The sequence below is a fragment of the Pipistrellus kuhlii genome, unplaced genomic scaffold (genome assembly GCF_014108245.1).
Source record: "Pipistrellus kuhlii isolate mPipKuh1 unplaced genomic scaffold, mPipKuh1.p scaffold_m20_p_13, whole genome shotgun sequence".
NCBI classification, from domain to species: Eukaryota; Metazoa; Chordata; class Mammalia; order Chiroptera; family Vespertilionidae; genus Pipistrellus; species Pipistrellus kuhlii.
Genome location: NW_023425438.1, coordinates 49,605,540 through 49,749,038, shown reverse-complemented (window position 1 = coordinate 49,749,038; position 143,499 = coordinate 49,605,540). Strand labels below are relative to the sequence as shown.

General features: G+C 50.5%; 2 long non-coding RNA genes across 5 annotated transcripts; both read right to left on the bottom strand.

Moving 5' to 3' along the window:
- Window positions 1-36,090: 36,090 nt before the first annotated feature.
- Window positions 36,091-47,412, bottom strand: LOC123652242. Of its 2 annotated transcripts, none has more exons than XR_006741477.1 (4): window positions 45,689-47,412; window positions 44,969-45,104; window positions 44,598-44,701; window positions 36,091-37,324 (listed from the first exon to the last, which is right to left on the bottom strand). It is a non-coding gene; the product is annotated as an uncharacterized LOC123652242 (long non-coding RNA). The 2 variants fall into 2 exon arrangements; XR_006741476.1 differs by having other exon boundaries at window positions 36,092-37,324; window positions 44,598-44,705.
- Window positions 47,413-53,593: 6,181 nt separating this feature from the next.
- On the bottom strand, window positions 53,594-110,883 carry LOC118717671. Of its 3 annotated transcripts, XR_006741475.1 has the most exons (4): window positions 110,574-110,883; window positions 110,367-110,465; window positions 55,060-55,526; window positions 53,594-53,987 (listed from the first exon to the last, which is right to left on the bottom strand). It is a non-coding gene; the product is annotated as an uncharacterized LOC118717671 (long non-coding RNA). The 3 variants fall into 3 exon arrangements; XR_006741473.1 differs by lacking the exon at window positions 110,574-110,883 and having other exon boundaries at window positions 110,367-110,554; XR_006741474.1 differs by lacking the exon at window positions 110,574-110,883 and having other exon boundaries at window positions 53,594-53,911; window positions 110,367-110,554.
- Between the last annotated feature and the right edge of the window lie 32,616 nt (window positions 110,884-143,499).

The window sequence follows — 143,499 nt, the reverse complement described above, 5'->3', positions numbered from 1 at the left end:
GTAAAAATAAGGCTATGAAAGTTCTATCAGAAAATGATCATTATTTTTTTTCACATCAGAAGAGGAATGCCTTTATTAGCATATACACAAACTACAAAACCAAAGGGGGAAAACACTTGTTGAAAATGACTACTTAACAATCATGTTTTCTCTATACACCACACAGACCACAATCAGACTCAAAATGCAAATATCAAACTGAGAGAAACTATTTTAATCAAGATCACAAAGTGCAGCCATCCCTAATGTATGAAGTCACCTAAAAATACACGAGGGACCAAAAGGAAAACGGGACAGTGTGGGAACTGGGCAGACCTGGGGACGGGTTACCAAGGGCCCCTGAGCATTTGAGGAAATGCCCAATACCATTCATGAAAAAAAAAAAAAAAAAAAGGGATTACATTTACATTTACACCAGGACCCACTGCTCGCCTCTCAGACAGTCCCATTGTGGCCACATGGCACGTTGGAAAAGATGTTTGGAAGCAGGTGCTTCTATTCATCCTGGGTGTTTGTAGAATAGCACAGTTCCGCTGGAGGACAATTTGTCAACATCTATCAAAACCACAAACACCTTTTATCTCTTTACCTGGGCACTTTGCCTCTGAGAATTTGTCCACAGCTAGTCTCACACAAGTGTGAGCAGTGAAACATAGAAAAACATTTAGGCATCACTTGTATTTGCCAAAGATAGGATGCAACACTAATATCTAACGCTCTGCAACCCGTTAAATAAACCATGGCACAGCCTGCTACCCTTAATGTAACCAAATATAGTCATCTTGGCACTCAGAGCCATCTGACTGCTTGTGATGTGAAGAGCAGATGTGTGCAGCTGCCGGGAGAGAGGGAAAGCTGTACGTGCCTGGTGTCCATGTCTACATGGTGCACACATGTGCATATTCACACACGTACAACCATAGCACATGTGCACGCACATGCAAACCACAGCATGTGTGCATACTCATTCATGCACACTCACAGCACCTGTGCACACTCACACATGCACAATCAGCACATGTGCATGTGTTCACATATGCACACTCACAGCACATGTGCACACACATGCACAATCATTTCAGTACATGTGACCACTCACACATGCACAATCAGCACACATGCATGCATACACGCATGCATGCACACCCATACATGCAACTCACACATACATGCATACTCTCACACACACACATACTCACACATGCATAGCCACAGCATGTGTACATGCATTTGCACATGTGCACACACACAGTCACAATTAGTACAGTATGTGTGCATGCATTCACACAGCACACAGCCTCACATATGCATAACCACAGCGTGTATGCACACACACTCACTCTCCCACAGAGGAGTCCCTCTAGGTCTCTCACTCAGCACTTGTTGAACCATCTACAGTCTCTGCCAGGCCGTTTGTACTGGTAAGAGCAGCCAGTCTGTGGCCACATTCACACTGGCCAGGGCCACCCGCTGCTGGAACCCCCTGACAGCCAGCCTCTGGTGGGACCTAGGGCAGGCCTGGCGGGGCCCAGACTCTCAGACAGGCCAGGACAGTCTTCAGCACCTGCACAGAGAACCTGATCTTAGCATCTTGTGGTCTGACTACAATCCCTTCCACCTGCGCTACCCGGTGGACTTTTTACCCAGAGAGACAAGAGGAAACGGCCCTGCCGTGTGAGATCAAAGCGGCCGGTGCCCGGAGTGGCCACGGGACTGACTCCTGGGGCAGAGACTCCCCTCAGTGTGTGGGGAACAGAGCTGTTTCCTCCCCCTTTGGTGCTGGGCCTGAGGGCCTGGCCTGGGCACTCATTCTGTGCCCACCTCCCCGCTTAGAGGAGGATTCTGTAGGCCACGGTGGGCAGCAATCTAAGCTGACGGTATTTCTGGTTAAGGGAAAATGGGGAGGACCTTGTAAAAAGGAGAGAGAGAGAGAGAGAGAGAAACACACACACACACACACACACACACACACACGGAGAGAGAGGAACTATAAACACGGACAGGAGGGAAGGGGAGCCTGGTGGGCCTTGGGAGAGGGAAGGAGGGACTATTAAAGTATTTTTTTCTGAGGGGAAGAGTTTGTAAGCAAAAGCCAGAGTGAATTTAGTGAATGTGAACTGTTTGGTGGCCCCCAAAGGACTTTTTCTGAAAAGCTCAAATACTGCCTCCATCATGGTAGCAGGTACTGCACTCCCAACATGCAAACATAGAAAGGGGGTCAGTGGGCCACTACTGGCAAGACTGAAGGTGTGTGTGTGTGTGTGTGTGTGTGTGTGTGAGAGAGAGAGAGAGAGTGTGTGTGAGTGTGTGTGTGTGAGTGTGTGTGTGAGTGTGTGTGAGTGTGTGTGTGTATGTGTGTGTGAGTGTGTGTATGTGTGTGTGTGAGTGAGAGTGTGTGTGTGAGAGAGTGTGTGTGAGTGTGTGTATGTGTGTGTCAGTGTGTGTGTGAGTGAGAGTGTGTGAGTGAATGTGTGTGTGTGTGAGTGAGAGTATGTGTGTGTGTGAGTGTGTGAGAGAGTGTGTGTGTGTATGTGTGTGTGTGTGTGAGTGAGAGAGTGTGTGTGAGAGAGTGTGTGTGAGTGTGTGTATGTGTGTGTGTGAGTGAGAGTGTGTGTGAGAGAGAGTGTGTGTGAGTGTGTGTATGTGTGTGTGAGTGTGTGTGTGTGAGACAGTGTGTGTGTGTGTGTGTATGTGTGTGTGAGTGTGTGTCACTGTATGTGGGGGCGAAGGAAAACTGAAAGGAACCCCAAGTCATGTATGGAAAGTAAAAGTACTGAACACCCAGCTCAAGCGATTGTTTTCTCCTAAAGGCTAAAATTCATGGGCAGGTGGCCAACAGCCACATTAGGATAAGAATGTAATCTGTTTATAATAAGTTTGCAAAGTCCATCTCAGCGGTGCCGTGAGTGTGCAGTGCCCACAGCCCGCGTGTCGCTGGCCTCGGCCTGTGTCCACGGCACGCGCACGGGAGCTAACAGGCCAGTGTTTGTGAACCCGTCCTGCCTCCCTTCTCCGCCCCCACTTCCCTCCGGGTGGGAAGCACATTCCCCAGTCAGCAGCTGGTGTCTGAGAGCTCGGAGGCCGCTGCCCCTCTGGCTGAGCCACTGCTGCTCCCGCAGCACAGGCTTCAGCGACCTCCCCGAGGAAGCACCAGAGGCCACGGTGGCCGCTGATGAGGAAGCCCAGGTCCCCGCAAACGTCCTCCCGGGAGGTCCTGGGCTCTGCTGTGTCCCTAATCCTGACAAACTGGGCTGCCTGCCACACCGTGGTGTGTCCATTCACGTCAGGATTCTGAGTTGCAGTGCCCACTGGTTTTCAGAACAATGACAAAAATGCATGGGCACTTCCTGGGAGCTGGGCACCACCTGGGCACTTCCGCAGGCAGGACCTCAGTGTACCCACTGGCAGCCTTCCAGGGAACCACATTGTTACCCATCACACAGATATGGAGAGGAAGCAGGAGCTTAAACAACTTCCCAAACTCCCGCCATCAGTGGGGTTAGGGTGGAGCCTGGGTTTGAACTCAGGTTTTGCCAATCCCCAAATCCCAGCTCCTTCCCATCAAGCCCTCCATTCTCTCCCTCCCACGTGCACACCCATGGAAGCTCCTTTCTCAGAGCCCTGAAAGTTGCAGCGCCCTCCCCCCCCCCCACACACACACTCATACCCCAAAGGGCACTCGTCCCCTCTATGCAGAATTGAATAAGTGATAAACCATTGGGGCTAAAAGCAAGGGCCTAGGATCAGCCAGACCTGCTGGGAATTCTGCTTCTGCCTCGCTCTAACCCAGGGAGGCAGGGCAGGGAGAGAGATAGAGGGGATAAAACAGAAACTGTCAGTGTGAGCAGCTTGGTGAGGGCCTGTGGTGGCAAATGTGATAAGGTGAAGAGGACATGTGCTGGGTGTCCCACCTCCAGCTTCACTCCCTCTCCATCTTCTGACTTCTCCCACCCAGGGGCTGTCTGAGCACCAGAGCCTCAGGGACGGGTGGGGTGGAAGGGGCTATGATAGAAGTCTAAATTCTGTGACATTGGAGTTCTGAAAAGAGAGGAAAAGAGGGCAGAAAAGTACTGAATTTAAATAATGACTTAAAACTTCCCATATTTAGAAAAAAAACACGAACTCATAGCCTGGCTGGCATGGCTCAGGAAGTCTTAGTTCAATTTCCAGTCAGAGCGCATGCCAGAGTTAGGGGCTCGATCCCCAGTGTAGGGCATGCAGGAGGCAGCCTATCAACGATTCTCTCTCATCTTTGATGTTTCTACCTAACTCTTTCTCTCCCTTCCACTCTCAAATCAATAAAAATACATAAAAATAACCCCCCCAAAAATGAACTTACAGGTTTAAGAAGCTGAGCAAACCTCACAGAGTAAACCCAAAGAAATACCTATTAAGACACAGCATAGTCAAACCCCTGAAAAACAAAAAGAAAAAAAAAATGTATTGAAAAGAGAGAGAAGTGACACTATATCTGGGGGGAGTTTGAATGATAGCATATTGTCATTAGAAACTGGAGAGGCCAGTATTTTTATTTTATTTTATTTTATTTATTTTTTGAGGCCAGAGTAATTTTAAATGCTGAAAATCAAGACATTCTCAGAAAAAGAAAAAACTAAGAATGTTTGTCATCAGCTGACATACTAGATAAAAATGGTGAAAGGAAGTTTTCCTAAAAAGATAGGAAACAATAAAACGAAGACTTCTGGGACACCAGTAAGGAAGAAAGAATATGATAAGCAAAAATACTGGTAAATATGGTACTTTCCTTTTCCTTGTGAGTTTTCTACATTATGATGATGGTTGAGGCAAAAACCTTAATACTGTCTAATGGAATTCTAAATGTATGTAGAAGAAACATTTAAGACAATTATATTATAAGCAGAGAAGGTAAAGGGATAAAAAAAGAGATAAGCATTCCACACTTCACTCAAACTTGTAAAGGGATGACAAAAGTAAACTGCGGTCTCTATAGATACAGAAAAATCAATTAATAATAGCCAATAAGTATTTCTGATAAGAATTCTCAGCAAATTAAGAATTGATGGGAAGTTCCTCAACCTGGAAAGGGCATTTACTAAAAACCTACAGCTAGCACCATTCTTAATGGCAGAAGACCAAATACTCCTCTCCTACTATCAGAAACCCTCAAGGTCCTATTGCCTGCTTATGATTCTATCCAGCACAAAACAGAGAGAACTAGAAAGAAAAGAGACCTGGTTTGGAAACCGAGTGGTATAGCTGCTCTTATTTGCAGATAACATGAGAGTTTCTGTAGAAAATCCTATAGAACCAAAAACAACTAGAGCTGGGGGAAAAAAATGACTTTAGTAAAGATTTAAGAAACAAATGAACATAAAATCGGTATTTCTGTATATGGAAATTGAAAATTTAAAAATACAATTTTCAATAGTATCAAACAGTATAAAATATTTATGAGGACACTGACAAAAGATGGACAAGATCTAGACATTGAAAATTACAAAACATTGCTGAGAGAAATGAAAGAGAACCTGAGTAGAGAGAGTTAGGGTTGCCAAAGGAGGATCACTCATGAGGCTGAATGTGGTAATACATCCTATATAATAAAAAGCTAACATGCAAATAGACCAAACAGCAGAACAACCGGTTGTTATGATGTGCGCCTATCACCAGGAGGCATGTGCAGAACACAGTGGGCATTGGCCATGGCAGGATGGTGGAGCAGGTGAGTGGGAGCGCTAGACCAAGGTGGGGCACTGGTCACTGTTATTGGGGTGGGCCTCTGTGGTTACTGAAAATTCTTTACTCCCATGATCCTACCTGGCATTCACACCTGCTGCTAGTGCCAGCCCCACTCACACCCGCTGCCGGTGCCAGAGCCGCCACTTGCACCAGTTGCTGGTGCCCAACACTGGTCCCAATCACTTAGCACCATCAGCAGGTGCAATCACCAGCTGCAGGTCCTGATTGCTCCTGAGGGCTTCTTCACCACCCTACTCCTGCTCCTGCTCCTGCTCCTGCTCCTGCCGGGTGATTGGGGCAGCAGCCACTGCTGCTCACATGTGCTGCTGGCATCAGCCCCAATCGCTCAAAGCCATCAGCAGGTGTGAACGTGGCCGGCACTGTTAGTGCTGGTGGCAGGAGCAGCACTGCTGGCAAGCAGGGGACCAGGGGCTGCAGTGGGAGGGGTGGGCAGGAGCACAAAGGGTGGACTGAGACTTGACCCTGTCCCTACTGCAGCTTGTGAACCACAGTTCCTTTTAAGGTGCATGAATTCATGCACTGGGCCCCTAGTTTATTATATTATCTGGGAACTAAGATGGGCTGAGTCCCAAAATGGTTCCAGCACCCAGGGACGGGGAGTCAGAGGTTTTAAAGGACTCTGGGTAGCCTTTTTCTGGGTGGAGAATTCTCTGGGCGAATCTGGATCCTGGGAAGTCCAGAGGGGAAGGTTAGTGGTCTTAGCATGAGGAATATGGTCTAAGCAAAAGAGAATGTCAGTTGTGAAGTGGCCTAAAGGTCAGTTTCCAGGGGAGGAGGTATGGATTCAATTATTTGATCAAATCTAATATTCTAGCCTTTTTGTTTTATGGAATAGGGATGGAGGTCATATCTTCTGTAGTTACTTCCTGCTGATGGGGGACGTTGAGATCTTAGAGGGGATGGACTTTGCAGTTGGCTGGAACACCGTATAAATTCCTCATGGTTGGAGCAAGGGGTTTCAGCAGCATGTTTCCCTAAGAGACTGGTTGGTGAAGGCTTGAAAGCAGTCCTAAAGGAAAGATGAAGAATGACACAGAATAGATGGGCCAAAAACGAGAATGAGGAATAGGAATGCTAATAGTTCTATGAGGGGAAGTTAGCCAGGTATACCAATTTATATCCTTTAGCCAGAAGACTCATGGATTTGATTGATGTTCTCTAATATTTGTGGCCCTTTTTGTTAATTTTTGGGCACCATTTCTATTAGGCCAGACTGATTACATGAAAACAGCATTCTTCTTTCAGAAAAAGGCATAGACCTCCTTTCCCTATAGTTAGGATGTCTAGTCCTCGTTGATTTTGAAGGGTGATAGCAGCTAGTGAGTCTATTTGATCCTGAATTTGAACTAAACTTTTGGCAATGTCATCTAAGCTTTCTTTAGGTCCTGGGACAGGATTTCAAAATATGATAGAGCAGTGGTTGAGTCCCTTATACCAGTTCCATCTGATGCCGAGGGTTATGAGGAGAGGGATTATCTGGACTGCCCTTTTGTGTCGGGTATGATGAGTTATGGGGACAGGTAAGACTGATTATTGGGGGCTACATATACATTGGGTGAGAGATAGACCAGAGAACAGGTTCCTGTCCAGTTGTTGGGGAGGCAGATGTATATATGTGTTTTCCCCACAGAGGAAGAAGAATCCCTGATCCTGGAAACAAGCTAAAAAGTGTAGAGAGAAGAGGTGGACTAAAGGTTATGAGGGTCCTTTTCTGTTCTGCACACCAAATCAAGAGGGTAGTCTCCATTGCACTACTGATAAGAGGTGACAGATGAGATTCAATTATAGTGAAAGTAGGTGGGAACACTAGAATGGGCTGATATCCAAGGGAAGGAAAGAAGCAGTTGAAACCTTGGGCGTGAATAGTTGGATAAAAAATAAAAGGGATCGGTTGTAGGAAACAACCATTGACTTCTGGGGAGACCTGGTGGTCAGCCCATTGGGACCAATGGCATTTGGTAGTTCTAGGTTAACTGTGGTGTTGCAAGCTAACAATGGGAGATGGCCTATTATTATGGTGCCCTGTGACCTTGTAAAGCATTAAGGGGTTTAGATGATTAGTGGGGGTGTAGAGTGATAGGATCTGTGACCAGGATGAAGGAAGGAGCTACCTTAGTAAGAGATTGAACTTAAGTACAGAAAAGAAGGGAGGCTTGATTTGCCTAGGCTGTAGGATAATTACCTAGAAGAGTAACTGCCTTTTCTAGAAATATAGTCCCCTTTTCCTTTTCATAAGCTAGAATGATTTTTGCCTGATTCCATCTCTTGATTGGTACAGGGATGTTGTATATGCTGAAGAGGAGAGGGAAAGGCAGAGTCTGCAATTCATGATTAAGGCTGGATTGGTCTAGTTTAGGAGGGCATGGGTGAGGTTAAGTGCTCATTTGAGATGAGTGGAGGTGAAAAGTTCCTTACAGTGTAGGAGAGGAGGATTGGAACAGGATAAGAAGGAGAGCTAATTCCCACTTTCAGGGTCAGGATTGTCCCAAAGAGGGGAAAGGGTATGTTTGGGATCTAGAAAGATGGAATTCTCATCCCATGAGTAAGTCCCAAAGAAAGATGAGAATCCTGATGTGAAGAGAGAGAGGGGCAGTAGCCAGGGCCTAGAGGATTTGTATTGGGAGAGGAAGTGGGCTTTCCGGGAAGGCAGGGTCAATAGGGGCAGTACAGAAGGGGCACATTCAGGGATGCTCACTCACTTATCATCTTCTTCTGGGATGAGTCTGGTAGGCCTGATTATGTGGCTGTGATACTTAGGGGACTCCAGCTCACACCACAGTGGTATTCTGAGGACAGGTTTTAATCTGGAAAGGTGGAACCATGGGGCATGCTGGATAGGTTAGCTGCAGTCGGAGTAGTTAGGAGTACCTGATAAGGGCCTTGCCCCGGGGCTATACATTATTTGGTGGATGGATTTCCTTTAGGAGGACCCAGTCCCCTGGCTGTAGAGAAGGGGGGATGTCTCTCATAAAAGGTTGAGGGAGGACCCGATCAGCATGTTCTCTCAGTAATTGTTGGATGAGATTTAAATGAGGACATAGTCTCCTAGAGAGGTCTCTGTGGAAGGGAAGTTTCCTAACAAGAAGGGTCTCCCATGCATGAGTTCAAAAGGACTAAGAAAGGAGTGTGTGCGGGGTTGCTCTGGTGCACATAGGGGCTAGAGGTAGGAGAGTAGTCCAAGGTTCTTTAGTTTTGAGAGTTAATTGAGTTAAGTGAGAATTAAGGAATCCACCTTTTTACTCTAGCTTATAAAAAGCAGTCTGTATCCTTTCCTGAAGACTGGGGCCAGTAGGCTTGTGTAGGAGATTGTTGAGCTATTTGAGACATGAAAGAAGGTTCATTATCTGATTGTAATGAGGTGAGTAGGCTGAATCTGGGAATGATATGCTGAATGAGAGCTGTGTGACCTCAAAGGACTTTTCAGACCCAGTGGGGAATGCTTCTACACAGCCTGCGAAGGTACGTACTTTGGTTAAGAGATATTTGGTTCTTTTAATAGGAGGCATGTGAGTGAGGTTAACTTGCCAGTCTTATGCAGGGATTTGGCCTCTTGCCTGATGAATGGGGAAAGAAGGAGATCTAACCTGTCCTTGGGGAGATACTGAGGAACAAGTAGAACAGGTTTGGGTGATATCTTGCAGGAGGGAGGCTAGCCTAGGACATGTGATAAGGGGTTGTAGGAGTTGTAGAAGCAATCTTCTAGTATATCCTATATGTAGGTAATTGTGAATAGTCCATAAGGTATCGTGGACCTGTCCCTGGGGAAGGATATGTTTTCCCTGAAATTTTAACCAGGCATCTTCCAGAGTGGCCCAAGAGCTAATGGGGCAGAAGTGTATTTGGGAGTTTTATAAGGTGGAGTTGAGAAGATGGAGCTTCCTCTGAGCCTTGGCCTCTTGGTCTGCTTTGTTACTTCCCTATATTACAGGATCATTCCTGACTTGGTATCCTTTTCAGTGTATGACTTTTAAGAAGGCTAGAAAAGGGGAGAAAGATTCCTTATTGCCAATCAGGAAGACCTTTTGAGGCTTTCCGTGATAGTATCAAGGACTGTGAATAAACGATGGAAATAAAGGAAATCTAGGCTTCAATCTAAGGATACAAGCCATAGAAGAGAGCCTGGGCAGGGCTGCTTTAGCTTACTAGGAGAGAAGAAGACATCAGGGTTGATCAGGTCTTGACTCACTGTACAAACTTTTCTACAACTTTCACAAACCTTCTTACCCATTCAGAAACCTTAATTTTCAATGATAACTGAAGTAAACAACCAGCATTTCTTAAATTGTCATTTATGAACACACTTTAAACGTACTCTTGCTTCAAGAAAACATACCTTTGACAAAGTATGAGACTTTCTGTAATAAAAGCTAAGAAAAGATGAATTTAAAACTTGTCTAGCAATTAATGTTGAATATTATATGTTATTTAAAAATATTTAGATGTTTACCATTTAACTTAGCAATGCCCCAAAGCTGTTAAGCTACAAAGGACTTTGGAAAATCATGTAGAGGCATAGGAAGCTGGAGAAAAGGTGGGGGTAGGGGGAAGTGAGGAAGAAGGCCCCACAGCTTGTTCCCAGGCCTCTAGCTGCTTGGATTTAAAACTGCCACATTTTCCTTTAGAGATAACATGCTAGCATTTGGGTGATAATAACTTGAGCTTCAGATAATAGCAGGACTGTTAAGTAAACTTTCATAGTTTTGTAGTAAAGAAAGTTGTTATTACCCTAACTGGTCTGGCTCAATGGATAGAGCGTCAGCCTGTGGACTCAAGTGTCCCAGGTTTGATTGCGGTCAAGGGCATGTACCTTGGTTTTGGACACATATGCAGTAGGGAGTATGCAGGAGGTAGCTGATGGATCTTTCTCTCTCACTGATGTTTCTAACTCTTTATCCCTCTCCCTTCCTCTCTGTAAAAAAATCAATAAAATATATTTTAAAAAAAGTTGTTATTTGGGAAGAAGTTGTTATTTGTGAGAAGGTGCTGAGGTTAGAGAAAGTTTCAGATGATTAAAGGGGTGAGAATGCTGGCGTTGGGATTTAAAGGCTCAGTAAGGGGTCTTTCACTGCATCATAGAGGGGCTTTGAAAGAAATTGGGAACCAGAGGTGAAAGTATCCAGCAAGCCCAAGAAAGGAGAGTATTTCTTTCCTAGAGGAGAGAATAGTCATATAGGAGATAAGGCATTCATGATCTAAGGCAAACATGTCAAACTTGCAGCCTATGGGCCGAATGCCTCATTTATTTTGCCTATATCAATATTGTTGAGGTGTAAATCTTTAGCACTTGATCTATAGAATCCATGCAATTTTGAATGACATCTCAGAAGAGTTTTTGTAAAAATTGGCAAATTGATCCTAAAACTCCTATGGCATTGCAAAGGGCTTAGAATGATCAAAACAACATTGCAAAGGAAACTATTATAATGTTACAATCATCAGGACAATGGCATAAAGATACGCACAAGTCACTTAATCTTCAGAATCGAGATCCAAAACAGATCCACTCATGTATAGACAACTGGTTTCTGGCAAAAGTGCTAAACAAGGCAACGGAGAAATGAAAGTCTTTTCAACAAATGTTAAGGGAATGCTTAAGATGTCCAAAGGCAAAAAAGGTGAACTTGAATCCACACCTTATATCATATGCAAGAATTACCTAAAAAATGCATCAGCATCGAGTAAAATATCTATAGCTTCTAGAAGAAAATATCTGTGACCTTGGGCTAGGCAGAGAGCTCTTAGATATAACACTAAAAGCATACTCCATAAAACAACAACAATAGCACTATGATGTACTGGCCTCCTTTAAAACAAAACAAAAATAAATAAATAAATAAATAAATAAATAAATAAATAAATAAAGCCCTTGTTAGAAATGGAAAGATAAGTTGTAAACTGGGAGAAACATTTGTAAGTCATATATCCAATAAGGGGCTTGTGACCATAATATATGAAGAACTCCCCAAACTCAATCAGAAATCAAACAACCCAATTTAAAAATGCACAAAATAAAGAAGGGATTGCCAGTTATAAAAATAATCACAGGAATGTAAAATACAGCATAAGGAATATAGTCTATAATCCTATCTAATAAAAGAGAAACATGCAAATTGATTGCACCTCTGCTACACCCACCAGCCAATAAGAGCAAGTATGCAAATTAAACCAATCAAAATGGCAGCAGCCATGGGGCTGGAGTGAGCAGGAGGCTTGGGTTGCCCCCAGCAATGGAGGAAGCCAAGCTTTCCACCTCTCCTCGCTTCTGCTCAAGGCTACAAAGTTTCAATTATAGAAGATAAATAAATTCCAGATACCTGCTTCCAGCAGGCCCTGGCTTCTGCTCAAGGAGGTGCTGGGGGGGGTGGGGAGTAAAGGAAAAAAAAGAGAAAAGAAAAAAAAAAGGGTCTGGGAGCTTGGGTTGTGGCGGGCCATAGCAATCAGCCATCAGCTCCTCACCCAGGCTGGCCAGGCACCCTATCAGGGACCCTCACCCTGAAGGAGTGTGGCCATCCCAGGTGAGGAGCTGAGGGCTGTTTACAGGCTGGCCACACCCCCATGGGGTGAGGATCCCCACTGGGGGGCTTGGCCAGCCTGCAAACAGCCATCATCCCCTCTCCCAGGCTGGCCAGGCACCCCAGCAGGGCCCCCTCTCTGGTCCAGGGCACCCTTCAGGGCAAACCAACGGGCCCCCACCCATGCACTAGGCCTCTATCTATACTAATAAAAGGGTAATATGCTAATTAGACTGGGAGACCTTCCAAGAGACCTTCTGGGTGTTCTTCTGGACAAAGCCATAGTGGCAGGGCCGAGGTAGAGGTGGTTAGAGGCTAAGAGGGGAGGGCAGTTGGGGGTGATCAGACTGGCAGGGGACATTTGGGGGCAAGCAGATGGTGGCAGGGAGCAGTTGGGGGTGAGCAGGTCAGTAGGTAGAGTGGTTAGGGGCAATCAGGCAGGCAGGCAAGGTGAGTGGTTAAGAGCCAGCAGTCCCGGATTGTGAGAGGGATGTACAACTGCCAGTTTAGGCCCAATCCCTGTAAAATGGCAGTAGGACATCCTTGGAGGGGTCCCATATTGGAGAGGGTGCAGGCCAGGCTGAGGAACAACCCCTCCTCCCCATGCACAAATTTTGTGCACCGGGCCACTAGTATTATAATAACTATGTATGGTTTCAGATTTTCTGGGGGATCATGCTGTAAGGTATATAAATGTCTAATCACTATGCTATACACCTGAAACTAATATGATATTGTATGTCAACTGTAACTGAAAAATAAATGTAAAAAATAATTTCAAAATGGGCAAAATATTTAAACTGACATATCATCAAAGAAGACATCTGAATGACAAACAAGTGTATGCAAAGATGCTCATCGTTATTAGCCATTAGGGAGATGAAAATTAAATCACAGAGATGTCATCATGCACCTATTAGCATGAGTGCAACGGAAAGACTGACCATAGTAAGCAAGTGCGAGGATGCGGAGCGGCTGGAAGCCTCACACACACTGCTAATGGGTGCTCAGAAACAATGGGGCCAAACCCCGTTCAAGGAATCGCTGTGTTAATTTCTTCCCTGCCCAATTTCCTCTTTACAGGGCCATCGCCCACCAGCTTTCCAGTGTCACACAGGCCACCTCCGGCAATCTGGAGGCGGTCTAGCTTAGAACCATCTCTCCAGTGTTTTCTTTGAGGCCTCGGACTATGGAGTTAGCCTGCATGGTGTGCTCAAGACGGCCAGGCCTTTTAGGTTTGCTTGGTGCTGGTTTGAGGGGTCTTGAAAGGTGACAATGTCTGTGCCCAGCTAAACAAAGAGAAGGACGGAATGAACTTCACTTGTTTGGACAGGGTTTTGAGGACTGAACACTACTACCCAGGTGTCTGCCGCAGAGAGCTTTTCTGCTTGTGTGTCTGTTCCCGGCAGAAGAGGGCCCAGCAGGAAGGACCTGAGCTCAGCAGATAAAGCCTGGCAGGCCCTTGTGCCCGGAGCCCTGCGGTTTTTCTGTCTTTGGAAGTTCTCCCTGTTGGGCCTCAGAGGAAAGGACACCCTCAAGGAGGAGGTGTTTCCCCAAAGTATCTAAAGGGGCCAACCCAGGGGAGCAGTTCCCAGGCATCTGCAAGTGAAACTTCTGCACCCCGGTGGGCGGTGGGCGGTGGGTGCGCAGTGGGGTCCCTGCCTGGCGCGCAGGTGGGATGGGGCGCGTGGTGGTTCCTTCAGAGCGGGCTTGCCGGTGGGCGCACCTCGTGGTGACCAAGCCCACGCCCCAGCGGGTACTTGGGGGAACTCAGGCTGCCACCTCTTCTCTGATGCTTGTTACTTCTCCTGAAATAATCCTGAGGAGTTTCAGTCCCTCTGAAATGACCAGTGAAAATTCTCTAGCGCTAAAACCAATCATCGCGGGATTGTTACCGTTATTTTGAACGCACAGTTGGTGCTGGCAGCCTGGAAGCCGGGCGCGTGTGAGTCTGCACGCTGAGGTTCAGGCAGTGACCCCGGCGCTCCTGCGTCCCTGGCTCTTGGGGACAGGACGCAACCCCAACCCAAAGTGGCTGCACAGATGCACCGCAAAGTTCAGAGATGCCCACAAGGGCTGCTCGCTAAACTTTATCCAATTTCACTTAAAACAAAACAAAACAAAACAAAACAAAACAAAAAACTCTCAACAGGTTCAGATGCCATTTGGGGGGAGAGGGGTGAACAGGGATTTACCCAAGACTTACAAGTGGAGCAATCCACTAATAAAAATAAAAATCATCACATGGTCTCACTGGGTAGCAGGGTATTTGGTTTTCCTTTGACAGTGATCCATGATTGACTTGTTAATTAAACTGTCCCGCTCGAAACGGATCACTATGAATACCTCTCTGAGGACTTGCTGGCCAGCATACACCTCCCCCGGGGCCTCTTCATCTGTAAAGCGGGACCCGGTGCTGGTCCCCCCTTCCTCAGAGTCTCCTGGTGAGGATCCAGTTCAGCAAGGACGCTGACGGCAGCCAAGTCCTTTCCCTCCTGCGCCTCACTCCGCCCATCTATGAAATAAAGGAAAAGGTGCGCTTTATTAAGAATGCTTTAGTTATTTATGTTAAAAACGCTGGCGTCCTCATTATAAAATATTGATATTTGCTAATTCTGGGACATGGCTATGAGGATTTTGTTATATTATTTTCTGTATTCTTCTGTAGTCTTCAAAGTCTCTTGTCCCAATGAAAGGAAAGAAGAAGAAAGAAAAAAATTTAAGTCCTAGTCAGCTCAGTGGATAGAGCATTGGCCTGAAGACCGAAGGGTCCCGGTTTGATTCCGGTCAAGGGCACGTACCTCGATTGCAGGCTCCTCCCTGGCTCGGGCCCTGGTCAGGGCACGTGCAGGTGGCAACCAATCGATGTGTTTCTCACTCCTTGATATTACTCTCTGTCTTTCCCTCTCTCTAAAAATCAATGGAAAAATATCCTTTGGTGAGGATTAAAAAGAAGAAAAAAAGAAAAAATGTTAAGACCCTATGAAATCTGGTCTCCTCCAGTTGGGCGTTCTCTGATTCTGTGGACAGGAACATTTTCAGCAAAGCCCAGTGCTCTAGGAGCCAGGGGCATTACTGTCATTCATCGTGGTTGCTCCACCCCACCCACCCCTACCCTCAGCTGCCACCCCGCCCCCACCCACAGCTGTCCAGGCAGCTGCTGCTCAGCCAGCCTGAGGACTTGCTGGTGGAATAGGAGTTTTCTGGTTGAAGGCAGGTGAGTCAAGCTGATGTCCTTTATAGTACACAGTTCTGATTCCATTTCATCCTCCCCCCAGCAGTGCCCACCTGCACCAAACAGAAACACACACCTGTACAAAGAGAAACCCCTATCTGTAATCATTAGAAACTTGCTTTGTGTAACAAAATCCCAAACTTTCTTGGGCTTTAACCAAACCACATTGCTAGAGAAAGCTCACATCAACGTTTCCACTCCTCTGACTTAAAAACAGCCGAACTAAATTAAGTAACAACAACAACAAAAAGTTGTTCCATACACAGTGTGCTGTGCTCTTAGCGCCACTTTCAGCCTGAAACAATTTCATGCTTGAGTTATTAGCTTATGAAAATAGGCACAAAGGGGAAAATGTGCACCGATCCTGGCTGTATTATTAGTCAGAGCCACAGCTGAGTGCGCCCCGCACAAAGGCGTGCTATTCTGCCCTGGTCTCTGGGTTTTGAACAAAATGCAGCTCCCTAATGGGTTATGCCTCATAGAGCTTTTTGTAATCATTACGTTGCCAGTCTCTGTAATGTATCCTGTTTGTCATTAGGCGTGTGTGCTTTAGGTGACAGGCACGCAAGTGTGCTCACATACACAGGCAACACACACATAGACACACACAACTTTGAAGTCCCCTTTTGTTGGTGGCTGAAAAGGAAGGTCGTTTTAGGAAAACCCCACGGTATTGATAAAGATACTATCTGGAGGAGGGTGGACATGAACGCAGAGTGAAAATGGTGCATTGGGGGCAGCAGCCCGAGTGAATGAGGGCCTAGGTGCAACCTGAGGGTGGGGGCAGAGCGGGGCCGGGGGAGGGGGGCGGGCAGGTCTGACCTGCACCTGGCATCCTCATTCCGGAGGCAGTGCTGGCTAAACTCCCCTGGGCAGAGGCATGGGCCCACTTGCTGAGTGCTCTCAGATCCCAGGATTACGACAAGATTCCAGCAACCCCCACCCAGCCCCCCAGTTTGGGAGGTTTCTGGCCTGAGCTCAGAGGTGTTGCCTCAAACCAGTGGCCACAAGTGAGGTAAGAAATAAAGGAGCCAAGTCTGGGCCTGCTGTTTTTTGCTTCTGTTAAGTCCGGACTCAGTTCCAGAAATCAAGGCCTTTGAGTGTTAACTTTTTTTTTAAAGATGGGAGGGGGGGGAGGGGAGCAGGCAGACAATAATCAGGTGAAAGAACCAGGGAGGGGACATGAAAAGCTTGAGGACTATGGTGGTTTTCTAAACAAGGTGAGTCACTAGCAGGGTCAGCAGGGTCGGGATGGGAAATGGCCCCCAGAGCGGAGCCTCCCGCAGTGCAGCTCTGGCAGCTGGGGAAGCCGGGCCTCGCCCCCTGGATTAGGTTAACGGGATTCGCCCCCAGACGGTGCGGACCGGGAGGGCAGTGATTGGGAGCCAAATGTGCTCTTTTAACCTCTTTGAAGTGTTAATGAATGCTTTGATTGTGTTCTTTCCTCCCCTGTAAGACAAAGTGGTGCGCTCTGCCAGGGAGCTCTCCCGCTGGATGCCCTCCTTGCAAAGACCATTTGTCAGGCTCTGCCTCGAAGGTGCCTCCCAGGGCTGGGACCCAGAGTGAAGCCCAGGGGCAGCTCCCGTGGAAACACAAAGGTGCCTGTGGTCACCCTCAGCCCCAGTGTCCTGCTCCTTGCTGAGCTGCACCAGCAGGTAAAGCTGCCACTGCTGCTGGGTCCTGCAGAGGCCACCAGGCTGGACGTAATCCAGGAACAGAGCCCCCAGCAGATCTGCCCAAGTCTGCCTTCACCTCCTTTTACTGGTGACACCCTGGGACAAAGTGGTTCCTCTCGGCCCTCATGGTCAGGTGTGTAGGTTCTCCCAGCTGACATTGAACCCTGGGGCTCATCTGTCATAATTACACCCTCCCTCCCCCCGCTCCGGCTCCCAGTGCCAAGGCACAGTCAGTGGGATGGAAACCTGCAGACTGGAGGGAGGTGGCTCAGAGGCCACTGAAGTGGAACCTGGGGCCATCCACAGGGAAACATAGGCCAGTGCGACAGCTCTGGACTCCAGAGGCCAAGATGTCCAGAGGAGACACTCCCAAAGGGGCTGTAGGCTGTGGCAGAGACCTAGGAGGACTGATGAACTGTGTTGGGTGGGAAGTGGGATGTGGAGAGAGGAGCTTGCTCGAGAACAGAAATTCAAACCTGCGAAGCACCCCATCTTACCTCCCTCCCCCCCATTAGCCTCTCCACAAACATCTGGCCAAGTATGTTTTCCCTCACTGAGTCCTCGCCATGAAATCCGTAGGAGAACTCCTCCCACTTTCTTTTTCCCCATCTTCCTCACTCCCAGGCTGCAGCTCAGGGGGGCTGAGCAGATGAACATCACTGTGTAACGGATCCCCAGAACTCTTCATCTTGCAAAACGGAAACTGTCCCCATTAAACATTAACTCCCTGTCTCACCTGCCCCAGCCCCTGGCACCCACTGGGCTACCTTCTGTTTTGATGAGTGTGTTACTCCAGGCCCCTCGTGTGAGTGAACTACACAGGTGTCTTTTTGTGCCTGTCTTATTTAGCACAATGTCCTCAAGATCCATCCATGTGGTCCCAAGTACCAGAATTGCCTTTCTTTATCTATTTTTGATTTCAGAGAGGGAGGACGAGGGAGAGAGAGTTAGAAACATCAATGATGAGAGAGAACCATTGATTGGCTGCCTCCTGAACACCCCACACTGGGGATCAACCTCACAAGCTGGGCATATGCCCTGATTGGGAATCAAACCATGACCTCCTGGTTCACAGGTTAATGCTCAACCAGTGAGCCACGCTGGCCAGGCTGCCTTCCTTTTTAAGGCTGAATAACATTCCATTGTATGTGTATCCACTCAGTTGTGGGTGGACATTGGGTTGCTTCCACCTTCTGGCTGTTGTGAATAAGGCTGCTATGAACAAGTATCTCTTCGCGATCTTGCTTCTTATTCTGTTGGCTAATACCCAGAGAGGAATTGCTGGATCATATGGTAGTTCTGTTTTTAACTTTTTGAGGAACTAGCAGACTGTTTTCCATGGCAGCTGCACCATTTTATATTCCCATTGACCGTGCACGAAGTTCCCAGTTTCTCCACATCCTCACCGACCGACGTTCGTTCTGTTTTGTTTTTATAGTAGCCATCCTCATGGGCGGGAGGAGCATCTCACCGTGGTTTTCTTTTGCATTTCCCTCCTTCTTTGTGATGCTGACCATCTTCATATGCCTGCTGGTCATTTGTATATATCTCATATTTGGAGAAATGTCTATTTAAGTACTTTGTCCATTTTCAAATCAGATTTTTGTTGTTGTTGTTGAGTTGTATGAGTTCCTTTTAACAACCCTTCTCTTTCCCCCCCCCCTTTTTTTTTTTTCCAACTGAAAAAACAAAACAAAACATGAACAGGTCAAAGGTGTGGATAACTTACGTGCTGGGCTTCGGTCACGGTGGTGGCGAGATGGAGCTACAGCCCATTCTCCCGGCCACACGTCTCAGAGCAAACACTGCGATCCAATGCACCCGTGTTCACAGCCTCATGGGCCAAGTAGCTATTGGAAAACCAGTGTCGAGCGCCGGCTACAGAGAACTCTGAAGCGTGTAATATCCACTTCACTGACAGCCCCACTTTTTCCTTCTTGCCCCTGCTAAGAAGGGCAGAGTGAAAAGGCTGTTCATGGAAAAATAAACTTAAACGGATCAGTGCTGGGCAACCATGTGCACATCTGTTCTTAACAGGTTTCAGCTGAAACTACTGAAAATATACACAGATCTGTTTATGTGGAACCAGTTAAATATGATAAGATTACAACTTGGAGGGTAGCTCTGGACTTGGTGGGGAAAAACCACGCTCTCCTCGGCATCCACAGATGCCCCTCACGTCTTACCACAGATGTTGCTGAGGGACCGGGTTTGCTGAGTTGAAACCATCTGCATTGTTTGAGATTAGTTACAAACAAACTTAAGGTGTCCCAGCAGCCTCTCTGCAGCACAGAACTCCGCCTGGGCCAAGTCCTTTGTTATCAGGGGGGGACGGCAGCTGGGGAATCACTTGTTTCTGAGTAATTCTGTCTTCACTCCCCCGACAAGCCACTTAGGAGGAGGACAGTATGCAGGCTGCTTGCACACGGGGCCCAGGCGTCTGCTCTGTGGTTTTCGAAGATGCCTAAGGACGCAGTGTCCCCTGAGGACGTGAGGCAGCGACTGCCTGGGCCTGTTTCTATCCGCACTGTGCCCTTTGGCGAGCCTTCCTCACAGAGCACTTACTGCCCTGAGGGGCGGCGCTGTCCTTCCAGTCCAGGGAAGAGAGGACTGAGGCTCCGGAGGGCTCTGTCCAGGGCCACACCGACAGCAAGGAATGAGCTTCTTTCTCTAGTGTCTGAATATCCCTCTGGGCAAGGCCACGGCTCAGGCACCCACAACGTCCTCCAGAAAGGGAAGGAGTGGGGGCGGGGCACAGTTAATCAGCAGCTTTGGCTATTGATGCTGGGGGTGGGCTGCAGACAGGGTGGGCCCAGATCTTTGGGTTTCGTAAAGAGAGCCAGGAATTGCTAGATTTTAACATGGTGGCTCAGATATGAAAAACAAACAAAATGAAACAAAGCAAGAGAACTCACTGTGGGGCCTTTGTGGGGACTGGAGGTGGGAGGAGGGGATTGCACTGGCTTGGCTGTCTCTCCAGGTAGGGACTTGGGGGTCTGACTGTCAGGGCACTTGTCTCCCAGTGCAGAGGCCTCTGTCCCAGGCAACAAGCCCACAGCTCAGCACCCTGGGCCCCATCTCCCTTCTAGAGTCCCGCCTCACACTGTGAATGCGCATTCACCGGTAAGCATTTATCTAACAATTTATCTTTACGAAGTGGCATCTGTCTATAAAACACACCACAGGACATAAGGAGAGCTGTCACGTGGCCTCAGGAGCAGCCCAAGTCCTCATCTGACAACATTGCCCCATGCCCAGGGGCTGGGCTGTGATTGGGGAGGTTCTCATTCCTGTGGACCCCACGCTGTGAAAACATACCCATGTTCATTGAAAACAATCTTTTAATATATATATATTATTGATTTTTTATATTTTATTGATTTTTTACAGAGAGGAAGGGAGAAGGATAGAGAGTTAGAAACATTGATCAGCTGCCTCCTGCACACTCCCCACTGGGGATGTGCCCACAACCAAGGTACATGCCCTTGACTGGAATTGAACCTGGGACCCTTCAGTCTGCAGGCCGCGGCTCTATCCGCTGAGCCAAACTGGTTAGGGCAAAAACAATCCTATATAATAAAAGCCTAAAATGCAAATCCACAGGACCAGTCACTACCACGTGCACTGACCACCAGGGGCCTGATGCTCAATGCAGGAGCTGGCCCCAGCCTGCAGGCCCCAGGCCAGCCAAGGTGGGTGCCAACAGGGGCCCCCTTATCACCCACCAGTTGCCTCCTGCAGATCAGCCCTGATCACCAGCCAGGCCAAGGACCTTACCCATGCACGAATTTTGTGCACCAGGCCTCTATTTTTTAACAAGCGGCCCAGTGGACAGTAATTGTGAGTAGCAACTTGATTAGATGGGATTTTTAGAACAAGCAGTATATTGCTCAAAATCTATGACCTGTTTGATGACAGTGAATTTTAATTTAAAAATGTTAACCGTCAAATTGATGGCAAGCATGGTGTGACACTGGGGCTGTAAGAGAAATCAGGATAGCCCTGGCCAGTTGCTCAGTGGTTAGAGCATCAGCCTGTGGACTGAAGGGTCTGGGGTTTGACTCACAGTCAGAGGCACATACCTGGGTTTCAGGTTTGATCCTCAGCCTTGGTCAGTACCCGTGTGGGAGGCAACCAATGTGTTTCTTTCACATTGATATGTCTCTCTCTTGCTCTCTCTCTTCTACTTTCTCTAAAAATCACTAGAGGAGACTCTCTGGGGGCCCCACATCCCATCCTATACAGAGGATGCACGTTATCCCAAAGGCCGCTTGGAGTGGCTATTGTGCCAGGACACCTAGGAAGCCCTTTGAAAGGGTCAGCTTTTCTGAGCAACACGTGTGGGGCTGCCTTCGTGTGATTGGTTCAAGGCCATCTTTGTGGGCCTCACACTGGGAACACATGATTTTGATGCAATCGGGTTTTGGGGCCGGCCCAGAATGCCAAACCCAGCCAAAGGTTCACTAATTAGAAGGGTTTTCTTCTGAGATGACTCTATAATTGAATAGAAAAACACATTTGTGTTAGTGCGTTGGCTCAAGAAAGGCCATCTAAAGCAGGCAAAGTGGTCTGCTCCCTTCAGACAGGTTTCTGCCCTGCACTCCGCAAGGGCCGTCTGCCTGTCCACAGCGGGTGCCATGGCCCCGAGGCAGGGCTGCCCTCCCTTTGCTCCTTGGTCCCCGGCACAGGGGATAGGCGTCTGCCTCCAGCAGATCTCCTTCGGCCAGGCCGCCGGGGAAGTGGGAAGTAGGGCTGGGCGGGATGGCAGTGGGCGGGCGGGGGCCCACGGTTCTTTCTGAGAAATCACGAGCAGATCCCTAGCAACACGGTGACTCACCAGACTCAGGTTCCCAGCAAAGGCTGATGGCGACGAAAAGGAAGTTCACAGGCTGCTGCTGATGGGGACCCGCTGACGTCTCCGCGGTGGTCACATGACTCCCGGAGTGCTGCAGGTGAGCTGGCCCGGGTCCTGTGCCCACTCCCTGCTGTGCCATTCGCTCCCCCAGCCTCACACCTGAGAAGCAGGAGTGGGTGAGGTACAGCGTTCCCACCTCGGGAGGCACCACACTTCTGAGCGCGCTCCTGGCCTGGCACACGCTGCACGACCCCCAGGACCCCACAAGGTTATCACCAGGGGAACCGGGCCCTACCCTGTGGGGTCTGCCCACCGCTGGAAGGGCTCCTGGCGGTGGGAAGGGAGGGGGTGGGGTTCCCCGCTCAGGGTGCAGTTTGGAGAAGGGCACAGGGGCTTTCTCTGCACCCCCACATTTTCAGTCTAAATATAGCCCGGGATGACCCCTGGCCTCTCCCAGAAGGAGACCTGCGCTTCTGTCTCGTCCGGGATTTCGGTGTTTCTGAAAGAGGCTCTTGGTTCACAGCCCTGATCTCGTGGACCCCGGTCCTCACGGGTGACATCAACCCCCTTGTGGGGTGGCTCTGCCCGTGCGTGAGGAGTGCCCTTTGGCCACCGCCCTGGGAGATCCTGGCACGCGCTGCTAGGCTGCCCTCAGGCCTCTGCCTCCCCAGGAAGGTCCTTGCACCCAAGCTGGCAGGGAGTGACACTTGGCCCACCTCTGGCACCCACCCTTTTCACTTGACCGTGGCCCCCAGCCCCCGGCACTCAGCTGCAGTGGAGGAGGCGATGCTCTGTCACACGTCAGAGAGGTCCGAGGCCAAGCCTCCTGGAAAGCGGGGCCTGTGGGGCCTCTGCACCAGGGTGACTCGGGCTCCCCTTCGCTGCTTGTTTGCGCAAGAGGGGTTTCCCGGTTCTGAGGGGCCCTGCTAATCGCCGCACGCCCCTCCAGGAGCTCACAGGTCCAGAGGCCTTGCTGTTAACTCCACCGGCGCCTCCCAGACAGGGCCTCCGCGGGGACACGCCAGGGGGCACACACGGCAGGCGGTGCTTGTCTTCAAAGCGCTCATGACGGAGAGGAGGACAGTCTCCTTAAGTTATGTTCACCGGACAGTGAGCAAACCAGGCAAGGAAGACAAAAGGAGGACAGAGAGCAGATTGAAAACACCCAGGGATACACAGCCCGCTTCCCCCCCATACCCTCCCCCCACCCCCCAGCACAGTCCCTCCAGCGGACCGAACAGCGCTGTGCACACACCGCAGATCCGGGCATGGTGAAATCTGGCACAGACACGGCAGCGAAGAAAGAAAACATATCAGGTTACGGAGAGTCCTGTCGGGCCTGGGCCTGGGCCCCCTGCACCACGCCATGGAGGAGAAGGCGGGTCGGTCCAAGCACACACCCACCGCTTGCTTTCCCTGCAGCCCTGGGCTGGGCAGCTGGGCAGCAGGAGAGCTCCCTCTCTGCAGGTGGAGATGGGAAACAGGCCCAGAGGGTGTCGCGCTGGCGGGAAGCCTTTCTGTCACAAGCGGACCCACCTCTAGAGAGAACACATGCATGGACTTCGCACCTGATGGCAGTCTGTCTGCTCAGGGCAGCGGGAGGCCTGGCGGCCTGGGTGAAGACAGCAGCGCCAGACTGTTGGCAAGCAGAGCTGAGGGCAGGGTGGAAAGACCACTTCCTACCCGCTGCGCCACCCTCCACCCGGGAGAGGGCTGCCAGTCTTGCAGGCTGGAGCACTAGAGAGAAGAGAGGGGGCCGCAGGGAGGAGCTTCCGCCACAGGTGCACGCAGCTGGCCCTTCCCCCTCAGCCCGCTCCCCTGGCCTGCACCCAGCCCGAAAGGCTGCACCTCAAAGCTCGCACATGGGAAGGCCAGGCCTGTTTCAGTCATAAGACAGGGTCCCGGCCAGCAGGCACCGAGGACGCCCAGGCGATGAGACTGCACGGAGCTTCCGCAGTCAGAGTGACAGTCCCGTTGTCACCGTAGCTGGGCCGGTGGGGGAGTCTCACCCCCAGTCCCACGGAGGAGGCGGAGCGCCAGGGCACACCTTGCCCAGGGGAATAGGGCTGGTCAGAGAGCAGCCTGTTAGCCGGGACGGACCCGCTAGCCCAGGGCTTCACCGCACAGTGAGGGGCCAGCACACTGCATTCCTGTCCCGGCTTGTGCCTTGATGGGCCTCAACTCGAGTTTCTGTGCAGAAAGGGAGCTGCCACCCGTTGAGCTGTGTCCCCTGAGGATTCCTATGCTGAAGTCCCAGCCCCAGGACCGCAGAACGTGACCGAACTGGAGCAGTGCAGGCAGGTGCAGTTACTCAGCTTAATTAAGGTGCTGCCCGCATAGAGTGGGTCTCCAATCCAACGTGGCCGGTGTCCTTACAGTGACGAAGGGGACGCTTGGCCACAGGGAGACACCGTGCGGACATGGAGGCGGGGATCGGGTGAGGAAATCCCGTGTCCCACATGGGATTCTGGGACAGAAGAACAGAAAAAGACTGAGGAAATCTGAACAAAGCGTAGGCTTTAGTTAACAAATCTGCATCAGCAGCGGTCATTCACTGTGACAGCGCACCCCACTGAGAGTAACCGTAGGGGGGTCTGGGTGTGAGGTTCATGGGAGGCCTTTGGACTCTCAGCTTTCCTGGGAATTGAAAATTATTCTAAATTAAATAGTTTATTTTTAAAGTAAAGGCAATCCCCTTCGCTCTCTTCCTCGCTGCGTTTCCAGTTCCTCCACATTTCAGTATAGTCAGTAGTTCTCATTGTAAACAGTCTAGTAGGTGTGTTGTAGTATCTATCTCACTGTTTAAATTTGCATTTTCCTCATTACTAATGATTTTGTGCCATTTGCCCTTAATGCGTCTTCACTGGTGAAGTGTACGCTCAATTCTCCTCCCATTTATGAAATTGGGTTGTTTGTTTTACTGATATTTTGAGAGTTAAAAAAAAAAAAATCCTGGCCCTGGCTGGTTACTCAGTGGTTAGAGCATCAGCCTGCAACTGAAGGGTCAAGGGCATGTATCTCAGTTGCAGGTTTGATCCCTGGTTGGGGCACGTTCTGGAAGCAATCAATCCATGTGTCTCTCTCATGTCAATGTTTCTCACTCCTTCCTCCCTTCTACTCTCTCTAAAAAAAATTAAATGGAAAATATCCTCAGATGAGGATTTAAAAAAAGATGAAAAAATATTCTGGATTCAAGTGCATTGTCAGATATGTGGTCTGCAATATGTCCTCCTTGTCTGCGACTTGCCTTTCCTTCCTCTCACAGAGCAGAAGGTCTTCAGTTTTATGGAGTCCAACTTACCAACTGTTTGACGCTCACGCATTTGTTGTCATGTCTAACGCAGAGTTTCAGCTTTAGTTTCAGGGTGTCTCTGACCTCCCCTGCTGTCTAGGGTTTTCGCCTTTATTTTCCTGTAGAACTTACATCGTTACAGGTTTTTGAATGAGGCCTATGAATCACTTTGAGTTAAAGCTTGTTTAGGGGGTGAGGCATTTTATTTTTCGAAGCTCAATTTTTCATGCAGGCAGAGAGCCAACTGTTCCAGCACCACTTGTCTACAGAGCCTCCTTTTACTGTTGAGCTGTCTGCCTCTTTGTCAAGAATCAGTTATCCATTTTGAGAGTTAAAAAAAAAATCCTGACCCTGGCTGGTTACTCAGTGGTTAGGCGTAGGTCTATTTCTGAGATACATGTAGTTTGCTTTCTTGACCTATGTGTCCATCTGTATGCCACCACCCCACTGCTTTATTTTGTAACTTTATAATAAGATCTGACGTGGTGTAAATGTTAGTCCTCTAAATTTGTTCTTCCTTTTCTAAGCCATTTGGTTATCTCAGGTCAATTGTGCTTTCTTTTAAAACTTAGGATCAGTCTATCAATGTCTGCAGAAACAAAAGGCTTAGGGGATTTTACAAAAATATTTTTATTGATTTCAGAGAGGAAGGGAGAGGGAGAGAGAGAAAGAAACATCAAGGATGAGAGAAAATTATTGATTGGCTGTCTCCTGCATGCCCCCCACTGGGGACGGAGCTCACAACACAGGCATGTGCTCTGGACCAGAATCAAACCTGGGACCCTTCAGTCCACAGGACAATGCTCTATCCACTGAGCCAAACCAGCTATGGCATGGATTTTTGACCCGGACTGTCTTGAATCTATTTGTCAATTTGGGGAAAATCACCATCTTAACAATATTGTCTTTGGACCCAGAACATGGCACATCTTTCAATTTATTCAGGTTTTACTTAGTTCATCTCAACAACACTTCATAGTTTTCCAAATACAGGCTTTTCACAAACTTTGTCAGATTTATGTCTAAGTATTTACTATTTTTTTTCCGGTTATTCTACATGGCATTTTTCATTTCAATTTCTGATTGCTCATTGCTAATTCACAGAAATGCAGTGATTGATAGTCTTTATTCCTCTTACATCCTGCTCGCTTTCCAAACTCACTGACATTTTAAATCGCCTTTGGTGGATTCATACAAATTTTTTGTCATTTTTTGTTTGTTTCATGTGAGAGTATAAATCTAGTCCCTGCTGTTCCATTTGGCCATAGCAGAAGTTTGGAGGATCTGCTTGTAAATAGTGTGTGTGCTAAGGAGAGTGAGGGCGTGTGGGTTGTTGTTCTAAGGCAGAGCACGGAGTCAGCAAGACTGGCACAAGCGGAAACAGTGAGTCTCGTCTGCGCGGCTGTGGCTCACGAATGGGGGCGGAGTGGGCTGCTTCTTAGAACCCTTTGCCCCAGCGAGTGAGTGAGAGGCATGGGCACTTGGGGTGGGAGCCCCACCTGCAAACATGTGTGTCCATCATCAAAGGACCTCTTACCAGAGCATGGGACATACGTGTGAGAGACCATCTGTAGCCGCTAAAACATGTCAAATCAGTTCACAGGCATGGAAAATACTTGTGGTTGATCACTGCATTCATTTTCTAATGCTTCTTAACAATTTAGCACAACTTTAGTGGCTTAAAACAACCATCTTGTTATCTCATAGCTCTGTACATCAGGAGTCCAGGTGCACTGAACCCCAGGGGTCAGCTAACCCCGGCTTTCCTGTGGGCTCTGGTGACAGGACCCACGGACAGGTTCATTAAATTATTGGCAGAATGCAATTCCCTGTGAGGGTAGGACTGAGGTCCCCGGCCACTTGCTGGCTGTCGGCAAGAGTCATTCTCAGCTTCCAGAGACTTTACACATTTAGTGGCTTATGGCCCCTTCTTCAGAGACAGCGGTGGTACATCAAGTCCCCTTAGGCTTCGGGGGAGCCTCTGCCCCCCTTCTGCCTGTAGGGACACCTGGGATTACCTCAGACCCACCCAGGTGATCAGGGTCCTCTCTTTATATCAAGTCAACTAATTAATAACCTAAGTGAATCTGCAAACTTCCTTTTGCCACATCAGTTAACATCCGATATCCATGGGCAGAGTGTGTCAGCATATTCATAGGTCCTGGGAGTTAGGCATAGTTTTGGGGGCCACATTTCTGCCTTAGGTAGTTCACACAGGCTCTCTCTCTCCTATTTTTATTTTTTGGTGGGTGCTTCTTCTCTAACCTCTCTAGGACCATCTTCTCCTGGCCAAAAGCTGGAAACAGCCCAGATGTCCTTTGGCGGTGAAAGCTCGCAGGAGCAGATCCTGGTACATTTTCACCTCTACACCTTGGGACACCATCAGCAATCAACAGGTGTTGTGTATACTGATGTACCTGAAGCATGGATGAATCTCAGAGAACTATAGTGAGCAAAAAGGCATATATTCAAGATCCATCTATATAGATTCTATACTAATAGAAGGGCAATATGCTAATTAGCCCAGATACACCAGATGTCTTTCAGACAACCTTCCAGACGTCCTTCCTGACAGAGCCAGGACCTGGGCGGTGCCACCCAGGGTCACAGTGCCTGCAGTCAGCCCAGGTGAAGCTGGCCCAGGGCCCAGGTGCCTACAGCCGGCTGGAGGAGGGAAGCCTGGATCCCGGTGTGGGGGACCAGGCAGAAGCAGTTAGGGGTGATCAGGCAGGCAGGCAGGCAGGCAGGCAGGTGGTTAGGAGCCAGTGGTCCCAGATTGTGAGAGGGATGTCCAGATAGTTGGACATCCCTGGAGGGTCCTGGATTTCAAGAGGGTTCAGGCCAAGCTGAGGGACCCCCACTTCCTCCATGAATTTTGTGCACCAGGACTCTAGTTTGTATATTTTTGAAGTGACAAAATTATAAAAGCAGAGGAGAGTCTACTTGTTGCCAGGATTTAAGGAAAGCAGTGAAGAATGGAGGGAGGGAAGTAAGATTATAAGAGGAAAAAATAGAGGGAGGGAAATGAGATTATAAAAGGATGAAATGGAGATGGGAAGTGATATTATAAGAGGGAGGGAAATGAGATTACATGAGAGATCCTCATAGAAATAAGTGTATTTCGACTGTGGTGACAAATAAATGAACCTACATGTGGGATAAAGTCATATGGAACTGAATACACACACCAATGAATAGATATAAAAGTGCAGTCATGCACTATTCTGGTTCTGATATGACACTAGAGTTTCACAAGACATTATTTTTTGGGGAAACAGTAAAGGGTGTGCAGAATTTCTCTGATTTATTTTTTACAACACACATGAATTTACAATTATCTATATATTAGAGGCCCAATGCATGAAATCCATGGAAGGGGCTTGGCCCTCAAAGCCCTGGATTCATCTGGAAGGTCATTTGGACAGTCATTCTGCTGTTAGGTCTAACTTGCATATTAGCTCTTTATTATATACTAGAGGCCTGATGCACAAAATTTGTGCAAGGGGATCAGTCTCCACCACTACAGCAGCTGCCTTGGCCCCCACCTACCATGGCTTCATCCAGCAGGTCATTCAGAAGGATGTCCAGTTTAATTAGCATATTATGCCTTTATTAGTATAAAGGCTATAAAAGCCTAATATGCAAATTGCCCCCTGGGGAGTTTTATCACTCACTATGATGTGTGCTGACCACCAGGGGGCAGCACGGAATGAAGGGAGGTCCCCGCCAGCAGCTGGAAGGCCTTGATCATCCCTGATCACTGGCTAGGCATAGGGACCCTAGCTGTGCATGAATTTTGTGCACCAGACCTCTAGTTCAAAATAAGAAATTGAAAAAGTGAAAAAGGAATGAAGATTTTTTTCAGACAGATAAAAACAGAGGTAATTCATTGCCAGAAGAGCTGCCCTGCAAGAAATGTTTGCGAACATTTTTCAGGCAGAAGGAAAATTATGTAGATCAGAAACATGGGTCTGCATGAGGCAGTGATGAGTGTAGAGAAAAAGGCAAGGCGTTAAGGCAAAATAGAATCTCTCATTTTTCATTTTTCTTATGCTTAATTAATCTAAATCACAGGTTGTGATCTTACCTCTTTCTTCTCACATTTGGAGCTAATTTTTCGTTCAAATGTCAAGCCTTACCCAGCCATCCTCAGCCTCTCTAAGGAAGTTTGAGAAGTTTTATGGAAGGGGAACCACTGACCCCTCAGTACATAGGTGTTGTCCAAAGCCACGGCGGTGAGTGACAAAAGCAAGGTCATCAGAGTCAGGCAGACTCGAGTTCAAATCCCAGTCTGCCTCTTAGTAGCTGTGTGATCTTGGGCAAGTTACTTAACTTCTCTGGTCCTGGGTCTTATATTTAACAGGACTTTTTTGGGGGAAGGGGTGGTGGCAGTTACAAGACCTAACACATAGGACAGAGGCTGCCACATCATAGGCGCTGAAATATGCTCATGTCCTTCTTTATGAGGGGACAGCTTCTGAGTGCCTCTCCTGCCGAATAAACAGTCAGAGTCCTGTCGGAGGCCTATAGATAAAGGAAGCAGCTTTCCATCCCAACAACCTGAAGACCATACCCTCCCCCCACCTCCCACAGTAGGAGGATTGTGCTGCCCTCCCGAGGCTCCAAAAATGTGGCATCTTGTTTTCAATACAATTCTATACGCCCTTCTCCACACAGTGGCCAGATGGTGGATTTGGATGAAAATCAATTCTCCTCAAGCTCCACACCCTAAATCCCCCCCGTGGCTCTCATTGCACTTAAAATAAGAACTGTTCATTGGGGAAGTTCCCAAAACTCCAGAGATGATCCAACCTCATTTCTCTGTCCTTCCCCTGCTCACACCACCCAGCACTTCCCTGAGTGCCTTCTGCCCCAGGGCCTTTGCATGGCTGGTCCTCCATCCGGACCGCTCTTCCCCTGACCTGAGTGAGCATGTGGCTCTCCATCTTCCCCTTCACTCCAGTGTCACTTCAGCAGGCAGTCTTCCCTAACCTAAAGCGGAGGCCCTTCCTCCCCTCGGCACCCCACTCTTTTCTCCCTGTGTGCCCCACACCACTCGCCACAATCTGACATCAACACACACATTTATGTGTTTCCTGTATTTTTGCCCATTTCCTCCTTCAAGAACATCAGCTCCCTGAGACAAGGGACCATGACTTTGAGACACCTGGTGCCTGATCTGGCCCTGCACCTAGTGTGGGCGGCTCCTGATAACCTATGTGTACGTGAATAGTCTTCCTTCCCCTCCTAGTCCTTGGTTCCAGGCTCACACTTGCAGAGGCAGCCCTGGCCCCGATCCCGGAGAGCCCTCCGCAGATGGCAGCTCATCCCCAGCCTGCACTTTGAGGGCTCACCCAAAGAGCCATACAGATGGTCATGTACGGTGCTAGGCCAGGTTCGGTGCTAGGCCCGAGGACAAAGGCCTCTGAGGCCAGGCTGGGGGCGAGGCAGGAGGTGCTGAGTAAGGGGTAATGGAGTTTGTGGCCCTCAGGCCCCTGCTGTCAGGCAGCTGCATCGCTTGGGATTGGGGAGCCTCCAGCACTCATTCCGCTGACATCAAGGCAGAGCCATTGTACCTGGCAAACATTTACTGCCCCTCGGCCATATCACAGGCCGACCCACTCCCCAGTGGTCCCCTGGCTGAGATAATAACCAGCTCAGCGCTGCCACTCAGCCGCTGGGCTCTGGCGCAGCCGAGCAGATCGCCCTGCCCCCACCATCCCCTCTCTATGAATCTCTATCCACGGAGGCTCCAGAAGAGAAATGACTTTTCCATAAAGATTTCATTTTTGTTGGAGCCTATCCATGTCTCTCTATTGTCATAAAAATTCAATAGGAAACTTCTATAAAAGAAGAGGCATAATTAAAAAGACAGAGGGACAGCGCCAGCAGAGGTTGAAGATTAAAGACCAAGAGGCTGGCGCAGGCGGGGGAGATTTTATGAGCTACCGAAGAAAGGAAAACGCGGCGCAGAAAATGTGCCCAGGGCACCCCGTCCCGGCTGCCTGAGGAGAGGCGCGCCGTGCAGGCTGGGGCACTGGTCCCCGAAGCGGGGGACAGGCACTGGGGGCCCCTGCCCCGCCGGCTCCGCGGCTATCCTGCTCAGCGTGAGGCTGTGCACAGGCGCTGGCCAGAGAGGGGCTCAGACCCCCACCAAACGTTGCTGCTGCTGCCCTGGGAAGCCTGATGCAGGAACACCCAAGGCAGCAGAGCCCGGGCCACGTTGGAGTCAGCACGCTGGCGACAGGACAGACCCTCCAGTTTCCTGAACCAGGGTGTCATCTGCAGCTCCAGGACCCCAGGCCCATGCAGAGGGTCTGGGCTGTGGGAGGGGACAGGGTAGCCCAGAGGCCATTCCCATCCAGGCCTGACACCCAGACTCTTCCCACAGCTACAGCCACAGCCACAGCCGGGCTGGCAGGCCGTGAAAGCAACATCCTGCTAGGACCGGCCTGGAAACCCGCCCTGATTACCTCAAGGGAAGGAAATTGGCCTCCGACAGGAAGCGTCGGGCGGCTTTGGCACTTGAAGTTTCTTGCCACGAAGATATATTGATTTAAAAAAAACTAATTATGACAAAATGATCCTATTGTTGAAAAGGATGGTGAAAGAGTTCTGCAGACACTTCATAAATGGAAAGATAGCACAGGGGACACACCACAGCCTCTTACATTCATGTGCCATAAGGCTTTTAAAACATACAATACCTGATTTCTTAGGGCACTGACCTCCTTTCCTTAGATTGTCAAATAAAAGAATGACAACAGCCAACACAACAATAGCTGTCCAGTGTGTACGAATCAAAATTATACCCACTTTTTCTTGTGGATCGGCAAAATAAAGTATTTTTTGGTGCGCTGCAGAGTTTTAGTGATTAGTTCATATGTCATGAGATGAAAAGGTGGAAAATCACTGGACTAGTAGATACATTTTCTCTGTACCCAGCACCCTTAGGGACGGTGATGGAATTGTGTGTCTTTAACTTCAGCAAGAAAAGCAGGAGTGTGAGGTGAGTGCAGGCCTGGGCTGGGAGGTGGGAGGTGAATCTAGGCTTTCCTCTCATCTCAATAATAAAGAATTGGGACCTCTTTCAGAAATTCGACATGTACAATGAAGAAAAAGAAATGAATCAAAATAATAGTTATAAAAACAATGATGGCTCACACGGATAGTATTTTCTACATGTCAGGAACTATTTGAGAATTTCATATATAACTAGAGGCCCAGTGCACAAAATTCCTGCACAGATGATGGGGTCTCTAGGCCTGGACAGTGATCAGGGCCCATTAGGTTCCCTGCCTCCCCGCCTCCTCCTTATCTCACCACCAATGTGCCCCTGTGGGTCACCCGCCAGGTTCTGTGACACCCCCTGGTGGTCAGTACATGTCATAGCGAGCAATCAAACTCCCGGTCTCCCAAACTCCCAAGGGGACACATTTTGCATATTAGCTTTTTATGTATAGAGACAGCTGATATAATCCTAATAACAACACTATGAAATAGATGTCATCATAGCTTATTTTACAGGTGAGGAAATTGATGCCCAGAGAGGTTAAGTAATTTGCCCCGGTCACACAGCTAGTACATGTTTGCACTGGGATTGAAGAAAGCTGCCTGCCTACAGAGTCCACACATTTCTATACCTCTATGATATGCGTCCAAAGCATTTAGAGTTTCAAATTCTTTTATTTGGAAAGTTCAGATGACAGTAGATAAAATATCCACAGATCCTAATGGATACATGTGAAATCTCAGGACTCTCCTGGTCCCGTTCTCCCCACACATAAAACTCCAACTATCAACATGGTGATAAAGACAAAGCAGAGACAAACACAAGGTTCGCTCGGTTCAAGCTGCAGAAGAATGTGAAGGGGCAAGAACGAGGGTCAGCCAGAGCGATGGGATGTCACGCTTCAGCTGGAGACATGCATCTGGGCCTGGTGCTGCAGGGCCTGGGGCAGGACCACGCCCCTTCACACCTGCCTACCAGACACAGAGCTCTGCCTTTCTCTCGGCCTGGCCCTGCCCTCGGGATCAGCATTGACAACTAGAGGGGACCCTGGTGCTGCTCAGTATACTGAACCTTTCATCAAAGATGGCGGACCACCTCTCCCTTCCAAAGGCGCTGGTCCCTCCCCTGGGAAGCCTTCCTGGCTGCCTCTATCTGTAGCCAGTCTCTGCCGATCCATCCCCTTCCCTGCAGCCTGGCGCAGCACCATGCTGCCAACACTGGTCCCGGCTGCACCACCAGGATGTGGGGCCCTTGGGTCTTCCCTCTTGCTACCTGGCTGTCTGGAAAAGAGGTGGGAAAGGCATTTCCTGAGTAGGAGGAGTAAAATCCTGTAGCCGTCTTGGAAGCTAGGGGCCTCTCCCCGCCCCAGGCGCTGACTGGCTTCTCCTTCCTGTGCAACAGCATCCTTGCCTCTCAGAGGACCTGGTCAGCCCAGCCCCAGGCCTCTGAGATGGGTCTGATCAAGTCTGAACTGAGTCCCCGTTCCCGGAGACAAACGCCCTGGGGACACCAGACAGGCATGCCTGGCCTTATCTGACCTGCTTAGCCATCAGTCTTCTTTGAGGAAGCAGAAGACATGGAGGGTAACTCACACAGGCACACTCGCAGCAATAATGCTGTGCTCACCCCGGTATCTCTAGGTGGAAGCCATACAGGTTGATGGCAGTCCTGTAACAGCTGAGCATCCATGGTTTCCTGATTGCTGCTTCCAGTGGGGACTGACTTTTCTGGGGGCGGGGGCTGTGGTGAAATAAACTTAAGTTTTACCAAAGGAAATACATACTGAGGAACATTAACACTTGCCTGGATATTGGAGAAAATAAGAAAGGAAAGCAATCAGTGAGTTTACTTGGCTTTAGTTAACCCCCTCTTGATCATAAAAGGCAGGAGGTGTTTGCCTTTGGGAATGGGGTAGATGGGCTGACACAAATGCACAAACAGGAGTCCAAATTCAACAACCAAATACAAGACATGGACATGATACAATGGGCCTGTGCTCCACTGAAGCCGTTCGCTGGATTCCAACTGGTTCTCTCTTTCTCTAGAAAGTGAGCACACCTGGAATCAGAGGCACTTCAAGAGCATGAGGGTCCCCCAGTAGCAACATTCTTCCACGTGGCGCTCTAAAACACTCTTCCCTACTTACCCTGTCCTATTTTTCTCTCGGAACCACGGTAGGTTTTAGAATTACTCCTCACACTCGCCTGCATCCCTGCACCCGGAACAAGGTCTGACCCTGGGTTCTGATCTCTGTATCCACAGTGAGAGGAAATCTGTGTGACTCTGACAGTCACTTTCATCTTCTTGGGGCTCAATAAATAAAGTGGTTAAAGCAACGGCCAGCAAAGCCATACAGACTAATCCAATGACCAAGTCCAAGTTCACCAACAAGAAACACCCATCACTGCTCAAGGTGCCCAGAGCCACAAGCAATTCCCCTGATTATCTTTCTTCCCAACGTTCCTCTGTCTTAAAAGCCACACTTCACTTATCCGTAGTAATGCATTTTGCCAGTGTGGGTTGGCCAAAAACATACTTAACCATCAAGCAGTGGTCCTGACTAGCAAAGGAAAACCATGAATGCCTCCATGAAAAATGTGATGCAATTCCAACCAAAGCAATGGGATTTAAGGTTTCAGTTATGGGCAACTGTATATTTTGTATTTGGAAATAGTGCTTATAACATAAAAATTGTCCTTCAGGCTTATACTAGCTTCATGAGTCTGTTTGGTACCTAGGGGTCTTGAACTGAGATTTGCTGAACCTGGTGGGCTCCAAGGTTCTGGCTTTTCGTGTATTCAGCCAAAGAAATTCTGGCTGTGATGTCAGAAGACAGAGTTCAGGGCTGTCAGCATGGCTGGGAATCAGGGGGTAAATTCTAAAAGGGGCTAAAAGTTAAAAAGGCTGAGTATAGAGTTCAACTGCTATCCATTTAATGGGGACAGAGTTTGGAGTTTGAATCCTACCAATTTTGCCAAGCAAGATCTGATAAACACCTTGGACATTCCACTGAAATCCTAGGGCGGGGGTTGGGGTGGGATGGGGGTGGGGGATGAGCATGTCCTATCTAGGAGCAAAGATTATATCGCAGGATTAAAGATTTTCCCCCAGGCTAAGGAAAAATCTAATAAGACTCATCCTAAAGGAATAAAAGCAAGTTTTTACAACTTCAAGGTGATATGCCATAACTAACTGCCTGCTATTGTCAAAGGAAGACAACAGGATACAAAAATCTTTAAACCTATTGTCCACAAAACCCAGTATATATATATAAAAAAAAATTTAGAGATACAAAGAAACAGAAAAAATGTGACCCATACTCAAGAAAAACAAAAACAAAAACAAAAACAAAAACAAAAAAACAACAGTAACAAACTCTAAGATAATTCAGATATTAGAACCAGCATTCAAGAACTTAATAGTTATAAAAAGAACTTTATAGCCATGGCTGGTATTGCTAAGTGGTTAGAGCATGGCCCCACACTGAAGATTCTCAGGTTTAATTTCTGGTCAAGGGCACATACCTGGATTGCAGGTTTGACCCCTGGCCTAGTTGGGGTGCTCGCAGGAGGTAACCAATCTATGTGTCTCTCTCACATAGATGTTTCTCTCTTTCCCTTTCTCTTCATCTCTCTCCTAAAAAAAAAAAAAAAAAAAAAAAAAAAAAAAAAAAAAATCAATGAAATTATAATCATTGGGTGAGGATTTAAAATAAAGAACTTTTAGTAATTATTATAACTATATTTAAGAACTTAAAGGAAAAATTGTCACAATGAGTGAAGAGATAGGAAATCTCAGCAAAGCTACAGAAACATTTTTTTTAAAATAAAATAATCAAATAGAAGTTCTAGGACTGACAAGACACAGAAATAAAAAAAAAAAATCAGTGGATAGGCCTCACATAAGTTTGGAAGTAACAGAAGAAAGGATCAGTGAAGACAGGTCAATATAAATCATTCAATCTTAAGAACACAAAGTGGAAAAGACTTCAAAATGAAAGTGTTTTAGTGACACTCAGTATAATATCAAATAAGTCTAACATATACCATCCCTCAGGGAATTTCTCACAATAATGTGGTACCGTCTTTGAGAAATACATCTCTATTTTGTCGAATTTAAAAATATTTCCTTAACATAAAATCTTGTTGCTAGCATGAAATCCTAACGGTGTTGAAGGGCCCAGCGTCCACCTCGGAGTCCAGGCCCTGGAAAGGCTTGTGCTTTTGCTCCAGGAGGCAAAGGTGGGAGGGCCTTCCCTCCTCCCCACCTGCCCCACCCCCATGCGGGAGAGGGGTATCTCCGTGGCCCCAGGGGCCAGCGCCCTTTCATTGCCAGAGAATTCTAGGGACAGGTTGGAACTCGAATGGCCAGGCCCCAGTCAGTGGGGACTGTCCGCGGTTAGCACCGCAAGCCCCACATCGCAGGACTCTCAGTTCCAGGAAAACAATGCTTTGGCCACTGAACCAGGAGGTCAGGAGTTGTATGACAGAGGCACTCCCTCCCACCGGGACAGCTGTCTCTTGTTCTAGAAGCTTGTGTAGGAAAGGCTTCCCGATTCTGCCTCAGCACGTTGTCCTGGCGTTGTTCATGCCGGCCAGGTCCTCCCTGGATTTCAGCTGCACCCTGTCTGTCCCGGCTCTGCTTGGTGCCTCCAGCCCTGGGTGCCCAGGAGGACCTAGAGTTGAAAAGCTTTTAAAACACAGGTCTCTGAGTTACCTAGTTATCCATGCTGATGGTAAAGAACACGTTTCATTTGTTTCGTTTAGAGCTGTGTAATTCCGAAACACTTAAAACGTGGCAGCAACATGCACTTCACCATGTGGAGTCCTCTTATCCTTAGCAGAAGCCTATTTGAGGATGGGAGTTTTGATGTTTCCAGAGCCTGTGATCGCCGTATGCTCACGAAAAGAAGAAAAAGATGGATTGTGCTCACGCCTCTTTAGCTGTGTTTCAGGGGTTCATCTCAGAGGCATGACTCCAGCTCTGGAGGGACCTACAAACTGGAACAGTTTGGATGAGAAAGGCGGGAAGGCGAGGGTAGGGGTGGGGAAGGAGAGAGGGGTGACTGTTCACATCCCAGGACCCCAGACCCCCCTCCTGCTGGGGAACCTCCTCTCAACTGCCCAAACCTGACACCCCTCTGCAGAGGAAGGCGCTCCAGGCTCAGTGGCCTTCTCCCTGCCCTCAGCCTCCAGCTGGCGGGAGGGGCGTCCGTGGCCGCTCTGACTCCAGGATGGCCTCCAGCCCTTGTGCCCAAGCCAGAGTCCTGACAGCTGAGCGTGTGCGGGGTGAATGTGCACCGCTGGGCACGGTCTGCGAGTCAGAACTGGCTCACAGATTGCAGAAACACATTTGTATTGGAAACTTCCAGATCAGAGGAGGAGCTGCTAAAGGCCTAGAGGGGAGACCGGGTGCTGCTCTCAGGGGGATGGTGACCAGAGAGCCTCAGGGACGCAGGGCCGGGTCATAGGCATCTTCCAAAAGGTGCACAGAGAAGCCCGGGCGATGGAACCGCTTCCTGCGGGTGCTTGCTGTGCAGCCCGGGCCCAGGAGTATGCGTCTGCACGTTTCTCCTCGCAGCCCGTGTGGAGGGGGAGGGGCACTTTAGCCAGTCTCCAGGGGAGGGGAGGGTGGCGTGGTCACAGGCCTGTTTACTGAAATGGCTTTCCAGTGACACAGAAAAAGTCCCCAAGTCGAGGGGCCTGCATTGTTTGCTTCCTTTTGCTTTTTCGGTGACTGACAGTAAAACTGTCCTTCAAACCCAGTCCCCAAAGACATCAGAGCTTGACAATGACGAATGGGGAACAGATGTTTCTGTCCCGTCAGAGTGGCAGCTTCCTTCTGGACACGTGGGCTCCGGGACCCAGGGTGTGGGCCATTGCCCCCTGGAGTCACACCGTCTCTCCCCACCCCCACCCCGGACCTGCACTGGGCTCTGAGCGTGTGAGGACCTGGGGCCGGGCTCCCCCACCAGGCTGGGAAACTCAGGGCTTTCGGCAGCTTTGGGAGTAAGATTGTGCTCCCCAATGAGGAACTAGTGCTGTTCAATTTCCCAACGAGAGTCCCGCTCAGCTCCCAGAGTGCTCTCCCTCCCAGGCCATGAGGCCAGGAGAGAGGAAGGTCTGCTTTTCCCAGAACCTGCCCCAGCACTGGCTCACCATCCTACATCCCTCACACCTCCCTTTAACTTCCCCCCAAACACCCCCCCCTCACCAGTTCCTCCTTTTACCCCTGCTTCCCCCACCCACTCAGTCCCTGCTCCCCGGTGCCTGCCTTCCTAAGAGCTCACCCTCTGGTTCTCCAGATCTCCTCAGGCCCCGTGGCTCTGGCTGCCACTGCCCTGGGGCGTTCAGTGGGAGTGGGGGTTGCAGGGCCCCAGCAGGTGCAGTGGACATGGCCAGGACTGCCCCCAGAGCAGCTGGAACAGGGGCTCGGGGGCACCCCAGGAGTCAGAGGGGCCCCACTGAGACAGGCCAGTAAGCCAGGATGAGAGGAAAACAGGCAGTTAAGCAGCACTGTGCAGCCGCCTAGTAAATCTCATCTTCCCCAAATCAAGGACACTTAGGAGTAAATGGTTCGCACTTCTCCCCAGCCAGAGGGTAAATAACCTACAGCACCCACTCAGGGGGACGGAGAGCAGACACGGAATCGGTGCCATTTGCCCACCACACCCAAGGACAGATGCAGTTAAGAGGATGAATCTGGCTTTGGTACATCTGCATAAAGCTGATGGATATTCTGCTGATCCCCCCAGACCTCCCCTGCACCCCAGCCTTTAAAACCCCCCAAACCAAAGGTGCCATGCTTGCTCTCCTTGTCAGAAGCAAGCTTGCACCTTTCCCTGCTTCCCCTCTCCTTCCCCGTGGGCATGTGTCTGCCAATCTCTAAGGTCCCCGCCGGCTAGCAGCCAGGGAGCCGTGGGCAGCGGCTGTTACCCCCAGGCACACCCTCTGGGCCTGTCCCCAAGGCCCCTTCCTCTGACTCCTCAGTAAGCCAAAGCAGCAAGCCTGGGCTCCGTCCCAGTTCCAATAAAAGTCTTCTGAAATCTGCCTGGACTGAAGCTACGGCTGTTTCCTGCACCGAGTCAGGAACCCACATGCTACTGCCGGCCCTAGGCCCCTGCTCAGAGCCAGGGCCCCTTTCTGGTAACTCCCCAGAGCCCGGGCTCCTGCACACGCTCCTGAGAGCCCACCTCTCTTCCCCTCCACACTCACAGCACCCGCACTCACAGCACCCGCACTCACAGCCCCCGAGCTCACAGCACCCGCACTCACAGCCCCCGCGCTCACAGCACCCGCACTCACAGCACCCACGCTCTTTTAGGAACCTCCGGGCCCTATTGTGTGCCAGCTCTGGGTGCCAGCAGTGAGGAGGCAGGCTCTGAGCACAGCTCCCCGGCTCCCCTCTGTGTGCCCAGCATTTTCCAGCATGTGTGTGCTTCAGTTTCCCCATATTAATGATGAGAAGTTCAGTGCTTTGCTGAAGAGCTGCTTGTGAGGATTGAGTGACTCAGGGCCTGTCAGTGCCCAGCCCTGGCCTCTCTGGCCTGGTGCGGAGTGCCAGCTACAGATGAAGAAAAGAGGCTCCTCCTGGAGCCGAGTCCCTGCCCAAGTGGGGGAGGGGATAGGAACCCAGGCCCGTGTCCTGCACCCCATGTTGCAGATGCGCCCCAAGGTGCTGGAGGGAGAGCTGCTGGGCCATGTCCTCTCCCAGACAGTAGCGCAGGCCGGGGCGGTGGGAGCCCCGTGCTCTGGTGAGCACTTCCTGAGCTGCACACGCATCACCGCAGAGTGAGTCAAGGCCCCTTTCAAGTGGCGCCGTGCCTCCCTCTGATCTGCATAGCCTCCCAGATGGCCAGCTGCAGCTCTCCAGTAGGCCCCACAGGGCAGTGTCTGCTCACCCCCCTGTTTCTAGTGGAGACACTGAGGCACGCAGAGGACCACTGAGTTGCTTTGTATCAGGCAGCCAGTCAGGGACTAGCTTGGCCTGTGAACTCACAGTGCCCTGCTCTCCCCAGTCTGGCTCCCCCTGACTCCCCCTGGCTCTCCCTGGCTCCCTCTGACTCCCTCTGGCTCCCCCTGGCTCCCCCTGGCTCTCCCTGGCTCCCTCTGACTCCCCCTGGCTCCCCCTGGCTCTCCCTGGCTCCCTCTGACTCCCCCTGGCTCCCCCTGGCTCTCCCTGGCTCCCTCTGATTCCCTCTGGCTCCCCTTGGCTCCCTCTGGCTCCCATTGGCTCCCCCTGGCTCCCTCTGATTCCCTCTGGCTCCCTCTGGCTCCCACTGGCTCCCCCTGGCTCCCCCTGGCTCCCCCTGGCTCTCCCTGGCTCCCTCTGGCTCCCCCTGGCTCACTTTGGGAGATGAGGCCACACTCACCCTACCTGCCAGGTCAGGCACAGGCCTGGGTGCTTCTCTGGGCCTGCTGGTTGCTGGGGCTGGGAGGCGAGACTGGAGCTGGAATGATTAAACCAATTTCTCACATCTCAGGAGGAAACAGGCCTGTGATCTCTGGGCTGGATGCCAGGCCCTCTGATTTGGCAGTGCCCGTGGACCGAATCCTGATAAGAGAGGGGTCACAGTGCCCGCAGGGACCTCGTCCCACAGCCAGGGGTGCCCTGGGCGAGGGGGCCTCCCAGAAGCCTGAGGCCTGGCTGCAGGACCGGCATGTGGTGGGGGAGGAGCCTCAGGCTGGGAGTGGGGTGGAGGGGCCGATGAGGGGAGGAAGAGGGCCCCTCTCTGGAATGTACCGCCCAAGACCCATTTGGGTCTCCCCTGGGAGGGAGGCTGGCCTGGTCCCTGGCCTAGGAGGAGGAATTCTCAGAGGGAAGTGAGAGAGAAAGGAAGCAGGTGCGCTCTGAAACACAAACACAGCGTCTGTCCGAGCCTCCCTGCCCAGGAGGCCTGCATTGTGCTGGCTGATTTGCTTCTGGTTTTGCTTTGTCATTGTTGTTTTGGTTCAGTTTAGGCGTTTTCTTAGTAATCACTACTAGGACACAGAGGGCCACAAAAATGGGGGGAAAGAACAAAACAGGGCGATGACAACAGCTACGCCAATCAGACAGGGTTTCCACAGACGTGCCATCTTGTTGGAATGGAGGCGGTCTGGGCCCGAAGGCCTCACATCTTTTCCCTGAGGCCCTTTGTCCTTCTTTCCATTAGTTTGTTTTTTAGGTAACGTTCATAGAGAGAAAGAATGCGCAGCCTCCCTGTAGAATCCACACCACGATAAACCAGGCTCAGGGACCCTGGACACCGCAGGGCGTTCCATCCGGCCAAGGGCCACCGTCTGTTTGCTGGTGGCCTTTGCCCAGTAGGTAGAGCTTAGCGTGGGCTTAGTGCTGGGGGCTAAACCATATGGTTAAAGAAGCCTGTCCCATCAGTCAAACCCCAAACTTGGCCACATGCCTCTCTCTTTAGAAGGACCCAGGAAGGTCAGAATGATCCCCAAACTCTTCCTCCAGGCAGGACCTCAATCTCCGCTGCCAGCTCTCTGCACATCTCTGTCCACCCCACACCCCACCCGGCTGGCGGCACGGGCATCTCCATTTCACTGGCAATGGACCCGGCTCCTCAGAGTCAAGAGTCTTGCACAAAACCACCCTCGCTCGGCTTTTCCACTGTCCCAGCGACTCTGTGCCTCCAAGTCCTGCCTCCTCACCGAGGTCTCATTCTACAGCGAGTGCCCCACCTGTGCTCCCATCAAAGTCCCTAAGTCCCCACTGCCCCTGCCTCCAGCTTCATGAGGCGCCGGGCCCGTGTTCTTGTCGGGGGAAGGCCTGTCTATCTGGGCTCCCAAAGCGTCCCAAAGGCCCAAACCACCAGCCTTCAAGCAGCGGCCGCTGAAGCAAAGGAGGGGATCCCAGCCCCATCCCAGCCCTGTCTTCCCCACGCCTCCCAGGCTGAGCACATTCACATGGGGTCCTGAGAGGCAGGACCCCAAAGTCCTGGACTGCCTGCTCCGTGGCGCTGAGGATGAAGTGGGCTATGGCATGGGTACGCTCAGTGGGGGCAGTGGGAAGAGGTGGGAATCAGACAGGATGATGCGCTTTAGGAGCTGAGGTCCAGAGCATTCTTCCTGGAGAATATTGTGTAGACATCGTCTGCCCACAAGGCCTGGCAAGCCCGGGAGACTTGGCCCAGAGATGAAATGTGTTCATCGGCACGGGAAAGGCCCCGAGAAGTCCTGAAGTAAAGCAAACAGTTCAATATCTAACCACATTTCCCCAGGCTGACTAGTCCAGAAATATCTTTTCTGGCAGGATGCCTGTTGCTGTGTCCCTCGGGGTCACATGTGGAAACCTGTTGGTCTGACCTCAAGTGAACCCGGTCTTGCCCTCGGACGGATTAGACAGGCTCAGTGTCTAAAATCCTAGGGGGTTGGTGGCACTTGTAATGATGACTTGGCTTTAAAATGACAAGATCTCAAACTGGCACCCATGGACCAAATCTGCCCCACTGCCTGTCTTTGTGAATAAAGTTTTATTGGAACACAGCCGTGCTCATTCATTTCCAGATTGCCTGTGGCTGCTCAGTGCCGCAGCAGGGGAGTGGGAAGGTCATGACAGAGGCCAGGTGGCCTGGGAAGCCTGAAATGTTGACCATGGGGCCCTTGAGAAGAAAAGTTAGCTTATTGCTGGTTTAAGGGAAATTGAATCTCACTTAAAACACTGACTCCATCAAGCCTCAATATCATGGACACTTTAGGTTCTAAATGCCTGTGATCTGAACCAATGCAGGTGGTGGCCCTGGTGTGTGTGTGTGTGTGTGTGTGTGTGTGTGTGTGTGTGAATGAAGTGGATGAGAGTAGGAACACGGATGGGGCAGAGAGAAGTTTTATAATGAAGAATACTGAATTTGGGGTCAGGGTGGGGCTAAGATTCCAGCTCCATGATGTGGCCTCGCTGGACTATGTCTGAGAGACGTGGAGATAATGCCAGCGGCTGCACAGGGTTGCACACACAGGGTTGCGTGCACAGGGTTGAGTGCACATGCGTGCAGAGCCCTCTGCCACCTCACAGAGGACTCGGCATTTCTTGCTATGTGTGCTCAGCAGAGGGTGCATGCTAAACAATGTGGCCTATTCAGGAGTTATTCAGGAACCCCTAAGCATATTTGGGGGGCAGGTAGTATCTGGGAAGGACAAAGCCCCCTTCCTTCCTAGATGGATGCTAATTTGGGCCACCTGTGTGGGTCCTCCAGCTCCTTCGCAAAGGCCGGTGTGGGCCTTGATCATCCCATGCGGAACCGTGGGTAAGGCACATGGCTGCTGGGAAACAGTGGGGCCTGAGTATCACCCATGGACCAAGGACCACCCCTGGGCGAATAGCGAGGTGTGCACGACTTTTACGTTATAGTCCATGACGGGGCGTGTGGGGCTGTGGGCACAGCAGAGCTGCCTGCTGTCAGCCTGCAGAGACCAGGTGTTTGTCTGCCACATCCTTCAGTTTTTTATTGCACTCGGTGCCACGTATATTTAATGGAGAATCTTGCTGAAGTGGCTACTGAGCCCAGGGGGGGAAAAGGAGGAGTGGGGAGTGCCCTCCACCCCCGAGTTCAGCAGAGCAGCCTCATGGATCAGATGTGTGCTGGATACATGTTATTTTGCCAAGTTCACCTTATAGCAGGAGGTCATTTGTGACTGGCGATGCTCACTCCACAATAGGTGTGATTTGCAGGAAAAGAGGGATTCTCCTCCTCTTTTTAAAATACCTATCAGCCCACAGTGACCAGTTCCTTGTTTTGAGGTGAGTGTGCCTAGCAGAGCCGCGCTTGGTCTCCACGTTTCTGAGCTCGGTGGGAGGAGGGGTGGAAGGGGCCGCCTGCCAGACCAGTGATGATTGACACCAGGACAGCATTGCTCTGCCCGCATGGTCTATGTCCTCCTTCCCAGGCCTCGGTGTGAACCCGGAAGGGCCGGGCCCGAGTCACCCACAGGCCCTGGGCAAACTCCCATGCGAGCCCAGGTCCCTGCCGAGGGCTTGCTGTGGGGCATCGTGGTGGTAACTACCTGAGTGGATGGCTGGTAAGTTAGAAAAGTGAGGCTGCTCGCACCTCCTTTCCCGGATGAAACCAGAGAGGAGAGCTCATTTGGAAGCTCTTCGGGATGCCACTGAGGCCTGCACCGGGCCGGGACCAGCAAACGACACAACGTGACAGGAGCCGGGCAGGTGGGAACAACAGGGACGTCTAACTGCCATGGGGGAGGGGTTGCTGATAAATCAGGGACAGACAGTGATGTGACACCAGCCAGAGAGGGTTGTTTCACAAACTAAGCTCACCTTCACAAACAACTTGGTGAAAAAACCCGTTTGGTTTACCAGCTTCGCCACATCCCACGCGGGTCATTCTGGGCAAGCTGCTCGCTCACTCTGAGTCTTCATTTCTGTCTTCAAATGGGGAGAAAGCTCTTAGTTTCAAGAAATACCAGACTCTGCCTCAATCTGAAGGAAAGATGCATTTTTCTTCTCCTCAAATTTAGGGGGGAATCAGGTATTGTATTTCTATGTCAAAGTCACAAACTCTGGCAGAAATCAAGCTAAAAATCTTTCCATTCACACAGGCATCTGGGGACCCAAATGGCACCCCAACAGGTTGCTCTTAGAAACAGGACCCCAACGTCCTGCCTAGAGTGAACCCCACCATTTCACACCTTGTTCTCCGAGAGGGCTCCAGAATCCAGAACTGGTGTGTTCGCTTGTGTTGTCTGTAAGCCAGGGGCTGTCACCGATTTAAAGCCAGCACCACTTTTTATTTTTCCAGTAAACACTAGAATTTCCTGGTTTGAACTATAAGAAATGCAATGTTAGACTCAAAGACACAGCCCCCCCCCCCACTTGCTACCTAAGGGAGCCCCCCTGTAACAGAGGGTGAAGGAGTCTCCAATGTGACAAGCAGTGTCGGAGTACATTGTTGGAGTAGATCCTTGTCCACAGAAGGATCACTTTCCCATCTATCCTGTCATAATGGGCCACATGCACGTGCACATGTAACTTACGAGTATTTGTGCAATTTTGCAAAATAGCAAAGTGTGAGTCCAGGACCACTAGCCTGTGGTCTTTGCTTTAGAAGCCCAATGTCATCCTCTGGTGGGAGAACCGGCGGCCTCATCACCCAGGAGCCTTGGGAGGACGGGCCTTTGGAAACCAGACCTGCCAACCCAGGAGAGAGGGCACCCCCACCACAGGGACCTTCTGAGGTTAAAGTGCACCTGAGACAGCACATGACTTTCCCGATTAATTTCCCATTGTAAAAGTTTGGAAAGAGTCAAAGAACGAAAAACAACACAGCATTAACCACAAGCGCTGACGGAGGCTCCTGTCAACTAGCAAATGAATGAACCTCCCTCCTCTGGTATGTACTGCCGTCTCACCGTGTTTGCCATGGGAGAGAGGCTGTTTGCCGAGCGGATGGAATGTGTGCAGCCGTTTGCTAACACCGGCTCGGCCTTCCAGAACGAAATGAGACCTCCGGACGCACGGAGCGTATCGGGGACCTTGAGTCCTGTTTTTCCGCAGAGCAGACGCCGGTGTGTGCTCACGGCACTGACAGGTGCCAGGGGAGCAGGTAGGGCCGCTCTGCCCGCGAAGATGAGACAGGATCCGGGGGACGGGCTGATCAGATAGAGCTCCCACCCACACGATGTGGATTTTAGCCAATTCAGTCATTTATTCTGAAAGGAAAAGGAGTTGACTCCCCTCCAGCCTCTATGATCACACTTTGTGGCGAGTTTCCCTCCCTCTTTAGAAAAGACAGGGCGGCTTGTGTCGCCTTCTTCGCCTCCTCCTCTTCCTCTTCTTCTTCTCGGGAGGCAGGGAGACACTTCCTTAGAAGTCCTGTCCGCACTGCCCTTAGAAGACTCGAAATGCTTGCTCTCAGGGTCCTCAGTTTCCCTTCAGGGGGAGGGGGAGCTTTCTTTGAAAGAGATCTCTAGCATTCTCCTGAACAGACACCTGTTGTGGGGACAGGGGACGTGATCCGAGGCCGGGCTGCCATCAGCCTCAGGGACCCAAGCACTTGCCATCACTGCCACCTGCCAAGGAGACTCCGTCACAGGTTGGCATGGAGACGGCTTCTCCCCCACCCCCGACTATTTTGAAGCGAGTTATGGATCTTGGGTTTTGACAACCCTCCATGAGGCTTGAAGGCCAGAAAGTCCTGGCTCCACGTAACCCATCAGGAAGTGACAGGCAGAGGTGAGGTGACACCTTCAGGTGAGCAGCTCGGGTTGGAAGGCAGGTCTTCCTGGCCTGGCTTCCGGTCCTTGTCCTCATTCATCACAGCACAGGCCTGCACCGTCCGTAGGCAGGGCCGGTGTTTGCACACACAGGTGGCTCTGCAGCCACCTGCCTGGGACGGAAAGTAGCACCTGGGATGTGACAAGCATGTGTCAAGGCTCAAGCTCTGTGGCCAAAACGCCGGGTGCCTCCTCCCTCCCATCGCAGTATCTCAGGGTGACGATGGTGGGAGTGGAGGCCCAGCATCCACAGGGGAACGGTCCAGGGAGTCTCCCATTAGGACAATGGGAGATTGGATGGGCTGTTTTCTTGTCTCAGAAACCTCCTACAGAATGACTTTCCTCCCTCTTATTGTCTTTGCCAGTTTTCCTATTTTGGAATGGGTATATTTATACATTTTAAAGTGTTTTTATAAATTAAAATGAAGTGATTTTTTGGTGGCCAAGTGTCTGCAGAAGTGGAGTTAAAAGCAGAGAAACGAAGTGGTCAATCATGCACAAGACTGACAGTTAACTAATAAAATTGTGGGGTTTTTCCTATTTCCTTAAAAGTCAGTTCTCAGAAAAACCACTCATTTACTGTAGGCCCCCTGTTTACCAGCAAGGGGGAAAGTTCATGAAAAGAAAGACATCAAAATATTTACATTAAAGCAAATCTGTGCTCCTACAGCATGTCATACTTGTCACGGTCAGAGCAAGGGGGCTCTGGCCACTGTGAGCTGCCTTTGCCTATACCCACATCACACACATGCTATACCCATGCCAGTCACAGACACACCACACATGTACATACTGCATGCAACATACACATGCCATATTACACATGTACCATTGGCTCCATACTCACATCCATCCACACCCCCCCCACACCACCACCACACACACCACACATACACCCACACACACACCACACATATACACACCATGCACACCTCACACGTATAAACACCACACAGATACACAAGCCCACAGACACCCCATGATGCTCACATGACACATGTATGTGCACATGCGTGCTAATGTGCATTCTCACACACCCATTGCTGGCTCTGTGCTCCACACCCTTCTATCTTAGAAGAGAAGATGGTGTGAGAAGTTAGTATTTGGGAAGCAACTTCTTGGGAAAATAAAAAAGCAGATATAAGGTGACCAGAAAACAGGTGAAATGCCTGAGAGTGAAAGGCAGAGTGGGGAGGCATGAACGGACACAGACTGACTCCTAGCAGTCATGATGGCGCCGCCTGAGCAAACCAGGGGCGCTCCCTCGCTGAAGGAGCCCGGACAGTCACCGGAGTCGAGTTCTGCTGCCGCCGGAGGCTCCCAGGAGAAAACAGCTGTGAGAACTGGGGAGGGCCAGGCACAGAACACTCTGTTCGGGCTGCTCTCCTTCCCTCACCTTTCCTTTCCACTCCAGGGGCAGGTTCCACTGGGTGCCTGTCCTCACAGTGTCCCAGCTCCTCCCTCCCACCTCGCTGACCCTCTGTTAGCTGGGGTGAGGGGTGAGGGTGGGGCGCTCTGCCTACTCCTACTCCTGGCGAACTTCCCAGAGGAGCAAAGACCGATCCACTTTACCAACACCTGCTCCCCCGGCGCTGGTGGCATGGGGCTGTGGAGGGAAGGTGAGAGCAGAGCTCTGACTCCAGGGCCCAGAGAGAGCCCGCAGCTGTGCTCGCCCGGGTCTCATTGAAATGCAGCTTCCGGGGCCTCTGCCCATCTGACCCTCCACCTGCACTTGGAGTAGCAGGCAGTTTGCAGAGAGCCACATCTGTCCTCAGCTCGGCCTTCCCACAGGGAACCCCAGGCCTCTGACAGGGTGGGGCCACAGCCACCACAGTGGTCATTTACCTCCCGTCGCCTCCTGCCTTCAGCTGCTTCCTTCTGACCGAGTTCACCATTCCCAGCCCGCTTGAAGGGGAAAGGACCGGCTTTGGGGGCTTTACGATGCACAGTGGCAGCCTGATGGAGAGCGAGGAGGCTGGGCCGCTGGGGTATAAATCCACGGCATCACCACATTCCCATTCCTGTGATCCGGGTCCAATTGCTTAACTGAGATGAAAGGGTGATGACCCCCCTCTGGAGCCTGTTGTGGGGACGGAAATACTGTAATGGCTCCCCTCCCCCCTCTGAGATCTCCTCCGAGCTGGCAGAGCCCCGGGTGGTAGCTGGGATTACCCTCCCAGAGCCAGGCCCTCCGCCCAGCAGCCCCCCCTGAGAACCAGGTACCGTGCACCTCCGGAGAGGGCCCGGGACACCAGGGAAGGAGAGCGTTGGGGCACAGGGGGGCTTTGGGGTCCTTCCGAGTCGCGTAAAAGGAGAAGCAGGCTGCAATTACAGAAGTGAGAGCTTGGTGCATAAGCTACCTCCGGGCCACCTCCAGGGGTGCCCACGTCTCGCATGTGGAGACACCTGAAGCCAAGGCTCCAGGTGCCCAGCTCGGCTCTTCCACCCGAGAAGCAAGTGTGGCTCCGAAGCGCCTTTAAGCTAGGAAGTAGAAGCGGGGACGTTTGTCCGAAAGTTCAGCACTGATACGCGTGGTGCCGAGCCCTGGACCGTGACCTCGCTGAGTCAGAGAACCCCCGTGGGGACTCTGAGATCAGAGCCAGGGCAGCTGTCATCAGGGCGCTCCGGCCAGACTCCGCCCCAGGGACCTGGAAAGCCGCTGCTCCCACTGCTCCCATCTCGCCGGAGCCATTTCCTCGTGCCCGCATCTCTGCCGCTGAGGGACATGTGGCCCACGCAGCACAAGGAGGGAGCCACCTGCCCTGGAGGGGAGCGCGTGTGTGAGCCCCGTGGCCTCGGGACCTGCACAAGCCCTCCCTCAACGACATGACATCTTCTGGGCGCTTGAAGTACATGTGGATCTGACTCCAGAGCAAACGCCTTTAAGATACGGGAGCGACAGGGAGCGGGTCGGGAGGCTGGGCAAGAGAATATCAACGCGTTTTCCAAAGCCACGGCTCCTAGCAGCCGCAGGAGGCACGCTCCCCGCTTCCGGACAAGCCCAGAGGCGCCGCGGGGCGCGCAGTGTGGGGAGGAAAGTGGTGGTCTCTCGGAGGCCATGCACGTCTCTGAGAGAAAGTCATTCCATGCTAACCTCATTTCCTGTTTTGACGAGCTTCACCAGCACAGGCGATTAGGGGAATGCCCCAGAAAGTGTGTCTTGCTTTCAGTAAGCATCTGAAAGCCGCTCATTGTGTCCCGCGTATACACAAGGTGGGTGGGCGGAGGTGGGACCAGGAGAATCCACAGATGGTAGGACAGCCATCCCGAAGAGTCAGCTCCTGCCCGGCCCACCCAACTGCCCCCGCACCCTCGCCATGCAGGTGGCTGGGACCTCAGACCCCAACCTCGCCCCGTGAGCTCTCAGGTGGACAGACCAGCCATGTTTCTCCCCCCAGCAGGTCTGCTTTCAGATGGTTCTCGGCAACGCCACGCCTGGAGGTGGAGGCCTTGGAGGTGGCAATGTCGGCCTGTGGCTGGTGTGCACCGTGTGTCCTTTGAATGTGTCCATGGAGAGTCACAGGGCCTTGCCCCTTGTTGAAAATAAGTTGAAGGAAGAGGCACAGAAAGTATGTTGATCAAATTTGCAAATCACACAAACCGCCGAGGAAAAGGCCCTCAGAGAGCTGGGAGGGAACCAGGCGGAACAAGTGGGAAGTTTCCTTTGACAACGGGATCCTCTGAGGAGCACGCGGTCCGGGCGCTCGGTCCCGGGGACACGGCACATGCTCAGTGTGGCCCCGGGCACACAGCGCCGGACCTTGCCTCTCCTCCTCTTCTTCCCACAACAGTGAGCCTCTCTCTGGCCGCCAGGCACTGAACTCCCTTCCCTGGTCAGGTACGGCCTTGTTGTGAGGACGGAATAAGTCAGAGGGGTAAAGTGTCTTGAGAAAGGGAAAGCTCTGAAATTCAAAATAGTATTATTCTTTGCTGTAAGGTGCTTTCCCTATGAAGAAAGAAAAAAAATCCGACAGTCTGCGAGCAAAAGGCAGAAAATGATTCAGCTCTGCTTCTGTTTCTCCAGCTTTAACCCCCACGCTGGCTCAGCTTGCTGAGTGGGTGCAGGGGACCCACATGGAGCCTGGCTCCTCAGCTCCACATCCCCCTCCTCCCCTGCAGTCTGCTTTGCCACAGGCCCTCCCTGGAGGCCTGCTCCCAGAGGCCTGGAAATACAGAGCTCCGGGACTGCAGTCATTCCACAGTCACCCAGAGGGCTCCCTCCCCAGGGCTGGGTCTTCAGAGGCCTGGCTGGAGTGAAACTCAGATGACCAGGGTCAGGGCCTTAGACTGACCCCTTCCAGCCACTTTAGCTCCTTTCCATCCCACTGGCACATTCTGAAAGCACGCCTGCCTTGCTGCTGTTCAAGCCTTGGCTCAAAACATAGATGAAAAATACATGCATCACCTTAAACTCCTCTTGGGCTCAGTGAAGACTTCCCTGGGCAGGTGCAGGCTCAGAGCTCCTCTGGGCCAAGCTGCACAGGAGAACTTTCTGTGGCAACATACCTTTCTCCGTCCACTCCGGGAGCCACATCCACATGTGCATGGTTACATTTCATTTAATTACAATAAAACTTCGGTTCCTCAGTCACACCAGCCACATTTTAAGTTTTCAATGGTCACATGTGGCTGGTGGGGCCTGTATCAGACAGCACAGCCCGGCAGCAGTTGTGAGCCTTGCTATGTGATGGGACGACTGGGAGAACACCGATGTCTGGCCTCCATCCCCAATTCCCATGTGATCGCTCCTGGGGGAGCCTGGCCACGTGGGTTTTTTAAAAGTTCTGGGCAATTGAATGTCTGCCAGGGTTTCAGAATCCCCTAGAATTGTGTGGTCAAATCGCTCTGTCCTCTCCTCGGTGACCCCTGGAGCTAATTGTCCTGCAATCCCTGTGTGAGCCGGGCCTGTTTCTCCCTGAGCCTGTGACTCCCATCTCTGCCAGGTTACACGTGCTTTCGTGGGTAGTCTCTGGAATGCTCAAAGCACAGTGAGGAGTGACCAGCTGGGAAGAGATGTCATTCCCAACAGAATCCCCCTGTTCCAGGGCGAGCGGGTGTCCAGAGGGGGCTGGCTTAGGTCTGTGTGGCACCCACGGGCCATGTCCACAAACCCACAGCCGGGTGGACTCCTGCAATCTCAGGGCTTTGCCTTGCTGTCCTCAACACCCTCCACATTGCGTCCTCTTCTTCCAGAGCCAGCAGACACAGAGCCAGCAGACACAGAGCCAGCAGACACAGAGCCAGCAGATGTAGAACCAGCAGACATAGAACCAGCAGACATAGAACCAGCAGATGTAGTACCAGCAGAGGGGGTAACATAAAAGAACATCCCGCCTGGCCCCCAGTGTGGTGCTGAGGGAAGACACATACAGAGAAGTCAGGTGGCTCGTGAGGGCCAGAGCTGGCAGAGCGAGGACAAGAGCCCACCCTCTAGACCACATGTGTCAAACACAAGGCCAGAGGGCCAAATCCGTCCCGCCAGGCCTTGCAATATGGCCCGCACCGCGCTGTCATCACTGCACTCCGCTGCGTTTCCATCACAATGACAGTTTATGACTGTTCAGTAAACCATTCGGCCCGCGATTTAGGCTGGATTTTAGATTTTGGCCCCTTCTCTGATTGAGTTCGACACCCCTACTCTAGACCTCCCAGGACACGTCCTCCAGCCATGGTCGCCTTTACTCTTCCAGGAATGGAAGTGAGATCTGACGGAGCAGACCTTGATTCAGCTGAGAGTCTGATTACTGACAACATGTGGTTCACCATCAGCCTTTTCTGCCGGGTGGTCTCCGGCAGAAAGCCTGGCTCCTCCCTCTGGAGGCTCCATTCACCGTGCTGCCTCCTCGAGGTCCATGCATGCAGTTTCCTTGCCCACCAAACAGTGGTGAGACTCCTGGGCTGGCCACACCACCGAACTGTGATGAGAAGTGATAAGATAATGGCTCTGGTCAACACGTGATTAATGCCCGGAATGCCAGGTGCTGGGGGCAGACTGGCAGTGGGCAGACTAGCATCTGCCTGTGCAGAGCTGCAGTGGGGGCAGGGGAGAGGCATACAGCTAAGTAATAAATGCACCGTCAGGATAATGTTGATAATGGTATGTTCTATGGAGGAAATAAACTAGAGTCATGAGGTATGGAGAAATGGAAGCACGGGTCCAGGCCAGAACATGGTGGTCACCTGGAGAGGGGACACGGATGTGCATGGCAGCACCTAGTATGCCAGGCACTGGGCGGCTGAGATGTTCACATGGTCTACTGATAAACTGACTCTGGGGCGTGTAAACGGTGCGCCGTCATTTAAATTGTTCATCAAAGTCTGCAAGCGTCAAAGTAAAGACAGGAGGAGCCAGGAGAACTTCCATCGGCCTCTGAGTGTCTCCCCCGAGGCTCGAGCCGTCTGCTTTAACATTTATCCATTCTTAAGGAATATTTAGTTGCCGATTTCAGGGGTTCAGATTTGAGAAGCCAGGACATCTGGATGAAATGGCCATGCGGTCTATCGTGATGAATGCCAGGCCGCCTGCACCCGGTGACGAACCCCAGCCAAGTCCACTCACTCACATGTAGGCTAGAGCAGTCGGGAGGCGAGGCAGAGCGGGTCCCACCCACTGCTCCGTCCTCAGAACACGGCACAGAGTAGGCCCCAAAGACACCGTGTGAAATGAAGAAGTGAATGGTGACTGATGGAGGGCAAGGGGAGGCCGCTGAGAAGATGGGCCTCCCGGAGAAAGCTCAAGGTGATGATTCTGAGGTCACCGCTGACAGGCCAGTATCAGATGCACCCACATCCAAACGTCTCCCAGTATTTTCCTCAAATGCCAACACGTCAGTACTGACTTGAGAGAGGCTTTCCAGAGAGGCAGAAGAGAAGGCTGAGTAATACAAGATTCGAGTTCCACACGCTTCTAAATCAGTCATAATGCTCCGTGTGGTTATGGTGATGGCGGGGTCGACTTGTGGGCCTATAGAAATGACTCTCCACCGTGACTTGGTCTCCTTTGAATGAGTGTGTAAATAGAGCTAGTAAGCAAACAACTCATTTTTTTTTATAGTTTTGCTTTTAATGAAGAAAAAGGGATTAAGACACATAGAGACAGCCAGATAAATAGGAAACCACCCAGACGAGACCATGACATAACACTGCAGACACATATCAGCAAACGCAGAGGCCCTTGAAGTCCGCACCGCCAGTCAGGTCCAGGGCAGGCCTGCCACCGCATCCCAGCGTGGGCAGCAGGCAGCAGGTAGAGGCACTGGCAGGGGGCTGAGTCCTGATTTTTTTTTTTTTTTTTTTTTTGGTCTGTGTCATTTTCGATCAAGTGTGTCATAGAGCTTCCTGTTTCATCTCCCAGTTATTCTGAAACAAAAACATGTATGAAAAACACAGGTCACTGCCAACCACACTGAGAGATAGCCACTCCAGTACGTGGAACCTGAAAAGGGAAAGAGATTGTAAGTGCCACAGTGAGCCGGGGGGGTCTCATTTATCAGAACCTGTTCAAATAGTGACAATCAACCAAAATTGCCGGTGGTGATGGAGGGTGGGGCATCGTTTAAAAATAATTCAGAAGGGACTGAAAAGGCAGAAGTTCCCAGAAGCCCACTGCCTGCTTACTGACAAGTTGAGGTCAGACTCGGGGTCAAGGTCTATCCTGGGGCAACTGAGGCTCCTCCCCTTGTGTCCTTGTCGGCCTCGTGCACAGTCACACTGGGCTTTCAGGATGACCTGTTTGCCCAGATGATGCCTGAGTCTCCTCCCAGGTCCAAAGAGAGTGAAAGGAGGTCCGTGTGGAATTGCTACCCCCTGAGAGTGAGCTAGGAGAATGGCCCTGACTCTCCCCATCCCAGGAGAGATGGCTCCCGGTGTCCCTCACGAAAGCACTAGCAGACACGCTGTGTCCTCAGCCCCAGCGAGGCAGAGAAGCTTCTGACCAGCAAAGACCCCAAGGACCACACAGCACAGCTCCAAGGACCACGGGGCTGGTGAATCCTGCTTTGCCACCAACTAATTCTCCCAAACAAGTGGAGGGATTCTTCCAGAGACACACAGGTGGGCGACTGAAATGCAGGCAGCCTCATCAACCCACAGCCCACGCTGTGACCGGCCAGCCAGTCTTGTGCTTCCGTCTGCTCCTCAGAGGCCTCCGGGGAGGGGGACAGCACTGTCCTGGGAGGGGGCCAACTCAAGCCTGTCCGCTACTCTTGCCATGTTCTCTCTGCAGAAACTGCTGGTGGCCAGGGAGGGGACCAGCTCTGCCTGACTTCTCTGAGCTCCCCGGGGGGCCTGGCTGTCCTCTCCACATGCAACCTGCCCAGATGCCGCCCTGAGATCACCAGGAAAATCCCCCCCCCCCCCCCCCATTTCCTGGCTTTTGTTAATGGCACAAAATTCTGAAAAGGGAGAGCTCTGGGTGCATGATTTTGGAAGCACTGCCTTCCCTCCCCAAGAGATGATGCACGGTGCCAAAGGCCCTGAGACGCTAGGAAATAAGGAAAGCCACTTACACAGGGTACTGTGTGCACCCCAGACACTCCTGGAGTAGAGGCCTTTCTTAGGCCGCAGGAATGCTGCTCAGGGCAGCCCTGCCCGGCCCTTCTGCAAAGGGCTCCCGTGGGCTGCAGGCTGCTGGAGCGAGGCTTGTCTCACACAGTCCTTGTTGTCCCGACACGCTCGGCCATTGGGGATCGTCTGTATTTATTTCTTCAAACTCTGTATTGACTTATCCCATATCTTTCCCCCAATGTCCTGTAGACAGGAGCTAGTCCTTCACAAGTGCCTGCATCACTTTTCTCAGAGGCCTCATTTGCCAGCGGCAGTGAAACACTGGGCTTTCCAAGCGGCGAAGCCCGGTGGACCCGAACATCCGGGGGAGAACGTCGCCCTGGTGAGTCAGCTGGAAAGCCAGCTTCCCGGTGTGAGCTTGCATTTAACAATCCAGATGTGGGCCGAAGACTTCACATGCAGAGCCTTCCTGGGTGGGCAAAGAGAAACAGGAACTAAGAAACACATAGGTGGCTGGCATGGGAGGAAGGGGAAGCCTCCTTCCTACAGCTTCACCCCCGAACAGAGAGGTACTGCTCTCCAGTTTCCGCACTTGGGAGTGAGACGAAAAGCCAAGGGCAGCAGCCCGGGCTTCAGTGCGGCGCTCCGGGCTACGTGGACGTGACCTAAGCCCAGAGGGAGAGGAGCAGGGCCCTGAGGGTCATCTGGCCGCCTTCATGGTGCAGGTGCCCAGAGGAAGGAAGCTGGCACCTTCCTCAGGTCCCATGGGACAGACACTGCTGGATGGAGTCCTGAGTCACTCCTACCCAGTCATAGGGTCCTAGATCCCAAATATCCGCTTCCACAGCGAGGCCTGCGCTCGCTTGAGTTTGTCTGGGGTTTGGTGCGGGTGAGGTCATCCCTCTGGATTATGTGTTGGCCGGCTACCTATTTATCACTAAAAAAATCCCATCCACACACTTGAAGAGGTTTGCCCCTAATTCAGAGCCCATCACACTTATGGCGTCGCCTCTGCAGTGCACACTGGGAGGCGTGGAGACCAGTAGTGTCTCCCTGTGTTGGGCAGACCTGGTGGGGGGTGAGAGGGGGGGAGGAGGGGGCGAGTTCCTGATCACACATTGCTCCCTTATCTTATTCTTGCTTGGATGGGCTAAGCTATTCCTTCCCTCTTTAGTATGCAAGGGGCCCCACTCCAGTTAGGTCTCCCCACGGTGTCCCTTGGATCTGAGGAATGGCCTCGGGGCCCACACATCACACTGAGGGAGGTCCCTCCCATGTAGCCCCAGAGCCCTCTGGATGCTCCACAGCAGGCCGCCTCTGAACTGAGGACAGGACGTGGGGAGGGGAGAGAAGCAGCAGCTCGGACACCCACCCCAGGTGGATGCTTCCTGGGTAGATGCTTCACCCTGCAGGCAGCGCGCACCAGGCAGAGGACCTCACTTTGCTGAGAGGCCACATAAGAGCCCGGCCACTGGCGCCGGCCCTGCACCAGGTCTCTGCCAGCCCCGGGAGACAACCAGCCAGCGTGCATCCTGATCATGGTGATTCGTGTTGGGCTCTGACTGTGTGGAAATACCACTTTTTTATATTTATATATTATTGATTTCAGAGGAAGGGAGAGGGAGAGAGAGAGGAACATCAATGATGAGAGAGAAGCGATGATTGGAAGCCCTCTTTCTGACTTTAATGGTTTCCGAGGAGGGAGGGCACTGCTTTCCCCTCGAGCTCGGTTAGGACCTGGAGGGTCGCTCAGCAACGTGTGGCCGGTCATCACAGCCGCATTCTTGGGAGAAGGGACGGGGCCTCCGGGCTGCGGTGCTGCTGGAGGGGCCCCCAGAGGAGGGGTCCGCACTCCAGGCTCTCTCCTCCTTCCTCAGGGGAACCCACCTGAGGCTGAGCGGACTTAGAAGCTTTCCCCAGGGGCCCTCCCCGAGGAGAGGCAGCTTTTGTGAAGTGCTCCACGCGTCACCACAGATGTGCACGAGGCTCAGAAAGACTCCGTGTCCCTCAGCAGCCCATGGACAGGCGGTGCGCCGGCCCCGGAACATGCACAGAGCCCGCCAGTCCCTGAGCATCCTGGCATTGGGCACTGCTCCCAGGCACCCAGCTCAGCACCCCGCGCCCTGGGCCGCTGTCAGGGTCGTAGGGTCGTCTCTCTCGCCCAGGCACAGGGGAGTTGGCCAATGAGCTGTCATGGATCCCGGTCAGCATCCTGACGGTGATGCTGGGGCCACCTGCCGGGAGGAAAGGGCCTCTCCTTCCATTTGCACCAAAGGTGGAAACAGAGACAAGGGTGAGCGACACAGGCCTCTCACTGGGTTATTTCCTGGCCCAGCACCCCTCCTCACCATGGCCACTTTATCTATAAGGTAAGAGCCTCCTTTCAAAGAATGAATCACAAACACGTTTTAGCAAACCAGCAGTCTGGTTGGCCCTGGAACAGGTCACCTTGTGTACAGTTACTTGAGACGCAGGGGCCTTCTGAGGCCGGTTTCATATCCCAGGTTGTACCCAGACATATGAAGGACCTCAGCATCAGAGGGAAAAGCAGGCAGTCAGTGGCCCCAGGGGGCTGTGAGGCACCCAGCCACCCGCAGCCATGCCCTCAGAAGCCCCTGCATGGGCCCCGGACCAGCAGCATCACACACCCGCACTTCGTTAGAAATGCAGATCCCCTGGCCCTTCCCATACGTCTGCCTTGGGAACGCTGGCACGAGGACCAGGACCTGTTTTCCCATGCCCGCTGGTGATGTGGACCCACACCCAGGGCCACCTTGGCGAGTGGTGCCGGCTCTCGTGACTCCTGTGCACTGGCCAGGCCCGGGCCCTCGTGGCTGTGGGTGAGCGCAGGTGAGGCCACTTATCGATGTTCTCACGTTAGTGTCCTCGCTCCTCACCAACGGCTCTTGCCTGAGACCTCACAGCCCAAAAGCCATGCAGATGGTCAACACATTACCGGGGTGACCTGGGGAGGAGTGTCGGCTGGATTCATCCTTATCTCCTCCTCCAGGTGCTGCAGGGCAGGAGGTCAGCACACCCTCCACCGGCCCCGTGCACGCTCCCTGCCTGCCTTCCCCAGGCCCATCTGCTTGAGGAGAATGCTTGAGCCCCTAGGCCTACTGGCCTTCCCCTCAAACTGGAGAATAGTGTGCTCACCGCCTTGACCTGCCACCCCGAGTGGGACAAGACACTCACCTGGCACCTGGTCATGCCCAGGCGGGAGCACAGCAAATGCTGCCTGCTGGACAGGTCGAGGCAGCCTATGACCAGGCCAAAGGAAAGTAAAAAAATAGGTTGTTTATCACTTAAAAAAAAAAAAAAAAAAAAAAACTAACCTCATACAGGAAGTATGCAAAAAGAAAGAAGAGGAGGAGGGAGAGGAGGAGGAGGAGATGGAGGAGACAGAGGGGAAGAAGAAAACACAGCCCTGCTGCCATGCTGACAGGGGCACTTCCAGGGCACACGTTTGGTGCGGGCAGACCTGCTGCTAGTTTCCATCCCTGATTGTAGGGGTTGGGAACGGGAGGGGCTTACAAATGACAGGACAGAGCAAGGAAGGGGGCCGAGGGTCATGAGGCGCAGCCTGGCAGACAGGGCAGTGTAGGTGTGCGACTGTCCCAGCCAGAGGCAGAGAAGAAGATGCCTAAGATGGAAACAGCCCACGGGGATCATCCTGCCCACCTGCCTCTCCTGCCCGCGTCTGCCTTCCTGTGTGCTTCAGGTTGAAGACACAGGAGCAGCTAGACTGTGATCCTCTCCCACCCGCCCCCTCCAGGATGCACCCAACAGCAGTGAGTGGGGAGACACCCCATCCCTAGGGAGACACCTCATCCTGGCCTCCCAGCCCGGGGCCCTGCAGCCCCGCAGGACAACCGGCTCTCAGTGGGTTTGCTTTAAGGACACGGAGGTAACCAAGGCAGGCAGGAGATGAGCAGGTGCAGCACACAGAGCCACTGGCCCTCTCTGAGATGTGGCTCAGCTGGATTTTAAAAAGAATTCTCATCCTCCAAGAGTGAGAAGAGGAAAACAGGGAGGCTGGGACATTTCCTCTTTCACGGCAGGGACAGGAGGAGGGCGGGAACAGGAGTCCTATAGGGTGTGCTCACACCGACAGGCATTTCAGATCGTACATCGCGATCAAAGAAAGCCAAGGTCTTAAAAAAGGAAGAAAGACAGAAAGAAAAGAAAAAAGAAAAAAAAATCGCACACCAAAATCTCAAAATAGAACCAAAACCTGCAAATCATATTCAGGAGTGGCCGGGGAGCCCAGGCTGAAGCATCGTGTTGAAAGGTTAATAATTTTCCTACCGAAACTGAATGTGGGTTGTGAAAGAACATTAAAATGAAGAAAATTTCCCCGTGGCTGCTATTTTATTATCACCAAAGCCATCAGGTTTCAGTTTGAATTATTTGTATTTATTTGTGAAAACAAAGATTAAATAAGTAAAAACATAGACCTCATCCTAATTATTGCTCAGGAGTGTGTCATTTTTAAGAACAAAAACAAAACCAAATAAAAACACACACACACACAAACAACAAGACCATCTCACACACTCGAGGCAGAAGTCCCAGCAGCAGAGGAGGGAGGATGCTGTCTCCTTCTGCCCTTTGAAAAGCTGCATTGTCTCCTGTAAAATCTAATATTTGTTTCCAGTCTGTGAGGAGAATATGAGAGACAGTGTGTACTTTTAGTTATTAAAATTTTTGACAACTGTGTGCTCAGGTAGATAAATGTTTGGTTTGTTTTGAAACTGCAGACTGTAATTTTTGTTTTACATTTGCAAAAGTGTAGTAACAGCCTTATAATTCCTTGCTTAACACTTAAACAATGGAATTCCAGTGCTGCTTTAAAAGATCAAATGATGAGCTGGGAGACAGTGCCGGGGAGCCTGGGTGAAACGTGGGCTGTAGGTGCAAAGCTGGGTTTTAACCCAGACTTGTCTCACATGCCAGGTGAGCAGCGTGCCTTCTGAACTGTGAAAGAACTCCCACTCGATGAAATGGTTAATCAGAATCTCCGGGTGAGCACAGCTTCTGTTCGTGTACTTCCAGCACAACATAAACACCAGAATGAAAAAAATAACATGCAAAAAGCCCTTCAGTGGTCTCACATCACCGAACAAACTGTTTTTCTACCTATTTTGTGTTGCTGGCTTTTGTTATCAGCCCAATCGGCAAATTGTGGCCAATTTTGTCATGGGTTAAGCAGACATTTTGTTCCCAAACTGCTTTCAACATTTTAGCTACCAAATACAGTTTATGAGAAATTGAACAAGCCACAACACAAACAGAAAAGGTACCCGTTCTTACCAAATTAACCCCTTTTTAAGCAAATTGGCACACTCACATAAAATATTTTTTTTAAAGAATTCTAGTAAATTGAAATTCTGAGACAACCTAATTAAACTTTCCTGGAAAAAAAAATAATAATGAATGATTAACCTACTGACTGGGTTTTGAAACTAACTACTATATTCCCTCGATTCTGACCACCACGACAACATGAAACTTGCTTTGAATGAGTGTAATTTTTATTTTACACACACACACATCAAATATTGTTTGAACCCTGCCGAGCAAAATTCGAAAAGAGTCAAATGAATTGTGCTAAGTAAAATAACCGGTGAAGCAGTTATTTACGACTGAAAATAAACGACACCCACGTAGTTCATCTTATATATTAATATTGAAACCAAATGGCAGTCTTATACCACAAATCATTTCATAAAAAAAAAATAATGAAACCAGTTAAAATGAAAACACAGGGCTTTATTTTATGAAACATTTAACTGTGAAGGTCAAAATGACAGAAAGCTTACAAAGCATTAAAAAATTTGTTTCTGCTTAATTACAACAACAAACTGAAAATGAAAAAAGCATGAAAGAATCCTCGCTAAAAATCCAAGAACTACTCCTCAGGAGAAGAGCAGAATTTCAGACAAAAACCCCTCTCTTTGCAATCCCACCTCATGTTTGAAGGCACAGCAATGAGTACACCACTTTTAGCCTTTTAAAATACCAGCATGCCCACACACTATATCTCAGATTAAACCAAGGAGAAAATGACACATTCTGAAACCATTTTCTAAAGCATCTTTTCCTGATAACACTCAGGCTCGTACAATCAAATTAATGAGTTTCTAAAAAGCCCAAACAACTCTCCATAAAGAGACAGAATTATTCACAACAACCCACGGGCATTTCTGGATTCTTCAGGCGACACTCAGAGCATTAGTCCTTGCTATCTACCGTTAGAAAAGTCAAGCAGTTTTTCACGAGTCTGTTAGAAAGAAATGCTACTTTAGTGCTTTGGCTAAATTGAGGAACAATTTGAAAAACACCAGTAGATTTAGCCCAGTATTTCCCTGATCTCAAACAGTTTAAAAATTAGTTAATTCTCCCCCCCACACACACATTCTTTACAGCAATAGGTATTCTCATAATCTATTCACATTTTTAAAACTATTTTTAAATACTAAAGGAAACACACCACAAAGAAGTCCTGCTTTCTAAAAAGAGATTTCTTCCTAAGACACAGACTGCCAAAGAAGCAGTGAAAAGAACCAAAAACCAGTAGCAAAATCCAGGGAGAGCCCTGCAAATATATACTGATTGACAGGGATCTGAGCAGGAGGAATTTTAAATTCTGGAGGAGACTAGTTACATCTGTGCTCAGTGCAAAACATTCTCAGTGAGGTAGCCCTGCTCTTGGTAACCTTGGACTGATGACAGTAACAGTCACAGCATCTGCTCTCCCAGGTGATGTGTTAGAATGTTTATCATCAGACCTGAAGCATGGATTCAGAACTCACTCTTCATGTCTTTATGTTCCAGTTCTTTCTGCAGTATGTGACTTTATGTCTTTATGTTCCAGTTCTTTCTGTAGTTTGTGACTACTATTCTGATGCTTTAAAGCAAGAAGCCTGACAAGTAAGAGCAAGCAAACCAGAAAACCTTGAGTGAACACTACACTAAAAGATGACAGGGCATAAGAGGACCCTGGTAGTCACCTGAGTTGTCACTTCAAGACAACAGCTGTGGGAGCAGTTCACCTCGGCATGCCCGTCCTGACGCATACCCACGCCACAATCGAACTTTCACGTTCAGCAGAAGCCTGACCTCCACTAATACATGCCACTCTCTCAGACCACACATCTCCCCTTTCCCCAACAGAGGACTTGGGAAATGATGGCGACTTTAGTCATCTGGAAAGAGTGAAACACGACATGGTCTTGAAGCACTTTCTTCAGAACCGTTGTCATTCGCACTCTGTTTCACCACAATCAAAAAGGCCATGGTCACGGAACAAATTCAAGTTCACCCTGCATCGTATCTGTAACCCGGGAATTTCTTAAGAGCAGAGCGGCACCGTGCAAAACTTTCACTAAAGAAATGTTCAAAGCATTGGGGGGAAAAAATACACACTTTTTTTTTTTTCCAGTATATAAATCAAAATGTGAACTCTTCCACATTAAAAATTGTATTTAGCACAATCACTTCACAAGCAACTAGCTAACTTGTGCTTCCCTTTTTCTTTTTCTTTCACAAAATGCATTTGTTAACACCAAGATGTTAAAATAACATTGTTAAATTTAGAGGCATTCCCCAGAGTAAGTAAAATAGAGTTTTCCTCTCATTTACCAGATAGAGTTTCTGTATGAAATAATGACAACCATTTTCTTAGAACTATCTGGCTTTAAGGTTAGGGCAGGTTAACTGTAAAATTAGAAAGACAAACTTTTAGAAAAAAAATCAGGTAATAATTTAAATAATCTAGAAATAGCCAAAACTGTAATAAAATATAAAATAAAATAAAATAAAATAAGACAGACAAAGGTGAGAGAAGTCCAGGAAACTCCTAATTGCTTGACCTGCAAACAAGGGTCTCTTGCATTTCATTTTCTATTTTGCACAGAGAAAAGGCAAAAAGCTTTCTAGCTACACAGTGAAACATGTAGCAGGTGTAGGAGATTTATAATATAGTCAATACTAGTAGGTGTAGTGAACGCAGAGACATGGACTGCATTTCTTGTTGGTCTGACCCCAGCTCGCCGTGCTGACAGTGTGGTGCGCTGACAGAGCTCAGACGCTGGACCTACGGGGTAGGCTGGGAGCTGGGGTGAGAGCTGCGAGCTCTCCTCCGGCCGGTCTGTGAGCACAACGAGGAAGCACCGTGGCTGCCCCTGGGCCGAGCCGGGTGCAGTGCATTTCTGAGCCCAGAAGCTTTCATTGACGTTGACTTGCAAGCTGTTTAATTAGCTGTAGAATGCCAATCTCTTCATCAAAACCAGCTGAAAACAAAACCGAGAGGAACAGCTGTGGTTCCACAGAAAATGTGTTTACATGAAGTATATTTTAAAGGGGTTCGACCATTAGGTCCAAAGTCATCTGTGATGTGCGGGTGGATTTGACATTTAAAGATGTCAGAGTTGTCAGATTTATCTCCAGTCTATACTTAGTTTAGATGTAACCACTCCTGTGAGCACATCTTGTTTTGTTGCTTTCCAGCCTAGAAATCTGGGCAGATTTAACCCTCATTTATTGAACACATACGGTCTCCATGCCCTCTCACTTCCTTCCCTAAGGCCGACGGAGAAGAAAGTGGCGCTGTGGGTGACGAGGGGAGTGGAAACCCCTCACAGCCCGGCTCCGGGTGTGGCCGAGGCAGGCCACCACTCAGGGTCGGCATGGGGGCAGTTATTGATAAACAAGCCTGATGTTTCCTGAAACGGAGGCGGGTCCGGACCTTCAGGCCGCGGCTTCAAGCCACTTGGAAAGAACATTCTGACAGGGCGGACTTTCCCTCGCTTAACACTTAGCATTGCCAACAGCAAGGAAAACCCAGTGACAGCAAGCCTTTACCACTAGCGTGCGGCTGTCTGGATAGAAGTCACATCAGAGAAGCAGTGAGAGAAAAAATCCCAGCTAACGCCTGCCCTCAGGTGTCCTCCACCAGACGCCCGGCTCAGCCGTTCGTAGCTGTGTGTAGCGGCAAAGAATGAGTGACTTCCATCGTATTGGGAATTGGCGAAGCCACTCACCACCTGTTAACTATCACAGGCGTGATGTTTGCTGAACGGGGTAGGCAAATGTCATCCTCCGTGCTGCTGAATCTGCTGGGAAAGGAAACTAAACCCTAAGGCAGATGCAGGTGAAGGCGGCCACCGGGGAGCAGCCCTCTGCAGCCCACAGCGCCCCGACCACAGAAGCCCCTGCGCGGGACCGCACCGGCCTCTCACTCAGAAAGGGAAATGGTGTGATGTGACAGCACTGTACATTCAAACGGGAACTCTGCTCCTTCCACCTTAACTCCCAGTCAGGGTCAGGGGCCACCCCGGCCCGTGAATGCAGGGCTTATGCAAAGTTAGCAGCACCGATGTGAAAGGGCTACAGAAAAAGAAATCTAAAACTGCATTACTCATCAATTGCTTTCCATAGTTTGCTTTAAAAAGGGCTTCTCCCCAAACCCTACTCTTTCATTGTTAATCATTTTGTTTCAAAAAAAAAAAAAAAAAAAGTAGCATAAAGTCTGTTCATAGAGGTTACGGTTCAACCCCAGGACAGCTCCGCCAGGGACACCCTCCCCTCCCTGGGTCTCCTACCAGAGCAGCCGAGAGGCTAGCAGTGCAGAGGGGACACCAGGGGGCAATAGCGACGGCTACCTACGCCCAGCTCCACCACGGTCAGGAGTGGGAAATGGCAACTGGACTTTGGAAACGTGTGTGGTTTGTTTATTAAGAGCCCTCCCCAGCCCCCTTGCCTGGGCTGTGGAGCTTGTTTGAGGAGCTAGAGACCAGGAGATACCAGGGAAGCTGGTCTCCAATGAGGGGTATGGCGAAGGGGCTCACCCTCCCCCAGTGCCAGGGGCTCTGCTTCCAGACCCGAGACGCGTTCGGCCAGCTCCTGTGCTAGCAAACCAGCCTGAGGCTCTGAGCCAGCCCACGAAGGTCCCAGGGCAGCTGGTCAGCGAATCTGCCTCATGGATTCGTTTTGCAAAGGACAGATGAATAAAATAGAGTTACACAGAGCAGGGAAGCCCTGGGGATGGGACCAATCCAGAATGGCAACGCAAGCCTGCAAAGTAAAATGGGAAACCTCCCACTGCTCCAGACCAAAGGGACTTCCAAACAGCCTGCACCTCCTACCGCTGCCTGAACCCCAGCACAGGCAAGGAACCCCTCCCCCCGACCCCCCCAGGCCTCGTGCGGCCTCCTGTCCCTCCCCCCGTGGCTGCCTTTGCTGAGACGCTGTCCCCACTGTGTTGTCAGGGGCGCTGCTCACAGAACTCGCTCTCTCTGCGGCTGCAGAAGGGGCACTGGGCCTTCGGAGACGGTGGCAGTGGTCCTCCCTTGGCGATGGGCACCAGCAACTCAGTTGGTGACAAAGCAGAAATCATCTTAGCATCCGCGTGGACCTTCCCCTCCGAGGCAACGTGCCTTCGCTTCCTCTCCGCATCGGGCTGCTGCCTTTGGCGCAATAGTGCTCAGGTCCCTCTGGATGTCTGTCCTTCCGCACCAGCCCTCCCGTCCCCGGTGGCCGGGCTCTCGAACAGCGTGGCTGTGGGTCTCGCTCATTTGTCTGGCTTTATTTACTTTTTCCTTTCTTCCTTTCTTGGAGAGAAAGGCAAACCACATCATCAGAGCATTTGAAGACACACGCTGGAGGAAACTGGGTTTCCGGGCTTTAGGCAGATGGTCCTTACTCATAATTTATTTCCAAGACGTGACTTGGAAACCATCGTCATTTTCATGAGGATTTATTTAGGAGTGTGACGTCATAGCTGCACCAATGACCTGTATTTGCTTCTTGCCAGTGATCAGCAAACAGCAACCTTGGTCCTTAAACCCAGACTCACCTGGGTTTTCCGCGTGGCTCCCCAGCCCTTTCCATGCCTTCCGCAGGCGGCCACTGTCCGGCCCGCGGGCTCCAGGTCCAGGGAGCTGGCGGAGGGGAAGGGAACTGCCCTCCCCCAGACGTGACCACACCCAGCCGGTCAAGCCCCAGGTCATGTGCTCCTCGTTCCTCTCCCTGCAGGACGGGCTTGTTTCCAAGCAACGGTGGCCTCTTGTCTGGCTGTGTCCACGTGTGCTCTTGGGCCTCTCACAGCGGGGGTCCAGGCCCGGTTCGGCCAAGCTTTGGGGTGCAGGAGGGGAGGGGTGCTTGGAGCCGAGCCTGTCTGGCAGCTTAATGGTTTCTCCCAGGGGAGCCAGGCTGTTTCTCCCTAACCAGGGTCTTCTCCTGCCTGGCCCGCTGCCCCATGTTGGAGAGCAGCAGCCACATTGGAAAATTAAAGTTGGGTTTCTGTTATTTGCTGCTTCTCTGAGCCTTCGTTTCTTCCTGTGGAGCCAGCATGGCAAACGCGAGGCCACGTTTATGTAACTAATAGAGTGACTAATACATGAAGAGGTGGTTTCACTGTTGAAGTCATGCTTACTTATTTTAGAAAAAGTATATAAAAATACCTTTTTTTTTTTTAAGCCATTTATAGATTATTTTTTTAAATGCCAAGAAAAGAAGCTCTGAGGACCAGATGGACACACAAGGGGGAGAGAGGAGAAGGAAGAGAAGTTTAGGAAGAAAGGAAGGACCAGGGGAGGGAAATCACACAGAGCGACAGCATTCAGAGACACCGGAGGGAGCGCAGCCCCGTGGCCATTCCGCTCCCCCCGCCCCTCCGGTCTGGCAGGCAGTTATGGAAACAAAGGGCAAGGGGCTTTGGTTACAGACAGTCAGGATTTTGTGGAGCTGGTGCTTCCACGTTGGGAAGTCGCTTTTGCCTGGTTGTAGAAATATCCCTTTGCCCACCCAGCACGGTGACAGCCGGTGCACGCCGCCGGCGAGAATGTCCCCGGGGACTGTGCACAGGACGCGGAGAGCCTGCAGTGAGGTCGCCCGCCCTCCTGCCTGCAGGGAAGAGTGGGTCGGAGGGTGAGCGCGATGCAGGGAGGCCGGGGCCCTTCTGGGCACTTTTATTGCCCAGCAGTTTTCATGGAGAATGTTTCTAAGTTCATAACAATTATTTGGGAATCTGTGAATTACTTAGAAAGTGAAAAGATCGCAATAAAATGCTCCCCCCTTATGACTGTGTGCAGTTCCCGGCTATGGCCCCTGGCATCCCTGCACAGGGTCCCGGCTCTCCCGGGCATGCTGACCCCAGGGTGGGGAAGCCCATCTTAGCTTCAGGAGCAGAGGTGTGAAAGGGCCACCCAGGCACCCAGCAGCTCCCAGCCTGGGGGTGGGTCTGGGGGTGCCGGCTGCCTGGAGGGGCCCTGTACAAAGCCACCACTGTCCCCAGGCCTGGCCCACTGCTCCACCGACACACCCCGTCCGCTAGTGCTGCCTGCTCAGTAGCTTTTCACTGTCACCTTCCTTTCCATGTCGCTGAAACCGGCCTGCCAGTTCGTTCTGCTGATAAGCCCATTTCACACCCTGACGGACACACCCTGTTTGGAAGAGTATTTCTGATGTTAAATGCCAGGACGTCCTCCCTCGGTTTCGCCCCATTACTCTGGTTACTCTACACCACGGTACACCCTTCTCTTACCCCCAGGGTGTCAGCCACCTTCACACATGTGACAGTGACATTCTTTTCCCGTTCTGAGCTCCACGTGGCTGGCTCCGGCTCTCGCCCTCGCCTGTTCTCAGTGACTGTCTTGAAGCCACTCAGGGCCTCTGCCTCTCTCTTCCCTCCATCAGTGTCCCCAACTGAATGTGGGTGGCCCATTCCTGAAAGACCTCAGAGTCCAGAAAATGTATCAGATCAGGAGAAATATGCCCAAGCCTACAATCTCCAGAGAGTTCCTTACAAAACTAACACCAGGAATAGCCTGCTGCCACCTGACACTGAGGGTGACACTTCAGGCTTCCCACGAGGCGGCTTGCCTCGGCCAGGAGAAATCCTCAGAGGTGCTGCCCACCCTGAGTTTGCCGAGGCAGTGGTGGGCCCGAGCATCCGTCTTCTCCCCGCAGGATACATGTCAGAAAGTGAGAGGCAGGCGGGCTTGCAGGGCTGCCTTGCTTGGAAAGAAAAAGTGTGTCATACTCTTGCTTCACAGAGGTGCCTGTGTCACGTCAGGTACAGCGGTCCCTGCTCACACCATTTCTTCCTGCTCCTACGGCTCCACCCAGAATGCTTACTGCTGACACTGGGCACAGTGTGTTACAATAAACCCCTGCACAGAGCTGTGTTTGCTGCTAGGAGTAAGTGCTCCTGTGAATTAAATATAATTTGTGCTAATTCTACTGAGGTGGAATTTTTAAATCATATCTAAGGTGGATCAAGAATTTGTTTAATGATGAGAACGCCATGCTGGAATAAATAATAAATGTGCACCAAACTAAGTGCTTGGGAATTATATTCCCAGACCATGACGTGTTATTAAAATTTATTTCATGAAGGGTGAGCTCCCAAGCTAATTAAAACACCAGAAGCCATCGCATGCACAGTTCCCACAAATTTCTTGGTGGAAAGGCGCAGCGGAGCAGCGGTGTAAGCTGGATGCAGGCTGAGGCGGGAAGGCGTGGAGACCCGGTCACAGCCGAAGCTCACAGGCAGCGTCCGTGTGCGCATGCCGGGAGAGCTGCAAACCGCTGCCCAGAGCCACGCTGGCTTCCAGTTTGACCGCTCCACGAAATGAAAGCCTCTAAGGACATCGAGGTCACAGGGCTCAGGGGAGCAGCCTGGAGCCTGAACCCTCCCAGAGGCTAACTCGGGGACCGTCTAGATCAAAGGCTATAGGATTAAAACGTCCTCTGCCAGGTCCTTATCTGGAAGCCAATCTCATCATCGCCGGCATCGGTTCAGTGAGTGGGAAGGAGTGAGCAGCTGGGGGAGGCAGCATCTGACTCTGAGTCTGGGCTCAGCACACTCAGGGCATTCCCGTCTGACTCTGAGTCTGAGCTCAGCACACTCAGGGCAGTCCCACCCCGTCAGCCTTGGGTCCGGGACCAGTGAGACCGAGGTCTAGACTCCATGCAGGCTCCTGAGACGCCTGTCAGCCATAATTTCTATAATTCCTTACAAATCCTATCTAGCATCTAACTTTATTTCACACAGTAATCCAGATGCCCTCTTTTCATTCCATGCATGCATGGTTTTTCAAACTTGGGCAAAATATACATAACATAAAATTTACCACTTTGACCAACTTTTTAAACCCACAACTCAAGGGCATTAAGCACATTCCCAATGTTGGGTAACCATCACCACCATCCTTCTCTAGAATTGTTTCATCATCCCAAACAGGAAGTCTGCCCCCATTAAGCACTAACCCCCTTCCCCTCCCACCCCCAGTCCCTGGTAACCTCGATCACACTTTCTTTCTTATAGTGGAACTATACCTTTTTTTTTTTTTTGTATTCAAAACATTCTCAGCAGCCTAAGGACTGGACAGAATCCCAGTTTCTTTGATAATGTATCTCCTTTCTGTCCTGCTACATGTACCTTACACAAACACAGAGTTAGCCTGAGCAAGCCTTTCACAGGTTTGAACAGTGGAAGTGGAGTCCAAATACGTAACTGCACATAAAGTGTCTGAGAAATGCCAGGGACGTGCTGTTCTGGTTTGGCAGAATATACTTTTAAAACTGCTATTTTAAGTCATTTCAGAAGTAACATAAGCCAGCCTGCTTTCTCATACCCCCCTGAGCGCTCAGCACACCCTTTCTCACCGCTGAGCAAAGTTACCCGAAACAACAGGAAACTCACGGTGGACTCCACAATAGTCCCCGGTGACCGTGACCGTAGCAGAAAATACAGTGAGTAATTCCTCTGAGGATAGGGCCGCTAAAGTTGATTATTTAGTGTTTAAAAAATAAAAAGGAACCAACAACAACAAAAAAACAAAAAAAAAAAGAGAGAAGGAAGAGAGAGAAAGAAAAAGTTTTCTTTGTTGATAAAAAAGGCAAGTTTTAGTTTTAAAATTCATCTGTTAATGTTGATAAAGCTAACATGTGTTTTGTACTATAAGGAACTATGTGCATCTTACTTATTTTCTTGACTTGTATACAGCAAGATGAGCTGCAGCATCACAGAAAAATTAATAGCATAGGCAAGCAAACATAAAATATTCATTTAACAGGTAAGCAAGTATAAAATATTAATGTCATGAAATATGAGTGCACATGCATATAAAAATCACTGACCCAGAATGGGAGTTATTGATTAAAGAGCATTATTCACTATATCATGACAATAGCAAAACATGAGAGTGGCCACATGACAGTTTTAATTTGAAATATAATTCTAAATAGTTTTTGCTTATAAACTGATATGCAAAAACAATTAGGGCTGAACATAGAAGAAAAAAATAAAAGCCAAATGCCACATTTTAACTCAGAACTGGGCAATGTCAGCTTGTTTTAATTTCTGAACCCTCTCATAATTATTACACAATGCCCTTCTGACACTGAAAAGTAATCAACTAACATTATTTCTCTTTTTATAAAAAAAAACCTCAGATAGTTTATATATTTATATATTAGCTACATAAAATATATAATATGTAAATATATCACATATCAACATATTACAATAACCAAGAAGATTTACTAGGTTTCCTAGGAAGAAGGGAAGAATCTAGAAAAGCACATGCTTGATCGGGCACAATTAATTATAGGCTCTATTAATGATCTAGGAGAGGTTAGAGAGGATATACATTTTTTGGAAGAGAATGGATTTCCTGGACCAACAACCAAAACAGTAAATTACACCGCCGAGGTCCTCACTGCTTCTTCCTTTTGGACAGAAGTCAGCAGCCCTGAGTCCCAGCCGCCCTGCCTGGGGGTGAGCAAGCAGCCCGGCCACTGCTTGCCCCGTAGGATTTTGAAATCACTGAGTCACTAGACCACATATCCCAGCCAGGCGAGCTCCCTAACACAGAGAAAATAGCTCTGCCTAAAATGAAAGCATAGCCAGCCTGGCTCTAAAGCTGATCAAACGACCTTTGGAGACTAAACGGCAACAGAAAGAATTAGTTTCAATCCCTCCAAAAATGCAACATGTCAAAAATACAATGTGCTGATCAGGTCCGGCGCACTCATGGAAATCCCTGCAATTTCACAACTGGGCCATTGCGAATGGTGTTAGTCACGTCGCATTTCTTGGTAATTCGGTCCACGCTTTCATGTCCCAGAGGCAGAATCTAGGGATGTGTGACCTTCAAAGTCCCTGGGGTGGGCATCTTATCTCACACACCCCTCCCCACCAAACACGGACTGCGTGGGGGTGAGCGTGTTTCAAAAAAATAATAATCGATCCCAGATGCAGCTGAAAGCCACCGTGGGGGACATGAGTCTGAAATGCCTGCAGGAAAAGGGGGGGGGGGGTGCTCTAGAACCCTGGCATTGTGGGTGAGCACAATATTTTCTCATGAGTAAGACTGAAATCAGTGAAAATGCTCAGCGTTCAAGAGCAAAGTAACTTATCTGCTCTGTAACCACAGAGCTCAGTCATCTAAGAAAAGACTTAATAATTCATGAACACTGAGCCTAAGTAGACAAAAGTACCCCGATGCTTTTCTGCAGAATATTTAAACCTGACTTCACTTTTGGAGTTTCATCACAATCTGCCCACAGGCAGGGCAGGGCATTTAGGTGCCTCATTGCTGGAACAGGGGCCAAGAGCCGTGGATACACTTCTTGACTCTGAACAGAAAATAAAATGTTAAAAATAGTGATGAGAGTGCTGCACGTCGACGCACTCAAGTCTAGAATGTGCGATGTTAGTGCAGCCAACTGTCTCCGGGAACAAGGACAGCTGCACCCCTACAGGCAGGGCGGTCAGGCCTGGAAGAGCCAGGCTTGCTTTCAGCTCTGCCATGAAACGTCCTTTCCACAAGGAGCTCAGCCTGCAAACCTGTCCTGCGTGGCGTCTCCGCCCGAACCTGGGTGGGTGCTCCCCCACCGGACATAGCCCAGATCTTCCCAGGCGGCGAACGGCCACATCGCAGGGTGCCAGAGGAGGGGCTGGCCCACTCTCTCCCACTTTCCACATTAGTGACAACTTTTTAAAAATGGCCTCAGAGCTCAGTCCCGGAGCCCTGGGTTGGCCACAGCATGCCCCTGCCCCTTCTGCCTGGCTCAGGTCTCCGGCCCCTGCATCTCCACCTCCTGCTTCTCAACACTGAGCCTCAGTGACAAACACAACAACCAAAGAGACGGGAACTGCCCAGGACAGGCACAACTGTCTGGGGGTGCAGGTGCCACCCAGAGGCCCCGGCTGGATGGGAGCAGAGGCTGGGAGGCAGAGGGTCCGAGGTGAGCATTACACATGGTAAAGGAGAAACCGTCTCTGGTGACAGTGTGTCTGCTCCTGTTAGGACCTGTGTACACTCAAGACAGCGCCTGGCCCTGTTCCCTCCCTAGCCCTTCTATTTCCCCAGCTCCCCCTTTCTGCCACTCTACACCCCAAATTCCTGCCTGGTAGTCCTGCTATGGTTCTGTGAGTCCTCACACAGCTGGGGGCCACAGAGGGCAGAACCACCCTCCTGCGCAGGGTCAGAGCCACCACCACAGGCATCTGGCTGAGCCGGGCACGCGCTCCTGCAGAGTCAGCTCTCCCAGCGCGCCCTGCCCCCTTCCTGGCTATGGGGCTTTCACACCCAGCTCCCACGGCCAGGACTCGCTGGGGCTCAGGGCCTGGGGAGGTGGGGCTTTTAGGAGCATCTCCTCTGGCCCGTTATCTTGTCATGGATCACGAAACGAAGTAACGGCTGCTGCGATTATGAAAAGCATTCTTTTCAATAAAGAGAATAAGGTCCAGATTTTCTTGACAAGTTGTTCAAATGGCAATAGACCAGGGTTGCAGCTAATTAACTGCCCTGAAGATAAATAAAGGTTTGCACATTCTGATTCAATGGTCTGCTCCCGGTTCTTACACACACACACACACACACACACACACACACACGTATCATGTACTCAGCATGAGGAGCAAAGAAGAAAACACATCTTCCATAGGAATGACCTTTTTTTCTCCTTAAAATTCTACAACTTGGCTCAGGACAAATGAAGAGAAGTGCTGGGATGTCTGGGAAGCCCCGGGCGCTGCGGGCTGAAGCCTGGGGAGGTCGGGCTGCACAGCGGCTCGGCCTCCTCATTTCTTTATTAACACCACCACCTACAGGGGCTGCTTTGAATAGGACGGCGCAGTGCGGCCCATAACGCCTTACAAGGAAAACAACATTCAGAACAATTGCACCACGTTTTTTTTCAACTTCCTGTTTATTGGCGTTGTATCTAAGAGCAGCACAAAAGTCTGCGTAAACTGGGGGGGGGAGAGACACAAAAGCACACAACTTTCATACATTCACACACATCTTGTCAAAGGCTACTTAGTTTTCATTTTTAAAACTGAACCTCCTTCGGGTCTTCAAAAGTCAATGAGAACAGAGGTTAAGATGAAATAAGTAGAGTTATCTTATCCAGATTATGACTTAAGAGTTTTTAGAGTTTTTTGCACATCTGTCCGATGGTAGTCATTTCTATCCAGGAAAAATCCACATTTTATCAGTAGGATTTTGCATTTTGCTAGACATGCCCACTAATGCAATGAAAATACAAATGCCTCGCATAACATGTGTTGCAGAGCCCGAGCTCGGTGGTGTTAGAGAAGGGGGAGGGTGTGTGATCAACGTGAAGGCCATCCATTGAGGTTCCCAGACTCAGAAGAGGACAAGGGCTGAGACCCCTGTATTTCTCCTCATGGCAACAGGGCCCGCTCAGGTCATCTAGCCGAGGTCACTGCTGAGTTTACAGTGACTTCTGTAAACTCCGTCTTCCTTCTCAGTCTTGCCCCATGTTTTCCAGACAGCTTTCCTGCCCACATTTTGACAGGTCTCAAGGTCAGTGAGATTGAAGAAACAGGTAAATGGCCATAGAATTTAAAACTTGATGCCATGTTTTCTCTTGAGAACAGCCTGGGGTGTTCAGTCTATCTTTGTGGATGTGTGTTCACTAAAGGCACAGCGAACCCTTCCAAAATATTTTCCTATCTTAAACTTCACTGAGTCTTGTCTGTTTCGAGTAGATCTAATATGTTTTCCGTACTCAAGGACACTTCAAATTTGGGATCACCAACCAGAAGAGCTGCCCAAGAGTTTTCTTCTATACTCCAGTAATCAGGAATTTTATTATTACTTTCCCTCTGTGTCTGCTTCTCTGATGACATTCGCAGATAAGGTCTTGCCTCCAGATTCCTGGTACTAGTGACCTTGTTCCTATGACAACGAAAATAACTACCTAAAATAGTCCTCCAGTTGTGTGAGGTGTCAAGAAACTTGTCTGCAGACAGGGGACGTATGCATTAAAGCGGAACTTAGCATTGATCAAGACCACTTTAATCAGAAGCAGACTGCAAATGCTCTAGCACAAATAAGAGTTTATCGGGATGGCTGAATGTGCAGTGAGGGGCTGAAAGTGGACTGGACAGTCACAGTAAATGATGAAGTTCACCAGATCATATGGCAGCCACTATTGCCTGCTGGCTGTAATCACTGGGGCTCACTGGATAGGCCTCGACCCTGGAAGACAAAAAAACGTGCTCTTGGACCCTTTTAGTGGTCAGATCTGAGAAAGGAGACTCTACTGGAGAGAGCATGCCTCTGGCATTCTTGACTGGTAGCACCTTTTGCTGAGGGAGGAGTTACTTCTTGGGCACAAGAGTAGACAGAACATTTCATTAGCATCGGAAAATGTTTTAGAAGTAATTCATTGGCTCTAGTTAAGTGACACACAGGAAGAAGCAGAAAGACAAAAACTCTTGCCTGCTTCACCGACAGAAAATGTGGATGTGTGACATAAGAAAGTCCTCTACAAACATAAAGACAGCTTTTCGGGCCAGTATTGAAGGAGCTGGAGGACTGGCACCAGGAGCTGAGGTTGCAGGGAGGATGGTGGAGAAAGGACAAGCACAGACAACCTTGGAATAGGGACTGTCCGGCCACCATCTTCACACTGGGTTTGGGGATAATGGACATGATGTTCAATTTGTAAGTGAGCTTCCAGCCAGTCTACAAAGAAATAGCCACTAAACAGACAAGTGATATATCAGTGGCCATTTTGGAAGTCAAGATAAATGGCACCTTTGCACATAAATAAGCTTAAATTAGCGAATCATCCGTGTCACTGAGTAAAATCTAGTGGTCATCTGTGGTTTGCTTCCCTGTGCCTGATACTTAACCTTCATAACTCTACCCCCAGGAGAGGGTCAGGCAGGTAAATCAATTAGCACATTACACTCACTTCCTACTCTGATTGGCTCAGGGAGAAACTCCTGACTTCAAGTGGTCCAATCAGAGTGCCTCTCAGCACTTTTGCAGGCAGGGCTGGAACAGAGGTCTCCTCGGCTGGATCTGGACCTAAAAGGACTAATATCAGCCAGCCACTGTGAGGCCATGAGACTGAGTCTGTTTGAGAAGGAAGTTAGCACATGAGAAACTGAGCCATGAGGAGCAGAAAAGGACAGATGTCTTGACTCCATTTGAGCAGTATTTATGCCAACCCCATTCTGAGATTGGTTACCAATATGAGATGGTAAGCTATGGATTTTGCTTGAACCACTTTGAGTTGGATTTCCTGTCACTTTTAACCAAAATACCCTTAATTAAATCAGGAATGCCACTTCAGGAGAGGGTTCACAGTGTATATATATATATATATATATATATATATATATATATATATACTAATACATATATATTAGTATATATATAATATATATACTAATAATCTACACTAATAAAAGAGAAACATGCACATTGACTGTACCTCTGCTATAACCACAAGCCAGCCTGCCAGCCAATCAAGAGTAAGTATGCAAATTAACCTAACCAAGATGGTTGCGGTCACAGAGGGAGCAGAAGGCTTGGGTTTCCCCAGCAATGGAGGAAGCCAAGCTTCCTGCCTGCTCTGGCTGGCCCTGGCCTCCACTCAAGACTACAAAGTTTCAATTATAGAAGATAAATAAATCCCAGATACCAGGGACTCCACTTGGGTCTCCAGGAGGTGTGGCTGGCCTGCAAACTACCACAGGCCTTTCGCCCAAGCCACCCCATGCCCCAAGGGAATCCCTACTGGCCCGGGACACCCTTCAGGACAAACCAGCCAGACTCCACCTGAGCACCATGCCTCTATCCTATCTAATAAAAGAGTTATATTCAAATTGACCATTACTCCAACACACAAGATGGCTGTCCCATGTGGTCAAAGATGGCTGCCCCCATGTGGATACAAGATGGCCACCACAAGATGGCCAGCAGGGGAGGGCAGTTGGTGGGGACCAGACCTGCAGGGGAGGCAGTTTGGGGGAATAAGGTCTGCAGGGGAGGGCAGTTAAGGGCAATCAGGCTGGTAGGGGAGCAGTTAGGCATTAATCAGGCTGGCAGGGGAGTGGTTAGGGGGTGATCAGGCTGGCAGGCAGAAGTGATTAGGGCAATCAGGAAGGCAGGCAGATGAGCAGGTGGGAGCCAGCAGTCCTGGATTGTGAGAGGGATGTTTGACTGCCTGTTTAGGCCCAATCCGCCTAGATCAGGTCTAAATGGCCAGTTGGACATCCATCGATGGGTCCCAGATTGGAGAGGGTGCAGGGGGGCTGAGAGACACCCTCCCCACTTCTGTGTATGAATTCCATGCACCAGGCCTCTAATATAATATAATACTGGTGTTTATTCAATAGTCATTCTACTTAACTAAAGACACAGAAATGTAAACCAGAAGATCTAATAAAATCCAATGGAGAGCAGCCCTCTTAGCACCTCTGAGCCACCGCAGGAAGAGGGACCCTACTCCCAGGGATGACACCAGGCTTCCAGATCACTCCTCAGAGACACCTTCACAATTGTAGGTCAGTAATAAAGGACCTTAAAGTGGAAGTAAAAACATCAGAAAATAGTAGAAAGCCAGATTACATTATTTTTTTTGAAACAGAATAGACAAAGGAGTGACATGATATCATCAGTAGACTTGTATTTTCAACATTCTTTCTCTTCCAGCCATTTTATAAAATACCAATTCTTTTTAAACCAGAACTTTTCTTTTCTTTTGGGCTCAATATTCTTTGCGGTGGAGTCTGCCCAAGTAGGACAGGTGAGGGGAACTGGTCTCTGTCCGATCAGATCAGAGCCTTTGTGGGCTTGTCTCCAAGTAGAATTCCAACTTCCTGGCCCATCAGAGCTCTTCGTCTGCCCCTCCAGGAGAGAATACTGACACAAAGGGGAGGACAGGCCCCTGCATTTCCTGGCGCCATCAGTGTCTCCCCTGGCCCTTGTCAAGCCGCCCTGGGTCCCCTCGCTGGCCCAGAGCTTCAGAGCCCACATCATCAGTGTCCCAGAACACTGAATAGGCTGTGGACACACCCTGCTCTGGGACCTCTAGTGCTGCCTCATGCATCCAACATGGAATTTAAATTACCTGCTCAGGTTGAGAAAGACCCTGATGGATTGCTCCCACCCTAGCTATGCGATGTTTTCTTCTTCGCATTCATCTATCCATGTTTTATTCAACAAAAAATGCATTGGGCATTTATATTTGTTTACAAAGGCTGCCATAATGAAGTGCCACACACTGGGGGGCTTAAACAGCAAACATTTATCTCCCCACAATTCTGGAGTCTAGAGGTATGAGATCAAGGCATTGGCAAGCTTAGTTTCTCCCCAGGCCTCTCTCGGCCGTCGGTGGCCATGCCCTCCCTGTGTCCTCATGGTTTTCCCTCCAGGTGCCTCTGAGTCCTCACCATCTCTTCTCAGAAGGACACCAGTTTATGGATGAGCCTCCAGCTGAATAATCTCATTGAAACTTAATTACTTCTTTAAAGACCCTCTCTCCAACGACAGTCACATTCTAAGGTAGAGTCGTCCCCTTCTGTACGTGGTTTTGCTTTCCGTGGTTTCAGTTACCCATGGTCAACTGAGGTCCAAAAATATTAAATGGAAAGTTCCAGAAATAAACAACTCACGAGTTTTAAACTGTGCACCGTTCTGAGTGGTCTGATGAAATCTCTTGACGACCCGCTCCATCCCACCTGGAACCTGAAGCCTCCCTTTGCACGGCGTCTCCGCACTCAGTTTATGAGCTCCCTGCCTGTTCGTCACTGAGGAGTCATCATGGGAGCATAGTGCTTGTGTTCAAGTCCCCTATCCTCCTTCATAATGGCCTCCCAGCACAAAAGTGGTGATGCTAGCAATTTGAATGCGCCAGAGAGAAGCCACAAAATTGCTTCTCTGAAGTGAAAATGTAGGGGTGTATAGGAGAAAACATAGTGTGTATAGGATTCGGCACTATCCATGGTTTTTGAGGGGAGAGAAGGGGGTGTAACACATCCCTTATAGACAAGGGGGACTACTTTACTGGGGTTAGGACTTCAGCATATGAATCTGGGGTGGAGTACAATTCAGCCCACAATAAGCACCAATATGATGCCAATATCAGTTTTCTAGCTATAAGCAACCAAAGGGCGGGAGGGGCGTCTGGCTTCTCTGTAGCTGATCACTTCATCTTTCAAGTCAGAGAGTGCCAGAAAGTATTCTTCATGACCTGCTGGGAGGCTTTCTAGTACCAATCAGTGGCATCCCCATGAGCACATCTGGATGAAATGTTCTTTGAGTATCCTTTTACTCGTTTATGCCCCAGCCCAGTGATCGGCAAACCACGATCACAAATTGTGATACAGATGCGGCTCTTTGGCCCCTTGAGTGTTCTAACGCCGCTTCTTCAAAATAGACTTGCCCAGGCTGAAAACCAACTTCTGCGCATGGGCCACAAAGTTTTAATCGCACTGTATGTGCGTGCCCGCACATAGTATTTTGTGGAAGGGTCACACTCAAGGGCAAAAAAGCAGCAGTTTGCCGACCACTGCCCTAGCCACATGTGGGGCAGGAATGCCATCCTCACCAACCTTAACCACATAACAGGGGCATGAGATCTGGAAGATGAACAATAACCAGGGTCCGTTAATGCATTGTGTATCTTTAGGTGTGAACCAAGGGCTCTGTTCTATGCTCCTCCTCTACTGTCATTAGAAGAAGAAGCCACCGTATGTGTTTATCCACCACTGGTAGGTACCCAGCCCTTCCTAGCTGAGCTAAACATAAGTTCCTCATTGACACCCCCTCCCCAGACATCCACAGCTAGAGCCCTCCAAGTTCTTTTCTGTATTCCCCAATGCTCTGTTCCTAGTGTGGCTCAGTGACATATCCGCTCCAGAATCCAATGGCTTGGTTTCAAATCTGGGCATTGCCACCTTCCTGCTGTGTGATTTTGGACAAGTTACTTAACCTCTCTGTGCCTCGTTTTCTTCATCATAAAATAGGGATCATGATAGGACGAAAGAAGATCAGATCACCCACACGATGCACTAGGCCAGAGCCTGACATACATCGGGCCCTCGGGAAGCAGGAGTGTTGACATCACTTCTTCCACAAGTGTCTGCCCTTCCAAACTGTGCCCCTCCAAGAACAAGGGCCCTGCTCTGTAGGGTGTCATGGTGCCTGGTCCTAACAATCATCCAGGGGATGCTTGTGAAAACAAACTTGTCATAACCCAATTCTAGCTTTAAAACCGGCTTTTCCTCCTTCCTCCAAGATGCAACAAGAAAAGTAATACGAATCAGTCAAACATTTTAATTTATGAAAGAGAGTCCCCCCTGCTCCTCTCTGCGGCCTCATCCATGGCTTTTCAGTATAAACAGCCCAGAAATGCCTAGCAGAAATCACGCATGTATCCATTTTCTTCTTTTCAAAGTTGCATAACATAAATACTTCTCAGTGAGAAGTGGATGGTGAATGCAATACTCATTACGGTAGAATGAAAAGTGGTGCCATGATGTTCATCGTGGGGCCAAATGAAACAGCAACCAGAGCTTATAGCTGGCAATCCCGGCAGCTCCCTTTCCTCCCGTGCCCTCCTCCTGGCTTTGCTGCCAGTGCCAAGGCTGGTCTTAGGCTCAGGGCTGCGACGCTCATCTTCTGAGCCTGAGACACCACAACCACCACCCCCCCAACACACACACACACACACACACACACACGTACAATGATAGTCGTTATATTTTTGTTATCTAGTCATTTTTAAACTACGTGTAAAAGAATACGAGTTCATGATGGAATCCAAGATGCCAGAGTGGGTATTTACTGAGCCATCTGCAATGGCTGGTGTGCAGGTGGGGTGCAGACCCTCGAGAATGTCTCGGGTCCCCCAGAGCATCATGGATCCGTGGCCACCAGGGGAGGGATGCTGCTCCCAGAACATTCCCTCCATCTGCCAGGAGACCAACTGCTGGCTGAAGACAGGGCAAGAAGAAATAAGGCTGCGGGCGGGTCTGTGTTTACTGCTCTGCTGGGCCCATCTCTCTCACAGTGGGAAAGCTGGTGCGCAGAGACCAGCAGTCCTGCCTCAAAAACACTTGGGTATTTGTCCCCCTGAAGTCGCCTTGCTGCTTAGAGACTTCAGGCCAGCAGGGGGTGCTGAGCCCAGACAGGGCCTGGCCTTCCCAGTGAAGGAGGGCGGGAGCCACCCTGACCTCAGGCGTCAGGCTCTGGAGCACTCGGGCTGACTCAGAACGGACTCTCAAGGGAAACAAAAAAAGGCAACTCCTTCCAAATGATTTACCCACTTTTCTGCCTTGCCCTGTCACACGAGGTGACATGCCCTGAGCCAGGCTCAAAGGTGCAGCCGGAAAGAGGCCTGTTCATCCCAGGGTGAGCCCAGGGAGCCCAGGCCTCAGCTCCAGGGGATGGTTCTGGCTCACACGTGGGCCCGGGCCCTGCGCCCGGCCGTCCCCCCATCCCGTGGGCGGTGAGGGCACCACGTGTCCGTGGGGGCGTCTGTGGGCGACAGTGCTGACGTTAGGAAACCAGCCCCACCCACACGGCCGGTTTCAGTTTCACAGGCAGCAAACACATCATGCAAATTGTTTTCCTTGCCCACACCACCCCCACTGAGCCACACAGCCTCTCCTCACCCCCAAATTAACATGCACGAGGCCCCCCACGCGTGTGCACCGCGTTCCCTTTAAGATGCCCAGGTGCAACTTGGAAAGGACACTCTCCTCCCAGAAGGCCAATGGGGAACAACAAGTAATGAATTAGCAGCAGGGTCAGGAGGAAAGCCCGAGGCTAACACCGAGCTTCTAACAGAAACGGGGCCTTAAGCAGCAGCGAGCCAGTAATTACACAAATGAGGTGGGGGAGGGGGGCGTTGCAGACAGAAGGGGGCTTCTGGCTCCTTCAGGAGGTCCACGGGGAGGCAGGCTCCACAGAGGGTGGACACAGCCTCGGGCCCTCGGGCCTCCTGGGGTTTGAGAAAACAAATGTCTGGTTCACATTCCAGTCACATTCTAGAAACCGGGAAGTGCGGTCATTTTTATCTGCATTATGTGTGACTCATTTGCAATTTAGCTCGAGTGATCCGAGGTGACATCCACTCAGACAAAAAAGTCCCCATCAGAAGCAGTGTTAGTCAAAGCTGGAGGGTCAGAGGGGGCCACAGAGGCGCGCCTCCTTTATTCTTGGGCTGAGTAAATTGTTCAGGGATATTTTAATGTGAGTTTTAGATCCACAGAATTTAAGCTGTGAGCATTATCACCTATTTCATTTGTGAGGTTCACATGATCTTGGTGAATGATTTTGAAGGTTTTCCTAGAAGATGCCAAGGGTTTCATCCACAGACAAAGGAGGCATGGTGTGTGCAGAATCCTCATTTCTCTTTCCCTCAAAGACCTTCCTTCTTGGTCGCACTGATACAAGGTTTCATTTTCAAGGTGTGTTTGCAGCTGCCACGAAGTGGCTGTTGACTAAATTGTCCTGAGTGCAAACAAATCCAATTCATTTATAAGAAACTAGAGGCCCAGTGCATGAAATTTGTGCACTCAGGTGGGGGAGGGGGAGGGGGTGGGGGAAGGGTCCCTCAGATGGCCTGTGCCCTCTTGCAATCTGAGAGTCCTCGGGAGATGTCCTTGTGGGGAGCAGGTCTAAACCATCAGTTGGACATCCTTAGCACTGCTGCAGAGACAGGAGAGGCTCCCACCACCACCACTGCACTCGCCAGCTGTGAGCCCGGCTTCTGGCTGAATGGCGCTCCCCCTGTGGGAGCACACTGTCCACCATGGGGCAACTCCTGTATTGAGCGTCTGCCCCCTGGTGGTCAGTGTGCATGTCATAATGACTGGTTCTTCCACTGTTCGATCAAGTTGCACGTTAGCCTCTTATTATATAGGATTCTTAAAATAATGCTAAACTGAGCTGTAGAACTTTTATAAAACAGAAGCTACAGAAGCACACACACACCCTCAGAAAACCCTGAGGGGTGAAACTCTGTGTGATTTGTCATTTACTTACAGCTGACCCCGACCCCAACCCTGACCCACCAAGAATAGTGCCCTCCTGCCTTCACTACAAGATGGTCAAGCGTGACAAGCAAAGATTCCGTGAAGGAACCCTGACACACTCTGAGACCATTTCTGGCCCTGTGAAAGGTCATGGCATGGCGAGGCCAGGGGGAGGTGCTCTGGCTGTCCACGGATCCCTATCAGCCCTGGTCGAGGGCCAGCCCAATGTCGGGTTCAGAACCAGAAGTGAGTCCTGTCTCCACTGTAGGCAATCAAACCAAGGCTCTGGAGAGGTTAGGTGACTTACCTGAGGTTTTGAAAAGCCAGAACTGAGACATATGTTGTTTCCCCCAGAACAGATTCTTCTCCCTGACATGACCAGGCAGGCTTGTGTTGTCAGCTCACCGGGGCTGTGGGGACATACCGGGTTGGCTGTGGTTTGGGAGATTGGGGATCTCATTGTTTCCACGCTCCAAAACCTAGTGCTCCCACAGCTCTGTCATGAAGTAGCTGATGTCTGGGGGAGTGGATCTGGTTCAGGTCTCTCTCTAGTGTCCTGGCCCTGCAGAGAAGCCCTGGATGGATCGTGGGAACAGGAGTCTCTTCTCATTTTGCAGGGGACTCCTGTCTACTCCCTTCCCTTCCCTCTTTTCTTAGGAGCATGGGGATTGTCTCTCCATAGCTATTGGCTGAGGGAAGGGACAAAGGCTCCTATGTCCCCATGTAAGCATCCATGATCTTCACATAAACTTGCACAAAATGTTGCAAACTGATGGTCAAAGTTATGGACTAACAGTTATTCAGTCTCAGAATCCCCCAATGGAGAGCGAGGCAGCCATCCCTGGGACCCGCCCTCTATAGCTGCCTCCAAGGTCCAAACAACCCCTCCCACCCCACACCTGGCCAACATCCTGCTCTCAAGGTGGGAAACGCCTATACAGGGACTCTCAGTAGCCCATCAGTCAGTCATGTGAGGCAGCTCAGGTGCAGTTAGGAAATGACTGGTTCCTGTGGCAGGTCTGCTGCTGATGAAATCGAGTTGTATAAGCCCTCCTTTTCCCTTCCAAGGTGGATCCCGAAGCTGCCTGGGGTGACTGTGGTACTGTATTTTCCGGCGTATAAGATGACTTTTGAAACAAAACAAAGTCAACCGAAAATTGAGGATCGTCTTATATGCCGAGTACCATATTTTTCGGACCATAAGACGCTCCGGACCATAAGATGCACCAGTTTTTAGAGAAGGGAAATGAAGAAAAAAAGATTCTGAAACAAATAGTGTCCTAAAATATTTTATGTGCATTAAAACCCAACATCACAGTCATAAACACATGTAATCAACCCTGTAAAGTAAACAGCAGCATTTAGAACCATTTTAGAGCCGGGCAAGCACACAGAGACCACACAGAGCCGGGCAAGTAAAAAAACTTTTTTTAAAAAGTATATGTGTAGGCTATATTTGGACCATAAGACGCAGGGACTTTTTCCCCCCACTTCTGGGGGGGAAAAAGTGCGTCTTATGGTCCGAAAAATACGGTATATCCTGAAAAACATCTCGATATGCCGCTAAACGAATTTTCCAACTCGATCCCGCACCAATCACTGCAAGGCTGCTCAGATCGCCTCTCTAGCTCAGCCAATCCGAGCAGGCTTTTCATGCATGCAAATTATACATGTTCTGGACCCGAAGCTACACTGTGTTCTAGTAAAAAGCCTGCTCAGATTGGCCAGAGTCAGAGAGGCGGTCTATTAAAAAAAGAACTGGTGTTGCCTCTGAAGTGGGGGGTAGTATTATACAGTGAATATGGGCCTAAACCTATGTTTTAACTGTAAAATTAGGGGATCATCTTATACGCCGGAAAATACGTACATTTAAAGGGGAGGAGGAAATAACAGTGGGAACAAACAAAAGAAGGCCCAACTGTCAACCACCTAAGAAAAAAGAGAGAGGCCCAGGCCCCCAAGTTGGGCGAGGGGGAAGGGAGACATGGAGGGTGAACCAGGATGGGGCAGAAGAGCCATGATCTGGGGGAGGCACACAGAGTCGCGGCTGCGCAGGAGGAGACCGAAATCAATGTTCTCTTCCTTCTCGATGCACATGGGGCAGAGGGGTCTGGAATCCAGCTCAGGGTCAAGCCTCCGACTGGACACTCAGCCTCACATTCTGTGGGCATTTTCCAATTACACCCATATGAGCAGATTAGGCAACTTCACCACCTGCCCCGAATACCTATTTTTAATAGAAAGTTAGACTGGACCATTAAAAACATTTGCCCTCGCCGAAACTGGTTTGGCTCAGTGGATGGATCGTTGGTCTGCAGACTGAAAGGTCCCAGGTTCGATTCTGGTCAAGGGCATGTACCTTGGTTGCGGGCACATCCCCAGTAGGGGGTGTGCAAGAGGCAGCTGATTGATGATTCTCTCTCATCGATGTTTCTAACTCTCTATCCCTCTCTCTTCCTCTTTATAAAAAATCAATAAAATACATTTTTTTAAAAAAAATTTGCCCTCAAATAAGATGTATTTCTGCACATCTATATATTTATATACATAATGCAAATATATTCATATAAACAAATGCCATCTATACATACTACCAATCTAATGATGGTATTGGCTACATGATTTTAGATCTTCAGATGAAGGAACGTATCAGTCAAGACCAGTGAGGCTTTGCTATGCAACAAATACCACCTCCCATAGCTCATCAACTTATCGCAACAAAGATCTACTTCTCACTCACACTTGGCCAAAGCAAGTCTCATGGCTATGTGAAACTTCAAAAAGGCTAGGCAATGACTATCTACCATGTGTGTGCCAGAGAGGAGGAAAACTCTATGGGCAACACTAAAGACAGTCATAGGGAATGATGAGTGAGAGTGGAGAAGCGCAAAGGACAGCCCAGAAGCCAGAGGAGAGCCATGTCTGAGGGGCGGAGCTAACTTCCTAAGCCCAGCTAATGCTGTGTTTGTTGTACATCTTCTTTTAGAAAAATGTTTTAAATTGATTTACAGAGAGAGGGAGGGAAAGGAGGAGAGAAAAAAACATTGATCGGCGGCCTCCTACATACCACCTACTGGGGATTGAGCCTGCAACCTGGGCATGAACCCTGACCAGGAATTGAACCAGCAACCTTTTGGTGCATGGGATGACACCCAACCAACTGAGCCACACTAGCCAAGGCTGTTGTACATCTTCTCATTGGATCTTCACAACCAACATAGGAGGTGTACGCCATCAAAAACCCCTTCACAATAGAACATTGAGAGGCAAGAAGGTTAAAAATTGCCCAAGACCAAATGACAACTAAGTGGCAGATTTTAGATTAAGACCAAGGGCTTTCTGACCCCAGACCTGGGCTTGTAATTCCCCTGCTCGCTGCTTTCAAATGGAAGAAGCAGAACACTCTCCAGGAAAGTAGTCTCCAAAAAGTGTAGTCTGAGACCCCAGAAAAGGAGGCTGGAGAGGGCTGCTCAGTTCCCTGTACAGGAGAATGTGACCCTGTGAGGAAAAGAGGATATTACAGTTTCTCTTAGCCACATGTTGGAGCCCATTGGAAAGGGCGTGAATGAAGCGTGGAGAGACGGTGAATAGGGGGTGTGCTGGTGCCCCACTTAGTAGGTGCTCAGTGCTCTGTTTGTAACTGGAACTCGACAGAGCCCCGGTGGAGCACTCTTAGGAAGGCCCATCTTACTGGGCTACCGAAACAAGAGCTTGGATTGTGAGAGGAACCAGAACTTGGCAATGTCTGTTTCATCTACTAGTATCTTTCCTGTCCAAGTAATGTCTACACCAACCAAGCAGATGGCTGTAGAGGTTGGAGTTCCGCAGAGAAACAGAACCAATAGGATGTGCATATGGAGAGAGAGAGAGAGAGAGAGAGAGAGAGAGAGAGAGAGAGAGAGAGAGAGAGAGAGAGAGAGACTTATCTTGAAGATTGTGAAGGCTCAGCAAGTCCAAACTCTAGAGGGCCGGCTGGCAGGCCTGAGGCCCAGGGAAGAGCTGCATTTTGAGTCTTAACTCAGTCTGTTGTAGAGTTCCTCTACTCTGTGGTACTGCAGTCTTTTTATTGTTGTTGTTGTTGTTCAGCCTTCCCCTGATTGGATGAGGCCTATCCATTATGAAGGGTAATCTGCTTTCCTCCATGCCTACAGATTTAAATGTTAGTCTCATATAAAAATGAAATATCTAGAATAATGTGAGGCCAGTATGTGGGTACTGTTGCCTAGTCAACTTGATGCATTAAAATTAACCATCACAAGGACAATGAACAGCATATGAGGCAACTAAGGCCCAGGGTGAGGCTGGAGATGGATGAGAGCCGGGCCCCACCTCCTGCCTCAGTGACCTGCAGCCCATCAGCACGGGGATGAGCCATCAGAGCCACCAGGCTGGGCCTTTGTTTTCTTCTAATGTTTTTATTGATTTCAGAGAGAGAGGCAGGGAGAGGGAGAGAGAAACATCGATGAGTGAGAACCATTGTTTGGTTGCCTCCTGCATGCCCCCTACTGGGGATCAAGCTCAAAATCCCGGCATGTGCCCCAGCTGGGAACCAAACTTGTGACCTCTCATTGCATGGGATGATGCTCAACTAACTGAGCCACATGGGCCAAGGCCAGACTGGGCTTTTTATGTGTTCGTAGACCATGGGCGATTCTGATGGCCACAGAGGGCAAGAAGGTGGCTCATAAACAGTGGACCCTATGCTTGCCCTTGACAAGATTCTAAAATGACTAGAAATAATGCTTTTAGAAGGCATTAGAAAGGAAGTGGTGCCAAAACAGGTTTGGCTCAGGGGATAGAGCGTCGGCAGACTGAGAGGTCCCAGGTTCGATTCCGGTCAAGGGCATGTACCTTGATGGTGGACACATCCCCACTGGGAGGTGTGCAGGAGGCAGCTGATCGATGTTTCTAGCTCTCTATCCCTCTCCCTTCCTCTCTGTAAAAAAATCAACAAAACATATATTTTTTAAAAAGAAAGAAAAGAAAAAAGAAAAGAAGTGGTGAGTCCCAGGAGCCAGCTGGGTTGCTAGGACCAGGTCACATCCAGCTGATCTCATTTTCTGTGGTGCAGGCTTGAGACTGGTAGGTCCAGGATACATGAGGAGTAGCTATCTAGACTTTGGCAAGGCAACAGCAAGGAAATCCTAGAAGTCAAGGTGGGCCAGCAGCAGGTTTAGTAATTTGCAGTTGGTTTTCTGACCCAAGAATTCTAATGATGTTGCTTGGAGGGCTGTCTACCTCAGTTCCTGCTCCAGGCCTCCCTCCTTAGACCTGTCCCGTCCACCCTTTTTCAGTGATGTGGCAACACTATAGTCAGTGTCTGTCAGACCTACTGATGACACATCCTCTGAAGGACAGTGCATTCATTGACTCGCAAATAATATTGGAAAACTTTGATAGGTTCAGATAATGGCTTAAGAACTCCAAAACAGAGCTGAAGAAGGGTAGGATTAGTTTTTGTACTTTTGGGTGCAAAAAGCCTGAGCTCCATAAGTTTAGAGTATAGAAAACTAGTCTTTGTAGCAGAAATTAAAGAGGGGAAATTAATCTTACACAATTTCACTAATAAATGTAACATGTCCAACGGCTCAGCAAGGGCTCCAAGGTGCCCACTAGGTCCTGTAGGGTGGGTTGTGGGGCCTTTCTGCTCTGAGCTGCTCAGATCTCCCTGAAGCATCTTATTTCTTTTTTTTTCTTTCTAAGATGCAGTTTTAGAAGGATGGAAGCCGCTGGGAATTTTCCAGGGGGGGTGAAGGGAAGTGTTTGTCAGGTACTTTGGGCCTGGGCCATCTTGGAGGGACATGCGAACTGCCAGCTTGAACTGTTCTGTACCAAGGATCAGAACATGGGCCAGAACTTAGCAGATTTACAGTAAGTAGACTGTTCCAAGGAAAACCAGAACTGTCCAGCCATTAGGAGGAGGCTTGGTGTCTGGCCCCCGGAGAAGACATCTCGGAGCAGAGTCCAGAGGTACAGAGGGGTTGTACCAGGTGCTCACCAGGTCTTCTCTAACCCAATGAGAGGAAGAAAGAGAAAGATTTATCTTGAGGAATAAATTTATGCAATTGTGGAGGCTCAGCAAATCCAAACTGAGGGTAGGCCAGCAGACTTGAGGCTCAGGGAAGAGCTGCATCTTATGCCTTAACTCAGTCTGTGACACAGTCCCTCTTCTTCAAGGGAGGTGAGTCTGGGAAAGAAACAACAGCTTTATGAGATGCCACAGCTGGTGCAAAGAGTAAAATAATGATGGAGCTGACCTGTTCTGTGCACCTACTTAGTACCAATGTCTGTGTGAGGAGTTTTACACTTAACATTGGCAGCTGCCTCTGAAACAGCTGTCACCATTTACCTCCACCTTGTGTTGAGGCTGAACACAAGATGGAAGGAAAGTCTGGGAGAGACCTAAGGTGTTTATTCAGAGGCTTCACCTCAATCAATTCTTACATGAATACCACATGTTGGAGAAACTGAAGTTAAAAATTGCTAAGTGAAATAAGCAAAAACCATAAACCTGGCAGCATGCAGTCCAAAAGGACCATCAAAGATAGCCAACCCTTTGGAAGATGAGCAAGTACAATTAAACTTCATCATATACAGTGTGCCTGGGAAAGACCTGTGGAAGGGGGGCCAGATGCTTCTGTCAGAACAACCAAATAGGTCAGGCCATTTGGCAGAGAACATGAGCCCTTATTACAGGAATAAACTAGGAGCCCTAAGCTCCCAAGAGCACAAGAATCATCTCATCTACTGGTCCTTGGCCATGGGTCCAAATCTGTAGCCATGAAAGTGTTCTGTTTGAAACCAGAATTTGACACTGTGGTAATTCTGCATTTGTAGCTCCCAGATTTAAAGCTCAGAATGAAGAATGAAAGGCTGAACACATTTCCTCTTTTTAATGAGCATGATGTTAGCAAACATTTCCTGCAGCCACTTGCTACATAATTCATCCACAGCTGAGATGAACACATGGAAGTGAGTTTTGCAGGTGCTTGCTTAAAAACAAATTGTTGTGGACTAAATCGCGTTCCCATAAAAGTTTCATGTTGAAGTCCTAACCCCAGGACAACAGAATGGGACTGTATTAGGAAATGTGGTCTTTCAAGAGGTAGTTAAGGTCAAATGAGGACATTTGGGTGGGCCCTAATCTACAATGCCTGGTGTCCTTACAAGAAGAGATCAGGACACAGAAATGTGCACAGAAGAGAGACCATGTGGGACACAGGGAGAAGGCAGTTGTCTACACGCTGGGAGAGAGGCTGCCAGAGAAAGCAGCCTACCGACACCCTGATCTTGCACTGTGAGCAAATACATTTCTGTTGGTTAAGCCCCCCAGTCCATGGCATTTGTTACGGCAGTCCTCAGACTAATGCACATTTCAGAAACACCTTGTTTCTCCTGTTTGGTTATGTTGAGCTGCAAGGGTAGAGGCTTTCTATCTCCTGGATCATCAGACACGCATGGAGTAGCCCCAGCCTGTTGGCATTCGAAGGACTCTCCACCCACAGTGTCTCAGTCAGCATGAGAGCGTTGATTTCACAAAACTTGGTAATGTCCTTCCAGTGGGATTAAAAAAAAACAACCATGAAAATGTTAGAGCCAAGACTTCCTGACAGCACACACACACACACACACACACACACACACAGACACACACACACACAGACACACACACACACACACACACCAGCTGGCCCAGAACAGCTGTGCAGAGAAGCCATTAACACCACGTGGACCTTGTGACAAGTCTATGGTGATGGGAAAATCCCCAGCATCACAGAAAGGAAGGGCCAGGTAGGAAGGCTGGAGCCTGGTTTTGCTGTAATATGTAATCAGTAAAGAATATTCCAAACAGCCAAAACCTGTTTGGCTCAGTGGATATAGAGTAAGCCTGCGGACTGAAAGGTCCCGGGTTCGATTCCAGTCCAGGGCATGTACATCGGTTGCAGGCACATCCCTGGTAGGGGTGTGCAGGAGGCAGCTGGCTGATGATTTTCTCTCATCGATGTTTCTAGCTCTCTATTCCTCTCCCAGTCTCTCTGTGAAAATTCAATAAAATATGTTAACAAAAAAAGAATATTCCAAACAGACCTGGCTCTTTAAAATGAGGTTTTATTTGTTCACTTGTTTGTTTTGCTTTCTTGATATCTGAAACCAGCAGAGCCCACTACTCACCAACCTGCCTTTCCTGGACGCTCACAAGCTTGCACACGGACGTTGCTAATAAGGGCTCCGGGGACAATTCAAAAAAGCCTGTGGGTTGGAATCGCTCTTTTTGCTGCTTGAGGTTTAGTGTTCTAGCTCCTCTTTTGGATGTTTTTCAGCCCACAGCGTGTTTTATGGATGCTTAATAGAAGGATAAATCCCAGGTGAGAGAGCCAGGTGGAGGTCGGGCAGGGTCACCTCGGGGACAGTGAGGCTTCTTCTCGCCTTGATTCCTGCACTGGCTCCAAGTGCAGTCCCCCCAGAGGAATTCCAGCTGTGCTTTGAGCAAACCCACCTGGCAGGAGTGCCTGTCCCGAACAGCATTGCTGTGAGGGATGTATGACGTCACACGGACCTGAGCAGAACACACTCACTTCCTGCTGAGTTCGGCATCTCCACCTCTGCGCTCATGCACACGGCGGGGCTCGCCCACCTCCACGCCTGTGCACCTGCTGACCCTGTGGCTGGAGAGCCTGTGTCAGCTCCACCGCACCCCAAACCCACCCCCCTCTCCTGATGCAGCCTCCTTTACAAGCACCATCAGGGTCAGTCCTTCTCCTGGTGAGCCCTGGCTCACAGGGACCCGCCCCACCTCGCCACTCTCCTCCACCTTCCTGTCCTCATCACCCTTCCAGGTGGCCAAGCTGTTTCCCAGGATTCCTTTCTGATCCATGGCTGCACCCTCATCTGTACTCCAGGGCTTATTGAAATATCTGTGGTTTTTCACTTCATTCAGATCTCACAACTTCCTCATTGCAAAGCAGAATTTTTTTTTGTACTATATTATATTATGGCCCCCCCCCCCTTTTTTTTTGTATGTTAATTCTCACCTGATGATATTTGTGAGAGAGATCAATCAAATGGCTGCCTCACACGTGCACCCTGATCAGGGCTAGGGATTGAACCTGCAACCCAGGTGTGTGCCCTTGACCAGGAATCAAACCTGAGACCCTTCTTTGTGGGGGCAGGCACTCTAACCACTTAGCAACACCGGCCAGGGCTGGTGTTCTTTATAATAAGACTAGAGACATTCGTGCACTGGGGGGAGGTCCTTCAGCCCAGCCTGCACCCTCTCACAGTCCAGGATCTCTCAGGGGATGTCCACCTGCTGGCATAGGCCTGCTTCCTGCAGACATTCCCCAAGGGGTTCTTAGTGCTGCTGTGGAGGCGGGAGAGGCTCCCACCACTGCCACTGTACTCACCACCACCCATGAGCCCGGCTTCTCGCTGAGTGGCACTCCCTTGTGGGAGCACACTGACTACCAGGGGGCAGGTCCTGCATTGAGCGTCTGCCCCCTGGTGGTCAGTGAGCATCATGGTAATCAGTCATTCCACCATTTGCCCAATTTACAGATTAGCCTTTTACTATATAGGACTAGAGGCCCAGTGCACGAAATTCGTGCATGGTGGGGGGTCCCCTCAGCCCAGCCTGCACACTTTCCAATCGGGGACCCCTCAGTGAATGTCCCACTTCCAGTTTAGGACCCATCCCTAAACTGGCAGTTGGACATTCCTTTCACAATCCTGGACCACTGGCTCCTAATTGCTCACCTGCCTGCCTGCCTAGTCACCCCTGCTTTTCCCTACCCCCGCTGGCCTGGTTGCCTCCTACTGAACCCCCCGCTGGCCTGGTCATCCCCAACTTCCCCCCCTGCTGGCCTGGTCACCCCTCACAGCCCCCCTGCCAGCCTGGTCACAGGCAGCCATCTAGTGAGGGCATGAGGGTTAATTTACATATTACCTCTTTATTATATAGGCTGGCTGTCAGTCAGTCCTGGTTATATGCCTGGATGAAGAGGGATTAAGATCTTGGGTGTCCAAATGTCTGCATCTGAAGGCACATGAGGGCATGTTCTCCTGGGAATGTGAACACACATACAGGTGTGTGTGGGATACGGCCATAGAAGGAAATGCACAGAGGACAGAGGCTGGCTGAGTCTCTTTGGGCAACCGTATGGAACTGCTGCATTAGATCCAAACATAAACCCTTAGTCTGAGAAAACCTTGTTCCTCAAATGCTCTCCACCTCATACGTGAACATTAAGCCCCAAACTCTGTGACTTCCAAACCACAGGATCTGTTGGAATTACCATCTTGGTCCTTACCAATGACTTCAATGTGCAAGGTTTTGAGATTTCAGGGCAAGTGAGTAGTGGGTTTTGCTGGTTCCAAATGGCAAGAAATTCCCTTGTTTGAAAGAGCCCACTCCCATGGGAACAAGCCTTACTATTGTGTATTAAATGATAGTACCTGGGACTGCAGCTCTCGGCCAGCAGCGGTGAGCTGCCAGGCACAGCAGGAAGGCCTAACTGTGCGCCTGCTTCTCCTTGACGCAGCGCTGACTCCACACGGATCGCTGGCCGAGGCGGTTGGCAGGGCACACCGCCGCCGCGCACTCCTGGCCCGCAGGTGTCCCCATTAGGCCTTGGTGTCTGTTCAGCCAATTCACACTTGAAGGAAAAGGGGGAGCCCCTCCGTGATATTCTTACTGCTTGGCTGAGAGAACTACTTCCACTCCGCGCCCACCCCTCACACGGTCATGGTCATTCTCCGACCATCTGTACAGCCGGCCCAGGTGCTGCCATCTGTTCTGAGTTCTCAGAACATCAGTGGTGACATGGTGGCCTGCAGTCTCACGACTCAGCCAGTCCCCCCGCCGCCACTTCTGTCCTGCCAGGGCTCTTGTGTGTCTGTGTGCTACCCACCTTGGCCCGGCCCATTGCTTCCTGGCGACGTGCTTCTGCCATGCTGAGGGTGCTTCCCAAGTGGGTACGAGATTCCAATATGTGTTCAATTCTCCCCACAAAGCTGTCTTCTAAAGCTGCAATTCACCATCCTATCCTCTGCTCAAACCTCTAAGCAACAAACAGGCAGACACACATACACATATCCACAGACACACCCACACCCACACACATCTACAGACACGCATGGATACATATGGATACACACACACACATACACTCTTCCTGCAGGTGAAGGGCCCAACACAGGTTTGGCCATCCAGGCCCTAGCTGACCGCACCCCCAGCAGCCTCGCCGCCAGCCCACGTGTCCCCTGCTCTCCCTCTGACTGTTCCTCTCCTCCCATGTGAGGTTCTTTTCTCACTTTTAAATCACAATTTAAATGTCACTTATCTTTCAGCCATTTTTAACATATTCCTCCTAATCTTCCATATATTCATTTGACCCAAATTGCATTCCTAGGAACTCTGGTTCTCTGAAATTCTCTAAGAAAAGGAACAGGTGAGAAGCTTCCACCACCATCTGCTTTGGCACAGACTGGCTGCCTGTACCATTGGGATGTTTGCAGATCATGCTTTGGATATGTACAAAGCATGGCAAAGGCCCTGAGAAGTCCTGCAGTAACAGAAGTTTCTCCTGGGTCACCCTGGATGCCCCCAGCCTATGTGTGACTGACTGTCCGAGGCAGGGCAGTGGCTATGGTCTACACTAGGGGTGTCGAACTCAATCAGAGAAGGGGCCAAAATCTAAAATCCAGCCTAAATCGTGGGCCGAATGGTTTACTGAACAGTCATAAACTGTCATTGTGATGGAAACGCAGCGGAGTGCAGTGATGACAGCGCGGTGCGGGCCACATTGCAAGGCCTGGCGGGACGGATTTGGCCCGCGGGCCTTGTGTTTGACACATGTGGTCTACACGCTCATCTGGTGCCCTCGCTGCAGCGCCATCTCTACGGTCAGTGCACTGACACACTGAACCCCTGACCGCAGGTGGCCTGAGCACAGGACAGCAGAGAGGCCCCTGCAGCTGCCTGTGCTGGGTGTGCCATGTTCTAAGCCATCGTGTTGGGGGAGCTACCACAGTCCAGGGAGCCTGCAGCAAGGGCCTCTTAGCTGACCTCAGCGGGCTGCCCTCTGCTGGAACCTGCTCCGGGAAACCCAGAAGGAGAGCTCACCAGAGAGCCCTTGGGTGGGAACCTGGACGATGGTTTCCTGGTAACTGGACAGCGTTTCCCCCTCTGAGGGCGCCTGAGCCTCCTGGGCAGGTGGTGAAGGAGACGCCCTGACTGGCGCTCTCCAGGCCCTGGACCCTGAGGCCACGCGATGCCACCTGAGCAGGGAGGACCGAAACCAGGCAGTGTGTGAGAGAAGAATCTGGAACTCACCATTCCCCCATCCTTAGGCACCCAGGGAAGGGGAATAAACTCGAGAGGTCACCCAAGAGCCCCCCGAGCCCCCCGCAGTGCAGCATATCTTAGACTGTGGCAAAGAGGCCTCTAGTCCTCAGACGCCTGACTCAGATCTGGGGACTGAGGAGGACAAGTGCATGTCTGACTATGGCTCAGTGGCTCGCGCACGCCCCCTGCTGGCAGCCTCCTGTCTCTGCGGGTACTCCTAGTACAGAGCACACAGCCAAGTGCAGAGAACCATGTGGCTGGAGGTCTCCTGGGGCTGAGTTTCACCACAAATCCTCTCCCTGCTCTTCATTTCTCCAAGCGCTTTTAAGCCACATTTTGTCGTCATGAAGCGGTTCAAGGCACAAAGGCAACATATTTCATCTGCTGGTGCCACCATCCCGCTGGGCCCCCAGAACCCTGGTGCCCAGGGTCTGCAAGTGACGTCTGGGCTCCCAGGAACCCGGCCACAGGACCTGAGGGCCCCGCAAAAGTGAGCACGTGTGGCTGTTTAGAAGCTATTAGGCAGGTCGACGTGGTGACAGCAGAGCCTTCGAGCATGAGCATGTGCGGCCCTTCTGAGCACTGGCCCTGAGCACCGGCCCAGGCTGCACAGCTGGGCTGGCAGGTAGACAGCTGCCGCAGGCCCAGGAGGTAAGTGCTGGGCCTCACAGTGAAGTCTTCCCGGCACCAGGACAGGAGCCCTGGCTCCCCAGAAAGTCTTCTTTGCAAGGGGCTCTTAGGCGGGCCCTGAGGGGGCTCTCCCCAAAGTCCCCAGTCCTGAGCTGGCTCCACGGCTCCGTAACCAACTGCTTTGACTCCACCTCCACGCCTGGGTGGCGTCGGGCCCCTCCTGTAGGCCGTGTCTGCTCCTTCTCTTGAAATGATTGTCAATGATTTCTTTGTTTGGGCCCCAGAAAAGTCAGGTTATTTTTCTACTTGGTCACATGTCTACTTTTCATACCTCAGGTCAGAGTTTCTCACAGGCAGATATCCATTTGAGTCTGACTTTCCCCGTGCCCACGCATCTTCCCCACCAGCTGGCTGACCGGGCGCCCCACCCCCAGCTCCACGTAGGCCTCCTGTTAGCTGGGTGCCAGCTGGGGTCCCTGTTTGAGCTCCTCTGAGCGCCACACGGACACCTTCTCTCCCAGCTCTGGGTCTCCCCACTGAGTCCACTGTCCCCCTGACCCTTCCTGTCTCCAACTCCTCCTACAGCTCTGAGCTCCCGCCAGCCCTCAGCCACAAAGCCATGGGGCACCTGCAGACAGACGTGGGTCGAGGTGCTCTTTCCGACCAAAATTCCCTATTTCACCCTTTCCAACCCCAGCATAAAGCAGGGAAAGGTGAGCAACTCAATAAACGGTGCAGGAAAAACTGCTGCCCACCGAGAGAAAAAATAGACACCCCCCATCAAGAATCATAAACAAAAATAAGTTCCTGTATTGGTATTAGAGTTGGTATTCTGAACCTCAAAAATAAAATTCTAAGATACTAGGAGGGAAGACATGTGAGAACACTTTTGTAATCTAGCAGTGAAAGCATACTTCCTAAGCAATCCAAGCGCCTGGGGTCAGGAAAATACTAGCCAACTATTCTCTGTAAAAGTTCAATGTTCTCCGGCTCCTTCGGGGCTCAGCACTGCAGTGACAGGAGCTGCCGCCAGGCACCCACCTGCAGTGGGTGGCGCGGAGCTGCTCCAGCCGTCTAGCTGGCGTGGCTCAGTGGATAGAGCGTTGGCCTGAGGATTGAAGGGTCCCAGGTTTGATTCTGGCCAAGGGCACATGCCTGGGTTGAGGGCTCAATCCCCAGTAGGGGGTGTGCAGGAGGCAGCAGACCACGCCCTGAGTCCAATAACCAATAACCCATAACTCAAGGCCCGAAACTCCTTCTGCTGCTACAACCTGCCAACTCACCCCTGAACAGTAAGTGTGGAGCCAGTGGCCAATGGCAAAGGTATGCTGGTCGTCATGAAGTAGAGATGGACTAGCGAAAGTCAGCCACCTCCTACGTGCAGACTGTCATCAACAAAAAAGCTTGGGCCACCCTGAGCAGTGTCCAGCACATGATCTGCAAGAACAAACACCTCCAGATCTGCACATGGACCCCATCCGCTGGGTCAGTGCCCCCTGCACAGCCCGAAGCCCGCGATGGTGCAGAGGAAGCAGCCCGCCCACCAAGAGCTCCTGAGGGTCCCCACCAAGACCCCCTGAGCAGTCCCTTACCCCTCAAAACAATAAAAGTGTCAGCTGATTTTCCTCAAAAAAAAAAAAAAAAAAGTATTTCTGTGACCTAAGACTCAGTAAAAACAAAAATAAAAATTCAACAACAGACTGAGAGAAAACATTTCTACCAAACATGTAAACCCAGAATATTAGAATACGTAGTGGAAGAGGTCTTAGAGAACCTCAAGCAAACAAAAGAAGAGAGAGTAAAGAATATGAGCAGGACATTTATAAAAGCACAGCTAGCAGGCCACAAACGTCCTTCTCACCAGCTCTCCCTGGAACAGTCTGCTACTTTATATAGTTGTGTTTAAAAAATCAGTGTTTCTGAAAGCTGGGTTTCATCCTTTAGTGTGTTTTTTTTTAATGTTTGTTTGTTTGTTTTCAGTGCACAGCTACAATTGCATCAGATTTATGTCATAAATCTCTTCAGCAGTGAGGGCAACATTGAAAGACACCCTAAAGGCAGAGCCCTCTGAAGAGAGACACTTGTGATTGAAGGTAGATGACCACAACAAATGAGTAAACGGTTCCAATGAACTCTACTATTCTGACCTTTAAATAGTAATTATATGACTTATGCAATTATTAAATAAACTAGAGGCCTGATGCACGAAATTCGTGCAAGGGGCTTGGCCCTCTAGCGCCCCAGCTGTCTCGGCCCTGGCAGGCCCGCCCACTGGTAGATCCCCCTATGGTCATTCCCCCTATGGTCTAATTAGCATATTAGCATATTCCCCCTATGGTCTAATTAGCATATTAGATCTTTATTACATAGGATACAGGCCTGGGAGGAAATAGCCTGAATAGCACTGCAGTAGGAATATGGGCATCTCTTCCTCTCTAGCCTTTCTTCCTGAAATTGCCCCCAGATACATGATATCTGGACGCCTCCCCACCCAGTGGCCCCAGCGAGCCCTTGCTCTGTCCTGGGCCTTCACCCAGCCCCTCCACGCCTCGGACCCCTCCCGCCTGCACACTGGTGTTTCCTTCAGATATTACCTAAAGGAGCAAGACGTTCACATCCCACAGACATAGTAGTTTTTTACACGTACTTTTTGCCTCGTTTCAAATAATGCCCTGAATTGTAGGATAAGGAAATTATTGAAACGTGTAAAAGCTGGCAGTTGTAGCAGCAAACTGTAGCAACCAGGGGTCCCCAACCGTGGCTGTGTCCCCTGCTCAGCCCCAAGGGCACCCTCTGTGCCGGCCCCGGGCCCCTGCGAGGCGGAGCACACGCCCTCCATTGGCCCAGCTCCGGCTGCCTCTGGGCTCCGGGGCTCCTGACTTTGAAGTCGGGTTTCATTCTCTGACGAAGTCATTGCTGAAGGCGACCCTTGTTCCTAAAATAACTTTCCACGAAATATTCTGAAAGCAGCTTCTTGACTGTAAATGCCCCTGTTATAAGAAATGCTGTGTTTGTGTGTGGTTACAGCTTGTGTAACCGACTCCCTGGCTCCCCTGGGTTCTCAAGGTGAAAATGGCTCGTTTTTTGTCATTTCCCAAACCTGACCTTCTTTCGCTATAATGTGGCAACGTCTCAGTTCTTTAAAGTCTTTTTTTTCTTCAAATTCTCGTGAATTAGCAGTTCCTGTTTTTCTGAAGCGCTAGCTGACCCCGGGTGTGCGTTGGGCTTGAAGTCACCCTTGCTCAGTAACCAGGAACCTCTGCGAAAAGTCCCTGCAGAGAACGTGCCCTGCTGGCCACGCGGTGGCGGAGCCTCTGCCGGGCTCTGGGACGGCGGGGAGGGCACCCGCGGGGAGGGAGGGGCCAGAGGGTGTCGCTGTGTCAAGTTCCGGCCATGGGGCTTCTGGATTGCTGTCCTCACGTGGGGCCGTGGGGCCATAGGGCCGTGGGGCCGTGGCTCAGCTGCCCACCCAGGAGCAAGCCCCAAAGCCCTGCACTGGGACCTGTGCAAGGCAGGGTCCTGTCACAGCAAAGACAAAGTCATGTTTTGTTTTGTTTTGTTTTGTTTTGCCTTTCCTTTCCTTTCTTATTTTCCCCCCAAAGCAAATGTAAAGAGCAAATTTTGGGTTTTAACCTCTAGGTTTCTGCAGTTCAGAGGACGTTAACGTGAGAGCATTTTATTCACTCAAATCAAACATGACTCTGTGCGTAGGGCTGGCTCACTCATCCACGGGCCACAGACCAGACTGGGCCGTCTATTTGAGCGGATCCCGATGGTGGTGGGCGCCCCGCAGCACGGAGAAAGGTGCTCACTGTCTCCGTCTCCTAGAGACACTGTGAGAGAACCCCACGGGCCTCGAAGCACAGACATGCCTGAAGGCGAGAAGTCACAGGTTAAGTCAGCTCAGGCCTTGCTCCCTCTAGAGAATCGGTTCCGCCTTCGCCTGCCTCTGGTGGTCCTTGACTGGGGCAGCATCACCACAGTCCTCACGTGGTGTCCCCTGTGTTTGTGTGTTTGTGGGGGGGGGGGGGTGCAAATCCCCTGTCTTGAAGGGACCCCCGTCATATGGGATAGGAGCCACGGACTCCAGTAGGACGTCATCTTAACCAATTACATCTACAATGACTCTACTTCCAAATAAGGTCTCATTCAAAGTCGTTGGCAGGGAAGGACTTCAGCATAGAAATTTCGAGGAGACGCAATTCACCCCATAACACACGCAGAGGTCGAAATGATGGCTCACAAAGTCTGGTCTCCCACTCATTCTCCTGTCATTTCCTCCCAAACCAGTTCCCTGGAATAAGCTGCCTCAAAAAATACAGGCACTTCACCTCCTTCTCCATCAGAGCAATGTGGGTGCTAGGAAGAGGCACAGAAAAGGCTGTTGAAAGCATGGCATTCCAGGCAGCTCAAAACCCTGCTGCTTATCTATTACCCAGATTTTGTAATTTAGTAATCCACACCTGCAACCTATATGTTCATGTGGATTAATGTCACTTAATTTAAGAAATAAAGAAATAAGTAAATAAATTAATAAGAAACTAAAACGCTCTTGGTGATCAAACCGCTCCCATTGGGAAGGGCCTCTCAGGGGGCTCCGGGCCTGGCCTGGGAAGGAGGCTGCCGTGCCTCTGCAGGCTGGCAGCCGGTCCCCGGGCGCTCAGGGACAAGATCCAGGAAGCCGGCAGGCCCAGGCGGAGGGGACAGCTGTCAGCTGAGCTGCTGGGGCCGAAGCTGGTTGGCCTGGGACTCTGGCACCCCATTCGTTGGCTCTGTGACCTCGGGCACTGCTTCTTCTGAGAAAATGGGATCCTCACGGGGGTTGCTGGGTGAGCTCAATGTGCCAGAGCCTTAGAGGCACGCCAGGCCCAGCGGTGTTCGTGCCGGGCCACAGCAAGAGCACCCATTTGCCAGGGAGGTTTGCTTAATGTAAAAGATTTCTGAGATGAATTCTGTGAGCACCTGGCCTCCATTTCCTCGTCCCTTTGTCTGTAAATACGATTTGGTGTCAGGGGGTCTGGGACCCTCATGAGACAGCATCCACGTTGCCGCTCACCTCTCTGGCCCTCGCCTGCCTTCCTGTGGAGTCCAGCCCCAGGGATCATGTCTCAGAGCAGCCTGGCCCTGATGCTGGCAACTCACCCTGGTCCTCTGGGCTCCCCTGGGGCAGAGAGTCCGCACCAAAAGCCTTTCCACTGCCCCCTTGACCCCTTCCCCCAGGAGGGGGAGAGGGGACCCCCACTTGAACCCTGTGGACCCTGAGAAAGAAGATACCTATTAAAAATGGCTCCTGCTGGTTAATTAGCCTCAAATTAAAAAACAAAACAAAAAACAAACAAACAAAAAACACAGCCATTTCTACACAGGAGCCTCTCATGCAAACTGCACTTCAGGGAGAAGCCTGCACTGAACTGCCTGCCGGCACTGTGTTCCTGCCAACAGAGCCAACCCTTATAAAGGAGTTCCTGGAATCCTGTTTCAGCCGGTAGGACTGAGCCTTTCTCCATCCAATAGGAGCTATGCAGCTATATCCATCAGCTTTTTCACGAGCAATCATAGCAACTCATTTCTGACCAATCAGGAGAGTGCCTTTTAAGCCAACAAACCTCGAAATTTGGATTCCTCATTTGCAGGAGGATGAGCCAACCAGGGAGTAGGAGTAAGGACTTCTGTCTGTATAAGCCAGTTCCCCTGTGGCTGGTGGAGTGCGCTTCTCCTTTCCAGCGAAGACTGAAGAGGATGCCTCCCTAGAGCAGAGCGGGCAGAGCAGTGCAGCCCTAGCAGGCTGGCACAGAGCAGTGCAGGCCTAGCAGGCTGGCACAGAGCAGTGCAGGCCTAGCAGGCTGGCACAGAGCAGTGCAGGCCACACCAGAGCGGGACAGACCACCGTGAAGCAGAGCTGTCTAGCCAGAGTGTCCTGGCCCTGGCCACCTCCACACCCACACTGTATCATAATTGGGCTATTTTGTAGTAAGTAACATTTCCTCCTTCACCGCACCTCAAGTTGGGGATTCCTATTGGCGTTGAAGTGGCACTACGACCACCTGTTGCCATTCCGGAGGTGGGCAGCCCTGAATGCAGGGCTGCTGTGCTTGGAACACACAAGCCAGTTCTCTCGAGAACAGCAGAAAGGATTGTGGTAGTGTTTGTGGGAACAGCAGGCTTGATGACTCCAAAGGCTTTAACCTGCGTGCAGTCTTGGGAAATACTATCCGGCAAGGCCAGAGTTTGACCCCTCTTGGATCGAGGTGTTTGGGATGAAGGCAGGAGCTCTAGCTCTGCCTTGAGCTGTGCACCCTCCAATTCTTCAGAGCCTCCGTCTGCTCATCTGCAGCCAGGGCCTCGGGAGGAAACAGGGAAGAGGGGATTCAACACGTTACCAATGTGAAGCAGCCAGCATGCTCCTGGCCCATGAGAGGCCCCATAAATATTAGACTCGTCGCTACGGCTGCCAGGAGCATTTCAAAATGAAATGGATTCAGTGCCTGCATTGCAGGCTCCATGGTTAGTCGTCCCTAAGACCTGCAGGAGATATAAATTAAACACCCCAGTGAAAACCAAGGGGCCCCTCTTTCCCACCAGCAGAGCAGGGAGAAACTGCAATCATATTTTTAATTGGTTCTCTCAGATAATTCTGGAACATTCCATTCTCTGCAATATGGAGAACAATTGCCCCCTGTGATGCCTCTGCGGTGAGGGGAGACGGTGACACCACTCTGGGGAAGACAGCGATTGGGAGCCTCCTGGCTGGCAGTCACCTCTCGGTGGCTGGGTGGCAGCCTGCACTCATCCTGTGCTTCCCTCTGTCCTCTGGGGACTTCAAAGCACGGCCGCACAGAGACAGCCACGACTGACAGGCCCAGCTCAGCCTCACCAGCTCCCCAGCTCGCCAGCCCAAAAGTCAGATCTGAGGCAAATGAAATGCACCCGACCCGCAGACTCCAAGGACTGAAACAACAATTGCAGACAACAGAGCCTTTGAATGCGCTGGATATTTCAGGTAACCTGCTGCTAGTACCTAATTACTGGCTGTGCAAAGCCCTCACTGCCACGTTCCTGGAATGACCCCGCTTGCTTTCTGGCATTTGCACATTTTGGACCCAGCTCTGCCCCCAAAGCCACTCCTCACACCGTGACAATGATTGCAGCCATAATTTAACACGGTCAGTAACAGTCACTGAGCAATTATTCCGCTTCCATCCTTCTGAGTCACAGCACAAGCCCGGCTCCATCCACCCGGAGCCCGCCAGCTGTGGGGCATGGCCTCAGGTTCACTCTTCCTTCTTCCCGCAGTTCCTGAGAGACAGAGCGAGGGGACCAGCACCCTCCCCCCTGGGCCGCCCTCTGGGCACAAACGGCAGGTTTCTGCTGTCCCTCTTCACATGGGCAGTGGCCTCCCTTGTCCTGAACACGAGGCTGAGGTTCTGGCCAGCATGCCCATCGCTGGACCCCCACTATGCACACAGTCAGGCCGACTTCCCTGACTGTGGGGACCGGTGGGAAGCCACATCTCCCCCATTTTGCATTTGAGAAGCTAGCTTTGTGCCTGCTTCTTAACCTAGGTAGAACTTCACATTATTTTTAGTTTCATCTTCTAGATTTGGCCCATATATTCTCTCACATAACACGTAAACGGCACAGCACGCACAAGTCGGAGAGGTATCCCTGTTACACCTTGACCTGAAGACCGAGGGTGAGTGCACCCCAGAGCAGAGCCCGGTGGCCTCCACCAGGGATTGCCTGCAGGTTGCCGGTGTCCAGCCTGTAGGGGCAGCTCACCTGGCTGCGAGGTTTCACTGATGTGGATGAAGGAGCAACAAAACATATCACACAATCGAATGTGTGCTGTGATTCCCTAGACCAGTGGTCGGCAAACTGTGGCTCTTGAGCCACATGCAGCTCTTTGGCCCCGTGAGTGTGGCTCTTCCACAAAATACCATGACCTGGGCGAGTCTATTTTGAAGAGGTGGCATTAGAAGGAAAGAAGCAGTGAAATGGAGATGGGACCCTGGGGGCTCAAGTAGAGGGGCTGCTGTGGAAAGCAGTGCCTTCGAACCCAAGTCCGGGTTGTTGGGCACCTCCCCAGGCATACAGAGGGTCAGAGAGGCTAGAGGCTCCCTGACTCCCTTGGGGACACAGATATCAAGTGGAGACGGACTCTCACTAGCTGTCCTATCCATCCAGGGAAAACAAAGCAAATGCATATGCCTACTCCTGTGGGATCGCCACTCAAATGCCTTCTCATCAGAGGGAGCTTCAGCTCACCCCAGAGAGGGCTATCCTGCACTGCCTGCACCCCTCCTCCCACCACCTCCTCACAACCATCTGCCCTCGATCTCCATAACATTTGTTGAAGAATGAATAAATGAATGAATGAGCGAGTGAATGAATGAATGGATAATTGAACTTATTTCCTAGCTGTCCAGGGCTCTGCAGCTCACGCTGCCCCTGGGCTTGCAGGAAATGCACCTCAGAGGCAGTACTGTAATTCCTGGGAGGCCAAAGCTGGCGAGAACAGGCCACTGCGGGGGTGGAGGTCTGAGCCCCAAGAAAGACTCCTCAGTCAGGACTAAATGGCAAAAGGGTATCAGTTCCCACCAACTGCGAGCGCTGTTGCATACCCAGGATGTGCAAGGCTTTTTCTAAGAATTTTTCATGCAGTAACTCCCTTCATCCTCAAAACAGCCCTCTGTGGTAATGACACCCGTGGTCCTAGTTTAGACGGGAAACCGAGGCCCGCAAGAGCTGAGCAAGTTGCCACATCGCGGGTAGCTGGCTGAGCTCCAGCCGTGGCCTCATCACCCTGCATGGCCTCCCACCGACGCCGTCCTCGGGGCTGGAGCAAACAGCACGGCTCCCAGGGGAGCGGCCAGGAGCAAGTCCCGGACCCCTAGGCGAGGGGCTGCCCCCCAGGGACCAGCCTGTCTCTGCGACAAGGCCCTTCCTGGGTGGTCTAGCCCTCCCAGGGCTGAACTCTGCCCTGGGCACAGGGAGGCAGTACTCTTAAAATACAATGTTTCCGTTTATTTTGAAATCAGAAGAAAACACCGCATACAATGAAAATGAATATGTAAGAGTGATTCCGGTCTGGATAACATTCATTTTTATACTAAGACTGTCATGACATGACTGAGTCCTCATGAGGAAGGGCCACATAGGCAAAGTACCTGGGACCACAGAGGTCACTGGCCCTTATACCAGAGGCAGGTAAGGCAGCTCCACACTGCGGGACCCTGACACCCCAACACACCCCTTAGTGGACCTACAGGCTGAATAGCAAATGCATCCTGTCCTCAGGGCCCTAATTGTGCCACCAGGTGATGAGGTTGTGAGGTGTCACCTTCTCTGGCCTTGGATCAGGTAGAAGGATAGGAATGAAGCCTGCCCCTTGAACCTGAGCCCCTTCTGCTTCAGCTGCTCTGCCCTTTGCTACACACACACACACACACACACACACACACACACACACCCGCCTCTAAAGCCAGGCCTGGACAGCTCCCTGGCCGCACCCAGACTGGAAGGGTGTGATGTCTGACTTAGTCCCCAGGACTAAGTGAGGTCATATTTGCAAAGCACCCAGAGCAGAGCCTGGTGCCAAGCAAGCATGCAATGAATGAGGCAGTGTTTGGATAATCATTGTATTATTGGATATGTGATAAATATTTGCAGAAAGCATGAATAAAAAGAAATCCTCCTTAGACATAACACCAACATCAAACCATGATTTCTGCCCTTTGAATGCCCTCCTCCCAGTCGTTCAGAGGGGCTCAGGGCTGGTCCCCAAGTGAGCTGACAGGACTCGAACCCGGTTGTCTTCAGGAGCACTCTGTCAGGGGCTGCCTGTTGCCCATCCGTATCCATGTTCCTGTGTCGTCAGGGGCAGCAAAGTGCCCAGTTAGAAAATGCCATTTCCCAGGCTCCTTGGCGGGGAGCACAGTCCCTGAGCCATGGAGACGGACCTCAAGGGAGCCTGGCATCCAGAATACTTAACCCTTTATCGTCCCCACCCAACCTGGGCCCTTCCCCTCTGTATGGATGCAGTGGTGATGGCCAAAGCCCCAGCACTTTCTTAAAGCCATAGACAACTCTGAGGAAAGAGGCGGATGCTAAGACGGCAGAGCAGGGAGATGGGTGACGGGCTGCCTATGGACCCTCGCCCTGGGCAGTCTGCCTTCTATCTTTTCCGTCTGAAAGAAAGTAAAGCTGACACTGATTGGAAACACTGCTGTTTTTTAGCTTTTATTTATATCTAGCCGAATTATGGCTGCATCCCTCGCACTCTGTATTATTTGTCCATTGAGAACAGCTAAAACGGTACGTTCCTAACCTCATTAAAAATTCCAACACTTTCAGTACAATACATTTTTTAAAGGACAGGGCTGGAAGTCTGTGGCAGAAGCCCTCACCCGCAGGATGGTCAATCCTGAAAGCAAAAGATAAGCAGGGAATGGATGAGATTGGCCATAGTCATTACAGGCCTATAAGACGATCCCTTAATTTTACAGTTAAAACATAGGTTTAGGCCTATATTCGCTGTATAAGACTACCCCCCACTTCCGAGACAACACCAATTCTTTTTTTAATAGACTGCCTCTCTGACTCTGGCCAATCTGAGCAGGCTTTTTACTAGTTTCAAAAGTCGTCTTATACACCAGAAAATACGGTAGCTTTTCCAACTATACAAGGTGCAATAAAACCCATTTTAAAAAAGCCCTAGCTGGTGGCTCAGTTGGGTGGAACATTATCCGAGAAGTTGCAGGTTTGATTCCTGGTCTGGGCACATACCTAGGTTTAGGGTTCAATCTCTATTTGGGGGGCAAAGGATAGATGTTTCTTTCTTACATCGATGCTTCTCTTCCCACTCCACCCCCCATTTTATCACTCTCTAAAAATCAATAAAAGCATATCCACAGCTGAGGATTAAAAAAAAAAAAAATCAGAGGAATCTTCTGAGACCAGCCACGCCTGCTTCTGGCTCCTTGTCCGGTGTCCTACTTCCTTCCGACCTGGGTTGACTTCCCTTTCCTGGCTCTGTGGTCTAACCAGAACTCTCCCACACCAATGAGGAGCCCTGGGCTGAGCCCGCCACTGCCCACCCACTGCTTGTGGCAGAGAGGACCCTCTGGGTTGTGGCACAGGGGAAAAGTCCCCCCATGTGAGCACCGGTTACAACTGACCCACACATCATGGCGAGGCTTGGCACTCCACTCCCAAAGTCTCCGAAGGAGAGGTGTGAAGTGCCGGCTGCCTTCCTTTGCTGGGTCAACACCAGGGAGGGCAGCTGAGCAGAATGAGTGTGTTGATTTGGCTCCAAGGCACTTCATGAACTGGCAAGGAAAGGCCAAGTTCTGTGCACTGTGGTTTTAGTTTGAAGTGTCTTATTTAATATTTTCAATATGAGTCAGCTCCATGAACGGTGATGATTTTCAAATAACCAGAAGTTGACTGTAGCTGGCTTTAGACAGGAAGCATGAGTACTGCTTCCGCCCTGGGGGCAGGCTTGAGGCTCCGGTCCTCATTGTTTGGCCTATGGCCTCAGTCTGCTGAATCACACCCAGAACTCCCCTCCCCGGCTTCTCTGACTCCACTCCCATGCTGAGGGTGAGGGCCATGCCCACCCTGATGCATCTTTGAAAAAGTTGCTCTGCCTGATACACTTGCCTGGGAATCCTGGACTTCAAGGGAGTTGAGTAACTGTTATCCCCCCTTCCTCTTGTCCAGGATATGTGTGTGTGTGTGTGTGTTGGGAGGTAAAGGTAGTCACAGAAATTTACTGTAATGCAGTTGAGCTGAATAAAATTGGAGCTGTTCAGCCGAAACCGGTTTGGCTCAGTGGTAGAGCGTCGGTCTTCAGACTGAAAGGTCCCAGGTTCGATTCCGGTCAAGGGCATGTACATTGGTTGTGGGCACATCCCCAGTAAGGGGTGTGCAAGAGGCAGCTGGTCAATGTTTCTCTCTCATCGATGTTTCTAGCTCTCTATCTCTCTCCCTTCCTCTCTGTAAAAAATCAAATAAAATATATTTAAAAAAAATGGAGCTGTTCTTATTGTAAGGATATTGCTGATGACAGTGATGGTGATGATGATGGTGGTGATGGTAATAATGATGATGATGATGGTGATTGTGAGGATGATGTAATGGTGATGACTATCCTGACATCTGGAACCCCAGGAAAGAGCCAAGAAGCATTCCCCATTTACTGGATCAGTAAATGTGTTGCAAAGGCAGAACACTCCCTGGAATTGATGACACAAAAGGACTCTATGTCAGGGGCATGAGAGCTAATTCTTATGGATGCCTGCAGGGCAGAGCCCAGGTAGAAGTACAAATGTATTTGTTATATTTCTGAGTCAGTGAATGTGCACTTCACAGTTATTAAAGCTCCTGTAACTCATGTGCTAAACCAGGGGTGGAGAATCTTTTTTTCTGCCAAGGGCCATTTGGATATTTATAACATCATTCGTGAGCCATACAAAACTATCTACTTAAAAATTAGCCTGCTGTATTTCGCCAAACATTTCATTAACTCACTCCTAATGCCTTCGTAGGGCCAGACCAAATGATTTCTTGGGCCTTCTATGGCCCATGGGCCAGATGTTCCCCACCCCTGTGAAAAGCAATCATCATGATCATCACAGGAATCCCCAAAGCAGATACCATCACCATTCACATTTCACCATGAGAAAGGTGGGACACCAAGAAGTTAAGTAACTTGTTCAACATAAGGGTGAGCTCACCACAAGGCAGCAGTGGTGGAGACACCTGTCGTCAGGTACCATGGAAGCCTACCAGCAGGAAGTCAGGTGCTGGTGAGGGTAGAATGAAGATAGAATCAGCAAGCCAGAAGATAGTTCCTAGGCTGAGGGTGCCTGACCACAGGGCTCTGGGCAACTTCCAGATATGGTCAAACTGTTAGTGCTTTCTTTCTGCAAAAATGTCCTGTAAGTATCTGCTCAATTTCTTTCAGAATGCTCTCCTCTTCCCTTGCTGCCCATCCACATTCAGAATTGACTCTTCTCGATAGTTGGGAAAATGACAAAGCAGATTATATAATAAATGCTCTATTTTCAGACATGCTCATGGCCTTATTTCTGACCTTTTACATTAACTCTCCCTCCTGATTACAAAAGTAATAATATCAGTTAACCATAGGCTTCTTTCTCATGGGTAAAAGCTGAGTCAACCCCCAGCCTCCATACAACAGCCCAAATTCTACATGAAGGAAGACACTCAATGTCTAGGATAAAGTCAGCACCTCAAGCCACTGCCCAATAGCATTTACCTGGGAGAATATGAGGACACGGAACCTGGGCATCAACACGCACCCAACACAGGCAATCTCTGAAGTGGGGACAAGAGAAAGTGCTCGTGTGGGGAGCTCTGAGGCACCACCTCAGGGTGGCAGCCACCCTTCACAGGCAGGGCAGAGGGACTTGGGACTCAACCCATAGTCATCCAAGCACAAAACCCAGTCCTGGGTGCGTCCAACCGAACTCGATAACAGGACACATTCAAACAGGACTGCATTTGGCCCTGAGCTGCGTGCCTGCAAAACCCAGCTATTTTATCTTATTTTATTTTTAGTTTCCTTGACACTTCTCTCACATTATGGAGAAGAGTAAGGTTTGAGGAAGGTAATCCTGCTCTCTGATTTCCAATGGGCAATCTTCCACTCTACACACACATGCAAGAGCTGCCAGCTAGAAGCTCAAGCCCTGAGCGCCTCTCACTTGGCCCCTCCCTCAGTGGATGTGACATCACAGGACACCAGATGCAGCTTCAGCCCTGAGCCACATAAGCAGCCTGTCATAAGCTCTGCATTTTTTCTTTAACAAACTGTATACTCACCACCATGGGCTAGAGGAGCTGGTCCTGCCTGGCCTGGGGACTGTTAGCAAAGGGGCCTCTCAGTGGCACACAGAAGAGGAAGGACTAAAAAGCTGGGAGCAGGGGGAAGCGGGGGGGGGGGGGGGGGGGGGGGGGGAGGGAAGGGGACCCAAACAGGGGAGGTGTCCACAGTTGATTTTAACCCAAAGGCCCAACAGCCAGATCCTCCTGGAGGGGGCAGCCAGCTAGTTTGCTGTGCTGGGGGTGCTCAAACCTCTTCTTAGCTGCTCCGAGGTTAGAAGCTGGGTGCTGACTCATTATTAACCCAGAAAGCCCAGGCACTCAAATGACTGTACTGAAAAAGTGCTGTCATCCTCTACTCTCTGATGTGCAGCTTTTTAAGCAAATTCAAAATTGTTTATCATGAGGTCTTTATGACATTTAAACCGATTTCATTTACAGTAATCAGAACGACGTGTAAATAAATACATATTTCCCGGATTTTACTTGACAGTCAAACTAAGCCTGATCGGAATAGTAACAGTTTGAGAAACACACACATCAAGGCCAGCTCAGGCCTTCACAGCTCAGCTACCATGTCCTCACCCCTGCTCCAGCCGCCAGCAGCTTTTCTTTCTGATTCCGCTACAGTTGGTGAGGTTCAGTGTTAAGGGGAAAGGAAAAGACGTACAGTAAGTTCGCAGAATCATTCATACGCCTTTGGAGAGGGAAGCCAAAATTCTGCCTCTCCCTGGTAGTTCCTGCAGCTCAGACCATGCGGCCAAAAATTGCTCAAGGCAGTTTCCTCCAGCTCAGAGAGGCGGAAGCGCCCGACCTCAGCACCCCAGGCCAGCACAGACCCCCACCTCCCTTTCTAAGCTTCCCCCGTGACTCACACAAGATCTCCAACAGCTTCTCTTCCAGGCAAGCATCACTGTCTCTTCCAAGCCGACACACTATAGATATGATTAGCATCCACGTTCTCACAACAGCCACCTCAGAAACTTCCCCCACAACCAGCCTAAATACAGTAGCGATGGGGGTGGGGACAGAAGCAGCCACTTCTCTAAAACTCGGGCTCCTCAAAGTTTGAATGAAACACATTGAACACTCTAAACGCCGGCAGCTTTGCCACAGCAGCGACCCTCCGGCAGAACTGGTGATAAAAATGACAGAAGCATACTCACCAGGGAGAAGCTGGTGGCTCCACCTTCCAGGAGCAGGCAGCAATGACCAGGAGACAGACACCGGCTCAGGCCCAGCCCGCCTGGAAAATCGGTTTGAAACTTAAAAAGCAACGGCCATCCAGTCACTCATTTCCCTCCAATCCCAATGATGCCCGTATGATTGAGCCAAAAAAAAAAAAGAGAGAGAGAAAAAAAAGAGGCACAAACCTCAGTCTTCATTCTCATTGGAACGAGGTGACTCATGCTGACTCACAGCCACCACTTCCTCTCCCGACATTCTCTTCATTCTTGTGAGCTGGCTGGCCGTTCCCAGGCTCTGTGCAGCCCTTCCTGGAAGGACAGCCTTCCTGGCCCCGTGAGACCCAGGCTCACATGTTGCCCCAGGGGTGCAGCTTTATTTGGGACCGTTGAGAACAACTGAAAAAGGATCCGACTCTCATGAGCATTTGAATTTCAAACATAAACTGACATTGTGTAACGCACCACAAAGCCCATGTAGGAAACACTTGTGCTTCTCAGGGCATTTCAGGGAGGGAGAGGCGTGGGATAGTGTCTTTCTCTTTCAAGTTGGGCTTACTGCTTCCTTCTGCACATCTTCCTCTGACGCGATTAATCGATATGGAATTTACAGATCGTGATCTCTTCCATGCTGCTTCCATGGATGGTCTTTAGTACCATTCAGCGCCAACAGGAACTCTTAATGTGGGGTGCAGTGAAGAAGGAAATACATTCAATGCAAATACCTTAATTGTGGACCAGCTCAATGGCGTTGCAGCTCAGTGATGAAACAGCACCGCTGTGGTGCCCTGTGGGGGTGGCCCTGTGGTAGGTGGCCCTGTGGGGGGTGGCTCTGTGGTAGGTGGGCCTGTGGGAGGTGGCCTGTGGGAGGTGGCCCTGTGGGGGGTGGCCCTGTGGTAGGTGGGCCTGTGGGAGGTGGCCCTCTGGCCAGGCTGCTCTCTTATGCTTTGGTCCACTACGGGGAAACTCAGTCTCCAGTCTTTGGTGAACAGAGAAAGTGTGCTGTCTAAGCCAGAAGAGAGCTGACATGGCTTATAGAGACAGATGTCCCCACCCCTGGTCCCAGAATATCTGTCTTCATGCAAATGAGGATTCCAGAGCCTTGATGTTTGATTGGTCCAAAAAGCACTGTCCTGATTGGTCAGAATATAGCAGCTATAATTGACCAGTGAAGATGCTGATGGGAATATGGCTGCACAGATCCCACTGGACGGGGGAAGACTCAGTCCTATTGGATGAAATAGGATCTCAAGAACTCCTTCTGAGGGCCGGCTCGGAAGACAGGACACAGTGAGGCGGGCAGGTCAGTGCAGGCTTCTCGCTGAGTGTGGCTTGCATGTCAGGCCCCAGTTTAGAAATAGCTGCTGGGTTGCTTTTGAATTTGAGCCCAGTTCGCCACCAGAAGCCCTTCTTAGTAGGTACCTTCTTTATTAGGATCGACAGCTGTTTATTAAGAGGGTGTGTGCCCTGTTTTCAGCACCAAGTGGCTTACCAGATACTTTCTACCCATCTTTCAGACTTCAAGAATATGCTATATTTAAATATTAAAAGGTATAACAACTGAACTTTTAAACATCATTGATGAATATTTTTCCTGCAAACTGAGTAGCCACTCCCTCCCAGTTGTCTTAGGAAGGATCCCAGTGAGGCAGCCTCCCATATTTGTGAATTATGAGGAGTATCCATGGGTGCCCACATTCTCTGAGAAGCCAGCAGAGCAGCTGTGCCTGCCTCAGGCCGGTCAGGGTTTCTGGAGGGTGACACACGCAGAACCTCTGGACTTAGTGCCTGTGCTGTGTGGGCCATTCTGACACTCTTCCAGCACAGAGAGCAGATAAGGAGGTTAGGGTGTGGAGGGGCACACGTGTGTGTGTGCAGCGGCCTTCCCCCTAGAATGGTCAGTAGGCCTGTCTTCACTTATGGCTGGGTTCATTGTAGGAAAAAAAAATACATGTTTACTGTTGGGTATCCCAGTTCTTATAACAGGAGAATCAGTGCATTCTCTGTAAGACAATACTAAGTACTTTAAGTTCCCTGTAAAAGTTGTATTAAATGAATTAAATGGCCAAATAGTCTTATTTTTTGCAAAAATTTTTGGGGGGGTTTCCAGGAGAGTAGAACATATTGGCTTTTCTGGAATGTAGACATATCTGTTGCACAACTCATTGCAGTGTGCTTCCTCGAGGGACCAGTGGGCGTGGCTGTGGGGAGTGGCTCCCCACCCCCACCCCGAGCAGCAGAGGATTACGGTTAGGCAGCGGGTCCAGTGGTGCCAGCACCTGCAGGGGCCACTGGATGCGGGTAGGTGTGCTACTTCAGTCCTGTGTGTGGAAAGTCAGCCTTTATTTATGAAGACTCGCACTGTCCATTTATTAATCTCTGGAGGAACTCAACAAGCATTCATTTTAACGACCACTAGGAACGAATTATGAAATTTTGAAACAGTTGGGAAATGTAGGCTCTAAGTGGCAGCCATATCCTCCCACTGGAAACGCCCAGCCATAGTCTTATCTCTCTATCAGCGGTTTCTTCCACAGCAAGCTGCTGCAGGGAGTTTTCCAGAACATTCCAGGGCAAGGCCTAAGGCATGAAACTGGGCCTCCTCCCAAAGCGGCAATTTGAACCACCACCGAGGAAGGTCAGGGGAACGGGCTCCATCCTACAGTGTCAGCCCCAAGGCTGGGTCTGAGCCCCAACGGACCGCCTACCCAGAGCTCCTCTCATTGGGGGCAGGAGAGGCAGAGGACATTAGCGTGAGATGGAGGAGGTTGTCCCCAATATAGTCAAACCTCCGGGACCTCACACGGAATGTTCCAGAGTGCATTCACTTTAAGCCTGCTCACTCCTGCATGTTCTGCCAGAAAGTAATGATGCTATTTTAAAGTGGAAACACTTTTTAAACATCTGCAGGTTCCTTTGCCAATGGGAAAAACAAAAAACAAAAACACTGTAAAAAAATGTAGAATTCATTGAATTAAGAAAATAAGCAAGTTTCACTCCTAAAGACACACCCTAGCACATCACACATTCTTACAGAAGCCGATGGGTCACGCCTCAGCTGCTGTGCATGTGCGGCCAGCACCCTAACGCTGCAGGGCTGAGGACCTCTGGTCCTCTGCCTGCCTGTGAGAAGGAGTGACATCACCTCCACTTCCCAGCAGAGAAGTCGAGGCTCAGAGAGGCCAAAGCTCAGAGAGGCCAGGGCTGGCCGGAGGCTGCAGAGCCTCATGCGTCTCCGGCCACCTGGAGGCAGAGCCCACATTCCCAGCCACCAGGCCACGTGGAATCTCACCAAGGACTTTTTGAAACCTCTGCTCACACATCCCCTTACTTCACAAAGCGCCCTCTCAACTCTGCAGACGTATATAAAGTGGAGGGGCTTTCTATTCGCTTGAGAAATAAAGATCCTAGCCTTGATGTGACCTATCCCTTGGGACCATAACAATTCTCATAAATTCCCTTAGAGTTACCCATTGGCACATCTCATTGGCGCGCGACACCAGTGCTCCCAGAGCCAGGGCTCCTCCTCCTGGGCCACGAGGCTTCAGAAAGCACCTTAGGGCCCCTCCTTCACTGGAGCCAGTAGGTCTCTCCACCACCCCCCCTCCCGGGAGGAGGTCCATCCTATATGTCAGACCCAGCCCCTCCCCCTTTCACCTCACTTCTTTCTAGGATTTTGCTCCTAATCAAGTAAAGGCCCATTCCCTCCAACATGGTTAACCTTCTCCTGACTAAGCAAGGCCTAGGCATGGGCTCAGGTCTCTCCCGTCTGCAGACACCCTCCTGCTTGTGGCCCTGGTGCAGGCCCCTCTCACTCCCCCACACACACCTGCCACTCCACTGAGCCTTGGAAGCCGCAGGATGTTTGGTTGGGATGGACTCCACCCCACACCCAGGAAGAGATTTAATGGAGCAAAGCAATGCCAGCCTTGGCCATCATGGCTCTTGGGGCTCCCACGCCTATTGCAATCGGGCACTGGCACGGCCTCTGTAGCCACAGAGCCATAGTGACTTGCTCAGAGGCCTTTGCCTCAGGAAGGACAGGGACGACTGCAGTGAGCTAAGGAGACTCAGTCAGGCTTACAAGCTTCCAAAGTCTAGAAAATCAGAGAGAGAGCAAGAGCGAGAGCGAGAGCGAGAGCGAGAGCGAGAGCGAGAGTGAGAGCGAGAGCGCGCGCACACGCGCGCGCCCGCGAGAGAGAGAGAGAGAGAGAGAGAGAGAGAGAGAGAGAGAGAGAGGAGGGAAGCGGGAAGGAGGAGGGAGGGAAGGAGGAGGAAGGATAGAAAGGAGGGAGGGAGTGAGGGAGGGAATTGGAAGAGTGGGTGAAGACAGGTAACAATATACAGTTGTGCAGGTGTGCACCGCACAGCCCCAGGAGTATATGGGGCAGGGCTGGCCACAGTACCAGGTAAGACCTCCCCGAGACCATATAAGGACCCACAGGATGTCACAAAGAGATGGAGGGAGGAGCAGCGGGCAAAGAGTGAACCTGCTCCGGACCATGAGGGAGTTTGGGGCAGGACAGCATCCGGATGCACCCGAGCCTCAGGGACTCTGGGAACAAAGGGCCGAAATGATGGGAAGTAAGAGCTTCAGTGGCTGTGTTTTCCTTTCCTCAGGGGAATGTGAATTCCCCGGCACACATGACTGAGGGCATCTTACATTAGAAGGAATATGATCTGTAAAGCCATGAGACTATGAGTTCACCAAAGGAATGAGTGTAGACGAAGGAAGCAAGCACTGAGCCCTGGGCCCCGCAGCTTCAGGGGTCAGGGGTGAGGAGCAGCCGGCAGAGGAGGGGTGGTGGGGGTCCCGGGCACAAGGCCAGTGCCCTGTGAGGAGAGAGCCCGGAGAGTGAAGTCCTGGAAGGCAAACAAAGAAGGTGCTCTCAGAGGATAGCGGGATCACCTGCATGATCACCTGAGGGGACACATGAGTGGGGACTGGATTTGGCAAGGGGGGTCCTTTTCGGAGAGGGGGTGTGACAGTCTGAAGGGAGTCAGGGGACAACAAAGGGAGAGAGAAGGAAGACAGTGAGAAGAGACACTGCCTTCTAGAAATAGACTGTCACTGGAGGGGGCAGGGGGTCAGGGGAAATTTCCTTTTTAGTTAAGATGAGAGGAATGATAGCTCATCTGTATACTTGCTGACGGAAATGACTTGGTCTCCAGGGAAAAACTGGTGATGAGGAGAGACCAGAAAGCACTGGTGAGCTAGGAGGAGGAAACAGGCCCGCACTGCAGGCAGGCCTGGGCTCTGGGAAGGAGCCACAACCAGTGCAGGGCGTCGGCCAAGCGGGAGGGGCCATCCATGCGTGTGTATGCCCTGTACGTTTCATCTTCCTGAATTAGAGAAAAGCAGCCTCCATTTAAGCATTCAGTGATAAGTAGTACACAAACACAACATTCCATGAAAAACCTTAAAACCTTACAGCTAAAACTGATGGGGAGGTGGCACTTTTCACCAAAGCATTATGGGCACATTAGAGGAATGGTGAAGGCAGGGTTTGGGGAAATGGAGGAGAAGCGTGTTAGTGAGAAAGGGAGAGAAATGTGAGAGAGAAAAGCGTGGGTCGCGGCGCAGGTTGGATGGAGGGTGGATCAAGCCCAGTTCCCCGAGGGGAAGGTTGGTGTGAGAACACCAGGGAGATGGCATGTGCCTCCCTCCAGGGCTGGCTGCCATGGACTGGACTGACCCTGTGACATGATCGCTTTCTGCACCCAGCGGGGAAGACCGTCAGAACATCAGGCTGATGGTGGGGTGCAGGCTTCCTGGCTCTGTGGGCCAGGCCTGGGAGGCAGAAGTCCCACTCTGCTCCAAACCCCGTCACCACCACACACACACACACACACACACACACACACATACACACACCCCTTTGAAATCCATCCAAGTTGTTGTGTGTATCCATGCTTGCTCCTTTGTGTTTCTAAGTGCTGTTCCATTGATGGATGTGGCACAGGTTGTTATCCATTTGCCTGTCCAGGGACATTCCTGACAAGGAAAGCTGCTGTGAGCATTTGCGTGCAGGAGTGAGGCATGGACACAATTTTCATTTCTCCAGGCAGATACCCCAGGGACTGCTGGTTCATATGGTGACTTCTTCAAGGAAACCACAGGCGTCATTCTGCTCAAGTGAGCGCGTGTGATGGCGTGATTATCCCTCTGCCCTTGACCGCGGCCTCTCTCCTCCCTTTGCCTCTTGGCTACTAGTCAAGGTCGCTAGCCCTGATTTCCCTCTGCTCTCTCAACTAGAAACACCAGGTCCAGCCCACAGGGCCGTTCACCTGGGCTGACTCAGCGGTCGGCGGCGGCCATCCCTCTGAGCCCCACAGGCACTGCCAGCTCCACATTGCCAGGCGCGGAGCCGGAAACACGGCCTCCATCTTCCGTGCACCCACTCAGCGGTGTGTCAGTAAGTGTTTAGCCACCAGCTCTCCAAATAGATGTGATGCTTACTGGTGGTGCTTACTGCTTTCTCAGAGCTAACTCTCCCTCCACTGCCCGTTTCAAGCCACCAGCATGATGTCACTGAAGGCGAGTTGGAAAGAGACGCACAAAATCAGCTTTCAGAGCAGGACAACCTCGCTCCGGCCTACACTGCCTCCATTCCCCCACCACCCTGGCAGTCCTGTCTCTTGAGCGTCATACAGGAACCAACTGGTCACCTGTTTGGGATCCTCAAAGAGTCACTTATACACATTTGAAAGGGGTTACATTAGATCAATTGTCCTTAGCTTTGGGTATGCAATGACCCCTCTGAGTGCCTTATGAAAGCTACCGATGGCTCTCCCACAAAAGCAGTTAAAGTTGCCAAATGGTCCTTCATGTACAAAGACCGTGTGTGCTAACTGTGAGCTAACTGTGAGCTAACTGTGTGATAACTGTGAGCTAACGGCTCATCAGGGCTGGAATCCTTAGACCAGATGACCTCGGAGGACTGCTCCAGCTTAAAACTTGACTGTTTGCATTGACACACACCATGGTGCAGGGCAACATCTGACGAATTAGGAGATGGATGCAAAAAGATTCCAAATTCTCGGGTGTACAGCGATTTCTCGGGTGAATGAAAATGTGAAGGAGCCTCAGAATTGAAGATGCCATGGCTGAGGGCTCAGGCAGCACTCCCCTCCCCCTCATGCAGAGCAGAGGGCTGGTCCTGGATGCCAGCCAGGACTCGGCCCTGGGTGCTGGCTCTGCCTCCTTGTCCACATCGCGCGCAGGGGGTACGGGGCCTTCTCAAGAGGGCAGAGCCCGGGCTGGTGTGCAGAGACATGGCTGTGGCTGTCCTCCTCAGAACCGCACAGATGCCCATCTCTTGCAACAATGACTCAAATAACTCACATTTTCATCCTCTGACTCCTTCACTGGGGACAAGATGTGCTTCCGCAGCACTGCGGAGGGGAGAGGAGCTGCCACCCTAATCCCGCTACGCACAGGCGCCGGGCACCTCATCTTCCACTCCCAGATGCACCGTTTGGGACTTCGACTGACATTTGTGCTGATCCCTGTCACTGACAAGTGGTAAAAAGAGAAAAGGCAAAATTAACGCTCTCATGGCTCTCTAGTAGTTTTTTCTAATTAAGATCCTGTGTGAGCTCAGACTGCCTTGCCCCTCACAGCTCCACGGGCGAGCCCAGCCCAAAGCTGGTGTCAGTGTGAGACCCCGGGGATGCCACCCAGGCCTCTGACCAACCAACGGGACTGTGAGCTGACAAATGGCAGTTGTTTGAAGCCACTCGGTTTACAGTGATTTTTTTACACAGCATTCATTAGTAGTTCTAATCTCAGAAGTTTATTTGAAAATTAAAAGCAAATGTATGTAGTGCCTAGAACAAGAAGGACTACCTGTAAGTCTGGCTATTATTCATAAGTGCCATTGACTTGGTGAAATGCCAGGTATGTGTGGTTGGTTATTGGAAAGTTGTGCCACCAACAGTATCTGACTCATAGGACAGTCAAAAGTCTACAATTTTAAATGAATGAATCACATTCTAAATATGCATCATTTAGAAAAACTCAGTGCCTATGAATGAGCTGCGTGATTATAGAATATTACTTAACAAAGCAGACCCGAATAAAGAAGATAGCAGACTACATGGAGAAAGATACAAGGTTGGAACTCAATCATCCAACGAATATTTAACGCACGTTTGCCGGCTGCCAAGCACTGATGTGGGGCCTGGGGACGCCTCAGGAAAGAGAACACCAAAAGCCCCTGTTCTAGCGATGCTTACCTTCTGCTGGATGAGACAGAAAATAAGTGTCCAAGCAAAAATGCAAGCTAGGGCTGTGACTTGTGCAACAAATTACACAGGGTCAGAGAGAACTGCCTGAGAGGCCATCTGGAGAAGTGCCATTTAAACTAAGATCTGAAGGATGGTCAGGAGCCAGCCAGCAGCTTGGGGGAAAGGGTGAGACATGGAATCAGCTAATGCTGAGGCCCACCCTGGCAAAAAGGAGCCTGAAGGAGGGCAGCATGGGAGACTTGATAAAAAGCAAGGAGAGAAGAAGGGATAGAGCAGAGAGGGTGGAACAGAACGAACTCATATTTTATGTCAAATGCACCAAGGAGGCACTGGAGGGTTTAAAACAGGATTTGAACCCTAGCTGGTTTGACTCAGTGGATAAAGTGTTGGCTTGCGAATTGAAGGGTTCCAGGTTCGATTCCAGTCAAGGGTACATACCTCAGTTGTAGGCTCCAACCCAGCCATGGCCCCGATCAGGGGCATGTTCTGGAGGCAACCAATCAATGTGTTTCTCTCACATTGATATTTCTCTCTGTCTCTCCCTTTCTCTTTGATTCTCTCTTAAAATCAATGGGGAAATGTTCTCAAGTGAGGATTAAAAAAAGAAACAAATAAACAAATTTTTTAAAAAAGATTTCCATTTTCCAAGGCTAGTTCTTACTCCTAAGTGTAGAGTACTCACGTAGGACCAATTGGAAACAGGAAGTCCAGTGTATTCTGTTGAGAATGTGATGAGGGTGGCAGGGATTGAGAGATGGGGGCCCACTAGTAATGTTTTGGAGGTGAAGCTGATCAGTGGACTGGGTTTGAGGGCATAACCCTTAGATTTTTGGCTTGAGTGGTTCCATTTACTAAGATGGGAAGGTTGAGAAAGGACAGACACAATTTGGGGCAGCTGAAATCATGGGTCCTATTACAGCCACCTTATTATGGATGTGCCTATCAGACATCATGTGGAGAGATTGAGTAGGGCCAGAGTTCATGTACTAAAGAATGAATTAAACGTTTGATCTGAATGACAGAGAGGTAACTGTGAAGACGGGAAGGGAGCCCAGGGCCCTTGGCCAATGAGATTGGAGAAAAACCAAGAAAAATGGAACTGAGATGAAGGCATTTCAGCCTGGGGTGAGGTGGGTGCTGTAGAGAGTGCATAATTTCTGAGTAAGTATTGTACATGATGTGCTGAACTATTCAGTCCTGGCAAGCACGTTAAGGATGTTCTGAGTTTATTGTTTGAATCAGCTGTCTCTGGTTTGGTGAAGACAGACTTACTTTTGCAACATTAATAAGAAAGGCATTAAGCAAAATTATTATTAAGAGCCAAGGCCGTTAAATGCTCCATTCTTGGCTAACAGGAAGAACTCATGAATGATTTCCTTCCATTGTAAACAGCTGCCCAGACAATCTTCACTATTGGGCATAATCCTGTGTAGCTGGGAAGTTCTCAGGGTTGATGACTGGCAAAACAAAACCTAACAAAACCCTTCATGTCTACGTAATTCTTTGGTCTGGTGCTCACTGCCAGGAGAGAGAGGGAGCTCACTCCACTGAAAAGCCACCAGGATTTGGAGCCCCGGGATGTTTTCAAAAGCAGTACTGGCTTCTTAGTTTTCACTTTATTTCACATGAACATGACCACCCCAAGCCATCTGAGTTTTTGCCTCTTGAACACTCTAACTGTCCTGAAAAACAGCAGCACATTTCCTGATGGCCACTGATGGGCTATCAAACGTAACCACACGTGAACTTCAGATAGTGACTTTTAATGAAAACCTAGGAGTGAAATATCTGACCTGATAAGGTCCACCAATAAATGACACTCTCTGATCCTGGTGTCACTCACCCCAACTTCAGAGGCATCGCCTGCCCCATCGAGCACCACTCACTGCAGGTCTCCCTGCCTTCCTACCTCCTGCCTGCAGTGCACCACTCCCTTCTCTGAACCGCTTCTTTCACTTTTGTGATGAGACAAAGCCACAGATCAGATTGGGCCACTCTCCAGCTTTCACATCTGCACAGCTTTTGGGGGATCTGATTAGGGTTTAAGGGTTTGTCCCTGAGTCAAGCAGACCCAGATTGAAACCCAGCCCCCAACTGGGTGTCCTTGAGAAAGTGACCTTCTGGAGCCTTCACTCCCTCATGTGTAAATTGAGAATAACCATGGCCATAGAGAGTGTGGTTCCAGCATTTTGATGTGGGTTAAATAACGATGTAGGTGGGGTGCTTAGAAAGGGCCCGGGCCCTTTGGGTGCATCCGGAAGCGTCAGTCTTTGTAGTGGATAAGCTGTCACCTATCATCAGCCCCTTTCCTGCTGGATCCTCCCTTTCCTCTTTATGTGGTCCTGGAGGTTGTAACATCCTATCACCTCCCTCCCTAAACCACCCAGCAGCGCACAGTGGGCAAACACATCAACTGGGATCCTGTCTGGCTGCGCAGTAACGATGGCTTAGGTCAGGACTATGCTTCTCCCTTGTGACAAGCAGTGTGGCACAGGACGCATGGGCTGATGTGGCAGCCCCATGCTTACGGACACTTGAATGCCTGTCTTCTGACCTACCATCCTGGAGCATCACTTTCAACCTCCAAGCGACCTCATGGCCCAAGATGGCTGCGGGAGCTCCACCAGCAAATGCATATTCTCTGGAGGATTGGCAGGAGGAGTGAGGAAAGACAAAAAGGTGTATGGTGCCACCCATGCCCACCATTATGGAGTGTTTCTGAAAGTTCTACAACTAGTTCAATGTATAAAACCAAGTCCCAGGACCTCTCCTGGCTGAAAGCCAGTCTTGGAATATGTAGTCTTTTCATTGCCACTTGAAATGCAAAAAAAAAAAAGAAGGGAGACGCAATCTAGTTGACAGCCAGCAGTATCTGCCATAGGATGGGGCCAGGCTGGGCCATCAGTGTCCTTCCATCAGACCTGTCTATGACACTGGGAAAGAGAGGGTCCATATTCCCTACGACCATGGACTGGAGGGTCACAGCCGCACACACAGAGAACACTGCCGGCAAGGAACAGAGTGTATACCGAGTGAGGTTGCCAACTGACATCCCTTCTCCCCTTCTTTTTTTAAAATATATTTTTATTGATTTCAGAGGGAAAGGGAGAAAGAGAGAGAGATATAAACATCAACAATGAGAGAGAATCATTAATTGGCTGTCTCCTACTTGTCCTGTATTGTGGATCAAGCCTGCAACCTGGGCAGGTACCCTGACTGGAAATTGAATCTTGACCTTCTGGATCATAGGTCAATGTTCAACTACTGAGCCACACCAGCCGGGCTCTCTCCCCTTCTTGCATTTATATTTTGCCCTACACCCCCCAACTAGACTGAAAGGTCTAGAGGGGAAATCTTGTCTGCCCACATGCACACCCTTACAGGTGTTTGTCCCTGTATGACCCAAGGAACAGCAGGTGCACTAATGCTTGGCAGACACACAGTCTTTGGAACAAGGGCTGTAGATGGACAGCTGGTTTGATCTCCTCCCTCTGCCTCTCTCAGCTCTACTGTGTGAAATAATAATAATGACACTCCTCTCCAGGGATAAAACCCCCATTTTCTGGTACATAGTAGGACTCAGTCAGTGTCAGTCATTTAGGTTATTACTGTTATCACTGCATGCCATTGACTGTGAGGTATGCTGCTCTTCTTATATTGTGACTGCTTTTTCACTATATGGTGTATCATAATTTTATTATCAGAGCGTTTTCTTCTTTTGTTTTGTTTTGTTTTTTTACTTGGTGGTGTATAAAATTATGTTCAGCTTTATAATCAATGAAGTCTGAGAGTCAATGGAATTGTTGTTATGTCAGAAGGACTAGAGATAATTCAGAAATGCAGGGTCTTACAAAGTAAAACAAACTCAAATAGCCTGTAGAACTCAAATGGAAAGAAATGAGGCTGGAATGAACTTTGAGTGACCAAGGCCTGGAGTGGCCCAGGAAGAGATGCAGGGAAAGGCATGGCCTTCCCCATACCTGGAAGGCTCAAGGTAGCCACTGTTCAGTCAGAGGAGAGAGAGGGGTGCGGGGTAAGAAAGAGAGAATTAAAGCAGGCCTGAGACCAGTGTCTTGGCAAGAGCTCTGGGTATGATTGCAGCCATGTGAGTGTGGAACTGATTGGCAGCCAATGGCTCAGAAGCTGACTGTGTTTCTATTGAATCTGAATTGTCCAAGAAGCTGTGAACTAAAAAATCATTTGATGCATTCAATGCAGCATTATTCAGCCATAAAGTATGGTCCATGCTACAATGGAGATGAACCTTGAAAGCGTTATGTGAGTGAAAGAAGGCAGACACAAAGACCACGTGTTGTATGAGCCATTGATATGAAATGGCCATAGTGGGCGGGTCCAGAGTGGGAAAGCAGTTTAGTGGTTGTCAGGGGTGTGGAGCACCTGCTAAATGATTGTTTCTTAACATGTCCTAAGGGGACATTTGCTTCTGATAAAGTTCACCGAGTTTTTATTTTTGCTTCACGTTGTTTTTGTATTGCTTTTATTTCACAGGCAATTCCATTCACTGGTTATCCACTGACTGTCCATTCAACATTTGCCTTGTTAACAGTGAGGAAAGACAGATTAATCAATGAGCAGCCGCTGGTTAGAGTAGCGGGGGTTCTTTCATCAGCTGTTCTTAAAGCTGGAGGGAAGGTATGAAGAGCTGAAACCATGTATGTTTTCATATCAAGTTCATATTTTATGGCTATAAAAGCTGCAAATTCTGCCTAGGGAGGTCTTGAAAATGCAGAAGAGCAAAAACAATTAATCTCACCTCTAAAAACCATGCACTGTTAGTATTTTCGTGTATTTCCTTCCTCTCCCCTTCTTCCCACTCCCCGTCTCTTCTCTGTTTACATAGCTGTATTTGTCCTGTATACATAACTGTGTACCCTGCTTTATTTCACTTAGCATAAACATAAGCATTTCCCCCGTTATTAAAACTCCCCCGTGCCCAGAGCGCAGGCCTGTTTTCACGGTGAAATGTCGATGGTCTCAATGGGCTCATCACACCAGTCTTCATTACATCAAGGCCAGCTCCCCCAACTGTGGGCTCCTGAACAGGAACCAGAACTAAGACAGTCATGGGGAGGTGGGGGAGGGGGGAACATGACCAGCCTAGTTTAGCTGCTTGCTCCCCGGGGCCAGCGTGTTGACTGCTGAGCAGCCCCATAATCTAGAAGCTCTTTCCTGCACACACACTGGCTTTGAACTTGGGAGGCAGGCCCACACCGCTGCAGCCCTGGGGGAAAATCCAGACACTTAAAGAAAAAGGAAGCTTTGCCCACGATTATGTGTGAGAGAGTGGCCTGCTGTTTAATTTCCAGGAGGGAAGAGAAGCCTCCTAACACAGAGACTCGACCGGTGAAGGGAGCCCAGCAATGGCCTCCCCTCTGGAACACATGGTCAGCACATGGGAGGGTGCAGAGCCTGTGGGTCTGGACAAGGGCGGTGGGCAAGCCACTGAGCAGCGAGGGCGTAGACCCGCAGTGCACCCGGGTGCCCTGGTGTGAGATTTGGCTTCTCTAAAGTAAAACATCTTTTTTCAGAAACACAGCAATGTGAGGTCAGGCTCTGTGGGTCTTCACATCTGTGTCCCCAGCACTGAGCAGGTGCCTGGCACACACTGTATCATGGGATGCGTTTATTGAATAGTAACTCTTTCTACACTCCTCTTTCATTGTGAACAATTAGCGCTTGACCTGCATTCCCAAGCCTTTTCTCCAGGAACGTACACATGTTGAGCAGCCACTCTGCCTGGGTAGGGGTCAAACATCTCAGCTTGCTGTCCCTTCATGCCCAGGTGACCTCGACTTCAGCAAAGAAGGACGGAAGGACATGTGGAGGCAGACACTATGCCAAGAATGGAGGGGCGAGTGACTGCAGATAAAATTCCTATTTCAAAGTTGTGCTTAGTAAATCTCTTCTTCAAATCTCTTCTTCCCTGGTCCTCATTCTTTCTCTCTTCCAAGTTCCAAGGGCCATGGTTACATCTCCCAGTCTCCCCAGCAGCTAGGCACGGCCATGGAAATATGAATTGAGCTTGTTGACTGGCACTTTCTGGAATGAAGGAGGCAGATGGTGGGACTTCCCCCCCCCCTCTTTTTCCCATCCTGCACTTACTGCACTGCCATTTCAAATGCAGACACAAGCAGATGTTTCAGCAGCTCTCCTGAGGCATAAGCTAAAGGCTAGACAAACCACAAAGCCCTCAGCCTCTGAGCAAAGGCTGGCAGCTGTCTGCCTCTGGACTTCTCATTATGTTAGGAAAGTACACTCCTATGTGTTTGAACCACTTAGGTCAGATCTGAGCCCAATCCCTCAGTGACACGCCCTCTGTGACAAGCACATCTGTGTCCCCAGGTGCCTGGTGGCCCCCATCTTATCGTGGCTCATTATTCCTCCTTGGGGGCCTATTAAATTAGAAGAGTATTTAATAGCTTTCCTACATGTATCTGGGTTTAAAAGTGAGCAAAAGTTCTATTTATGACTGTGCTTGACTCAACAGCACGTTAGTAGGTACTGTTAAGGCCAAAGCCACCTCCTGGTGTCCACACTGTTGTGTGATTCCTCTTCTGAGTCTGAGCTGGACTCACTGACTCTCTTTAGCCTAGAACATGACAAGAGTGAAGCAATGTCCCTTTGAGATTGTTATAAAAAGACAGCAGCTCTGTCCTGAGTGGTATCGCATCCTTGTCATGAGCAGCTTGGCTGGGAGGTCTACATGAAGGGGACCAAGGCCTGCCAACAGCCACATGTGAACTTGGAAGCCAATGAGTCATCAGATGAGATGGCAGCCCTGAACAGCAGCTTGACTGCAGCTTTATGAGAGGGCTTGAACCGAAGACATCCAGCTAAGTCATGTCTAGATCCGTGATCCACAGAAACTGTGATCATCTGTGTCTATAGCTTTAAACATGTTTTAGATAACCAATACATCCTATTTGCATGGTTCCAGAGAAGATCAGATTTTCTTGGGTTAATATTCAAGTTAATGTCTATTCTCAAAGTTTTCCATTGTGTCTCTTAGGCCACACCATCTTTACCGAAATACTGTCTTCTGAATAATAGAAGGCTTGGCATAGAGGTGGCACATGTCTGGTGTACAATAGAGAAAGAAAGGGAAAGGAAGGAAGGAAGGAAGGAAGGAAGGAAGGAAGGAAGGAAGGAAGGAAGGAAGGAAGGAAGAGAGAGAAAGAAAGAGAGAGAGAGAAAGGGGGGGAGAGAGACGGGGGGAGGAAGGAAGGAGGAAAGAAGGAAGGAAGGAAGGAAGGAAGGAAGGAAGGAAAGAAGGAAGGAAGGAAGGAAGGAAGGAAGGAAGGAAGGAAGGAAGGAAGGAAGGAAGGAAGGAAGGAAGGAAGAAACTGCTCCTCACTGAACGTGGCTACACCTGGTGCCTCACTAACTAATGAACAAGGGGAATAAGCAAGTGCATTGGCTGAGCCAACCACAATCAGAGCCTCAGGAATTTCACTTGGTTGGCCTTCTGGGCCCAGATCTGTGATTTTCTGAAGGCAAACTCCTCCTGGAGGCCTTATTAAGTTATAAGAGCATGCAATAGCTTCCAACATTTATCTTTGGGTCTAAAAGCAAACAAAAGCTTTATTTATTAGTGTGATCAACTAAATACACATTAATATGATGTGTTCAGGCCAGAAGCCACAAGTCAAATGAACAGTCCAGTCCGACAGCCAAAGCCAAAGCTTAGCTGCTTTCCCAATAATGTATGAGCCGATGCAGAAGAGCTGGTTTCAGAATCGGCTTTGAGGCCGGTGGAGGCGATGACTGCAGCTGCTGGAGAGGCAGAGACAGATTGTCCTTTGCTGCCCAGAAGACAGGACTCTTGTGTCAGTCTGTTCAGTTTTCCATCTCATTATCCAAGAGTTAAATGGTGGCCTGAGGCAAACTACACAACTCACCTTGCTTTAGTCTAGTCTGTTTAAAGCTTTGTGCCAAATTCTTCTTTTGTATTAGAGGGGTCAGGGCAAAGGATTTTACAAGATAGTGAATGCATTGGCTGGTGAGGTGGCTATGGTGGGCGAGAGGGGGGCGAATGGCAGGGAGGGCGATGAGTGAGGGCTCCAGGAGGGACCTGATCCTCCCACTGCGTGCCTATGGTCAGGACCACAGCGTTTTCATACGGTGGGGACACAACGCCCTCAAAGGTTACTGATAGGGCAAGGATAATATTTCTTAATCTCCTCTCTGAAACTAGTTTTAAATTCAAAGGAAAATCTGACTAGGCTTTTTGTGTGATTTGCCCCAAAGCATTGAGAGATGACTGGTTGACCCTGGCATTTGCAGAGCACTTGGAGGAAATTCTACTCAGGAGGAGCTGGGACTTTCTTGAGTGTTTTTCTGGTAGCAGTTTGGTGTCCTCTGTGCCCTCCTTGCCTGCATCCCCCATGTCCTCAGGACAGGTCCCTGCAGGTCTATAGGATAGGGCAACATCTCCCATATTTCTTGGGAAAATTTTATCCCAAGTAGCAACAGCCTAGAAACATAGTTGGATTCAATTATGGGCCTCAGAGGAGAAGGGAAGTTCACATCACTCAGGGAATTGTTAGCTTGGAGAGGTCATTTCTCAAATGGGCGACCACGGAAGGCAAAAGCTCAGGGAGGTCGGGCTCGCTCCTGCCAGTGGCTCTCTACCAGCTGCCTTACTGGCCCAAAGAGAGAAGGAATTCTTCAACCACACAGCTGCTTACTCCTGCCAATAGGCAGAGCCCTATCCCGGACATTTCCCACCGCATCGCTCTGGACCCACCAGCCACAAGGACTGTCGCTTTCCTCAAGTCTGACAACTCCCCTCCTCAGCCAGCAAAGGGAAACTTCCCACGCTCCCCATGCACCAAACTTCCTTCCCTGAAGAAGCCAAAGGCCGCCTTCCAGAGGCACTCATGGGTTCTCACGCTTCCCAGGCCGAGGTGCTGCGCCTGGGATCACGGCCAGGCCCATCGCTTGAGGAGGCGAGGGAAAGCCTGTGAGAACCGCCAGAAAGCGCTGTGGTTTAAATATCACACACACACACACACACACACACACACAGGAAATAGCAAGTGTGAGGAGGTAGAGACACAGCAAACCTTGTGCACTGTTGATGGGAATGTAAAGTGGGCAGACGCTCTGGAAAACTGTGACGTTACCTCAAAATAGAGCTGCACTGCAGGCAGCGTGGGGACTTCTGTGCATGGCTCCAGAGCAGATCACAGCCTGCCTGCACTTCCACATCTGGGAATTGACCCAAAGGATTGAAAACATGGAATTCTAAGAGATATTCGCACCCATGTTCCCAGCAGCTTTATTCACAAGGTCAAAGGACAGAAGCAACCCAAGGGTCCATGACAGACGATAAGATAAACAAAATATGGTCAATACATACAACTGAGAATTATTCAGCCTTAAAAAGAAAGGAAATTCTAACATATGCCACATCATGCACGAACCTTGAGGACATTATTCTAAGGGGAATAGGCCTCAAAAAGACAAATGCTGCTCCATTACACTTAGGTACCTGGGAGAAACAGAACCACTGGGGCAAAAAGCAGATGGTGGTGCCAGAGGCTGGGAGGAGGTGTCTCCTGGGGACAGAGCTTCCATTTAGAAAGAAGACAAGTGCTGGGGGTGGCGGGTGATGATAGCAGAACGATGGGAAGTGCTTAATGCCACCAAACTGTACACTTAAATGGTGACTATGATAAGTTTTATGCATATTTTACTACAATTGAATTTTTAATGAAATAAAGATCAAAAGAAAAATCAGGTCACATCTTGAGTCTTCGAAGAACATCTGACCCTGAGCAGGCTCCATGGTTGGCCCTTAAGTCCAAGCTGATTCCATCTGCCAGGGCTGCTCTGAAGTCAGTACTGAGACATAGGGGAGGTATCGGGGCCTGAAGGAGGAGCATCCCAGGCATTTCCATGTCCGGGCCTGACCTCCACCCACCAGGCCCTTCCCAAGCTCACAATACCCAAATGCGCTCAACAATGGGTTTCTAATGGTGTCTGCTCCAGCATGGAGGTCAGAATCCAGGACTGGGCAAAAATACGGTACACACACATGTCTCCTTGAACCTCCTTGGAAAGGTGGTGGTCAATGACTCAGGACAAAGTTTCAATCCCATCACTCATCTCAAATGGCCAAATCCCAATTCTGTTGGAAAACTGGAGAATGGTGAGTCTTATGGCAAATAGTCCAGCTGCTCACTTCATGGGTGTGGAAGCTGAGCCCATCCTGCCTGGTGACCCGGTGGCTGGCAGTGGAGCCAAGAGGGCCCTTGGGCTGCATCCTGACTCCGCCTGCCCTTCCAGGTTCTCCAGCTCCGTTGGGTTGATTACAATGTGGTAACCTGAACGCACCTCCTACTTGCTGTGAGGTCAGTGAGGACGTAGAGCAGATCAGAGCCTGCCTGGGTCTGGGAATCTCACAACGAAGTCACTGACACTGCCCACTCAGGGTGTGTGGAGAAGCTGGCTTCCCCAGCAGGGCCTGGGCCTCTTTTCTCATCCAAAATACCATTCCTGAGACTTAGCCTAAATGTACTTCAGAGGCAGAACATCTTCCCACAATAGCCACACCTCCCATCCCTTTGCATTGATGGGACCTTGGAGCATGTCTGCAAATCCAGAAAAATGACACACCCACCACTGTCACCATCCACGGCACCATGCCCCCACCCTTCCCTGGCCTCACTGTTCAAATATGCCCATTCTGTGAGTCACTCTTGCATCTTCCCATAAAGTCTCCCTCTTTCCTCCATTTTCCGAGTCTTCTCTTTCTTGCTATAAAAAAAAGGCCCAACAAACATAATATCTGTCCCCCATCTTTTTATAGCCTAAGGGGCCAGCAAGCCAGATGACAGCATTCCACGTGATGTTCACAGCGTCCAGAGCTGCACAGAACACAGGCGCCACCGTTTCCCATGCCTGTAGCGACTGACCACGGCGCCAACCCCCGGGGCCAGCACTGTGATGCCATTTTACAATCTCAGCGCCAAGCTCCTTCGGGGGAAATGAGTTAGTGTTTCTGTAGCCACATTGTGAGTACGGGGATGAGAGCAAACCCAGTAGTTTTATGTTAACAGCTAAACCAGAAACGGAAAGTACCTCCAGTGTGTGCGGCTGGTGGGGGCAGGCCCCGACGCTGCTCTGTGTCAGCAGTCCGTGGTGGCCTGGGCGGATCACCTGCCTGGCCTCCTTCACGGGGTTGGTGCGCTCAGCAGGACAATGGTTGTTTATTCTTCCTTAGAGCACAGGCCCCCACAGGGAAGGGGGAGCGGGGTGAGTCACAGAGGACCCGCTGTGACCTCGAGGTCCTGGGGATATGACAGGCAAGGCCACAGAGAGGAGAGGTTTGCCACCCCGCCAACCTCAGTTCTGGCGGTTTCAGTATAAACCCAGAGGCAGAGCTGCAAGGGGGCATAGCACCTATCGTGTCCGTTAGCATCTCTAAGAGTCAGGTTTTATCCAGATAGGAATGCGAGGAAAACAGGCTACCTGGTGGTTAGAAAAGATGTAGCTGGGCATTTGATGCCTGAATCTGGTATAAGATAATGTGTCTACGGTTGTGCTGAGACTGAGCATGCATTGTGGGCTCACTTCACCAGGGTTACAGAGAAGCTTTGAGTGTTTGGAAAGGTTTTGCTTGTTAAGGGGCACTTAGGAAGAAAAGAACATATATTAGGTATGTATATGCAACATAAAATGTTATAGTTGCAGGTTATACGTCTAGATTAGTAAGGAGAACAACCAAATTTGTATAATCTTAAGGAAACTGGGTTTTGAAAGTTCAATAATTTTAACACTCATTTTTCAACTCCAGTGAATCATACCTGGCCTCTATGCACGCCTGCTGCTCCAGGACCCCGCCCTGGTGCTCACTGACAACACCCAGAGGTGAGAGAATTTGTAAAAAGAAACACACACACACACACACACACACACACGCACACAAGGGGGAGGAATAAAAATAAAAATGAATGAGAGGGTAGTGAAGCATGTGTTCCAGGCAAGGGGCGTCCAGGAGTGAAGGAGACGAGCCCAGACAGCAGAAGAGGGAACACAGAGCCAGGTTCTTTTCATGAGGCCGGAGGCTGGGACTCGCTAAGCTTAGTTCACTGGCCCTGAATGGGAATGACTTCATGGGGAGCAGGAAGATGGAGGAATAAGTGGGGCTAAATGGCAGCACCTTAACCATCAAATTAAGGATTTACTTTAGACTAGGGGTGTCGAACTCAATCAGAGAAGGGGCCAAAATCTAAAATCCAGCCTAAATCGCGGGCCGAATGGTTTACTGAACAGTCATAAACTGTCATTGTGATGGAAACGCAGCGGAGTGCAGTGATGACAGCGCGGTGCGGGCCACATTGCAAGGCCTGGCGGGACGGATTTGGCCCGCGGGCCTTGTGTTTGACACATGTGCTTTAGACCCAGGACTCACACCTGGGTGGTTGTTATCGCTTCTCTTCCCTAGTGAGAGGCAGGCAGCCTCTGCAGGCTGGGGGCAGGAGCTGTAAGAAAGCACCTCTGACCGGCCCGGGAAGGTGGACTGGGGCTGCAGAGGGTGCAGGAGCAGGAGCAGGGGCTTGTGGGGAAGCAGAAAGGAGAGCATCAGAGAAGAAGAGGGGAAGATCCCATTGAGGTGCCCCAGGCACCTGAGAGACGGTGATGGGCTGACATAGGAACCAGGGGCGGGAGGAGACGCCCTGTGGGAAAGAGGCCCTCTGTGTCTGGGGGGCGGATGTGCTCAGGGCCTGGTCACTTGCAGGGCCAGGGAGACCCTGTAGAGAAATGCCCACCTGGGATCTGGACCAGAGCAACCTCTGCACAGTGACCAGAACAATAAGGAGGGGGCTGGGAAGGAAAGACAGAGGGAAGGGCTGTGGGCCTCATCCAGCCAAGGCTTCTGAGAAGCAGGGGTGCTCTGCACCCTCCTGCTGGTGTAGATGGGGGAGAAAAGTGAGATGGGGAACCAGGGTCTCCACATTGCTGGGGACGACAGGGCCTGGCAGCCTGGAAGAGCGGGAAGCCTCTGACTCACTGGGCTTTATTTGCATAGCAGCTGGAGTTGCTCTGCAGGATTTCTGTCTCTATGAGTGTTTATGCATCTGCCGCTGTTGCATTGCTGGAGGAACTCTGATACCAGTGCAGCTTTTGTTCCATTAGCTTCATTTGCATCACAGGAGGGCTCCTTGCTGGACAAATGACTGGAGGCAGGACAGTCCCACCATCCTCCTTGCAATTAAAATATCACTCTGCCTAAACAAAAACTGATTTCCATACAGAACACACTGCCCACACTCTTGAGTGTGTGCTGATCTACACAGAAGGCAGCGGCTTCGGCTCAGCCCAGAGCCCCCCTCGGCCTCTCCCTGTCCCTGGCCCAGGCTGCTGAGGCTGTGACTGATTTCCTCACAATCACGCACTGTGCCTCCCAGGGCACTGGCGCAGCTAAAACATGGCTGGGTCCCGGCCAGGCTGACATTACAGGGCCTGTGGCACAGGCACACTTCCATGAGCAGCCATAAAAGCGCCAAGCACGGATTTGAACTCCTGCGAGTCACTTCTTGTTGGGCAACAGAGACATCAAGGTTCCCAGTCTTTTCCTCCCAAAACTGTGTTTGGGCATAAGGGACATGGCTGCAGAGGGCTGAGAGCAAGTGGGTAGATGCCTCCTCCCTCGCCAGCCAAACAAAGGCTGACTAGCTAGTTATTGATAGGAAAGGAGCACAGAGAGGCCAGACAGCACAGGCATGTCATTTGGGCAGCTTAGCCAGGAAGCTACAGGCTCACCCTCCCCAGGGAACCACTGGCCCATTCCTCGCAGGTCACTGGAGAAGGGTCCAGCAAAGGGGAGAAAGACAGGTGCTCAGTGAAGTTGGAGTGACTAAGGAAGGTGTCAGTCATCACATCTGGGAACAGAGATCACAGCCAGAATGGGTGTGACCACTGCAAGCCTGATAAACTTTGGGAATACATAATCCCCTGAACAAAGGACTGCCTTGGTTCTTGGCTTTCTTGGCTTCCTTGTATTTGCCCGCGTTACCTCCCTAGCCTTGTGGCCCTGTGAGCCCCACAGGCAATGGACTGGCGGACTATAGAGGGAAACACAAATTAAGCTCGGCTGATGCAGGATTCGACTCCCCCAGACGTGGAACGGAAGCTCTGGACATTGACTCTGATGGTATCTCTATTGAAGCCCAGCTGCACTCCTTCCATGGCGGGCCAGCGGGAACTGGGACTTGGAAGCTCAGGGACGTAATCCCGTGGAAATAAAGCTTCCTATAAGAGCTCACCCTCCCGTGGGGCCTGCAGATATTCTTATCCCATCAGTACCCCCAACCCCACTTCCCTCTGTAACAGTGTAGCTGGTGGGAGGGGTAAGGGGAGAGGAAGAGAGAGAGTCTAAGAATGATTGACACTATGGTGACAAACATCAGACTTTACAAAAACCCAAGGGAATCCGCTGAGACTAGTGGGCTCAATCCAGGACGGGAAACTATCTGATCTTAAAATCCATGTAAATAATTTTACGTAAAAAGTCAAGTGGCATGACAGAAATTTAAACTATTTTTTATCTAAAAAAGAAATTTTTTGTGCCCTAACTGGTTTGGCTCAGTGGTTAGAGCATTGGCCTGAGGACTGAAGGGTCCCAGCCAAGGGCATGTACCTTGGTGTGGACACATCCCCAGTGGGGGGGCGTGCAGAAGGCAGCTGACCAATGTTTTATTCTCATCAATATTTCTAAGTGTCTATGCTTCTCCTTTCCTGTCTGTAAAACAAAAAATAAATAAAAATGTATTAAAAAAATAATAATAAAATAAAAAAAATTTGGTGGGTGGGTGCTTTGTTTTTTTTGTTGTTTTTTTTGTTTGTTTGTTTTGTTTTGTTTTAATCAAACAAAAAAGTTGTTGCAAATGTAGGCAACTACTGGGATTGAGAGCAGGCTCGGAGCTCAGTTCCAAATACTCTGCTAAACCACCCATGGCAGGCTGGGGGGACTCTTGTCCCAGAGAGAATCCTCTGACAGCCCAGGACTGAAGTACGTGCGGCCCGGCCCTCAGGCTCCCCGTGTTCCTCCACCTCAGAGTCCGCTCTGTCTGTGGCTCTGCTTGTCTCCAGAGAAGAGCCTGATGGACAAGGTGGTGGACAGCACATCTGACCAAGGAACCCCGACTGCAGCCAGGACGCAGACAAGCATGCGAAAGCCAATCCAGCCTTAAATTCGCAGCCCCTGACCGACTCAGTGCAAAATCACAAGGCAAGGCCTGAAGACACGTGGGAATGTTCTAGAGGGAAGGAGAGAATGCCATCCCAATCCCAGGCCTAGAGCATCATTTCTCGGCTTCTCACCCCCCAGGGGCATCAGACCCTGGAGGTTCTCTGTGAAACACAGGCTCGGGTTCTGCAGGTCCAGGGAAGCCTGGGCATCTATTTCTCACCTGCTGCCTGAGATGCCACTGCTCTATCCCAGGACTGCTGGGAGCCAGGTCCAGAGCAATTCGGGACCGAAGGAGCTGAAGACGAGAAGCACAGCGTCTGACCTGAGAGCTGGGTCTGCAGAGAAACCGGGGCACCACCGAGCTCTGCTCTGGTCCCCGAGTCTGCCAAGGTTTAAGCACACGCTCGTCCTCACATTGTGAAGAATTTATTCAAAAGCCATGCTACAGATTGTCATTCAGACCTGTCATCACATGGGTGATACATTCAATCTGGAAGTTTGAACATCGATTCTTGAAGTTTCTGTTTGAGTCTCAGCTACAAGAATAACTTGTAAAGCAAATGTCTGAAGTGCATTCTGATATCCAGGCACTAGGGCCAACTGCGTCTTTCCACACTCGGACCTCGGCGGAGGGGTGGGGGGTTTTTAATTGATATTAACATGCTAGACGGCCCTCAAGTGCTCAAAGCCCCAGACCCCAAGATGAGTATGATGATCTCATTTTTCATCAGCCTGACAGCTGTGGACTCCAGCAACGTGAGCTGCAGCAGAGAGTGCAGAGGAGGGGACTCGAGGACACTGAGTCCTGGGCAGGTCCCACGACTCCTTTCTCTACTCCCTCAGGAGTCACCTGCCACCTTGAGTCACCTTCGTGACTCCAGCAATACCACATGGCCCAGTGCAGGTGGCACCCGGGGCCTGTGCAGAGAAAGCAGACCTGCTGAGGGCGGAAATACACTCAGGACCTGGGCCACCTTTCCTGGCCATGGCAAGGCTACCTGCAGGCTGGGCGCCCAGCTGGCTGCCCTTTGCTGTGTCACAACCCACCCCAACGTGGAGAGCGAGGAGGGAAATGTCAGCTGACCATTTTCCAAACATGGATCCTCTGACCTCCAATTGTGATTGTGCTGATTTTATCGCTCTTGGAAAAATCTTGTCCTTCCTGCACAGCAGTTGAAAGTACTAGGTTGTATCCATTGCCATTCAAAACACAACCCGTGGTACGTCAGACACGAAGGAAATAAAAATCGCTGACACTCCGTTTTGCAAGGACAAATTAATTTGCCCCAGAAATGGCATGTTTGCCACCAATCTCATTAAAAGTGCCATGAGATTATCAGGAAAAATTAATACAAGCTGTTGGCTATCAGCTACGTCATTTTGACTCTCAAAGGCAAGTCCTGCTTGTCAGTTTAGTGCTGGGGGCAAGGACAGGCGCTGACAAAGAAAGTCACATTCAATTAAAAATTATCACCAGGGCTGGCATTTGTGGTTGCCGTGCACGGATCAGCTTGAAGAACAACACACACCACTTTGGGGTTTGAACTTGAAAGCAAGGGCACTTTGGCAGTGAAGGGATCCAGTCCTCTCTCTAAGGTGCTAGGAAGTCCTGTTTGCCTGGAAAGTGGGGAAACCGAGGCTCCATGTTACCGAGTACACTCAGGAGGTGGAGGATTGAGTAACTGTTCTTAAAGTGCCCGGGGAGTAGTCGTTTACCAGGTGGGGTGGCCGCATCTGCAGGTGGAGTGCCCGAGGGCCTCCCGCATGCCCCTGCTCGGTCCCCTGAGGGCCTCTGTGCAGGCTCCGGTCTCAGGCCTAGGACACTGCCGCACGGGTCTGTGCAACCCCATTTAACAACCGCTTACTCGCTTACTGAGCAGTAGGAGCACTCCAGCACGCCAGGCTGTGGGAATAGGTAGTGAATAAGAATGGTCCAGAGAGCAGTCACGATCAGCAGCATTTCATTGGTGAACACATTCCATTCGGTTTCCAGATCCTTTGGCCTGTGAGTTGCCTTTGAGTAAGTCCATGCGACACTCTCCAGGAGGAGCCCACTCTCCAACTCTGTACAGCAGCTGTTAGTGCTCATCTGCTCCCCTCAGACCAACACCAGCTCAGACCCACCACCAGACCCCAGGCCCTGGGGTCCAGGGGTCCTCAAACTTTTTAAAGTGGGGGCCAGATCACGGTCCCTCAGAGAGCTGGAGGGCCGGACTATATGAACTACTAATTCCTACTGTAACACCTCGGCTGCGCTCACTGCCCAAAAAACCTGGCGGGCCGCATCAGACTCCTCTGCAGGCCGCATGTGGCCCGCGGGGCCATAGTTTGAAGACGCCTGCCCCAGGGGAAGACACAGCCCCCTCTCCCCCATCCTCCCCCGCACCTGCCTCAGGGCCTTTGCAGCTGCAGCCCTGGGCCTGGCGCACTCTTCCTCCTAGTGATCTCAGTACATCGCGTCCTCTCGCTTCTCTCCGGTTTTACTCAAAAGTCACTTTGTCCTGGGTGAGCCTTTCCATGGCCCCTTCTAAAATTATACCCTCCGCAATCCATGTCTCCACCCTCCCAGCTTACTTATCTCTTTCACGTCTGTGTCCTGCATTGTATGTGCCATTTATTTCTTCCTACCTACACCTTCAGCTCCCGGAGGCAGGGCCTCGGTCAGTGCCTGGAAGAGGTGTGTGTACACAGCAGGTGCTCAATTCATGTTTGCAGAGTGGGTGCCTGCACAACGAGTGAAAGCTTTCGGTATTTGTGGTGATCTTTCAGTGTGTCCTCTCCTCTACTTAATGTATACAGTTAACACTCATCCCAGCACAGAACACGTTCATCCTGTTTCCTGCTCATTTTCATGGAATGATCGGAGCAAGATGCAAGAGGCCATTGAAAGACTGCTCTGACAGGGTGTGGAGGGCCTCATCGAAACGGGACTCCGATGACCTGGGGCAGCAGGGTCATGGAAGGTTTGCCAGGCGTTTATAAAAGGATAGATTTCATTCCTTTTCCAGAACCCAGCATATTAATGAAAAGCTTGTTCAAGGGCATTTTCTGTAAAGGGCACACATTGGCAGAGGCATATAGAAAAGCCCAGAAGGTCTGTGTCTGCTGTAGCCTTGGTTAGAGTTGGCCTGCTGCTGGGTGGCTCCTGCCAGAGCTGCTTCCCTGAGGGGGGCGGGGGCGCATAATTTGTCATTTCACGTCCACCAGAGCACCTTGCACACAGCCCTGCTACAGCAAACGTCCAAAAAAGAAGTGATGCTGAGATGATTGACCGTGGACTGGGTTTCTTTATCTTTTCTGGGCTGTGACTTGAGGCCCACAGCCAGGATGGGCTGCCCTCAATCTGGAAGCAGCGCTTGCCCTGCACTGAGAGGCCGTGGGCAGGTGCCAGGCCTGGGGACGGAGAGCCAGGAACCAGCTACCTGGCCGGCCTGAGCTGTGCATTGAAAAGATCTGGAGACAGCCGGCCGGCATGGCTCTGCGGGTGAGCGTCAACCCACGAACCAGGAGGTCACCGCTCGATTCCAGCAGGTCACGGCTCTGTTCCCGGTCAGGGCACATGCCCGACTCGCAGGCTCGATCCCCAGTGTGGAGCATGAAGAGAATCGATGATTCTCTCTCATCATTGATGTTTCTATTTCCTTCTCCCTTCCGCTCTGAAACAAATAAAAATATATTTTAAAAATTAAAAAAAAAGATATGGAGACAAATTCAGCTCCAGCAGCCAGCACCTCCAACCAGTCCTCCCCCCCTCACCCCCTTCCCCTCTCCCAGTCCCAGAGCCTGGCTGTGCCCCTGTCTCTCCTGCTGCTCTACTTGGTATAGGTGGTGCCTGTACCTGTGCGGGCGAAGGGGCTCACGTCTGCTTCGTTCTTGTCTGAGCTCCTCTCCGGGGCTCCAGTGCCTCTTCTGGAGGTAGCAGTGCATCTGCAACTCATTCTTGGGTTCACCAAGGCAGGAACGTCCTCTGTGCTCAGTCCTGTCTGCCGTGGCATTTCCCTCCGAGCTCTCCGGGTGCCACTCTGCCAGGAGGGCCGCCCGGAGACCCTCTGAGCAGTCACAGCCAGTTTCTCACAGTGGGCCCAGAAGAAGCGAGGCTAACTGGTGGGCTGAGAGGCACTGGAGAGGGCCCAGAACACGATCCTCGGTCCTGCCTCTGGTCTGGCCCTCAGGACAGGCCTCAGCCAGAGACATATGCAGTTAAGGACAGAGCCACGGAAGGCCGCTCTGTTTACCCAGGAGGGCCTGCTCAGGTGGCCTCTGTGGACCAGGAGGTTCCAGAAGCCCTAGGGGTCTTTGTCAAAGTCCTGCCTGCAGAGAGAGGAGAAACTCTGTCTGGTATCTTATCTCAAAGCTAAGAACTCCTCAAAGCAGGCCACGCCGAGGGGACAGAGCGACTACACCTGTGGAACTGGCGGGGCAGAGTCACAGGACAGTGCCTGTCAGAGAGTCTTCAAAAACAAGCCACTGCCCAGCCAGTGTGGCTCAGTGGCTGAGTGTCGACCTATGAACCAGGAGGTCACCGTTCGATTCCCGATCAGGGCTCGACCCCCAGTGTGAAGCGTGCAGGAAGCAGCCAATCAATTTTCTCTCATCATTGATATTTCTCTCTCTCTCTCTCTCTCTCTCTCTCTCTCTCTCTCTCTCTCTCTCTCTCCCCCCTCTCTCTCTGAAAGCAATAAAAATATATTTTAAAAAAATAACAAAACAAAAAAATAAGACATTAAAACAAACGTGATCACTTTGGACATGTGTGAGGGGCCGGTGGGCCCAGTGCAGGGTGGACTCTGTGGTGACTTGTCCAGGTGAGCTAGACAATTTCTACCTCGATACCACCATTTGAAAGAATGACAGTCACAGCTAGGGCGGTGGAGAACATCTTTTCTTACTCATTCCAGAAAAAGTGTGCCCCTGAGCCCCAGCTGCCTCCATTCAGTCCGAGGGATGAGGTATAAAGGGCTAGGAGGCTGGAGCTCAGCGCTCTCTGCTCTGATTCATAAGCAGCTCTTCCCATCGTGGCTCCAATTTCCCCCTTCGCTTCACTCAGCGTCCTCTGACAAGCTCCCTAAACCTCATCCTGGCTTAAAACTCGAGAAAACTGGGTGATGAAAATTCATACTAGGGAACTTTACCACCAGCCCGGGACTCCTCCTTCCCTCCCAGGGCTCAGCCTGGAGCTGGGCTCACCGTGACCTGGAGCTGGATTAGCCTTGACCAAGGTCACGGGCCCGAGAACAGCGGGAGGTTGCAGCCCGGACTCCACGGGTGTGCTGTGTGTTTTCTCAGCACACCCACTTTAGATTTGTGTGGTATTACACTTTTTGTCTGCCGGTAAGCAGAAAACACAATTTTTGTAAAAAAAACTGAGAAACACCTTGCAGGCGAGAGCAGATATTTCAGAAATGAGTCAGAACCATGTTTTGCTAGAAGAATGCTAATGAAACGCCGAGCGTATATTCATGAAACTGACAACACACCCTTGGAAAGAAAATCGCTCTTATGAGACATCGAACTTGAGCAAAACATCCATGTCCTTGATTAACATAAAAAGGACCGCTCCTGCTCTGGCAGCCAGCCTGAGCTCCCTGTGACCAAGCGGGAAGCGAGTCCTCACGTGACACTGAGAGAGCACCTCCTCCTGGTCATCTGAACCAGTGCGCTCGCCTCAGGAGCTCACTGTAGACCCTGGTGAAGGGCCTCAGAGGTCTCTGGCCCAGGAAGCACAGAGCCATCTCGGAGGTCTCTGGCCCAGGAAGCACAGAGCCATCTCGGAGGTCTCTGGCCCAGAAAGCACAGAGCCATCTCGGAGGTCTCTGGCCCAGGAAGCACAGAGCCATCTCGGAGGTCTCTGGCCCAGGAAGCAGAGCCCACACAGGGACTCACCCGGAGCTCACAGGGACACGGTGTGCATGGCACCATGACGCTGGCCGAGGAAGGGTGCATGGCCTAAGAAAATCCAGGCTCCTTGTTAAGCTTGAGCATAACAACAAACTTCCTAAATCCTGACTGTTATAAATTAACCAAATGGTAGCTTATTTGCAATTCCTATCAGCTACCTCGGGCATTTGTGTAGATGGCTTTCCCCGCTGGGGAGCGATCGGCTAATGCGGTCCCAGGTCAAACACAGCCCCGCTCCGAAACCCTTCAAGCTCCCTGTCACAGACCTGGGGTGGCCCACGCTTGCCCTGCAAGCTGCCGCTCTGACAGTGGCTCTGCTTCCTCCCTCCTGGGGGTTCCTGCAGCTGTGAATGGGGATGCTTCTTGTGAAAGAGGGTCCCAGAGAGAGTGCGTTCACAAAACCACGCCCAGAACTCTGGGTCTAAAGGGGGGTGACTCCCTCCGGAATCCAGGGGCCGGCCCTCCGAGGCCCCCTGCCGCTCACTTCCCTGGGAGCTTCTTGCAGGAGATGCTGTGCAGGCTTTAACTCATTTAAACAAGGGCATAGGCGGGGTGTGAATGCTGGGAAATTCTTTTTTAAACTTCATGAATTGGTTCTCCTTAAAATCATAATCATTGTAGTTATGTTTAGGAAAAACAAGAGTTCTTATATTTTAGAGAAATATCCTGAAATATTGACAGATAAAATGATACAGTGTTTGGAATTTTTCTCTTTAAAAAGCGCAGAGGGCCATGACTGACCAGTTTGGCTCAGTGGATAGAGCGTCGGCCTGCAGACTCAAGGGTCCCAGGTTTGATTCTGGACAAGAGCACATCTCCAGGTTTGATTCTGGTTGCTGGCACATCCCCAGGAGGGGGTGTGCAAGAGGCAGCTGATCAATGTTTCTCTCTCATCAATGTTTCTAAGTTTCTCTCCCTCTCCCTTCCTTTCTGAAAAAAAAAAAAAAAATCAATAAAATATATATTTTAAAAAATTAAAAAACCCCAGAGGGTGGCAAGATGGGGTTACTGATGTAACAAAATTGACTGTAAGTTGATCACCACTGTGGAAGTCAGGTGATGGATATGGGGGTTTATTGAAGTATTCTCTCTATTTTTATATATTTTGAGATTTTTCTATGATACAAAGTTAAAAGTTAAATAATATAAGAGATAATGAAGTTCTCTCCCTATCTTATCAGACAGTTATCTAGTTTGTGACTCGGCTTCCTTTAACTCTTTAAATTTGTTGGCAGGCATCTAAATCACGAGGTTTTTGCCTTGCAAAAAGGAAACCACAGTTACAGCCTTCTCCTCTCCTCTCCTCTTCCCCTGCCCCTCCCCTCCTCTCCACTCTGTTCCTTCCGCTTCCCCTTCCTCTTTCCTCCCCTGTCTCCCCTCCCCTGCTCTCCTCTCCCCTCTTCTCCGCTCTCCCTTCTCCTCAGGATTCCAGGTGACCTGCACATGCCACAGTGCTCCCACTCAGCAGACACCCCCCAGAAATACTGACATCACCCTCACCCCCAACCGCTGCTCCCCAGGCCCCTGAGGACACTGCCACCCGAAGCAGCCAGGCCTCCGCCTTCAAAAACACCCTTTAAAGAAACAGTCACAAAAGCTTGACTATTGACAACCTGCAAAATGTTTTCAAATTCTTGAATGAGAAATAAAAGCTGGTGCTATGGAGAGACACAGGAAGAGCTGTGTCTGGCACCTGCTCACACTGACCATCCCTCCCTCCTTGAGGTCTGGACACAGCAGCTGCCCTAAGTGTGAGTGAAATTGAATGGAACTGCCAGTTACACACACACAGACTGGGTGGGCTCTCTGTGGCACCTTCGTATGCCCATTGCATCCTTCCCACTGTCAGAGGCAGGTCCCTAAAATAAATGGGAGAGATGAAGAGAATCTATGAAAACTAACAAACCATTCCTGAAGCATCAGTCTCAGAAGGAAGGGGAAAAGGAAGATCAAACCCTCTGCCTGGAAAAGGGATGGTGTCGCTTTAAGACATTCTCCCAATTGTAATAGCCTCGTAAATAGACAAGGGTAACCATGGGCGGAGCGAGAGGGTGGCTTGATGCACAAACAAGGGAGGAGGAGAGGTAATGGCAGCTGATGTGAACGTGACCTGGGCTGTGCCTGGTGACCGCTCTCGCTCTCCCCCGCCCCCCTGTTGAGCATTGGTCTCAACTGCTCTCTCTTCTGGAATGTTGTGAACTCCACTTTGAGAACAGAATTATATCCTGAACACCTGACTGGGATTTTGCTTAAAGGAAGTCTGTTGCTAGTTCTCTTAGAGAACTTCTGGGCTTACCTGTGTGACTTCAGGCAAGCTGTCCAACTTCTCCATGTGCCAGTACCCCCATATATGAGACAGGAATAACGGGGCCTCCTTCATGGGCGGCAGTAAGGATTCAGTGATGAACGCATTTGAAGGACTGAGAACAGTACCTGGGACCTAGTTAGAGCTCAAGAAAGCAAGACTGCATGGTCACTAGTGTTCAGGTGAAACACACAGCAGTCATGCTATGTGAGGGGCATGTACCGCATGCAATAACCCTGCTGACACAGTCAAGGTGTATCCTGCGTGTGCTCCCGGTGTGCACGTGAGCGCAGGCCTCACTCCTCTGCCCCAACCACTGCACTTTGCCCAGAGTGAACTGCCTGGTTCCGGTTCAGTTACACCAGGTCCAAACAATCTCCTAAAAGATTACTTGTGTCACCTTCTGCTCAAACACCTTCAGTGATTCCCCTTTGTCTCCATTCCAGGATCTCACTTACACCCCTCTATGTCTCTGAAAGCCCCATCCCAGGGGCCTTCAAATCTAATCAGTGAGCAAGGCTTTCTGGGAATTCTTCCCTTCCCTTTCTCTTTTGAAGCCTCTGCTAAAATCCCAGTTAGCCTTCGGGACTCAGCGGAAAGGACTCTTCCCCTGGGCCCGCCAGCTCACACCCAACAGGAGCGTCTCTTCCTTCCGCCCCAGGAGCTGCTGGGTGTGTGTCTGGGTGGACAGTGCTCACGAGAAGAGTGGTGGCCAAATGCTAACCATGAAGGTCAGACTTCACAGACATGACTGACAAAGCGCCGCCAGCTCCTTCTTCAGCGTGAGCGCCCAGTCAAACATTATTCCTTCCTATGTGACAACAGGTGCTTCCTTTAGATGTTTCCTTTCCGTTTCCACAAAGTTTTGCAAGCTGACTTTGGGGTGGTCCGGTGGGCACTAAAGACCCAGCGGTACTCAGGACTGAGTGTTTCAAGACAGGACCAGGCCCACCCTCGCCCAACCAGAACCACCATGTCCTCAGGCTGGGCGAGTTCCGAGGCCCTAGCCCGCGGCGTGAGAACCCGGACTTCTCCGACTCTTTCAGCTGCCAGCCTGGGATATGGGGCAGGGGAGCCTTTGGAGAAGGAAATCTGAATTTGACAAGACATGTATTTACCGGAAGAAAGCGCGGTAACCCCAGAGAGTCCATTGCTTTCAGCAGGCCCGTTGAAGGGTCGCCTCCATCCCGGCTGTCACCAGCAGGAAAGGGTGAGGTCCTGATAGAGAATTCTCAGAATGAAACTCATTACTCTTTTCTGCAGATCCGAGTGGCAGTGGGACGTGTTTGCTCTGCTACCAGTGTGTGCATTGTGGGAGCCCAGTGCACTGAGGAGCTTCACTCATGCTGCCGATTGAATAAATGTTTGCTATGGGTGTGCTGGAAGCTCACTGTGGAGACACACCACTGGCAGGCGTGTATGCCTCACAGCCACACTGTCCT